The sequence below is a fragment of the Eulemur rufifrons genome, chromosome 16, assembly GCF_041146395.1.
Source record: "Eulemur rufifrons isolate Redbay chromosome 16, OSU_ERuf_1, whole genome shotgun sequence".
Taxonomy (NCBI): Eukaryota; Metazoa; Chordata; class Mammalia; order Primates; family Lemuridae; genus Eulemur; species Eulemur rufifrons.
In genome coordinates this window covers 90,078,632-90,191,195 of record NC_090998.1, presented here as the reverse complement: position 1 = coordinate 90,191,195, position 112,564 = coordinate 90,078,632, and the positions used below count along the sequence as shown (strand labels likewise).

Here is a 112,564-nt window from a genome sequence, read left to right as displayed (position 1 = left end):
GAGGACACAGTGCAGGTGGCTTTGGCTGACATGTTCAAAGGCAGGAGTCCTTAAGAATGCTTACTCCAAGATCACATAGGCTGGGCTTGAGTCCCAACTCCGCCACTGTGGACCCGCTCATTTTATCCTGTCTCCTTACCTGTAAAATGGGGGAAATGGGACCTCCCTCACGGTGGTGATGAGGAGGAAATGTAAAGCACTTTGCCCAGTGCCTGGCACAGATTAACTGCTCAGTGGATGTCAGGCTAAGAGGGCAGAATCCATTCAACAGCCATTGACTGGGGACTCCTGCAAGCCAGCACCTTGCAGAGGCCCAGGCCAATCCTCCTGTTGAGGAAGTCTACACAACATCCACCTGTTGGGGGAAATGGCAGAAAACAGGCGTTCTAGCTTTAGACTTTGTGATGCATGACAAGTCGGTCTGGGCTGAGTTCCTTCAACCCCACAGAGGTTTCTCTGGGAGCCCACACTTGAGAAGCTGTGCTGGGCACTGTGCTAGGACTGGAGGTGTCAGGACTGGCAGGGCCCGCCCAGGCAGGGATTATATTCCAGGGAAGCTGGGAGACAAGAGGGTGACAAGTTAGGTGATCTCAGATGGTCATAGTGCCAGAGAAGTAAAACCATGCAGCCACATGATGGGGGGAATATATGTTTGGAGGTGAGGGGAGGCTTCTATGAGGAGGTGACAGTTAATCTGAGACTGAAATGATGAAGAGCACAGATCTGAGGGGAGAAGGGGAGAGTGACCCGGGCAGAGGGAACAGCCTGGAAAGGAACGCTGGAGGGAAGGCCTGAGAGGAGGCGAAGTGGGGAGCCTGAGAACAAAGCGGGTAGCGGAGGGCGTGGGGGGTCATGGGAAGCATGAGAATGACAGATAGGACCGGACGGGCCTGTGGGGGTGGGGCAGCTGTGCTCCCTGTGCCCGGATCTATGGAGAAGCCCTGGGAGTGAGTTTGGGCCCTACCATCCAGGACCTTAAAGTGCAGGGGGACAGAACAGCCCTCATGACACATGGTAAGGTGAGCTGTGGGGACTGCAGAGCCAGTGTCGGCCACTTCCCCTGCCTCTATGAGCTTTTACTGGGCTGCTCCAGCTTTGACTTGGGGTGTGCCAAGATTTCTCAATTTGTTTTTTTAAATGAAAATAGTTTTTATATGAGTATAAAGATAATATGTATTCAGAAAATTTAAGCAAACAAAAGTACAAAGATGAAAGGAAAAAAATCACCTGAAATTCCCACCATCCTAAGAAACCACTGATATTAATATCATTTTGTGCCCCTCCTTGCGATGTTTCTGTGCACTTGAAGACACACGTGCTATGCATGCTCTTTGGTACCTTGTTCTGTTCTCCTAACATGCAGGGACTATCGGTACAGCCCCGGGCGGGCGTGGAATGGTGGTAGGGATAGAGGAAGCTCTAAGAAGGGCACGTTCCAGCAAAGTTCCCCAAAGCCAGAGGGAGCTGTTAGGTGGAGCCAGGGAGGCAGGACCTTCCTGGATGCAGTGATGGCGTGGGAGGCCGCCTGCCCAGGCTGGGAGAGGGTTGGACCATGAGGGCCATGGCTCCTCGGGCCCAGACAGGAGCTGTGGCCTGAGAGGGCAGGCAAGGAGCCCAGCAGGAGCCTGGGACACCAGAGGATGTGAGCCCTTGACCATGGAGCCTGGCTGCTGTGGGAGGAGGTCAAGAGTGGTTCTGGCACTGGTCCAGGTCACAAGCTTTCCCCCAGTCTATCCCCAGCTGGAGAGCCAGGCAGGTCACGCTGTGGTGAGAGAAACGGGCACCAGGTGGCGCTGTAGACTCGCGTGCCCAGCCCAGGCGACGGCCAAACTCTGGGCTGGTCTGGAGTATCACAGGCCACCTCAGTAAGCCTGCGCTGCTCCCCACACACCTCAGCTCCCGCGTGGCTCCCCAAGAGTCCACGAGGTAACAGCCAAGCTCCTTGTCCTCACATTTTCAAGGCCTTTCTCAAACTTGTCCCTGGACACCCTGGTCCAAACCCCACACCCTCATACAAGGGCCAACCCTCGTCCCTGTCACTTCTGGTTTCACCTGGATTCCCTTTGCCCCGCCCCTCCTCAGTGCTCAAGGACCAGTGGCAGCATGTTCTCTGCACAGCCTTCCGACCTCTCCCCAGCCGGAGCTGCCCCTCCCTCCCACGAGTGCGTCCAGGGCACTCCCTCCAGCCCACGCTCCCAGGGCAGGGCCTGGCACAGAGTGAGCCTCCGACTCTGAGACCTTGATCAAGGCCTTCCCGTCTCTGAGCCTCCGTTTCTTCATCTGTACAATAGAAACTATGGGTCAGACCCTCTCTAGGGTCCCTCCCGGTGTGACTCCTCTCCCCACCCCTTGAGAGGTGAGCAGAGTGATTTGGCCAAGTTCTTCCAGTCCTGGGGCTGAGCTCTGGCCCACAGAGACCACTGACATCGGGTGTCAGGGGCCGCTACACCTGCCCCCACCCCCAGGTAGGGCAGTGCTATGGCTGGAACCATCTCTGTCCCCACTGTCTTTGGCTGAGGGAGTCCCAAGAGGGCCTGAGCCAACCCAGCAACAGCCTCCACCTCTCCTAGGAAGCCATCTCTGAACATGCACCCTTCAGCTTGTTTAGATTCAAGGGACTTTTTCATTGTGAAAACAATGCCAGGGCTGCAGGCATCCCTCAGTCTCCCCACCTGGTCTTTGCAGAGCCTGCCTGAGCATACCTCACCCCTGCTCCCCTCATCTTCCTCCCAACCTGCCCAGCCAGGCTGCCAGTGTTGGCCCCATTTATAGATGAGCAACAGGCTCAGAGAGTAGGAGGGACCTGCCCAAGGTCACCCGGGGGAGGGGCAGCCCCAGGAACTGTCCTTCTGACTATAAACCCCACAACACAGAGGCTGCCCTTCAGCTGGGACAGGGAAAAAGAGGGTCAATCCCTGTATCTATTGGACATGTTGACACATGGCCTTCTACCAACAGCCAGGAGCCAGCGCAAAGTGAGGACTCTGGAGGAACAGGATTGAGTGGGAATCCTGGCTGTGCTCGGGACCCTAGGAAAGTCACAGCATCTCTCTGGTGTCAATACCTACCTCTGGAAACCGAGTATAAGGGTACTCACTTCAGAGACTTGTTGGAAAAAGTAAGTGAAATGCCGAAACCAAACGTGGACATCACTAACCTCCAAATTTCAGCCCCAAATCTGGCCCAGAAGAGCCCAGAATCTTCCTTCTAGAGCAGAATCAGTCCCGGCTTCCTCCAGTATCCTCCAAATCATCTTTCTGGCCAGTCCTCCCCTCCCCCCAGCCCTGCTCCTTCCTTTCCCCAGGGGCCTCCCCAGGGCCCTATCTGAGCACCAGTTGCCAGGGATGAGCCTTCCACTTACAGTGTAACAGAGGGAAGGACCTGAAAAAAAGGGCCAAAATGTTTTCTGTCTTTAAAACCTCCCCCACTCTTTCTGGAAATTAAAATCTACATCTCTGCCTTAGGCTAGTGGTCAGGAGGGCCAGGGGAGTGCCCTCTGTTCTTTGTACCCCTGGAAAAGGTTCAAAGGAATTGTCCTGGTGGAGGTCCCAGAGGGTGGGACAGAATTCACAAGATTGTCTTCCCACAAGGTGGAACTCATCAGAATCTTGTCTATAGTTCAACAATAGCCTGAAGCTGAAAACCTCCCTTTCAAAAGCTCTGTATTTCTGCTTATGATTAGGCCAATGGCATTTTACGGGGAGAGTCTTCGTCCTCATTTGCCAGCAAATTAATAAACTCCTCTTTCCTTTTCCTCAAGCACTTGTCCTCCTTAGATAACAAAAGGGACGTAGTGGTGGCAACAGGGGTTACCCCCACCTTGTCCTCTTGGGTCTGCACATTTTTAAGTCTTTTAACATGTGTGAACTACAATAAAATCTTAAGACTCCCCTTGCCACCGGCTGACTGAATGGACCTCCTCCTGGCCAAGGGGACACCCTAAAACTGAGTTGCAGGCCAAGAGAGGGAGGTCAGACATGCCTCATCATGCCCCTCTTCCTTCTTGAAGACATCCTTTGTAACTCATTGACAGGTCTAAGGATATGCAAGAAAAGCCTGTAGATCCTCAATTTACACAACAAATATATGGCCAGTAGCTTGTCTCTGATTAACAGACTTTTTTTTTTGAGACAGAGTCTCACTCTGTTGCCCGGGCTAGAGTGCCGTGGCGTCAGCCTAGCTCACAGCAACCTCAAACTCCCGAGCTCAAGCAATCCTGCCTCCCAAGTAGCTGGGACTACAGGCATGCGCCACCATGCCCAGCTAATTTTTTCTCTATATATTTTTAGTTATCCATATAATTTCTTTCTATTTTTAGTAGAGACGGGATCTCGCCCTTGCTCAGGCTGGTCTCAACTCCTTGAGCTCAAACAATCTGCCTGCCTCGGCCTCCCAGAGTGCTAGGATTACAGGCGTGAGCCACCGCACCCGGCCTAACAGACTTTCTTAAGACACTCTGAGCCCTTAGACAAAGCTAAATTTTTGACCAGCCTGAGCAAGAGAGAGACCCCATCCCTACTAAAAATAGAAAAATTAGCCAGGCATCATGGTGCACTCCTGTAGTCCCAGCTACTCGGGAGGCTGAGGCAGGAGGATCACTTGAGCCTGGGAGTTTGAGGTTGCTATGAGCTAGGCTGACGCCACGGCACTCTACTCAAGACAACAGAGTGAGACTCTGTCTCAAAAAAAAAAAAAAAACAACAAACAAAAACAAAGCTAATTTTTTTAAACCAATTACAAATTAAAGAGTCTTTAAACCCAGATAACCTGTAAGCCCCCATTCAAGATGGCCCACCCAAAGCAATGTATACCTTCCCTGTATTGATTTATGACTTTATCTGTGATCCGTGCCTCCTTGAAATGTATGAAACCAAACTGTAATCCAGCCACAATGAGTCCACTTGCTCAAGGCTTCTTGGACATGGCTCCAGGTCATGGTCCTCAAATTTGGCTCAGAATAAACCTCTTTAAATTATTTTACAGAGTTTGGCTTCTTTTCCGGAGACACATGCAATAACTGTTTAATCAGTAACAGCATTAAGCACATCTATACAAATTCCCCTTTGGTGTGGGCCTGCTGTGTGCTAGGTACTCTGTGGGGCTCTTTTACAAGCAATCCTCTAGCCTCAGCCTCCCAGATTGCTGGGATTACAGGCATGAGCCATGGAGCCCGGCCTATTATTTATTTTCATATGCAAAGCAACCCTACAGAGTAGGTGATGTTCTTTCCATTTTATAGGCGAAGACACAAAGCCCCTAAGAGGTGAAGTGACTTGTCCAAGGTCACATAGTGGTGGAGCTGGGAAGACAACTCAGAACTGACTCCAAAGTCAACAAGATGGTTAAATAATTATGAGTAGAATCTGGGAAGATTTCTTGAAGGAAGGGGGACCATGAGCAGGGCTTTATGGGTGGGCATAATGACATAAGGACTCGTAAGGGTCGGGGAAGGCCATCCAGCAAAATCCAAAGCCTGAGCAAAGGCCATCAGGAGATTTCTTTTTTTTTTTTTTTTTGAGACAGAGTCTCACTTTGTTGCCCAGGCTAGAGTGAGTGCCGTGGCGTCAGCCTAGCTCACAGCAACCTCAAACTCCTGAGCTCAAGGGATCCTCCTGTCTCAGCCTCCCGAGTAGTTGGGACTACAGGCATGCACCACCATGCCCGGCTAATTTTTTCGATATATATATTTTTAGCTGTCCATATGATTTCTTTCTATTTTTAGTAGAGATGGGGGTCTCGCTTTTGCTCAGGCTGGTCTCGAACTCCTGAGCTCAAACGATCCGCCCACCTCAGCCTCCCAGAGTGCTAGGATTACAGGCGTGAGCCACCGCGCCCGGCCAGGAGATTTCTTAAATCTCAGGATTTGCAGGGCAAAGAGATTACCCTACAAATCTAGGGGCGGTGGGGAGTCCCGCCCTCGCCCCGCCCGGCACTGCCAGCGGGGTCGAAGCCCCACCCCGTCCAGCCCCTTGGCGTGATCACGATCTACCCACCACGGTTCAGTTCCGACCCCGCCCCTGTCTTCCGCGTTCCGTCCCTCACGTCCCGCCACGCCCAGGCTCAGGCCCCGCCTTCGTCTGGTTTGGAGCAATCAGACCGAACCTGGAGCAGGCTCTGCTCCGCCCCATGCCACGCCTCCTCTTCGCCGGGTGCAATCAGAATCAAGCGCCTGCGTAGCTCAGGCCCCGCCCCCGCCTCGTCCGGGCCATCCTTCTCCCGCCGAGATCACTCCCTGGCCACGCCCCCTTTTCGTTTGGCGCAGCCCGGCAGGGCCTTCTGGCCCCGCCCCTCCCTGGCCCCGCCCCGCCTGGCCGCTACCCTGCGCGACTTTGGCGGCTGCACCCAGCAAATCCGCCCGGGGTGCGGAGCTGCAGCCATGGCAGTAACAGCCGAGGGCGCTCGCAGGAAGGAGCGCGTCCTCTGCCTGTTTGACGTGGACGGGACCCTGACGCCTGCTCGCCAGGTAGGACCCTGACGTTCGAAAGCTGCTGCCAGGAGTATCACGCGGACACCCGGAGGCTGAGTGTGGGGCCTGCAGCAGCGTGACCGCGGACACCCGGGGACCGATGTGGGATGCAGCAGTACTCGGCCCCTGACATCCTGAGGCCGCCCACCGGTAGTGATGGGGACCCGGGCCCCCCATGTCACATTCCCCTAAGCGTCCGCGCCCAGGTTCTGCCTGGGAGTGTTGGGGCTGAATCTAATTCTGGAAGGAGAAGGCTGCGAGCGAGGGCCTAGTTCCCCTCCCTCTCCCCCCACCCCCAAGAGGCTTACACACGCCAAAGCCTGGCTCCGGACCGCCCCCGCCTCACCAGCCGGGGCTCCTACCCTAATTCAGCCCTAGGACGCAGCGGTAGTGGGAGCTGGCTTCTGAATTGGGGTTCCAGGCACCTGGTGGGGGCCAAAGGGTCTTGGAGCCATCCCACCTCCACCTTCGCAGGCCTGGGCCTGGGTCTAGTTTCTCAAGCCCCTCACTCGCTTTACCTTCCACCCCCAGTCTGGAGGCAGAGGGCTTTTTTTCCATGAGTTTATGGGCTCCCCCCACCTGGAGGTGAGAGGCTCCAGGCCTAGTCTGGTTACAGGGGGGACATAGAGGCTTGGTGAGGATGGAAGTGTAGTTTTCCTCCTGAAGGTGTCTCATCGTATTGACCCTCCAACCTCTGTCCAGTTTTTCTCCCTTTGGATCTCATCCTGAGTTCCCGAGCCCACCCTGGCCAGCTGGATGCACGGATAAGCAGGGCTCATTCATGCTCATCCTGTGGGGATTACATCCGCCAATCCAGGGGCCATAAGGACCAACCAAGGGATCTCCTGCAGCGGGGGAGCAGTGGGATGGATTATGGGGCAGTGGCTAAGCCTCCTCTCTTAGGTCCTGAATTCCCCTCCCCCATGGTGAAGTTGCCCTGGCTTAGGCCCTTGGGGCTCGGGACAGGGAGGGATCCCTGGGGATCCATCAGGGATGGATCAGGGAGGAAGTTGGCAGAACTGGAAGGAGGGTGGCAGGGCCTAGGCACAGTCCCCTCACCTCCCTGTGACCCTTTGCTCCACGGACACAACAACCTGAACAAGAACAGTGTGTTAATTTGTCGAGGGGCCAGGCCCTGTGCTTAGCACTTTTCACAAGTTAATTTTTAATTATACACGTATTCATGAACACGTTTCATTCATTCAAGAATGAAAACATAACAGCAAAGGGTAAAGTCCTCTCTGACCACACCAGGATCCCAGGCCTGGCCCCCTCCAAAGTAATGTGGTAGAGCTTCCTTCCAGACCTTTATCTGGATCTGTTTCCCCGGAGTGAATATTAAGCATTGTTTTGTGAGACTATTTTTAATTAAGTGGCATTATGACATGCCTTGGGACCCTGCCATGTTGGAAGCACAGACCTGCCCCATTCTGTGTAACCACAGTGTAGTATTTCAGAATAGGTATGTTCCATTCTCTGATTGACAAACATGTAAGTTGCTTGCAGTTTTTCACTATAATAAGCCACACCCCAGTGAACCTCCATACACACCTGGGCAAGAGAACTGGATATTCTGGGTGACAGGGCACGTGCATTTTAAGTTTAAATAGATCTTGCCAAATTGGCTGTACCAGTTTACACTCTGATCAACAGCATTGGAGAGTGCCTGTTCCCCCACATAATCGTCTACTCAAGACATTGTTGGCTTCTATATCTGAATATATGAAAATATGGGTTATAAGTTATTATAAACGTTTACATTTCCTTAGTGAGGCATCTTTTCATGTGATTAGTCAACACTTAATTGCTTTTCATTTCCAAGCACTTGGGATACATTATCTCATTTAATCCTATCAGTGACCCCCTCCCGGTGATTACTACTGTGGTCTCCATTTTACACAAGGGAATATTGAGGCAAAGAAAGACAAAGCCATTTGCTCAAGGCCATCCTGTTTCTGAGGGACTTGAGCCAGAGTTTGAATCCAAGTGCATCAAATTTTTGAGGTCTAAACCTTGTGATGCTTCAGATCCGGGTAGACTGTGGGCTCTCTGGGTTCAGAACTGAGGGCTGAGTGGAGGTCCCATACGTGCTGACAGCCAATTCCTGTGCTTCCCCCTTCCCCCTACAGAAAATCGACCCCGAGGTGGCCACCTTCCTGCAGAAGCTTCGGAGTAGAGTGCAGATTGGTGTGGTGGGCGGCTCCGACTACTCTAAGATTGCCGAGCAGCTGGGTGAAGGGGATGAAGGTAGGCGTGGGGGCGGGAGTGGAAGGAGTGGGGAGGTCAGGAGATCCTGGGCACCTTCAAAGACCCAGTCCTGCTTCTGGGGGCAGAAGTAGAGGAGTTCCATCGCTGATTGAACAAACATTAAGTAAGCACCTCCCTGGCAGGCCTCGTGCTAGGCCCTGGAGAAACAGCATTCTCACTTCTCCCTGCTGAGTCTGAGTCTTGATTTCCTCACCGTTAAAATGGGCATAATCAATGACGGCTACCGTTATTTGAAAATGATGATGTGTTTACTTCATTTCATTTCACCCTCACAATCATACTTCAGAGTAGGCACGATTAGCCCATGCAACAGAGGAAGGCTCTGAAGTTACCGAGGAAATTGTGTGGATCCCAGAGCCCCTGGTCTCAGCTTAGTCAAAGCAGGTGCCTCCAGGTCCTCACCAGAAACTTCCTTGCATTTTCCCTTTTCCCTGACCCTTGTTCATTCCATTAGCAGACCCAAAGGTATCTTCCTGTCCCCGCTATGCCCCCACCTCCACCACCCTATCACAGTCCAGGTGATTCCCCTGCTACCTGGACCCTGCAACAGCCTCCTGGCTGTGCTCCCTGTACCTCCTCCCACCCACCCCGGTCGCTTCTGGTGGCAGCCGGAAGGAAGGAGGCCCCTGCACGGAGGGCCTGTGGGAGCACAGAGCGGAAATGACGCCCTCTGCCGGGGAGTCCTGCAAGGCTGGCAGAGGAGGATGCAGGGAGGGAAAGCCAGGGGTGGGCATTCCAGGCAGAAGGACCTGGGCATCTGCATGGGGACAGAGGCCTAGAGGTGTGACTGGATTATTTGGAGAAAACAAACTTGCAGAGGGAGATGAGGCTGGAGAAGCAGAATGGCCTTTGAATGCCAAACCCAGGGTGTGGGCTGAACCCCTCTCTACTTGCCTCTGGGGTAACAGTCAGACCTGGTCTCATGCTCTTTCCTTCTCCCCTGGCCTTGCTGTGGCCCCGAAGTCATTGAGAAGTTCGATTATGTGTTTGCCGAGAACGGGACGGTGCAGTATAAGCATGGCCGGCTGCTCTCCAAGCAGGTCAGTGCCCCCAGGGCTTAGTGAGGGCCACCCCGCTTTTTCTCCGTGGGACATTCCCAGGGTGCCTTCTGTCCTGGGCTGGGGGGAGAGGTGCTGTGCCTGTCCTGGGGTTGGGCAGCCCGGGCCACACTCAGAGCCTTGTGTTCCTTGCCCAGACCATCCAGAACCACCTGGGGGAGGAGCTGCTGCAGGACTTGATAAACTTCTGCCTCAGCTACATGTCCCTGCTCAGACTGCCCAAGAAGCGGTGAGGTCCCACCCAGCCTGGCCTCCGAACCCGGGCCCGAGGGAGGAAAAGCGTGGGTCCCTGAGATGGAACCTGGAGATACTCAGACCTCTGACTTAGTGGGGGTGGGGATGGGTTCCTGTCCCCTTTGAAGTCTGGGGATGCTGTGGTCCCAGGTGGGGCTGGATTTGAATTCAGGGCTGTTTTCCTTCTCTCTGGCTCCCGCCCTCCCTCTGGCCTTCCGTCCCCCACAGCGGAACCTTCATCGAGTTCCGGAACGGCATGCTGAACATCTCGCCCATCGGCCGCAGCTGCACTCTGGAGGAACGGATCGAGTTCTCCGAACTGGACAAGGTGCCACTAGCTGTGTGACCATAGGCCTGTAGGATGTCAGTCACTCAACTCTCTGAGCCTTTATTTTCTCCCTGCTTCCCCAAGCCAACACCTCGGGGGCATCTCCACATCCCACCCACATCGGGTCCAACAGCTCCTATCCGCCTGTTCATCTGCAGAGCAAGACCCCACTCTCCACACCGTCATCTTCCCCCCACCTCAGGCTGCCCCAAGTCCCCCCTCTCTGTTCCTTCCATCCCCCAAAACCCCGCCTGCCCGCCTGCTTTCCAGCAGTGCCACTGGGAACCTTCTGAATACGTCCACTGCACGCCCTTCCCTGCGTACAGTCCTCCTGGGGCTCCCTGTTGCCAACTAGACACTGGCCCAGCCGTCTCCTGAGGGACCCTGAGGGGTCTGCCTGGCTGCAGCTCCCCTCTTCAGCCCCCTCTCTGTACTCTTCACGCTCCACTTTCTGTTCCTAGAACACACCAAGTTCTTCTCACCTTTGGGAATGCTGAACCTGCCAAACTTTGGGGTGCATTTTGCTTGTCTCCCCACCGCCCACCCCACCCCTGGGCAATCCGTCCATCCAGGCCTTTGCATACTGGCCCATCCATATGGGTCTCTGACCTGACCTGTGGCCCCCTTGCTGATTCTAGAACGGCAGTGGTATCCCACCTCCCTCTCGCCTGCTCACCCCGACCTCCTTCACACCTGCTCGCACATCACCTTCCCAGTGGAGCCCACGTCTACCATTGCACCCCCGAACTTCCTGCTCCTTCCCCTGCTTTATTTCTCCCCAAGCAGCCATCACCACCCTCTGACACCCTGTACCCTCTGTTCTTAAATCTTAGTTACTGTCTGTCTCCTGTCCCCACGCCAGAACTGCACGCTCCCCATGGGACCTCCGTAGCTCGTTTGCCTCTGGATCCCTGTGCCTGACACATAGCAAGTGCTCAGGAAATACTTTTTGAATGAATGAAATAGGTACTGTTATCCCCATTTTATGAATGAGGAAACCAAGGCTCAGATGGGAAGTGACTTGCCCAGGGTCATGTGGGAGCTGGTGGCTGAGCAGATTCTGATTCCACCTTCAGCCCTCTGGTGCTTCCCTGAGGGTGGGTGGGACTCTTTGGCACTGGCCTCCCACCCCAGGTCCTGAGGCTTGGGAGGCAGTGCCCACAGGCACGAGACTTCTCCTATCAGAGTAGTCAGTGTTGGCCACCCAGGTCTCCAGTCCCAGCTCCACCTCCTACTTGCCTGGTAACCTGGAGAAGTAGCTTCACTACTGAGCACCTCCGTTTTCTCACCTGTGAAGTGGGGATAACAGTAGTTCCCATCCCATGGTCTGTCATGGGCCTGGTGTGGGGGGCTGAGGGTGCACGCACTGACTCTTCCTACAGCCCCCTTCTCTGGTCTTTTTGGTTCCTGTTCGCCCCCTCCTGGTACTGGAAGGGCAAGAACATTCCTGATCGGAGCGTCCTACATGCGCCCCACCCAGATCCCATAGAATACTTTACTCTCCTACAGTCCTTGAGAACCCTGAGGCAGGGGCAAGGAGTCCCCCCTAAGGCTGGACTTGGCATACAGGGCTGTCCAGTGACCAGCCCGGTTCTCCAGAGAAGGAGGTGCAGCTACCCTGGGCCATGTGGAAACATTTCTTCAGAGCTTGGGGCATCCTTGGCTCTGGCCATGGGCCCACAGAGTGGCCTCTGGTGGGGATTCTGGCCTCCCAGGGCCCACCCACTTGGCCGGGAAGGCAAGGCCAAGGCCAGCAGGCGGCTCACGTCCCTTATCTCTGCTTGTGCATGAGAGGGAAGCAGACAGGGTCATTCGCTACTTCTCCACCCTTTAGTCCAGGAAATGGGCCCAGAGAGATCAGGTGAGTTGCCTGTGGTCACATGGCCAGTCCTGGCTACCTGCCTCCAGGTCTCCATCTGGGGCATGTCTGGCTTTGTATCTTGTTTGCCTTGAACCACTTCTCCAGGCCCTGAGCTGCTGCCCAGTACCTGCCTCTCCAGTCCAGCCCTACCAATGCTGCCCGCAGGCAGTACTAGCCACCCCATTCCCAGGCTCTGAAATCCTCGGTGAGTTTTGGTCTCAGTCTAGTCTCTAAGCCCCCCGTGAGCTGAGTGTCCTGCTGAGCTCCCACCACTGCTTCAGCCAGATGGGGACTTGAACCTCCTGTGCCTCTGCCGTGGTGTGGCTGCACTGGGTGACCTGTTTGCTCCCGAGCTGCACAGCAGCTGAGATGCCAGGCGGATCCGTCTGAATGTTCAGCTCTGCCCCAGGCCGCACGGCAGCTCCCCTCTGTGGCCCCAGCAGGGCAGGCCCAGAGGGGTCCTCATGTTTGCAGAGCTGCTGCCAGAGTTTGGAGGGCCTGCTCGGAGGGATGAAGACCGTTGCGAGGTTGGTGCTGTGGCCATACCTGGCATCCAGCTGCCCTCTCTGGGTGCCACTGCCAATTACTCACGGGTCTTCTACTCTTGGCTGCCCACACTCACTCCAGCTGTTGAACCAATACCCAGCCCATGCCACCGTTGGCCAGGAGCTAGCGCTGAGTCCACAGTCACAGCCCTTCTGGATTCAAGCCCTGGCTCTGCCACTAAGGCTAGGTGACCTTGACCAGGCCCAACCCCTCATCTGTCAGTGGGCATTGCGCCCACCCGGAAGACTCTGAGCTTACGCGATCATGTGCCCAGCACAGGCCCTGCTGCAGGGTGGCTCTCTGAACTCAACCTGCTCCCTCCCCTCTGCAGAAGGAGAAGATCCGGGAGAAGTTCGTGGAAGCCTTGAAAACAGAGTTTGCTGGCAAAGGGCTGAGGTTCTCCCGAGGTACGTCTATCCTGCAGAAGCCCTGGGAGGCCTGACCCAGGGACCCTCTCACACTGCCCACCTCTCCCAAGACCAAGCTGCAGAAGTCCCTCCCACCCTCAGGGCACAGCAGAGGCTCAGTTTTTTGTTTTGGTTTGGCTTGGTTTTTTTCTAGACAGGGTCTCTGTTGCCCTGGGCAGAGTGCAGTGGCATCATCATAGCTCACTGCAGCCTGGAACTCCCGGGCTCAAGCGATCCTCCTGCCTCAGCCTCCTGAGTAGCTGGGACTACAAGCACGTGCCACCATGCCCGGCTAATTTTTCTATTTTTAGTAGAGACGGGGTCTCACTCTTGCTCAGGCTGGCCTCAAACTCCTGAGCTCAAGCTATCCTCCCTCCTCTGCTTCACAGAGTGCTAGGATTACAGGCCTGAGCCACGCGTGTGGCCAGGGGCTCAGTATTTACCGGGCCCCAGGCTTCCCCACCTCAGCAGTAAACATCCCACGCCCACCAGTTGCTGAGGCCAAAAACCTAAACATCTCCCTCCAGTTCTCTCCCTTGGGTTCCCTCCCCAAGTCCAGGCTCCTAGCCAGTCCCAGGGCCCTATGTCCCAAGTGCATCTGGAATCTGCCGCTCACACCTCTGCTACCAGCAGTTCTTCCCAGGCTCCAAGTGATCCCGACCCTGCTGGCCCTGCCCTGCTCTGCCACCTCATCCCCTTCCCAGTGCCCAGAGGGGAGCCCAGCTGCGTTGGGGTCACTTGGTGCCTGGGTCATGGAGCACCTCTGCTCAAAGCCCTTCAGAGGCTCCTCATCCTCCAAATAAAGCCAGGGGCCCTCGCCCCTGCATCTCCCAGCCTTTTCTGTTGCTGGGACACTCGCCGCCTTCCCAGCCCCAGGGCTGTACTTAGTCCCCCAGCCCTCCCCACTCTGGGTCAGGTCCCAGCTCAGGGTCATCTCCCTGCCCACGCTGGTCGGTGAGCCTCTCTCCCCACAGGTGGTCTTGTTCACCATCTGTTCACCCAGCTAAGTTGCAACTTCCATGAGGAATGTGACTCTGTCCTGTGCCCTGGGCATGGCATTGAGTGGGCACTTAAGGGTTGTTGAATGAACAAGAGGCCCTGCCCAAGCTCACCCCCTCTGCTAGGCTTGTCTGCCCCTCCCAGGAGGTAATCACAGCCCCCCCCTCCCCCCCCCCCCCCGCACTCTCCCCTGCAGGAGGCATGATCAGCTTTGATGTGTTCCCTGAGGGCTGGGACAAGCGCTACTGCCTGGACAGCCTGGACCAGGACAGCTTCGACACCATCCACTTCTTTGGGAATGAGACCAGCCCTGTAAGTGCAGCCCAGCCCAGGTTCCCCTCAACCCAAATTGCCCAAGGTCAAGGCCAGGACAGAGGGCAAGAGAACAGACCTCTTGGGGGGGGTTCCCCGAGAACAGCCATTGCCCACAGCCCTAGCACAGATTGGAAGGCTGGGCCCAGAATAGGCTGGATTCCTGTTCCATGTCACATAGCAAGTCAGGGCAGGTCTGGTGACAGCTGAGATGAGCTTCCCAGTGGGTCGGAGGGGGTGGGAGGAGGGCAGGGTGGCTGCAAGCCCCACCATGGGAGCCTCCTCCAGGCTTCACCCAAATATGCCTTCTCTGCTCTTCTGTGTGCAGGGCGGGAATGACTTTGAGATCTTTGCTGACCCCCGGACTGTTGGCCACAGTGTGGTCTCCCCTCAGGACACAGTGCAGCGATGTCGAGAGATTTTTTTCCCAGAGACAGCCCACGAGGCGTGACCCACACCTATCATGGTGACTTCCAAAGAGCTAGGCCCAGGCCTGCGGAGAGACCCTGGCACTGGATGGGCGCTGGGGCCCCTCTCCTCGGGCCCAGGGCACCTGCCCTGTGTACCTGCTGCAAGGCCCACCCAGACAGGGCCGGGGTCTGTGAGGATGATTGTCCCCAGCCGGTCGTCCCCTGGTGAGGCTGGCTTCTGTCCTCCCAGGGCCCAGTGTTCCCGTCCTCCGCCCGGTGGCCCTGGCCACAGCTGCTGCTTGTATTTCTGAACAGAACAGGTTTCTGTCTACACAGAGAGGAGGTATGTGCGAGTTCATGTGAGGTCTAGCCCACCCTGTCTGCCCGCCCCAGTTGACTGGGTGCCAAGTGGTGGGGAAGGTGCATACTTTAGAGAACTTTATGTCACAAATATTAAAGATCCCAGAGCAAGGTGTGCCGTCAGTTGTGTCTGAATGGGTAATTGGCCCCAGTCACCACTGCAGGTGAGAAACAGGCATGGAGGGCAGGGACTTGGGCCAGGACACACAGGAAGTCTTTGATCCAGTCAAAGGGGGCCATGGAGGCCCCAGCCAAGAGCCAGTTTGGTGTGTCCTTCCCCAGCCCCTCTCTGGGGACCCAGACAGACAGATGCAGCTCTGGCCACGGTGGGTCACAGTTGAGGGTTTATTGCCAGTGTTAGAAAGGATGGGGAGCCCAGTGGGGGGGACTTGGGAGCGTCTCTGGCTGGGCACTGCAGGGCCTGTGAGTGGGAGAGCTGCCGCCCTGCCCCCAGGTGGCCCTGGGCTAACTAGTGCCTAAAAGGGACCTCCTCACAGGAGGGAAGCCTTGGGGACTCCCAGGAGTCAACCTGTGCCAACAAGCACTCTACCATGGGGGGTGGGGTCATTGTTCCTCAGGGGACAGGCCTTGCTGAGCCTATCTCAGACTGGGGTACCAGATGGGTGGGGGCTCCCGGCCTCTGTGGTGAGCAGAGGCAGGCTCGGGTGCAGATGCCCCACTGACCTCTGCCCTGGGGTCTTGGGGCACCTACAGGGCTAGAGATCATCCCAGGCAGGACTGACCCCCCTCATCCTGGGCATTTGAACCCCCAGTTTTACTCACAGACGGGGTCTCAGAATCACTGTCCCCTGGCAGCCCTCTCTTGAACCTGTGGCCCCATTTCCCCCGTCAGGTGATGTGCTCTCTGGGAGGGAGCGTGCGGGGCAGGGGTGGGGAGGGGGAGGCAGGCAGGGCCCTGCTTCCCCCCATCCCAGGCCCCCACCGCACCCAAGAGTGCACACACACTTGGCCCCAAAGGGACTCCAGGTGGCAGGGGGCCACACATCAGGGATAGACAGGTAAGGCCACACCTCAAGCCACTGGTTTGTCAGGGGCCATTGGGAGCTGCCCATCCTGTGGCTTTGGGACGAGGGTCTAGTGTGGGGGTTGCAGGACTGGAGGTTTCCCAGGCTGAGGGCCATCCTCGTGGGCACCCAGCCCTGGCCCTGCCTGAGGGGACGTGTGTCCGTCCATCGAGGCGTCCTCAGCAGCCGTCGTGGGCACGGGGCAGAGCGTCAGTGAGTTTGTGAGTCGGGATAAAGGAGGTGGCTCCATCCCAGCTGGGGAGATGGACCCCCTCCGTGGACCCTCACCTCCTCAGGGCAGGGAGAGGCTGCTGGCTCAGCGTGGCCCAGGGGAAGGAACACGGCTGGCCAGGCTGGGGAGCAGGGATGACCAGCAGCTCAGGAGCCCCAGCCCCCTTCCATCCTCAGGCCCCTCTTTCCTGCTCCTCCAGTGCGCTGAGAGCAGGAAGGCGGGCCCTGCAGCGAGAGCTCCCCCAAAGCACTCACCGGCCTGGCTTCCGAAGGGAAGGGTCCAGGCCATGGCGGGAGACCCCAGCCCAGGGTGGGGGATGTGAGTAGCACAGCAGAGTCTGTCCCCGGGCCAGGGCCTGGCAGAGAAGGACACAGAGTGGGGGCAAGAGGAGCAAGCGTATATGGAGGGGTCCCACTGTTCGCCTGGAGCCTGACTGGGGACCGAGTGGGGACCGAGCCAGGGGACCGAGTGGGCCTGGTGTGTCTGGGGCAGGGAGGGGAAAGAGGTGGTGGACAGCAGAGAAGCCGGGCCTGGCAGCCTCCCCCTCTGTCCAGCTCCTGGCCGGCTCACACAGCAGTCACGGGCCACAGGGTGGGTGGAGCACACGCTCACAGCCACAAGCACAGACAGACAGACGGACACGCACACGGGGACATGCCCCAGGGACTGGCTAGCCAGCACAGTGGGGGCACGGGGCCGGCTGCTGCCCATCCGCCCCGTGTGGCTCCCCACCCACCCAGCCTAGGAGCCCACGACCTGGCCGGACCACGTCTCGTGGGGAGTGTGGGGGGCCAACTGGGTGAGCACCACCTCCACGGCCTGGAACTTCTGGTTCTTGGGCGGGATGGGGCACATCTTGTAGGTCACCTCGTCGCCCTCCACCGGCACGTACTCCCCCTCGATGCTGGTGGTGGGGGAAGGGGTATGAGAGGGGGGTGAGCCCAAAAGGCCCCACTCCCCAGACAGCCCTACCACCAGCCTCAGGAGGCCTGGCCCTGGGCCTGGCTAGGCCAGGTAAACTGGGCCAACCTTGCTTCTCAGAGCCTCGGCTCCTGGTCTGTAAATTGAGACTCACAAACAATACCTTCCTGTCTCGGTCCTGTGGGCACAGGGTGGTCCCTGACCGCCCCCTCACCAATCCAGAGGCCCAGGAACTGGTCGTGCCTTCTCAGGCCCCCACAATGCCGGAACAGGACCCCAGGGCCAGTGGTGCCAGGGCTTCTGGGGTCTGTTTGCCCCCTCCCTGCCTGACCCCAGCCCCCCTCTGCCCATGTACCCTGAGCTCCTGCAGAGCGGAGGGAAACGTGCCGGGAACACAGACCTTGGCCAGGGCCAGAGAGGTGAGGCCTGGGGAGGCGTTTTTCTGAGGCGTTGGGAACACTAGGGCAGGGGCCTAGCCAAGACAGGGGAGGGGACTCACTCAGATACGTGCACGAAGATGTCCTCTGACCCGTTCTCAGGGGTGATGAAGCCATGGCCCTGTGAGCGTGAGAACTGCTTACAGATGCCCTTGAACACTGGGCCCGCTGAGGCTCGGGCTGTCCTGGAGACAGAGTAGGAGGATTGGCGCTATGGCCTGGGGGGGCCCTCTCTGGACCCCCAGCTAAGCCTGCCTCAGGGCTGCAGGGACGGCTCAGGCCAGAGACAGTGCCCCTCTCTGCACAGCACCCTCCCCTCCTGAGGTTGTTCCGGCTCAAATGTACGTCCTGCTGTAAGATTTGTGTGAAGATTGTCCAGCCTAGGTTTGAATGCCTCCCCAGATGGAGCGCTCACTGTCTCAAGTAGCTGCATCCTACTCACCATCCCTCACTCACTTATTCACTCCTCATTCACCAAGCATCTGCCCTGTGCCTGGCCTTGGGTCGGCACAGAGGACAGTCAGCGCTTGCCGTCAAAAACTCCTTTGGCCAAGCAAGTCCGTCTCCCTGTGGCTCCCACAAACCCCTTCCCCCATAGGACCTCACCCAGTGACCCACCCCAAGGCCCAGGGTCGTGAGATTAACTTGGCATCTCGGTCTGCGCTCATGCTGTTCCTCCTGCCTGAACCCCCACCCCCCTCACCTCGTCCATCTACCGGACCCAGCCGGGACCTCCTCTCCCCTGACAGCAGGCCAGGTCCTCCCCCTACCCCTGCCGGGTGGTAACGCACAATGGACGAAACCCCTCTGGATCTTAAGCAGCTCGTGGGCCGGGACTTTGTCTTATTCCTCCTGCAGCCCCTGGCCGGGAGCTCAGTAAGTCTTTGTGGAATGAACGGATGGAGGGGTGGGGTGGGAGGATGAACAATCACTGCAGTTACTGAAGGTCCACACACTGCTCCCCTGTCCCCAGGTGAGGGCCACAGGGGTTGGAGGAGGGTGGGCGTGGCGGCCCAGGCTGAGCCCTGTCCTGGGGAAGGGTCACGGAGCCGGGCTCAGGGGCAGGTACTCACGCCGAATACGTCCTGGTCCGTTTGGTGGGCAGAGGACTGGGCAGGTCCCGAGATGGGACACCGCCCCGTTCCCAGACCCTGCTGCCCTCCCGGTGGAAGGGGAAGGTGGGCCAGACAGGGGACTTGGGGGAGTGGAGCGGGGGCACAACTGGGGGTGATGTGGACTCCGACGTCATGGTGGGGCCAGCAGGGGAGCCTGGTGGGCTCTGGGGAGCAGAGGCCGGAGAAGGGCTTGGGCGTCCTTGCGGGCAGGGCCCGGCCTGGCCCTGCTCAGCAGCCTCTCTGGCCACGGGCTCCGTCTGGAAGAGGGAGAGAGAGGCACAGTGAGTACAGTGTGGGGGTGCAGCTGCTGGACCCCGGACAGTAGGCAGGAGGGCTGGTCCTGCCTCTGCCACTCCTTCAGGACACTCACGGCCCCTCCCTGGCTCAGCGTCCTCGCCAGGAAGACAGAACAATCAGGTGACCCTCAAGTCCCAGCTCACAGTTTGACCCTAACTCCAGGGCCCTGGGAGGTGGTGGGTGGGCAGCCAATGATGGTCTGGAATACAGTTTGACACAAGTGACCTTGAGCCTCAGTTTCCCCATCTGTACAATGGAGCGTATAAACCCTGCCTCGCTCTCTCACAGGCTATGGTGAGGCTTGGCTGAGCCTGGGGAGATGAAGAAGCTCCCATAGTCCATGGTGACACAGGAGTTGGGGTGATGGGTTCCCCACCCCATTCCATCACCCCAAGGCCTGGAGGTCAGAGGTGAGTTCCTGAGCTCCAAGTCTATTTCTGGCCTCCATTTTGTGACCTCTCCCCTGTCCCCCAAAGCCTGGAGTTCCCACGGAAGGATTTAAGGCTCCTTTTGAGTCCAGACCTCAGGAAGAATGAAAACACCACATGGCCGGGCTGGGAGAGCCCAGGAGTCACTCCACTCAACGCAGGTCTCCCAGCCTCTGCTCAGGGTTACGTGGCAAGTGGGATTTTTCTGGCCCAAGGTGATGAGCTGGCTCTGCCACTGTGGGGGTGGATGGAAGTGGACCCATCCTGTCCCTCCTCCCACTGGGAGAGCTGCAAAGCCCCCTGCCTGGCTCTGCCATCTAAAGCTGATGTGGGGCTTTTCTCTCTGGGCGCATTCCGGGAGGCAGGGTGGGCCAGGTTCCGCATTTTCATCCCCAGTGTAGAGAGAAGAAAATGGAAGCTTCAAGCAGCCACCCAAACTCGTACGTGAATGTTCACAGCAGCCCTTATTCACGATAGCCAACAACCGGAAACAAACCAAATGTCAATCAGCAGATGAATGGGTAACAAATTATGGGATAGCTGCGCAGGGGAATATCACTCGGCCATGAAAATAAAATAAAATTCTGATTCGTGCTGCAACATAGATGAACCTTGCACACATCCCGCTAAATGGAGGAAGCCGGACACGGAAGGCCACGCAGCACATGACTCCACCTGTGCGTGATGTCCAGAGACAGACAGTGGACCAGTGGTCACCAGGGTCTGAGGGAGGAGGGGATGGGGTGCGACTGCTAATGGGTAGGGAGGTTCTTTGGGGGTGATAAAAATGTCCTACAATTGACCGTGGTGGTGGCTGCACAACTCTGTGAAAACAGTAGAAACAACTGAACTGCACACCTGAAGCAGGTAAATCTTATGGTGTGTGACTTACATCTCAATAGAGCTGTTGCCAAAAACAGAAGACGGGGCAGCAAAGCTACACGATGACAGAGCTGGGAAAGCAGCAGATGCCTTGCAGTGCGCTCCTGGAGTGCCACCTGTCCCACCTGGGAGAGGGGTGGCAGGCAGTGGGGACAGAGGCCCTGCCTCCCTCTCTCTAGGAAGCTGAATGGTCCTGACCTCCCTGCTGCAGTTTTCCCAGGCCTGGCATTGTGCTTGGCAGTAACAGCCAGTGCTGGGAGGTCCTTGGGGGGGGCGGGCGCAGGGAGAGAAGGGGAGGGCAGGGGGGAGGGGCAGAGGCAGCCCAGGGTGGTTGCCGGGGAGACATAGCTGAGCTGGGCCTGCTCTGGCCAGCCAGGCCTCCCACTGAGTGACTGTGACTGCGCCCTAGGCCCCATGCTACGCAGGCAGCAGGGACAGGGAAAGATCCCAGGTCAGGGTTGAGGGCAGCTTCCCCTGCCTGCGCCTCACTGTGGGCTCTAGAAGAGGCCAGAGACCAGGCAGCAGAGGGAGCAGAGGAATCACAGCAACAATGGGTGTTCTAGGACTGGCTGGGAGAGGGCAGGGCCAGGAGCTGCAGAGAACACGCTGCCCCTCCCCCACCCCAGCCTCAGTTTCCTCATCTGGGAAATGGGATTACATCCCTCTTCCAAGGGCTCTTTTGAGGATGAAATGAGATGGAATGTGGGAAGCCCTGAGCAAGAACTTGCTCCTCCCAGATGGGGCTGCTGAACCAGTGTAGGGGAGGGAGGGATGGAGGGGAAAGGAAGGAGGGGGAGGGGGGAAGGAGAGAACAGGCCGAGCCAGGCCAAGCCCATCATTCATTCTCATCTCCTGCATCCCTAAGGACTCGCCCAGCCCTCACAGCTCCATAGCTTCTTGTTTAATTTCTGCAACAGCCCTTTAAAGCTAGTGCTATTATTGCCCCATTTAGCAAGGATCAAAGAGGTGAAATCACTCACTCAAGGGCGCACACCAGTTGACGTCTGGACCAGGATTTGAACCAGCACAATCTGACTCCAGAGTGGGAAGTTCAGGCCCTGCACTGTGATTGACTTGTGCTGTGACCTAGTACAGGGCCTTTCCCTCTCTGGCCCCGCCAGGGCCTGGACCTGGGGGAGACGCCCAATGCCCAGCAGCCCAGGAGACCAGGGAGAAGGGAACAAGGAGCTGCAGAGCGAGCCTCCGGTTCAGACCCTCTCTCCAGGGTGTTGCTGCCCCAAACGGCAAGTACAGGCTTTTATTGTCTGAACGCCATGTACCATGCAAAGTCCCTACGGAGATTATTTTCCATGTTTCAACCTCTCAGTCACCCTATAAGGTTGAAATTACAATTCTTCCATTTTACAGATGAAGAAGCTGAGGCTCAGAGAGGTTAAGTGACTTGCCCAAGGTCATACAGCAGTTGACAGAGTCCAGGTTTGTCTGATGTGAAACCAGTGCTCTTCCTGTAAAGACAAATTCTGTTCCTGCTTCAGCCAAGACGAGGATGGAGTTTTCCCAAAAGAACTTTCCTAAAAGAAGCTAAATGGGAATATAAACTCTCTCAAGAGCAGAGAAACAGAAACATATGTTTCAGCTCAAACAGGGCTAAAGGCCGGCCCTGGAGGGACTTGGTGTGTCTGTCTGGGGCATCTCCTGCCAGGAGCAATGCCTTTCAGAACCAGCAGCTGGGGGCTAAGAGGGCAGCTCAGGACCCAGTCTGCTTGAGTTTGAATCCAGGCTCCACTACACCCTATTGGTGACCCTTCCTTTCGGAGCCTCAGTTTCCTCATCTGCCAAATGGGGCTAACCATAGCACCCTGCCCAGTTGCTGGTAGGAGCCGAGGAGCTGTGTCAATGGTCCCCTCGTAAGTAGGCGCCTCCCAGCCCTGCATGTTGGCTCTGAACCAGGCCCTGCATGAAGGCCAAAGCCCAGTGGACTCTGATTCTGCAGACAAAGGGGCCAGAGGCAGCAAACACAAAACAGCAGGGCTGTTTGGAGATAACCTGAGGTGTGATGCCGTATCACAGGGCCACAGCACTCTGGAAGGTGACTCAGCCCTGTAGCAGGTGATCGTGGCCTGGGCTGGGGCTCTGCTCACATCCTCAGCTTCCCCAAAAAGAATGGTGTAGAAAATGGCTATCATGGTCCTCTCTTGACCATGACAGTTCCCCTTAGCCTGGGTAGGTCAAGGAAAGCCAGCCTGCTCAGCTGCCCCCTGCTGTGTGACCTGCGGCCAGCACCTGCCCCTCTCTGGGCCTCACCTTTCTCTGCAGCTACAGGAATCATCAAATCATCGCTGGCCCAGGTGACTAATAAGGAGCAGTCCAACTCTCCTCTGCGGTTTTCAAAAACACACAGGCAACAGCAATAAAACTGAGTGCCAGGCACTGGGACAACAAGCACGAGGGAGACAGGTCTGTCCTTAGGGACGCCCAGCCCGGTGTGGGGAACAGACATCCAGACGATCAAAATACGGTGTGGGAAGTCCTGACGCAATGAGTCTCAGCCGCCATCGATTGGTCACTGACCGTGTGCCAAGCTGTGTGCCAGGCCCTTTGCCCCATTTCCTCATTTAGTCCTCACAAGAACCCTGTGCAATGATTACTGTTAATGCACCCATTCCTCAGACAGGTAAACAGAGGCTTGCCAAGGTTGCCAGCCAGTCAGGTGCAGTACTTGTGCATCTGGAGATGTTTGGGGCAGAGGGTGTGCAGAAAGGCCTTGGGCAGGAGGGGAGGAGAGGAGGGGCCAGCCATGCCCTGAGAGCAGCTCCCGCCCTCCCCTGGAGAAGGAGGAGTGGGGTGTGCAAGACCCGGGGAGCCAGGACTCAGGGTTCTATTTCTAGCTTTGCGCTGACTCAGACCATGACCTTGGGTGAGTCATTCGCCAACTCTGCTAAGCTTAAAAACAACTCTCCCAATAAAAATGTCCCCGCCCCAAGCCCCCATTATGGGGGAGCAGATGGGGAGGAATGGGTATGGTTGCTTAAAAATAGAAAGGACAGGGAACACAGGATGACAAGGAAGGGCTTCCTGAATGTTGGGGACTTGTCCGTGGTGTGCCCTGGGAGGTGAGAAAACAAGCTCAGGACGGCCAGGTGTAAGCCGCACTGCCCTTGGCTCGGCCCCTCACCCAGCCTCCCAGATGCTCCTTAAAATATATCAGTGCAGGAGCTGCTCCTGCAGCCGAGGTGACCTGATTAAACCTGGCACTCGTGTGTGTGTGTGTGTGTGTGTGTGTGTGTGTGTGTGTCTGTGGAGGGGGCTGCCCAGCCAATACTTGACCTTAATTATTTAAAAGACCCTTTAACCTGTCTGCTTGTCACATTCCCAGGTGGCCGTGCGGGCTGCTGTGGTTAAGGCATTTCTGACATCGGTGCTGGTGGCTGTGGGACTCTGGGCAAGTTGCTTTCCTATTCTGCGTCCCCCTAGAGAGAGGCACAGACTGGTCAACGCCACATACCGAGTGGTTGAGCTCAAACTCACATCAGAGCCCATGGGCTTCCCGCTGTGCCAGGGCGCCCACTCCGTGACTATTATTTGCCGGCTTTGGGGCAAGAGAAGAGCCCCCCACTGCTTTTAGCCCCCTGTTTTGCTGCTCAGCATGGACAAAGGTTTGAACTTCCCCAAGCCCCGTTCCCACGAGGCTCTGGAGCCTGGTAGCCCTGGTGGTGACCAGTGGACGTGACCAGCTAAGCCAGGCCCTGAGCGCCCTCTGCTGGGTGATGCCCTAGGGGTGGGGGGCACCTCCAGACCAGCGGGCAGGTGTCCCCTCCCCACCAGCCATCCGTGTCAGGCCCCCAGCCCCCACCCAGGGACTCCCCTCCCTGACCAGTGCACATCCATGAACACTGCCCGGCCATTTCTCTCCAGGCCTGGGAGAGACCAAGGCTGTCCTCTGGCCTTTCCCAGGCCGCCGTGCAGCCAGCTCCCGTTTACACCTGTCATGTTATTTTTTTGGAGGGGAGTGAACAGATCTAGATGGGCAGACATGGAAAATAGATGTTTTTGGAATAGACTTCAAGGAAACAGGAGGGGAGGGCAGGGCAAAGCTGGGAGGAGAAAACATTTGAAATTTGGAGGCCCAGAGGCCTCTGGGATGGAGTCAGGTTTGGGAAACCAGCTCCCCATCCCCCAGGGGGCTGGAGACCCCGTTCTAGGGATAGGCCCCTACTGGACCCCATCCCGGGCGTGGTGCCAGGCTCTCAGAGAGGCTGCCCACCCCCCACCGGGCACAGTTCCTCCTCCCCTCCCCCAGCCCCAGCGCTGCAGCAGTTCACACTCTGTATTTATTATTGTTCTCACCCTGTGTCCCCTCCCCTCTCCCTGGGAAGAGCCTGCAGGCTGGCAGCTTGGCAGGAACCTGCTGTCTCCTTGTGGGTGCCAGCAGCGCCCCTTATCTCCGCCTGGACTCCTTGTGCCAGGGTCAGGTCACGGGGCGGGGGGGGGGAGGGGGGCTCGGTGCCAGCCAAGGCCGCCCTGAGTCCCTGTATCCCACGACAGGGACGGCCCAGCAGATCACCGCCGCCCTGCGGGGGCTGCAGAGCTGCACTCTGGCCAGTGAGGAGGTCAGAGCAGGGCGGGACCAGCAGGCAGGAGAGAGGCAAGTGCTCGGGTGGGGGTGACTCCCAGGCAAAGAAAATAACACGGGGCCACCTCTCCAAGCCAATTAGCACAATTATCCCCATCACATGGTGGGGGGAATAGAGTCAGGGTAAGGTCCAAGTGTCTGCCTGCCCCCAAAAGTCCCTCCCTGGCCCCAGCCTCAAATTCCTGGGGAAAGACCAAGGATGCTCCCCCTGCACTGTCCTTTCAGCTTCTGGAAGGAGCTCTGATTTCTCCCTTCACAGCTTCCTGTCCTCCTGGTGCCCTGACAGGAGTCTGCGGCTTGGCTTGGCAGGTACCTGCTGTCTGTGCCTCCCGAGGCAGACACAAGTCCCAGACGCAGACACAGACACACTCCCACGGCAGCCGCACAGCCTCAGCTCCCTTGGGGGCCCCGGGGTGGGGGGAAGAGGGAGGGAGGGGCAGTGGGCACCCTACGTCCCCCAACATCCCCGCGGGGAGCTGAACTGGGCTGGTCAGCCCCCACCTTCCCAGGCCGGCAACCCGTCCCCCACGCCGCCCCTCCCCCCTTCGCCCCCCCAAAGCCACAGTTTCCAGCGAGGTGCCCTCGGGCCCCATCCAGCCCCTCACCTCTCCGGGTCCAGGCACTGCCTCCTGCGGTGTCAGCGCCCTGCCCCTCTGGCGCGGAGCTGGCGGGCAGGGCACGGGTCTGGAGGATGCGCCGTGTGTGAGTGTGTGTGTTGTGTGTGCGCGGCACCTCGGCCCCTCACTCACTCACACACGCCTTCCAGCTGACGTCAGGGAGAGGGGAGGGAGGGACTGGGATGGGAATTTGTACTCCCTGCTTAAAGGGACACCAGGCTCCGTCCGTCACCTCTGGCCCAGACGCTACCTCCCGAGTCAGGCACCACCAGTGAGAGACTTAGCTGTGTGTGTCTCTCAGGGCCCTAAAGCTTCTTTTTTTGGAAAGTGGCTTTTATTGCTGGGCCAAGGTATAATTTGTCCTGCCAAGTCAGGGTCGCTGCTGAGTAATGCAGGGGAGGAGGCGCTGGGGACAGCGCTGCATTCCTGGTAATTAGAGAGCAAGCGGTGGCGAGTGAGTGTGAGAGTGTGTGAGTGCGGGGGTCCTGCGGGGCGGGGGGCATGGAGACCTGAGCAGAGAGGCACCTCCGCGGGTGCTTACGGCCAGCACGGCCCCAAGGCCTCTCAGACATTCCTCTCCGCTATGGGCACCCAGAGTGGCCCTGCCCACCCTTGGCACAGACACTGTGCTCAGGTCCTTCTCCTCACCTGGCTCTGAGACCCTGAGAGTGAGGAATGTGGGCCAGTCACAGGAAGTCGCCTCTGTCTGGCACACAGTGGGCCCTTGAGATGTTGCTACTGAATTGGACTGGAGAGGACCCTAAGGGAGTGATGAGCTTGCTACACCCCCCAACACACACACACACACACACACACCCACCCACCACACACACACACACACACACACACACACACACGGCCTGCGAGGCTCTGAGCAGAGGGGACCCACGATGACCCGAGTGTCCAGTGGACCAGCTGCCTGCTCTGGAGAGACCTGAGTTTCCACATCACACAGCCCTGGGTTTGAAGTGCTCCAGAACTTTCAAGCTGTGTGACGGGGGGCCAGTCCATTGTGACTCTGATCCTCCACTGAGAGGGCTGGTGGAGGTTCCAGTGTGGTACTATGAGCCCAGGGCCCGGCCGGCCGTCGGTGACCTCCACGAAGGGGCTTCTCTCTGCACCCCCGACCCCGCCCCTTCTCAGCCCCCGCCTGGAAAGAAGCCAGTCTTTCCCTGGTGTCGCCCAGAACCGCTGAAGCAGGCTGGCGTTTTCAAAAGAAGTCTTATTAAAATAAAAAGGAGGTGGTAGTTAAAAGGGAAACAATCAAGAGAAACACGAAAAGCTAATAAAAATAGCTAAGATGCGTTGAAAACTTCCTGTGCGCCAGGCAACATGCTTTGCCCTCATTTAAACCTCACAACAACTCACTCATTTATTTTTGTCATCCCTGTTTTACTGGTGAGGAAATAGGGGCTCAGATAAGAGGAGGGACTTGCCCGCGTTTGCTCAGCTGGTTACAGGGGCATTTGAACCCAGGGCCACCCAATGCCACCACATGTCCCTGCCTTCCAGAAACTCCCAGAACCTCCCAGAACTGTCAGGCTCAGACAGTGCAGGTTCCTGATTACGAGAGGGTCTGGTGATAAATGCTGCCTGTTGTTACCAGAGCCCGTCTGTGGACTCTGCCCGGGGGACCCTCCCTCCCCAAGTTCTCCTCTTCCTCCTTTGCCTTCCTCTCCTCCAAGAATAATGGTTCTCACAGTGCCCACGTAAGCAGCACCTCACCTGCTTCTTAGAACTGGCTCAGGGAGACCCTGGGCCTTCACGAGTCATCCGCAAGTGATAGTGACAGAGCAGGAGCCCGAGGCCGGTCTCCACCCACGTTTTTCAAACCCACCCCCCTGCCCTTCTAGGAGAAGTCTGGGGCCCTGGTGGACATCTGCAATTTTCTCTGCCCACCTCTCATGAGCCTGTCTGCTGGGCCCTGCCTCCCTGCTCTCTCCGCCCTTGGTCCACAGGCCCCTGCCCAGGCCTGGCCGCGCAGACCAGTGTCAGGGCTGGAATGTTCGTGGCCAGGCCAGCTCTTCTCCCCGTGGCCCCTGAGTTGGTGGAGCCATTGGTGGCTGGATGACAAGCTGAAGGGCCAGCTGAGGGGGAGTGGCCAGGAGGACTTCTCTGAGCTCCCGGTGACAAGAGAGCTGATGAGAGAGCGGAGAGAGAAGACACTTAGAGGGGAGGTGCCCTCAGGTGGGCGTGAGCCTGGTGTGGCAGAGGAGCGGGAGTGGGGAGACGGGCGGCCGGCAGGGCTAGGGAAGGGGACGCAGGGTGTGAGGTAGGAGGCCAGGGCGCATGGTCCCTGAGGCCACCTCTGAGGAAGCTGAGGCCTGGCAGCCGTGGCTGAGGCCCTGACCCCTGCCTTCACGTCCAGTCCCGCTCTGGACCTGTGGGCAGGCCGGTGAACACGTGCCCAGGGCTGCCAGGCGGCCAAGAGCAGTGAATGAGGGCAGCTGGGCCGCGGCTCGAGTAGTGCCGTGATTACTGGGCACAGCTGTTCATTGAGGAAAAGAGCAGCCTGCGGCGCCACCCGCCCACCCACCAGCAGCTGAGTAACAAAGAAATCGTCTGCGTGAAACCAGGGGCTCCGCTGTGGAGACTATTTTTGTGAAAAGCTGAGAATTCAAAAGCACATCTCCTCGAAAGCCTCCTAGGCTTGGAGATGCTGAAGAGGTGGGCTGGAGCCCAGTGGCCCTGAGTCCTACTATCGACCGGCAGCCCACCAACAGGGGCCAGGCCCGGACCGCCGCCCAGACCGCCGCCCAGACCGCTGCCCAGACCACCGCAGCTGCATCCCTTTAAGGTACGTAGAACTCCAGGTGCTGGTGCTATTCCACAGAGCATGAGGCAGCTCAGGCACAGAGAGGTTAAGAAACTTGCCCAGCATCACACAGCTCTTGATGGAGCTGGTATTAAAACACAGGGGTTCCAGCTTCATTACACTCATATTCTTTTTTTCTTGTTTTTTAGACAGGGTCTTGCTCTGTCCCCCAGACTAGAGTGCAGTGGCTCAATCATAGCTCACTACAGCCTCCAACTTGTGGGCTCAAGCAATTCTCTGCCTCAGCCTCCCTCATAGGTAGCACTACAGGTGCACAGCACCACGCCTGGATAATTTTTCAGTTTTTGTAGAGATGAGGTCTCGCTATGTTGCCCAGGCTGGTCTTGAACCCCAGGCCTCCCAAAGTGCTGGGATTACAGGTGAGAACTACCGTGCCCGGCCTGCACTATTATTCTTTCTGCTACGCCACGCCACGCTGCCTTTGAAACACGGCAGGGAACACAGCAGATATGCTCCTTGAGTTCACGAAGCTCATGTGTCATCTAGAGAGACAGATGATACCAAATCCACAAACATAAACATATAATCACAAATTATGAAAAATAAGCAAGGCGAGATGACAGAGATTAGCAGGGAGGAGTCCACCTGCTGAGCCTGTGGGCTGAGGAAGGGCCTCTCTGAGAGGGAGCCCTGTAAGCTGAGCCCAAATGGTGAGAATGAACCAGCCTTATAAAGAGCAGGGAACAGCATTTCCGGAAAGGGGAACAGCATAGGTGAGCCCCCAGAGGCAGGAAAGAACTCTGCATGTTCAATCAACTTAAGGTTGCAGATGTGGCTGGGGCAGGGAGTAGCAGGAGAGGGGCAGGGCCACACTGTGTGGGGTTTGGGGGGCCTAGCAAGACGCCTGCTCCTCATCTGAAATGAGAGGGGAAGGCATGACATGTTCCTGCCGCCAAACAGCATAGCTGGCAGCCTGGCAGAGCCTCTGTGTTGTCTGGTAGCGGGGAGACTTCTGAACTTTGCACCCTAGTCTGGGTAGAGATCAGTGCAGGCGGGAGGATGAGGGGCTGGGTGTTCCCCCAACTAAGGCCCTGGCCCCTGGGTGGGTGGGCCTCCTGCAGCTGCTGCTCTGATTCCTTCCAGGTCATTGTGAGGAACTCTCTGTGAGCGGGTGGAGGGCCTGGCCCACAGCCCACCTCCCCTGCACCCTGCCCTGAGTCTGACCCCAGCCGTCCCAGGCCCGGGCTGTGAGCCAAGCCTCCACTGGCCATCTGTCCACTCACACACACTCCTGGACACCCTGGGCCGTGGGCCTCCAGCCTTCTGAACACTTCAGGTTCACCTTCGTCTTCACCTTCTGAGCACGGCCATCCCTGATGCCCTGGCTAGAGCAGCAGTCCTTGTCACTCACCATCACATTATCCATGTGACCTTTCTCACAGCAAGGCCTGAAATGATCTCCCCTACGTATTGCTGTTTCCTGCCGGTGCCCCCAGAGCCTGAGCCCCTGGAGGAGGCCTCATCACAGCAGCCCCCACCAATTACCTAGCGACTCTGCATTTTACTTTCTGCCCAAGCCAGACCAGAGAGCAACATCCTGGGGATATTTTGTTTAGGCCCCTTCTAGAATCTCCTTTGCCAGAGGCTCTTCAGCCTGTGCCTTTGCCTCCATGGAAGGGCCTTTTTAAAGTGCCCAAAAGAGAATGGTTGCTGGGCCTATTCAGGCCGACTGTCAAGGACATCACTCAGCTCCTCAGAGCTCTGTCCCTTGAGAACCTGGAAAGTGCTCTGAAGTCTCAGAGTCAAGAAAATCTGGACCTACCTTGAATGCCTGGTGAGCTTCCACATTGTAATTTAAAATGTTTTTCTCTTTGCTTTGGCTGCTAGGAAGCTCAGAGCCAAGTAAGTCTATCACCAGCAAGTCTACAGGACCATGTATATCTCAGGACTAATCTTTTCTTTTCGTCCCTCATTCATTCAATCATCCAACAAATATTTGTCCTGGACTTGTATGCCTGGCACTTTTCTAGGTACTGAAGAATCAACAGTGAACAAAACAAAGTCCCTGTCTTCATGGAGTTTACAGTCAAGTAGGGGGAGGGAGGCAATAAAACAACTTGATACATAAACTATGTCATGTTGGAAGGCAATAAATGCCAGGGAAAACTATTAAACAGGGGAGTGGGGTATAGTGGTGGGTGGTTTGCTATATAAAACCGGGGTCAGTGCCAGCATCAACAATGGCGACATTAGAGTAAGGAGCTGGAGGACGGAGGGTGGTGAGAGGAATGGTGTTCAGGAAGAAGGAACAGCACAGGCAGGGGCCCTGAGTGGGGAGTGGCCTGGGGTGTCTGAGAAACAGTTACCAGGCAGAGGAGTGGGGCATGAGGTCAGAGGGGACAAGGGGCAGGAGCACCCCAAGGGCTGTGAAGGCCATTGTTAAGCCCTGGCCCGTCCCCCAGGGAGATAGGGCATTGCAGGGTCTGGAGAGGAAGAGCTCGAACAATGTCTCTCTGGCATCTGTGTTGGGTACAGACTGCAGGGGCCGAGGGGAGGGACGTGGAACCCTGCCTGAAGGCTGCCGTGATGGCCCAGGGGAAGGGTAATGGTGAGTGGGACCCAAAAATGGCCATGGAGGTGGTGGGGAGAAGTTGGATTCTGGCTGCATTTTGGAGGTAGCAACAACCAGATTTGCTGGTGGGTTCAAGTGGGGTGTGAGAGAGAAAGAAGACTCAGGATGATTCCTAGGTTTGGGCCCAGCAAGCAGAAGGACGGAGAAGCCATTTTCTAAGACAGGGAAGTCTGACAGGAGCAGGTTTGTCGGGAGGCACAGCTAGGGGTGCAACCATGGCTCGTGTTAGCCTTCAGTTACCAAACGGAACTGTGGAGCAGGTGGGTGGCCCAGGCTGGAAGGGACAGGTGGGACCAGGTGGTAGGTGCTGTGCCAAGCCCCCGCTGGCTGGAGTGTAGACAGAGCAGAAAGTGACCTGAGGCCCCCAGCAGCTGGAGGTGGGGGGAGAGGCCATAAGGTGGGAGGAGGCCCAGGCCGAGCCTCTGAGAAAGGGTGTGTGAGGGAGGGGGAAGTGATCCCTGAGGACAGAATTACCACTAGATTTGGCCACGCGGAGCCATCAGTGACCTTAGAAAGCAGCTTGGCCGGAGCGGTGGCGCAAAGCCCTGGCTGCCACGGGCTGGGGAGAGGATGGGAGGACAGGAGCTGGGAGCAGCAAGGACGGACGACTTGACTCTTTCGAGCAGTTTTGCTGGTAAAAGGAGCAGAAAAATGGGGCACTCGCTGGAGGGAAAGGGGGCCAGGAGAAGCTTTTTTTCTTTTTTTTTAAGACGTGAAAAAAAATCTTAATTGCTTTTGTTAATTTAAGTTTTATTCATTTTTGAACAGGTAATATATTCCCATGATCCCAAACACCAAAGATTCCAAAGACCATTTAGGAAAATATTCTCCTTCCTCCCCCTGTGCCTGTCCCAGTCCTCAGGCACTCAGCTCCTCGCCCTGGAGACCACCAGTGTCATCAGTTCCTTACGTGACCTCCCAGAGCTACTTTCTGCATAAACTAGCATTATGTTACTAATTTTCTCTCTTTTTCACACAAATGGTAGCATCCCATACACACTGCTTGTACCTTGCATTTTTATATATTTTATTTTATTTTTTGGTAACAAAGTGGTCTCACTTTGTCACCCAGGCTAGAATGCAGTGGCTGATCATAGCTCACAGCAATCTAGAACACCTGGGCTTGAGATCCTCCTGCCTCAGCCTCTCAAGTAGCTGGGACTACAGGTATGCACCACTACACCTGGCTAATTGATTCAAAATATTTTTGTAGAGATGGGGTCTTGCTATGTTGTCCATGCTGGTCTCAAACTCCTGGCCTCAAGCGATCCTCCTGCCTCAGCCTCCCAAATTGCTGGGATTACAGGTGTGAGCCACTGTGCCTGGTTTCCATTTTTAGATTTAACAATGTATCCTGAATATCATTCTACATCAACACAAAGAGCATTCTCACTCTTTTTTTTTTTTTTTTTTTTTTTGAGACAGAGTCTCACTTCATTGCCCAGGCTAGAGTGCCGTGGCATCAGCCTAGCTCACAGCAACCTCCAACTCCTGGCTCAAGCAATCCTCCTGCCTCAGCCTCCCGAGTAGCTGGGACTACAGGCATGCGTCACCATGCTTGGCTAATTTTTTCTATATGTTTTTAGTTGTCCAGCTAATTTCTTTCTATTTTTAGTAGAGATGGGGTCTCACTCTTGCTCAGGCTGGTCTCGAACTCCTGACCTTGAGCGATCCTCCCGCCTCAGCCTCCCAGAGTGCTAGGATTACAGGTGTGAGCCACCACCCCCGGCCTTCATTCTTTCTTTATGCCTTAATATTTTTCTGTTGTGTGATATACCATGTGTCTTTTCCAGCCTGCACTCTCCTGATGGACAGTCATTTGAGATCGGTTCTGTTAGTACCTCCCTTTTACAGAGGCCATGAGGCACCGAGAGGTTCATTGTGACGCCGTGGGAGCTCCGTGCCCCTGGTCACCCCATGTGACTCTCCTTCTCCTGCCTTGATTAGGTTCCAAACCTATTTCTCCCTCACTCCTATACCCTCAGCCATTATTTTGTTACCCTTTTGTTCATTTAAACAACACATATTTACAAGCTGAGGTCATGCACCAGGCACTGGGCGAGGCCAGAGGGTACGGACAGACATGATAGAGAAGTCCTCTGCTGTCACAGTTTGCAGATTAAGTCATGTGTATTTGTTTGTAAGCCACCTCAAATCTTCCATGGAGTGATGTGGAGAATTAACAAAGAGGCCCGATCCCTGTTTTTACCAACGAGTAAACCAGACGTGCCAATAAATCACTGTTGCAATCCCGTGAGCTGAATACCGTAACAGAAGCCTGGGAACCCTCCACACTGAACGCCTCAGCGCCGGCCGAATCCCTGCAGCCTGGCCCGGCTCCAGCTTCCCAGCTCAGAGGTGAGGGCGCACCACCAGCCAGTGGCTAAAGCTCTCAGGCATTGGTTCCTCCCACTCCTGTCCCCACCCCCAGGCCATCCCACCCGTTCTACCCCTTGAAGACCTCTGGACTCGGCCCAGCTCTGCTCGACACGGCTCCCAGCCTTGCTCCGGCCTTCTCTTGCCCAGGCCACATAGTAACCTCCTCCCTGATCTTCCAGTCTCCACCCCCGCCCCTTCCCACCCGACGTGCACCCAGCTGATGTGTCCCTGTGTCATGTCCCCGTCCTAACATTCTTAGGCTTCTCTTTGTTGCCCGTGGGCTAATGTCATGGTGGGGGCAGAGCCAGTGGTTAGGATCATGGGCTCTGGAGCCTGAGTCCCAGCTTTGCCACATACTGGCTATGTGACCTTGAATGACCTACTTAACTTCTCTTTCCTTGGATGAGGCAAAATGAGACAATGAGATAAACAAGACTGATGAATGATAGTGAGATAAATGAGATAATGACAATAGCTTCTACATTACAGAGCTGTTGTGAGGATAAAAGTTAATACATGTAAAGCACTTAAACAGTGCTTGACATATCGTAAGTGCTCAATAAATGTTAGCTGCTAATATTATAATAAGGTCCTCTAATCTGGACTCAGCTTAGGTCTCCAACTTCATAGTTTATCAGTTCTCATCTTCCGTGTAAATCAGCTGAGATTCTTTTGATTACCTAAAAGCACAAACTCAGTCTCTCTCCCTCTCTCTCAATCTAACCCCCCCTCCCCAAAGCACTCTGTGCTAAAACTGGGCCCAAGGCCCAGTTTTTCTTTCCCATTAGATCTCCAACAGCTGGGCAGGACAGTATGTTGAATGAATGAGAAAAGCATCACCTTTGGGTTCTGCTGGACGAGTGGGAGTTTTCCAGGTAAAGAAGAGGTGATTGAGGCTATAACAGGGCTTGTTGCATCCATGGTGCTGGAGGCTCCCAGAGCCTGGAGGACAGAAGGGAAGTGAGGCTGGAGAGGAAGGGTGGGTTCAGTCCAGACTTTTCTGTGTGGGCAAAGGAGATTCATGAAGAGAAGGCTTTTGTGACAGTATGAAGGTCACTTGCAGAAGAGACTGAGGCCAGGGTCAGGGTGTGTAGCTAAGCTCCAGGGGAGCAAGGAAAATGTTTGAACCAAAGCAGCAGCAGTGGGAATGGAATAAAGAGGGAGATTTGAGAGCTATTTTAGAGAAAGAATGCTTCGTAGGAATGCGTTAGGGGATTCTGGGAATAAAGAGCTGAAGTAGCATTTGCTCCTGCCCTCAAGTAGTTTGAATTCTATAGAAGGAGACCCTGTAAGTGGAAACAGATGCAGGGAAGGCCAGATTTAGCATCACTACAGCCAGTCTTGTTGAGAGGTCTCTGTGCTCGTGAAATTAGCAAATTAAAACATCCTGTATTTCCCAATGTCTCTGTCATCTACCCCATGAATCTTTTTAAGTTTTCTTTTTTTTTTTTTTAAGGCTGGTCAAGTGGAGCAGTGGGAGTGGAAGGAACAAAGGCATCTGTAATTGGTTGTGATCAATTAGTTGTAAACACCACTGCACTTGGACCAACTTAAGTTTTCAAATTGTTATTAAGGCCAGACGTGGTGGCTCACGCCTGTAATCCTAGCACTCTGGGAGGCTGAGGTGGGCGGATCGTTTGAGCTCAGGAGTTCGAGACCAGCCTGAGCAAGAGCGAGACCCCATCCCTACTAAAAATAGAAAGAAATTATATGGACAGCTAAAAATATATATAGAAAAAAAAAATTAGCCGGGCATGGTGGTGCATGCCTGTAGTCCCAGCTACTCGGGAGGCTGAGACAGGAGGATTGCTTGAGCTCAGGAGTTTGAGGTTGCTGTGAGCTAGGCTGACGCCACGGCACTCACTCTAGCCTGGGCAACAGAGTGAGACTCTGTCTCAAAAAAAAAAAAATTGTTATTAAAACACACTACAGGCTGGTCCGATTGTAGTGGGTTATCAGAACTTACTAACATTAGTATCACTAAAGTTGGTACACAACCTCCTACTGCTAAATTTGACTGGCTTTTAAAACACACACACCCACACCCACACACTACAGTTTATTTCCATACCCTACCAACTTATATTTTTAAAAAATTTTTTCCTTATTAATTTATTATTTTTTTTTTTAGAGACTGACATGATGATCATAGCTCACTGCAGCCTGGAACTCCTGGGCTCAAGCGATCCTCCCGCCTCAGCCTCCCGAGTATCTGGGACTACAGGTGACAGCCACCAAGCCTGGCTAATTTTTTCTATTTTTAGTAGACATGGGGGTCTCATTCTTGCTCAGGCTGGTCTCGAACTCCTGCGCTCAAAGGATCCACCCTTCTCGGCCTCCTGGAGTGCTAGGATTACAGGCGCGAGCCACCCCGGCGGCCCAATGCAAAAATCTTAAGGGTTGAGTTCAATGAGTTTTGACAACTGTATACGTCGTGTTACTACCACCTGAAAGAAGATGCAGAACATTTCTGTCGCCCCAGAAAGGTCCCTAGCGTCCCTTTCCTGTCAATTCTCCCTGTCACCGGAGTGCTGACGGGCTTTAAACATATTATATTTGCGGGTTTTTTCTTTTTACCTAAAAGATGGCCAATATAGGTTTGCGTTTTAAAAGGACGGCTCCGGCTGCTGTGCAGACAAGGGCTTGAGACCAGCAAGGAGGGTACAGGGCAGGCTACAGACGACCCCGCCTGGATTGCCAGGAGGTCGCCTAGCAACCAGGAGGCGCTGTCGACGGGCCGACGGCTCCGCGCAGGGTCAAGAAGGAGGCCCCGCCCCGCCCCGCGCAAGAGCCCGTGGGCAGCCCCGCCCTGCGCGGGAGCGGGCGGAGGCTTCTTATTGGCCGGTCCCCCGGAAGCGACGGATTCGGAATCTTGCCCGCAGTCTTGCGAGCTGGCGCGGCTGTGTGCGGTGCGGGGCGAGCGGTGCGGGCACGTGGCGGGGCGGGCGCGCACACCACTACAGCTGAACCGAGAGTTCCTCCTGGCTGGGCCTGTTTTGTCCTGTTGCAGTAGCGGAGCATGGCCCGCGCCGGGCACCCCAGACCGTACTGCGCAGCCCACCGCTAGCCTGGGGGCGGTCTCAGCGTTTGGGACGGGACCGAGGGTGCTTGGGGGTCCCCACCGCCCCAGGCCCTGGTGCGTGACTGACCCTCCGGTTCCCAGAGCCCCCGGCGCAGGCCGAGATGTTCGTTCTCGTGGAGATGGTGGACACCGTGCGGATCCCCCCGTGGCAGTTTGAGAGGAAGCTCAACGACTCCATTGCTGAGGAGCTGAACAAGAAGTTGGCCAACAAGGTACTGGGTCTACGAGCTGGCGGGCTGACCTTGGCACGGGAGGACCCAGCACTGCCCACCCGGCCGCTGCAGCCTTGGCCTTTTGGTCATGCCAAGCCTTGGCCCTGGGCAAGTAGCTTAATGTTTCTGGACCTCGTTTTCCTCACCGTGAAACGGTTTAGGGGATATAGCGGTTGGAGGATGTTGGAGGGGATCGAAAGACAGGATGGGCTTGAAAAAGGGCGTTGTAACGGGAGGTGCTGGATTCCACACTTCCAAATTACTTTGCAACGTTAGGCAAGTTACTTACCCGCTCTGGGCCTCAGCTTCCCTTTGTAAAGTGGGGATAAAATGTTGCTATCCTACCTACTATGCATTGTTTTTGTGAACATGGACCTTTCTAGTAGTTTAGAATTAACTGTCAGGTTTATCCACTCCTGCCATGCTTGAGTGCCTTACTGCCAGCTGGTGAGCCGCCTTCCCACTGCTCTTTCTGGAGTAACCCTCCCTCAGTTATTCTGTGTGATGCCACTCTCCTTCCTGAGCACTTACCACACTCTTATTTTCTTGTTTGTTTACTTGGTTACTGTTTTTCTCTTTCCCTCTCTCCCAGGGAAGGGACCTTATCTTTTCCCCTGCAGTATCCCCACATTGAGCCAGAGCCTGGCACAGAGTTCCTTAATTGTCTGTTGATTGAATGAATCAGACCAGTTTCTGCTCTGCAGTGTCCTATGAAGGACAGGTGTGCACACACCTGCGGAAGAAAGGCACTGCGGGAGGAGTGGGCAGGCGGCTTTGTTGAGATGGCGAGCTGAAATCTGATGGTGAGGAGGAGCCAACCAGTGGATTCGCTATTGGGGTGGGTGGGGCTGGGTGGAGAGAAGAACTATGCAGGCAGGGAACGGGGTGTGCAAAGGCCCTGTGGAAAAAGGGCCTGTCCCCTTGGGCAGTGGAGGCAAGGGGTGGGGCCAGGTCACAGCCCTGTGGGACTTCATAGTCAGGGTGTTGGTCTTCATCCGTACAGCAGCAGGAGGCTGAGAAGGAACCAGAAAGAGGAAGATTGGCTGGCTTTAGACATGAGGCAGGTTCCTTCAAAAGAGGCTGGGATTGGTCAGGTGTGGTGGCTCACGCCTGTAATCCTAGCACTCTGGGAGGCTGAGGTGGAAGGATTGCTTGACCTCAGGAGTTCCAGACCAGCCTCTGTGAGAGAGATGCCATCTCTACAAAAAATAGAGAAAAAAAAAAAAATTAGTCAGGTGTTGTAGCATGCCTGTAGTCCCAGCTACTCGAGAGGCTGAGGCAGGAGGATCGCTTGAGCCCAGGAGTTGGAGGTTGCAGTGAGCTATGATGATGCCACTGTACTCTATCCATGGTGACAGAGTGAGACTCTGTCTTTTTTTGTTTGTCTGTTTTTTGAGACAGAGTCTCACTCTGTTGCCCAGGCTAGAGTGCTGTGGCGTCAGCCTAGCTCATAACAACCTCAAACTCCTGGGCTCAAGCAATCCTGCTGCCTCAGCCTCCCGAGTAGCTGGGACTACAGGCATGCTCCACCATGCCCGGCTAATTTTTCTATATATATTTTTATCTGTCCATATAATTTCTTTCTATTTTTAGTAGAGACGGGGTCTCGCTCTTGCTCAGGCTGGTCTTGAACTCTTGAGCTCAAATAATCCGTCCGCCTCGGCCTCCCGGAGTGTTAGGATTACAGGCATGAGCCACCTCGCCCAGCCTGAGACTCTGTCTTAAAAAAAGAAAAAAAGGGCTGGGGTTGAAGGAGGAAGGTGTACAGTTTTGGGGGTTGTTAGGCGGTGGAGAGAACTCCTGGGGTCCTCAGTTGATGGCTCTGGTTACTTTGTGAAGTAGAAGGTGAGGGGGACTGTGGGGGATGAGGTAAGACCTCATGGAGAGAGAAGGTGTGAAAAGTCCAAGAAGGGAGTGTAGTCCCTTTGGGGCACAGGTCCTGTCGAGACGAGTCTGTCTATATTTGAATGGTTGAGTCATTTGAGGGGAGACCACACGGAAGACGTCTGTGGTCCCTCGAAGGGTGTAGTTCTTGTGCTTCCAAAGTCACCTGGACTCTGGCCTCATCCTGGTGAGGTCTGGCCCCAGCTCTGAGTTCTCTGAGCTTCCCAATAATCACTGGACAGTTCCTGCAAGGTTTGTAATTGGGTGGTGATAACATTAGTGGCAGATAAGCAGACGCTGAGTAGCCAGTCATTTGGAACACCATGGTCTGGACGTGTGATTTCTGCCGAATCTCAGGGCCTTGGCCATGTGTCCCTCTGCCGGCTGCGGTCCCTGTGGCTGTGTCTGTGTGTCAGATGTGAGCATAATGGAGACGAGCTGTGGTTCTGACGCTAAGCTGTGAGCTCCAGCAGAGACTTGGAGAAAGCGTAGGTTTAACCAGGGGTCCGTCCCATCCTCTCTAGGAATAACCAGGAGCCCTGGTGACCATTCTCTCTAGCATGTGAGCCCGGCACTAGGATAGGGTTTCACATCCATTATCTCTCTTTATTCAGCAGCCCCAGAGCCTGGTATTTCATTTTTGCAGATGGAAAGACTGAGACTCAGAGAGGGGAGGTGACCCCCTTGGTTGTCACACAGTGCGTGGTGAAGCTGGCCTTGGAACCTTGATCTGTCTTGTCACCAGAGGCCCTGCTCTTTCCAGAGCTCTACATCCTCCTGAGGTTTCTGGCCATGGTTACTTCCAGCAGAGCCCTGACTCATTTCCGCCTGAAGAGGGGGATAATCATGGCTTGCTTGTGGTTGTGAGGGGCTCAGAGTCACTCTGTGTGTACCTGTGCACACAGGTCGTATACAACGTGGGACTCTGCATCTGTCTGTTTGACATCACCAAACTGGAGGATGCCTACGTGTTCCCAGGGGACGGTGCATCACACACCAAAGGTGGGTATGTTCTCTTCCTAAGATGTTAGTTTTCTTGGGGCTCAGTTTTCTGTAGCAAAAGGTCAAGCCAAAGCCAAGTATGGTGGTGTACCTGTAGTCCCAGCCACCCAGGAGGCTGAGGCAAGAGGATCACTTGAGCCCAGGAGTTCAAGGCCAGCCTGAGAAATAGTGAGACCCTGTATCTAAGTTAAAAAAAAAAAAAAAAAAATTAGGATGTAAAATAAGGGCTAGGTACAGTGGCTCACACGTATAATCCCCAGCACTTTGGGAAGCTAAGACAGGAGAATCATTTGAGGCCAGGAGTTCAAGACTAGGCTGGGCAACATAGACCCTGTCTCTGCAAAAAATAGAAAAATCAGCCAGGCATGGTGGTGCATACCTGTAGTCCCAGCTACTCAGGAGCCTGAGGCAGGAGGAGCTCTTCAGCCCAGGAGTTTGAGGTTGCAGTGAGCTGTGATGATGCTGTATCTTGGGCAAAAGAGTAAGACTCTATCTCAATTAAAATAAGGTCAGTCCATGGAGAGGGTTGGAGGGTGGTGGGAGTCCTACGGCTGAGTCCTGAAGCTGCCAGACATTGACTTGGTGGCAATGGACAGACTCTTCCCCTCTCTGGGCCTCATCTGTAAGACCCAAGAGATGGACTAGGGGATTCTCAGGGCCTCTCCAGCTCTGATATTGTGGCTCTATGTCTATGTCCGTTTTGGTCTCACCTTCTACTGAGCCCACTCTCTGCCCGGCCCCTGGGCTGCTCACTGCCTGGTGGGGGGAGACAGGCCAGGCAGAGAGGACCCTGTGGAGTGGTCATCACTGGGCTAGGGGGTGTGTAGAGTGGAGGGAAGGGGGACTTTGAGAGCAGGAGGATGTAGCAGGTAAGAGTGTGGCCTTGGGATTCAAGCCCAACTCTTCCACTTATTAGCTGTGTGTCCGAGCAGACTAGGGAACCTCTCTGTGCCTCTGTGTCTTCATCTGTAAATTGCAATTAACAGTAGCTTTTATATTCCAGGACCTGGAGGGGTCAGGAAAAATACATATATCTATGTATTCCAGGACTATGGTGAGGATTAAGGGGTTAATGCCTGTAAAGGACAGGACCTTGGCACTTAGTGAGTGCTCAGTGGCTGATTGACTTGGATTGTTTCTCCCGATTCTGTGGGTCAGTGGGTGGCATTCTTCCAGACTGGCTGGGCCAGGGCTGGATGGTCTAGGATGGCCTCCCATTCTGGTCGTTGGCAGATGGTGGGTCTGGGGGCCTGGGCTGGGCTGGCTCGTCTCTGCCCCACGTGGTCTAACCTTGCTGTAGGCCAGACTGGGCTTGGTGCTTTCAAGGTTCCAAAGCTTAACGCACAGACTCTTCTTCGAGCCTCTGCTTAGATCCCGTTGGTCAAAGCAGGTCAGATGGCCAAGGCCAGGGTCAAGGGATGGAGAAATAGATGCCACTGCTGGATGGAAGAAGGTGCAGTCACATTGCAAAGGGCTGTGCATCTGGGATGGGAGATGTAGATCCCTGAAGGAGGGAGGAGTAGAAAGAGCCACCTTGAGAGGAACTGTGACTGCCAGTCAAGGAAGGTGTGAGCCCGGGCAGCCTCTCAGGAAGGGGAAGAGCATTCTTCACTTTCCTGTCTGGGCCAAGCCCAGCCCGAGGTGGAGGGTGAGAGGGCCGTGGAGGGGGTGCAGGGCAGTCAGAGTGTAGTCGTGTGGCTTTGCCAGCCACTGGGCACTCGTGAGAAACGCAGATCCTCGGCCTGCCCAGACCTGCTGAGCGGGGTGAGCCCAAAGACTGTGTTAACAAGGTGCCAGGTGATTGTCACACATGCCCACTCTTGAGGAGCCCTGCCATAGTCCCTCCTGGCCAGCCTCTTAGCACAGAGATGCCCGAGAATTCCAGAATGTGCTGAGACTGCCTGGTGTCTGTGTCCAGCCATCCAGAGACTTAAACAGTTTCCATAGATTTTGGCGTGCTCTACGGAGAGCCCTGAGAAACAGGCGTGTACAGACTGGGAGCATTTGCACTGGGACACGAATAAGACCATGGTGTTGAAAGCAACCACAGGGCTTCTGCGTACGGAGAACGAGGTCGAGCTGAGCACCATCTCTGCATTTGCACAGGGGCCTTGGTTGTCTAGGAGGCGAGAGGAAACAGGTACCAGAACTTCGAGAAAAACTAGGAGGAAAAAATGAAGTTCAGTTCGAGGAGGTTCTGTCCATCCAGTGGCTTGTTTCTGTGGCACTTGGTGTAAGATTTACACTGTTGATTTTTATCATCCACACACCCCCAGCCTGGGGCACCCTTTTATTGGGAGCTGGGTGGAGATGTGTGGTAACACATGGACCTAGATTTGAATTCCGGCTCTTGCCCCCCTGGATGGGGATCTTGGGCAGGTAACTCCACCTCTCTCTGCCTCAGTTTCCTCATCTGTACACTGGGGTTAACACTTGTGACTATAAAGCTGGGCATGGTGGCGCATGCCTGTAGTCCCAGTTACTCAGAAGGCTGAGGCAGGAGGATCACTTGAGCCCAGGAGTTTGAGGCTATAGTGAGCTATGACGGTGCCACTGCACTCCAGCCTGGGTGACAGAGACCCTGTCTCTTAACAACAGCAAAAAAAAACCCACTTGCAACCGTAAAGCTCGTCAAGGCCTGTCGAGCACTGTTCAGGGTGCTACTTTGTGGTGGGGCTCAATGCCCAGCTTCAAGGCTGACCCCCGACCCCAGGCACCTGTCACACTTCTGTCCCCATCTCAGCAGGGCTGTGGCCCAGCGAGTGCTGAGGGAGGGGCTTAGAGGACCTGGCTTGCCACGCGTGTCCTTTGCTTTGGGAATATTCATTTGCCAGGTGCCTGCTACTTCCACGCCCTGTGGCATTACCTCTCCGAGACGCTTCCCCGTCTGTACAAACCCTGTGATAGCAATGGCGCCGCCCTCGCATACGGCTGCGAGGAGCAGACCAGCAAGCCTCTGAGAAGCCTTTGGCCAGCACCCGGCACGCAGTAGATGCTCACGGATGTCAGCCTTTGTGATTCGGACACTGACCCCAATTGGCCAGGCTTGTCGCCTGGTGCCAGCCCCCTGTTCTCCATGCCCTCCAAGCCCAGGACCTGCCTTGCGCCCCCCGCCCCAAGCTGGGTTCGGGGCCCTGCTCTCAGCTCCAGAGCTGCCTTCACGGCATCGTTTGCTTTTATCTTTTTTCTATTGGCGTAAAATACACATAACAAAGGTTACCACTTTAAACGTAAGTGTACAGTTCAGTGGCATTAAGCACATTCACATTGTTTTTTTGTGTTTTATTCTTGAGTTATTTTTTCTCCTCAGTATTTACCACAGTTGTTTATTTTTTTGATACCACAGTTTTAAAACTAAACATTTTATTTATCTATCTTCTTTATTTCTCTCATTAGAATGGAAACTGCACAAAGAGAGGGACTTTCTGGTCTGCTTTGTTCACCGTTACAGACCCACTGCTTAGAATAGTGACAGACATATGCGAAGGCACTCAGTAGGTATTTGTCAAATGAATGAAGGAAAAGGGTAGACATTTCCAAGAGGCAAATTTTACTCTTTAATGAAAAACTTTATAATAAGCAGAGCTGCTTGGCAACATAATCACATTCAAAATGTACAGAACGCTACTTCTTGTTTTTTTTTTTGGTGAGACAGAGTCTCACTGTGTTGCCCAGGCTAGAGTGCCGTGGCATCAGCCTAGCTCACAGCAACCTCAAACTCCTGGGCTCAAGCGATCCTACTGCCTCAGCCTCCCGAGTAGCTGGGACTACAGGCATGCGCCACCATGCTCGGCTAATTTTTTATATATATTTTTTTAGTTGTCCAGATAATTTCTTTCTATTTTTAGTAGAGATGGGGTCTCGCTCTTGCTCAGGCTGGTCTCAAACTCCCAAGCTCAAACGATCCACCCGCCTCGGCCTCCCAGAGTGCTAGGATTACAGGCGTGAGCCACCGCGCCCGGCCAGAACGCTGCTTCTTGAACAGCTGTTACTTCATCCAGTCTTCACAAGGCCCCAGGATAGGAGGAGGCCTGGGCAGAGACTATGATGCCTGTTCAAGAAGAAATAGTCCAGACAGATGACAAGGACTCGCCAAAGTTCAGCCACCTGGCCAGTGTGGGTGCAGCTGTGGATGAATGTTGGCCCTGGGAGAGGCTGGGGGGCGATGCAGCGTGGTGGCAGTTGGGTTTAAAGGACCTCTGTTGCCAGAAGGCATGAGGATCTCCGAAGGGGAGGCTGAGTCAAAGGTGACTGGAACAGAGGCAGCAGCAGGGGAGTGGGAGAGCGACAAGGCTGATCTCTAAGCGGATTTGGCTCAGGCCTGGGGAGGGCAGCTGAGTTGCCCAGCGACAGTATTCTGTGCTTGGGGCCGACTGGTCACTCAAGTCTGTACATAATCTCCGGTGGCAGAACTGGATAGGCAACCTCGAGAGACCAGCGAGTCCACTGCTGGTCTTCAGGGTCTGTGAGGACTGTGGTGATCGTTGGGGACAGCAACCATGTTCGTGTGTTTATCCCCAGCTTCTAGAGAGCCTAGAGTATAGAGGGAGCGCACGTGTTTTTGTTCGAGGCATACACACAAGAATGCCTGTGCTCAGACCAGAAACCGAGGCTGAGGGCTGAGGGCGCACAGACAGGAGGGGCGTGAAATAACAGCAGTTCCGAGGTAGAAGCAGAGGAATTTTCCTGGGACTCAGCAGGACACGCAGCCCGAGTGCTAACGCAGGTGGCGGTTAGCTCTTTCCAGAAGGGGTTAAGCACATTCAGGTTGTGCTACCCTCATCACCCTCCATCTCCAGAATGTTTTTACCTTCCCAAACTGAGGCTCGCCGGCCATCAAACACTACCTCCCACTGCCCAGCCCCGGCGCCCACCATTCTGCTCTCTGTTTGACTACTCTGGGCACTTCACATAAGTGGAATCGTGTAGTATTTGTCCTTTTTATAGAAACTCACCACGTCCCAAGGCAGCCTTACTTATCCCGGGACAAATTTTGTTTAAGCCCATGACTAAGAACGAGGCTTCTCTTCCTGACGGTCTTTGGAGCCCTCCTCTGGCTTCCCAGCCTCCCACCTGGAGGCCGAACATCCCGGAACCTCAGGTGGGCTCCTGTGCGATGAGCCCCAGACCCAGCGTGTCCTCTGTGTGCTTTAATTGAGATGTAATTCACGCCCCACAGAGCCTACAGTTCAGTGGGTTTTAGTGTGTCCAGAGTTGTGCAGCCGTCACCGCTGTCTAATCCCACGTTTTATCACCCCAAGAAACCCCACGCCCGCTAGCAGTCAGTCCTTATTCTTCCCCTCACCCAGCCCTGGCGACACTAACTTACCGCTGTGGATTTGCCGATTCTGGAAACTTAGGTAAGTAGAATCGTATACGATGTGGCTCTCATGACTGGCTTCGTTCTCAAGGTTCACCCACGTTGCAGCATGTGTCAGAATTTCCTTTGCAAGGCTGAGTAGCACCCCGTCCCGTGTGCGCCGAGGTTTGTTTGTGCATTCCTCTGTCGGTGGACTCGGGTTGCCCGCCCTTTGCTTTTGGATGTGGTTGTCCCAGACCGGGGCTCCCCGGGCACAGGATTGTGTGCTGTCCCGCCCCCGTGAGCTCAGCGGCCAAACCAGGCTTTGCACAAACCTGGTTCAGGCTCTGTGAGGGTTTATTAAACCGAACTGACCACTGGGTCATGTGGGGGACGGGGTTTTTCCACCCTGCGGGTAAGTGACCCTTGGCTGCCCTCTTGTGCTCTCCAGAAGGTCAGCACGAGGCGTGGTCATCATCAAGGTGGCTCTGAGGGCTCATGCTTGTCTCCTCGTGGGGAGGGGGCGGCTGCCTCTCCTTTCCTCATGCCTTGCTGTCCCGGGGAGCCGGGGGTCCTGCTGTCCTGGGCGCCATGCCGGAAGCCTGTGTTTGGAGGTTTAACCTGCCCGGGAAGGCAGGCTTCAACCTGTGGTCCTGTCTGGTGGCTACAGCTAGACTTGGAGGCTCCCCATGGCAGAACGGGCAGAACAGCTGTGTGGCTGTGAGCAGGTTACTCGGGCTGTCTGAGCTGCTTCCTTCTCCTCACGGTGGGAAGGTGACATCTGGCACAGGTGGAGCATGACAGCAGGCAGCCAACAGCAGGGGACAGGACAGCTCCATGCTTATTCTCAGCCCAGCATTGGATGAACCCTTTGGGGCTTTAAGCAGGGGGCCAGGAGTGGCAAGTGACATACGGTCAGTCTGTGATATGAGCACAGACCGTGTTTGGTATCTTCCTTGGGGTGAGGTCAGTGGGGACCACCTAGGGCAGGCCTTGAAAACCCACAGAGGCGTTTTGCTGGACTGTCAGCCCGCAGCTCCCGATACCGGCGTTTTTAGCATCCTGTTCCAGGTCAGAGCTGTGCCTGCGGCAGAGTTTGCCAGGCAGGAGGAGACAGGGAACTTGTTTCCAAGCCTGGTCCCCTTTGCCAGTTGCTTCTGTCCTATTTAGAATTTAAAGGAGAGAGCCTGGAGGAAGGTTGGAATTGACTTTGGAGTCACGGGGGGCACAGAGTCTGGCCGAGTGTGCTTATCTGGTGGATCTGGGAACCGAGCTGCGACCTTGCAGGGATGGAGGGAGGGTCCCTCTGGTTCAGCTGACAGGCCTGGGTTTGCAGGAGGACATGGCATGGACCCCTGGTAGCTCCTGGGACAGCCATGGAGGCCTCGCTGGCACGCGAGGGTTGACATTGGAGAGCATGGTGGCCCATCTCAGTGGCCATCCTCGAGTCACTGATTTGCTTCCTTCATTTCCAGTCCATTTTCGCTACGTGGTGTTCCATCCGTTCCTGGACGAGATTCTGATTGGGAAGATCAAAGGCTGCAGCCTGGAGGGAGTACACGGTAACAGCTGGGAGCACGCGGGGGGCAGGTGGCCTGTGCCCGTCCCTGTGGTGGTGGGGGGCGAGTACTTAGCCCCCTCTCGCTTTCACGTATCGAGTGAGGACCTCAGTCGGCGGTGAGGTTTCACTGTGAGGCCGGATCTCAGGACGTCAGGGTGGGCACTGAAGCTGGTGGAAGTGACCGGGGGTCTGTGGTGCCTGCTGGTCCCTGTTGTGTGCAGTGCCCACCTCAGGTTTTGGGGGCCAGTTGCTTGGGGCTCAGTGGGTGATGTAGGCAGAAGCTAGGCCTCAAGGTGGGAAGGGACCCAGATTTCCATGGTGACACCTGCCCCCTGGGCAGCACCAGGTAGGGGGCTTAGCCTGTCAAGTAGCCAGCCGCCTTGTTTGTCCACTGGTAACCCCTGTCCCATGCTGTCACCTTCATTTCCTCCAGTCTCTCTAGGGTTCTTCGATGACATCCTCATCCCTCCGGAGTCGCTACAGCAGCCAGCCAAGTTGTATCCTCCCAAGGCTAAAGTGGGTCACAGAGGAGCTCAGGCCTCTCTAAGGGAAGTCCTCCCGCCTCGGGTGGGCCCCTGGGTGCTGTGATCTGGCGCGACTGGGCTCCGTGCCTGCCCCTTTGCCCCAGAAGCACCGACCTGCCTGTGCCCCCCGGCGTGGACCACGATGTCCGCATGCCTGTCTCTCCCTGGGCTGTCGGGCTTGGTTGTATAGCTTGTGCACTGCACACCGTTAGGGCTGTGGCATCCTGGGGGGCACCATTCTCTTCTGGTTCACTTGTCTTAGGTTGTCCCTGCAGGAATCATCTCAAAGCCTCCCCTGGGAGGTTCGTCTTGGCTGCCTGGGGCGTGAGGCCTCGCCTGTGTGCCCAGTCTGGGGCCAGGCTGTTTCCCTCTCCGGGGCCCCCGTTGCCCTGGTCCCACCCCTCGCCTTGCCGCACTGAGGTGGTCTGTTTCTGTGGGGATGTCGATAATCTGAGACTACTCACTGGGAGGGACTGTGTCCTGTCACGACTGTCCCCGCAGTGCCAGCGTGGGTACCTGGCACAGAGGGAGGACCCGGCGGTGGGACCGCCACCAGAGGGCAGTGTGGCTTCTCCGTGTGGGCCCTGTGGAGGGAGATGGGGGGCAGAGGGGCTGGCTGGGCCTGGGTGTGTGGGGGAAAACCTGGTCCAGGCTGGTCCTCTCACAGCTGTGGGCCCTCGGGCAGGTGACCTCCTGCCCCACCACAACCTCTTGAAAACTGGGCAAGTCTCTGAGTGCCTATCGGATTGTCAGGACGCGTGGGTAAGCACAGGTGTGGGCACCGCAGGCAGCAGGAGGCCCCGGTCGTTCCCGTCTGAAGAGGTGGGATTCGCTGTCTCCCTTCCTTCCTGCTCTCATGCTGAAGACGTGTGTGTGTCCCTGGCCCTGGTGCCTGGCAGGGGGGCCCCGGGTTTCCCGTGCTGGGTCCGGCACCTGAGCACCACTCCTCCCCGTGGGCCCAGGCCTTGCATGTGGGGCTGGGACCTGCTTTTGCTGTGACTTTCCAGACAAAGTGATCCCAACCTGGGATTGGTTTTTACTGGGGGGTTTGCTGCGGGAGGACCCGCACCCCCACGCTCAGCTCCACCACGGCCTGGTTGTTGCCTTGACTTTGGGTCCCCCAGTGATGAGGCAGAGCAGGTATGGGTGTGGGAGTACGAGACGGAGGAAGGAGCGCATGACTTGTACATGGACACCGGTGAGGAGATCCGCTTCCGGGTAGTGGACGAGAGCTTTGTGGACACGTCCCCCACAGGACCGAGCTCGGCTGAGGCCACCTCTTCCAGTGAGGAGCCGCCAAAGAAGGAGGCCCCGTACACACTTGTGGTAAGAGGTCCAGCTGGCGCGGAGGCTGCTGCTCGGAGAGTCCAGGAGTGCAGCGTGGGCCCTGCTCCCAGAACCCCCCACCCCCCAGCGGGTCATGGTCCTTGCCCTGTGGGCTTGGCCTGGTCACTTCTCCCTGGAGAGCCTGCTTCCATAGGTTGGGGCTGTGAGGGGACAAAGCTGCCTGTTGGGGAGGGTGGATACATCAGCCCTGCTTGCAAGAGGGACAGAGCTCAGGCTGGACAAAGCCCCTGATAAAAGAGGCTTTGAGGGAGAAATAAACCAAGGAAGGGGCTTGGGAGACATCAAAACCCTGAGATCAAAGGTAGGGCCCCAAGGCACGGTAACCTCCAGGGCCACTTCCCTCCGCCCCTATTTGGAGGCTGGGCCTTATGGTGGCTTGGCCTTTCTGGTAGGACTAAACCACAGTGGCTCAGGAGGGCATGGCTGGGACTGGCCTGGGGGTGAGGAGGGTGCCTGACCCCACTGAGGCCTTGGAGCCAGCAAACCTGCGCTTTCCTTTCTCAGGAGAGGAGTCTGCCCTGGCTGGAGTGGCTCCTCATTCCCCCAAAGCCTCCTGGCTGTTGTGTGCCCTGCCTTTGCCTACGCCAAGCCTGCTGGGTGCTGGGAAGGGTGGGCCCATGACCTCCTGTCCCAGTTGGCTCAAGCCCTGAGTGTCGATGAATGTGCCTGTTCTTTCTCTCCTGGCAGGGATCCATCAGTGAGCCAGGCCTGGGCCTTCTCTCCTGGTGGACCAGCAACTAGCCCTGGGGCTCGACAGTCGACCCTGCCCATTGGCAGACCCTGCCCCAGCCCTAGGAAGGTGGTGCGGCCAGCTGTGAAGACCACAGCAGCTGAGGCTGATGCTCCCCGCAGCTAGACAGGGAGAGAGGGACCAGAAGTGCCTGCCAGCATGTCCCCCATGCTATTCCTGGTCCTGCTCCTCCTCCCAGAGCTGCTACTGAAGTCCTGCCATCCCCACAGACTTCTGGCTTTCAGCAGAGACAATAAACAAGGTCAGCATCAGTAGGGAAGGGCCACCCTTGTCTTAACGGTCGACGTCATGACGTAAGGTTAGTGAGTTGCCGTAGCATGTCCTCCCTCACCCCAGATCACTTGTGCAGATGGCCTCTCCCAACCCCTACAGAAGGGCAGGACTTGGGGGCTGTGACATCCAGGCTGCCTCAGGCTGGGCTTTGGGCCCTGGAAGCTGCCAGTTGCTAACTGGGTCTGAAATATAAGGAGCGATCACCTTCCCACCAGCTTTAGAAGAAAGAGTAACCCGAGTCAGCCAAACCAGCTCCTGCTCAAGAAGCGGAAGCCATGGACTCTGGTGACCATACCGTGTCATCTCCCACCTCCCTCCGTGTCATGGTACAGCAAGAAGCCTGGGGCCAGCTGACACTCAGATGTCAGCCACTGCCATGAGCACCCCGCAGGTCCTCTGGTGACACCCTGGATCTGGGCCCCACATCACTTGCTCAGAATGGTTTTGGCAGCTTCCTCCTGCCCTTTCTCCCACATCTGCTGACACCAGGACACTCATTTTGCAGTAAGTCTTGTCCTGGAGATGGGGCCTACTGCCCTGGGTTTTTGGCTCTAATGGGACAACAGAATGGAGGTGCTGGAAGCGTGTGTGCCTGGGGCTCTGCTTCCCTAAAAGGAGGGGAAAAGAAAAAAAAAAAAAAAAAGACAGTGCTTTGTGCTTTGCAGTGTCCACTGATGCTACTCCAGGAAGAGAAGCCTGCTCTTTGCCACATCCTGGTACTCCAGGGGCAGGAGATGATAGGTGCCTTGTCCTAGCTGTGACCTTGGGCAGACTCTCCTTCTGGGTGGCCTCATCTGTTAGATGGGCTGTGCCCACCCTCAGGGTGTTGAGACGGCTAGATGGGACCATGCCTGGCACATCACTGCCCAGGGCAGGGTGCAGGCCCGCCCTGCAGGTGGAAGTGGGTTGGGTGGGCGGTGATGGGGCGGTCTTTTCTGGTACAGTTGAGGTTTCCTTCACTGCAGTGACAGGTCCAGCTGTGGCTACCTCCACTGGTCTTAGCTGAAAAGACCCTTCCTGAACCCTGGAATTGATGACAGACGACACAGACATTAACCACTCACGCATAGGAACAGTCACTGAGTTTGGATTCTTATTTTCCTTGCAAGAGCAAAAGGTTCTTTAAAATCCTCAGCCACAAGTGAAATGATCAGGAAGGACAAAAACTTCTTTAGGTGCAAGTCTCGGCATCGAAAATAAATACAGTTGCATGGAACTGCTCAAGATCTGAACCAAACTAAAACCAGGAAGGCAGGGACTGAAAAATTATTTTAGAACCACCCCCAACTGTGGTCACTCCGTGGCCTGAGGGAATAGAGGGCGGGAAGCGTGTCTGGTCACAGCATCTTGGAGCAAGAAGCCGTGGCTGGCTGGATCAGACTGGCTCTGACGGCGCACGTGGAGCTGCGTCTGTGAGTGACGCCAGCGCTGGGTCGGACCTCAGTGCTGCAGCTCCTTCATTCTGTTCAGGGCACTGCCGGCACGGAACCACTCGATCTGGGTCTCGTTGAAGGTGTGGTTCAGGAGGATGGTCTCCTGGGTTCCGTTGGGGTGTTTGATGATGCATTTCAGGGGCTGCAGGGAGGGAGGAGGGTGTGGGCGGGTACTCTGAGAAGCCCCCCCCATCTGCAGGGGGTCAGGAGGGCAGGTAAACTGAGCCCTAGGCCAGGTCTAAACCTGCGTGGCCCAGATAAAGCCTGGATGGCACCCATAGGCGACTGCTGGGGCCGACTCTCACCCCCGAGTGCCAAGCCTGGCCTAGTGAGTGGGGGGTCAGAGTGGGAGGGCCTGGGCTCTGGCACTTCTCTCTGGCGCTGTTGCCTGGAGGGCTGCTCCAGCTAGAGCAGCTGTTATAGGACGCGCTGCAGATGGGGCCCAAGTGCAGAAGGAGAAGCAAGGTGCCTCCCTGCCCACCCCCTTCCTCAGCCCCCTGACCTTGCCAGGGGTGAAGTCGTTCAGGCCCTGAATGGTCAGCTTGTCCACAGGGTGAATCTTGTTGTAGTCGGCTGGGTCGGCGAAAGTGAGGGGCAGCAAGCCCTGCTTCTTCAGGTTGGTTTCTGGAAGGCAGAGGCACACTAGGTCAGTGAGGGGCGGGGGTGCCCCCTCCCTGCTCCTCTGTGCAGGGAGCCTCACCAGTCCTGAGAGTGTCCTTTTCTAAATCCATCTGGGGCTCTGGGAGACACGCCTAGTCCTGCTGCTTGGGACAAAGCTGGGGCAGTGCAGGGCTCCCTTTCACTGGGGGCACGTGAAGGGAGCACGTGCTGGTGTCTGGGAGGCCTCCTAGGCACAGCCACAGCCAAAGAACCCTTTGACACGTGTCCCGGGCTCCAGCTGCGCAGGCCTGCCAGTGCGGAAGCAGGTCCAGTGCTTGTGGGATGAGAAGCTGTGGGCACCTGTGCTGCACAGACCCAAAGAGGGGCAGGAGGCTGGCGGTGCGTGGGCTGTGGTGGGACACGGGAGCCATGGACAAAACCCAGAAGCAGGCACGAGGCTCTAGGCCCAGCCCCACCACTGGCAGGGTGGCTGACCTCGGGCTGCCAGTCAGGGGACATGGATGGGCTCGGTGCGGGCTCCAGCTCACCGTGGATTCTGGCGAAGCTCTTGGTGATGATGGCCCGGCCCCCGAGGTGGCGAGGCTCCAGCGCCGCATGCTCCCGGCTCGAGCCCTCGCCATAGTTCTCATCTCCAATCACCACCCACTTGATGCCATGTTTCTGCCAGGCAAGAAGGGTGAGGTTGCGAGGCAGAGGAGGATACTGTCCCCCCCTGCCCAGCCCTGGGCACCATGAGGCTCCCGGGTCAAGGGGTTGGAAAGGCCCTTCCTCACCTGTTTCCCATGGGCAGTGAAGTTGGGTGAAGGAGGACCAAATCATGGACCCACGGGGACAGAGATCAGACGTCCCTGCCTGCCCATGTGCAGTGGGCATAGGGAGGCGGGCCCACCCATCAGTGCTCAGCATGGATGCGGGTGTGTGTGAAGGGACAGAGCCCCACGTCGTAGGTGCGTGGTGGGAGTGAGAGACGTGGGACCTGGTTGCAAAGCTAGTGGTCCGGGCTCTCGGCGGGAGAGCACCCCTTCCCTGGAGCACCCGCTCTACCCTACCTGCCACCAGCAGGTGCCAGAGAGCCCTCAGCCTGTTGGGCCAGCCCTGACTCTGTTAATCTCTCAAAACAGCGGCCTTTCTGCTTATTGTGAGGCCTCGTGCAGCCCCTTCTCTGAGCCTGTTTGCCCCTGACTTCCTGAGCCAGCTCCTCTTCGTCTACAAGGTCTCCCTCAGTTCTCTTCTTGAGTCTGGGGCCAAATGTCTCCCGAGAGTGGTCCTCTAACTCCTCCTGAGTGGGCCTCCTGGGTATAGGGACCCACCTCCACCAACCCGAGCCGAGCCTCATTCATTCCTGGCCACATGAGAGGGGCCGAAGGACCTTCCTTCCTTCCGGATGGCAGTTCCCCTTGGTTTTGGCCTCCACCCCAGCTCCCACTCCGCAAAGATCCCCCCTGTGCCTGCCTCCAGGCCCTCAGGACAATGGTCGCCAGCACTGCCCCCCAACCCACCCACCTTGTAGTAGCGGGCAGTGTCAGGGACAGGGCCAAACTCCTGGGTGACAGCATTGCGCACAGAGTTGGCCTTGCCATTTTCAATGTTGATGGCACCAATGAGCAGGTTGTTGGAGATGTTGTCCAGGTGCCCACGGAACTTGAGCCAGGGGCCAGCAGCTGAGATGTGGTCCGTGGTACATTTCCCCTTGACCTTGGGAGGGTGAGCAGAGGGGACAGAGGTCAGGGTATGGCCCTTACATGGGGGATGCAAGGAGGTGCCCTCCAGAGGCAGGCGGCAGGCCCCAGGGCCCAGGACCGAGGACAGAGGAGGGGAACGAGAGAAGCTGAGGCTTTGGACACATGGTCTGTGGTCCTGGCGCTTCCACCCTCGGGCCAGGCAGGCTCAGGCCAGGCTGTCACCTATCACCTCAGAAGCCTCAGCCGCTCAGTCTCTAGCACAGACATTCCCTCAAGGGGGCAGGCCAGGTAGAGCTGTTCACCCCTGAGACCAAAGCCCCCAGCTAAGAGATGCCCAGGCTGGATGATCAGCCACAGGCCTCATGCCGGACACAGAGAAATCCAGAAACATGCCTGGGTCCTGGCTGATGACTGATGCCGGCTTAATACTGACTGTGCCGCAGGAGTGCCTGGAGACCCCTTAGTAAGCTGCATAAATTAATGTCTGACATGGGTTTGCGTCACACCATAAAGGCATGTGTCTGTTTGGCGTCCAAACACAGACCATACACACTAATGCTCACCTGTGGGGACAGGGACTCAATAGCTTCCAGAGCCTGTGTGGATATACCACAAGGTGGAGAGGTGCTGTGCTCACCTGCCCACACCTGCTGGAGGTGGGTCTCACCAGCTGCAGGACGGCACAGGGCCCCAGATAGCAACTGGCCAGAAGGCACTCTCCCCAGGTCCCCCTGGGCTCACGGTCCCACCAGGCTGGGACTGTCCTCCCTCCCCGCTGCACCGCTGACCTTGATGAGGATCTGCAGGTCTTCCAGGTCTTTGCCGTCCCACTTGTCAAAAGGCTCCAGCAGCTGCAGGCGCTGGCTGGTGGGACTCACGTCCACCCGCTGCCCACTACTGTCCTTAGGGGGGTGCTGGTAGGTGTCCTGCCCTGGGTCAAACTCCTGTAGCAGGGGACAGGGATGGGCTGGGTGCCAAATCCTCAGTCCCACCTGGACGGCTGTCAGGGAGGAAAAGCTTCCCCCTCCCGAGCCGGTCCTGAGCAGCAGAGGGCTGCACCGCTCACCGCTTGGGGAAGCTCATCAGCATCCGGAGCCTCCAGCTTGAACTTCTTGCCATCCTTGCCTGTCAGGAAGTCGGTCTCCGGGTTGAACTTGAGGGTTCCCGCAATGGCCAAGGCTGTGACAATCTGAAATGGAGGTTGCCAGTTTTTTGGTGAGTACCAAACGTCACTCCCATGCGCCCTACCCCAGCAGAAGCCTAGACCAAAACAGAGTGGAAGCCAGGAAATTTCCATGTTCTCCCCAGATCCCTCTTCTCCTTGGATGCCAGGGCTGTGGGACTATCTCTGGGACTCTGGGCCCTCGGGCCTGCGCAGGACTCAGGAACCCAAGGACAATCTGGCCTCTCCCCCTCCCGCCAGGCCCTGGAGCTCGGGGCTCTCTGCACAGCTGCATGCTCCTCCCCTCGAAGGTGCCCTGGAGAGAGCGGGGGAGGCCCTGGCGCAGAAACGCTGCTGTGACGAAAGTGCGCCTCAGTGGGCAGCACCCCGAAAACACGGGAGGGGCCGTTGCTTCACTCATCGGCGAGCAAGATCAGATAAACACTCCAGTCCAGAAAGCCTGGCTGAGGCTAAGTACCCGCCAAGTGTGTGGGGCACTCAGCTCACTAGGCGTCCTCAACACTGAACTGAACTCTCACCCTGGGTCAGAAACTGCAAGTGCTCCACATGCTTTTTCAGGTAACTCTGATAAGATTACTGGGACACAGAGAAGGTAGATAACTTGGCCAAGCTCATACAGCTAGCTAGAGGCAAGGCTGGGATTTGTCCCAGGCAGTGAGATTCTAAACTGCATGCTCATAACCACAAACTGTACTAAATAAACATCTCATAGTCAACCTCATAATCACAAGGGAGACCCAGGCAGGATGCACCAAGGGAACATGGAGCTTGGGGGCTAGGAGGGCCTGGGGGTCCGGTGCTTTTGCCCCAAGCCCATCTCCCACCTCTGACCCGCAGGTGCAGTCCCAGGATGGCACTCGGCCAGGCAGTCTCACCTCTGGGGACGTGACGAAGGCATGGGTCTCGGGGTTTGCGTCGTTGCGGCCCGTGAAGTTCCTGTTGTAGGAAGTGACGATTGTATTCTTCTCCCCCTTCTTGATGTCCTTTCTGCCAGGTCAGAGGGGACAGGGTTAGAGACATCTGGCCTTGTCACCTAGCCTGTCCTGAGGCTGAATAAGCCACATTCCCGCAGCACACACCTAGCTCATGACAGAAGGTTGCCTCCTCCCTGGGACCCGCACATACAGGGTGGGAGGGAACCTCGGGATCACTGGGCCTTGCCTGAAACCACATGTAGGCAGAGAGAGAGCCAAGATCATGGTCTGAGTTTGCAGACCTGGGACCGCTGCCTCCTCTCAAACGGCTCTGTCAGAGCTTCCACTGTATCCATTAGGATGAGACCTTACTGCCTTCTTCCTGCCAGCCCAGGCCCAGCCAAGTGGCCACTCAGTGCCTCTGGAGGGCTCTTCCTCTTTCAAGCCCAACTTCCCAGCCATGCCTGACAAAGTCTTCTAACACGCAACAGCCCCTGGAGCTAGGGGCCTTGGGCTTGAGTCTCTTCTCTCCACCCCAGTAACATCTCCCCTCAACTTCTGGGGCTCTGTACCCCCATGCACAAGGGGCTCTCCTGTTGAAGATGTGCCTCTCACCTGTCCCACTGGCCAATGCATGGGCCACAGGCATTGGCCAGGACGATGCCCCCCACATCCCTCAGGATCTGTGCCTGCAGGGAGAGGAGAGGACAGGGAACTGTCAGGGGCTGGCGAGTGGGTGATAGGAAAGGGTGGTTCAGCAGCTTGCAGGATGGAACCCTATAGCAGCCACTGGGACCTGCACCAGCCCTGACCAAACAAGCCTGTGGCTTGTCCCACCCTGATGCCACACTGCTCAGCAGTGGGGTGGGGGGAGGGGCAGGGGTACGTGGGCACTCACATAGCCGTCTCGCTCAATGGTGGCACGGATCTGTTCAGAGCCCGGGGTGATGGTGAACTGAGACTTGCACTTGAGTCCATGGGCCAGTGCCTGCTTGGCCACAGCTGCTGAGCGCCCCATGTCCTCATAGCTTGAATTGGTGCAGCTGCCGATCAGGCCTGGTGCATTGTGGGTGGTGGGGTCAGGGGTCAGGAGGAGAAACTGAGCAGGGGTCTCCACCTGACCTCAAACTATCCAGACCTGGTCAAAAGAATTCACCATCTAGGTTGGGCCAGAGATTGTTTTTAACAGAGACAAGTCGGACACAACCTAAATACCCAACAATAAAGGACAAGCTGCTCATGACCCAGTCATTCAAGGGAAGACACTGAACACATGTTAGAAGTATAACTTCTTTTGATAACAATATCATGTGCGTGTGTATCAGGAACCCATGCTAATACATTAACAGTGATCAGGCCAGGCAAGGGGGCTCACGCCTGTAATCCTAGCAGTCTGGGAGGCCGAGGTGGGCGGATCATTTGAGCTCAGGAGTTTGAGACCAGCCTGAGCAAGAATGAGACCCCATCTCTACTAAAAATGGAAAAATTAGCCGGGCATGGTGGTGCACGCCTGTAGTCCCAGCTACTCGGGAGGCTGAGGCTGGAGGATCATTTGAGCCCAGGAATTTGAGGTTGTAGTGAGCTACAATGATACCACTCTACCTGGGGTGACAGAGCAAGACTCTGTCTAAACAAAATAAACCCCCCCAACACACTGATCCTAGTTGGGTGGGGGCTGATAAGAAATGCTTTCTTCTTCTATACTTTCCAGCATTTTTCATGTTTTTAAAATTGTTTTACAACCAGGGTAAAGAGAGTTCTTTTAAAAAAAAGAATCAGTTATTCAAAAAGTCATTAAAAGCGGAATGATGCCACATTGTCTATAAATATTAAGACAGTTTCTCATCTCTCATCAATTCAATTATTTTCTAATTATTAAACCACCAAAGATTTTCTAAATTTGCTTCAGTGAATAAGGGTGAACATATTAGGCCGGGCGTGGTGGCTCACACCTGCAATCCTAGCACTCTGGGAGGCCGAGGCGGGCGGATCATTTGAGCTCAGGAGTTCGAGACCAGCCTGAGCAAGAGCGAGACCCCGTCCCTACTAAGAATAGAAAGAAATTATATGAACAGCTAAAAATATATATACATAAAAAAAAAAAAAAATTAGCCGGGCATGGTGGTGCATGCCTGTAGTCCCAGCTACTCGGGAGGCTGAGGCAGGAGGATCGCTCAAGCCCAGGAGTTTGAGGGTGCTGTGAGCTAGGCTGACGCCATGGCACTCTAGCCCGGGCAACAGAGTGAGACTCTGTCTCAAAAAAAAAAAAAAGTGAACATATTATATTGCACTCATTTGATGCCAGACACTGCAGAAAGCTCTTTTCACATACTGACTCTCGACTGCTTCCAACAACTTGGAAGAGGTCAGTACGACTACTGCTCCTGTTCCTCAGATGGGAACCAGTGCACTGACAGTGAAGCAGCCTGCTCAGGTCACCCAGCTATCAAATGTCAGAGCCAGAACTCAAACTCAGGCCATTTGGCTCCAGGGTCCACACTCTGCACAGCCACACTGTCCTGCCTCCCGACAGCAGCAGGTGCCAGTGCCACCGACATGCCAGGATGTCTGTGTATGTAAAGTCAAATAAAGTAGCGTGGCTAGAAAAATGCCTGTAGAACAGAAAACACGCACATAATACATACACATGCAGAGAAACAGCACACACCTTTCAAAAAGTTCCTAAAGTTTGTTTCTGGTTAGGAGTTGACATTAGGGGTATTTTCTTATTTGTCAATATTCTCTACAATAAGCATATTTTTCTTTTATACCAAGAAAAAGTAACTTTAAAAATAATAATAAACCTTTTCAGAAAGTGCTCACTTTAGGAAGTGCCACATGGTAGACACAGGTGATTGTCTACAGCCCTGGGCAGCACCGTGGACCCTGATACCTGCTAAACCAACAGGTGGAAGGTGCTCACCCACTCGGATGTCCACAGGCCATCCTTCCTTCTCTGCCACAGTACCGACTTCTGCCACAGGGTGAGCCAGGTCAGGGGTGAAGGGCCCATTGATGTGTGGCTTCAGCTGAAGAAACAAAGATGCAAAGAACAGACAGAGAGAGGAGGGAACAAAGGTTGGTGTGTGGACAGCCTCTGTTCACTGCCTTACCAAGTCCGAACAGAGGCAGCCAACTACTGTCCTCATGGCTCAAACCTCATCACAGCAAATACGTGAGCAGTCGGTGCTGTGCGTGCGCCATGCACCAGCTCCTGGGCTCCCTCCAAAACTACAAGGCTGGTCTTATCTCTATTCTGCAGATGAAGGGACTCAGAAGTGACATGCCTCGCTTAAGGTCACACAGCTAGGAGACAGCAAGGGCATGGAATGGATCAGGGCTGTCGCTTCATTAAGTCCATCATCTCCAACATGACGTTGCTTTTGGAATCTTATGACAAAAATGGACTTACAGCCAGATGCTCTACAAGTGATAATACTTATTAACAAATGTGAAGCACTTAGCAAAGTGCGGGGCACACAGTAATCACTCAGTAAATGTTAGTGACTGTTATTACATGAATTAACTCATTTAACTCTCACAACTGCCTTAGGTTTTACCCAAGATGAAGTGAGGCCCACAGAAATTAAGCGATGTGACCAAGGTCACATAGCATGAGTGGCAGAGCCGGGATCTGAGCTCCTGCAGACTGGCTTCTATTCCCCCAGCCTGCCTTTGCTCGGGCTCTCCAAATGCCTGCTCTGGTCTGCAGGTCTCAGGCTGCCATACCCTGCTCAGGCCTTGCATTCTGAAGTCTGAAAATGACGCAAACCCTTCAGGGTGAAATCTCGGCTTCTGGTAAAGCTGAGATGGGGCACACTGACGTCAATTTCTGATTCACCAGCCACAGCCACCTCTGTTCTCCGCATGACCGAATCTCCCTCCTCCTCACACCACCTCCATTCCAGCTAGATTCAGGCAGCAGTTTGCAAGGGTATTGGGAGATCAAGGGCCCACATGCCCTGCTCAGTATATAGGCAGGACCCATTGTGGGCCCCCAGTGCCAAGAAAGTAGGGTCCCCATTCTCAGAAATTCCTGGAACCCAATCCCCTTCCTCACCTCGCTGAGATTAATTTCAATCAATTGGTCATAATGGCAGCCGGGGTCAGGCACCAAGTGATCCTTGAATTCATCAGCTAGATTAGCAATCTCTGAAATCAACAAGGGAGGGGATTAAAGCATGTGAAACAGGAATTGGTCTTGAGATTTCATCCTTCCATCCACCTGAGCCAGTTACCTGGCACCTGCCAAATACCAGGCCCTGGGCACTGACTAGGCCAACAAAGGAACAAAGTGAACTGCTCAGGACACTGTCCCTGCCCTCAAGGAGCTCACGATCTAGGAAAAGAGCTATCAGTGAACCAAAAGTTGTCACAGAATATGACAGAGAGAGACAGGAGAAGCACCGGCTAAGGTTCAGAGTCTGGGAAGGCTTCCTGGAAATGAAGAGCTGAGTTTTGAAGGAGGAAAAGTCACTTGATAAAGAAAGGGAGGGAAGGGCCTTCCACGAAGGACTCCACTGCTCAGAGCTTGGAAGCAAACAGGAGCTCTCCCCACAGCCACTGGCTTCTGGCTCCACCCAACTGTCGTCACTCACCTCCCTTCACAGACTCCAATGCCCAACTTCCTCCTCTGCGCTTCAAAGAAGCCAGCTAGAACCTTAAGGACGTTGGGGGTGGGTGCAGGGAATCAGGGAAGGTGGTTCTCGTTCCAAATGTTTTTCCTCCTCCCTTTGCTACCCTTGCTATGACAGGAATTATAAACAGAAGAGATCCATGTCATTTCCGGAGCTTCCTATAGGGGGCAGCAGGGACCAGGCTGAGAAGGACCCTTCCAGGTGAAACTAAATTCCAATCCCCAGGCAGTGCTACCTCGAACTTAGGGAAGCGGAAGAGAGCTACAGACGCCCTACTCAGAAACAATAACACACACTTTAGGGGTTTCTCAGAGCCTCTGAAGCCAGACTGCAAGCAGCAGGCCAAGGACCCCTGCCTACAGGGAAAGGCGCAGCTCTCTCCTGGGGAGGAGCGTGCAAGATGGCTGTTCTACCCACACTAGCCTGCCCCGGCCAGCTCACCTGCCCGGCCTGTCTTGCTCAGGTATTTCTTCATCCTGTGGTTGTAAGGGAACACTGAAGTGGTGGCCCCAATTTCTGCACCCATGTTGCAGATTGTCGCCATGCCTGTGGAGAAACAGAGCCTATGGGCTGCCTGCACGGCAGGGCGAGGGTCTCACACCTGCTAGATGGGCACACACTTCACACCAGGGAGTTGCGTCATTTCTTCCCTCGCCCACAGAGCCACCTAGTGGTAGTGGGCAGACTCATCCCTTGAGGCCCAGTGAGGGAGGAGGGGAGGCCACAGGGCCCAGAGCTCAGTGTCGCGCCCCTCCCCCCAACCCCCTGCACAACCCGCTCAGAGCAGCTGCTGGATAGAGTGAAGAGGACACAAGATTCAGCCCCAACAAGACGCACCGTTCTAGTTCTGGGCCTGGCTGTCATGCTGAGCAGACCAGACAGGTGCCATGTACTGAAGGGTGACATGGCCAGACACGGCCCAGTTGGCTTGTTCAAAGTCTCCCTGGCTTGTTGACGGCCCAGGCATTGAGGCCAGTCACCAGGAGTGATGGGTAGGAATGGGCCAGCTCCTACTTGTCCTGGAGATAACAGGCGGTAATCTCTAATCCAAGGGAAGAGAGTGGGACTCAAACTCCAGCCCAGGGAAGATGTGGGACTACAGCTGCTTCCCGCATGAAGTTCTGACTCTAACTGCCCAGTCCCACTGCTGCCTCTGTCCTCTCTGGGATTCTTCTGGATCATTAAACATGGTCCAGTGCTATGGGCAGTGACAGGCTGGCTTAGCCCCTAACTCTGTGGGGACATAAGGAAGTTACCTGCCTCCTTGAGGAGGTTCTCAATCTCTTCATCTGTTTAATGAGGGGCATGGACCAGACAATCTCTAAGGTTGTCTCCAATCTCTGCTCTATCTCTAGATGTCCATTCTAAGTCCCCAAACTGACTGGACAGAGATTCTCAGGGGAAGGCCATTCATTGCTCTGCTGCTCAACTGCCCACCAGCCCAGTGCAGGCTGAGGGCCACCTTCCTCACCAGTGCAGGAGATGGAGTCGATGCCGGGCCCATGGTATTCCACGATAGCACCCGTGCCACCCTTCACTGTGAGGATGCCGGCCACCTTCAGGATCACATCTTTGGGGGAGCTCCAACCAGAGAGGGAGCCTGTCAGCTTCACACCAATCACCTGCATAGGAAGTAGGGCGGGATGGCCATTACAGGTCTTGTGTGTCGTGTGCCCTGTCCCATCCAGGAAATCGTAGAATCAACCTGCTGGCCTTCCCATTTCTGCTTATTTCCCTTGCCTCCCTCCCAACGAGATTTGAGTCTGACCTATTCCCTCTTCGCTTCTGGGCCCCACAGTCTCCCAGTCATCTGCACCAACCACCCCCTGCAGCCAGTCCTGAATGAATCCTTCCCTGCCCCTCACCTTGGGACACTTTAGCTCCCAGGGGATCCCAGCCATGACGTCCACTGCATCAGCACCCCCAACTCCAATGCAGATGCCCCCCAGGCCACCACCATTGGGGGTATGGGAGTCAGTGCCAATCAGAAGAACCCCAGGGTATGCATAGTTTTCCAGAATAATCTGAAAAAGAATCCAAGATATTAAGTTTAGAAGCCTGTAACAGAAAATGGAGGTAGGGCCCAAAAGGGGTCTGCAAAACCACCCCTACTGACACTGGCTACCCAGCCATGCCCAGTGGCTCCTCTAGGATGGGGCCTACTTAATTCAGGCCATCTTCAGTGTGGCTGAAAAGAGCCAGAGTCTTGGGAGCCAGGTGGCCTGGGCTCATGAATAGCTCTGACAGTTCTTGCTATATGGCTTAGGCCTGTAAATGTCTCCCTGTGCCTCAGTTTCCTTTTTTGTAGCATGGTAATCAAAACACCCACACACCATCATGGCCCCAGAATGTGGCAAGAACCAGGCCCGGGGCCTGTCTCATGGGTGGACTGTCCACGGTATGGAGTGCACATACCTGGCTCCTTATCAGGGTGGACAATTCACTCATGAACTGGCTCCAGCCCCCGCAAGGTGCCTAAGGCTGAAGTACTGGGGACCCAGGGGAGCACAAAGTCATGAGCTTTTCCCCTGCTCAGCTGAAAAGCACGGCTGTTGCACACCTTTGGGGCAAGAGGAAAAAGAAAAGCATGGGTGATGCCAGCTAACTGCAGCTCCAGGAGGTGGCTCTGGGAACTGAAGTGACTTGCTCAAGGAAAGATGATGACTTCTCTCATCGCCTGTGCTGTCTCACAGCGTTCCCTTCATGGAGGCGCTCCTCCCAGCTGGGGGCGAGCCTTTCCCCAAAACCACAGGACAGCAAAAGGAGGAGAGCTGGACAGTCAACACCCAAGTGCGGCGTTGCCCCCCACCCGGAAAGCCCTGGGTCTGAGGCCTGGCCCCACCACCTGCTAGTGGTTTGTGGGACCCTGGGCAAGTCACGTCACTTCTCCAAGCCTCAGTCTCCTCTTCAATAAAAAATAGCTGATGAGAATGCTCACCGCCCTGATCACTGTGATGACTAAATGAGATCATGTCCGTTAGAAGACCTGGCTGGGAAGAACAGGCCAACAGCACTTAACCATGTCATTTCTCCGGTACTCTCTCAGCCATGTATTATACACAGATTTCACAGTAGTTAATCCCTAAAGCTCCTCAAGGTAATAAAAGCCTGATCCATTAAGACTGGACACATAGATTCATAGAATTTGGGGTGGTTCTATGTGGTACAGGCACAAGTGTGGTCCACATCCAGAAGGGAGAGGTTATGCAGACCTGAGGACCGCAGAAAATGTCACAATGGGCTGGGCGCGGTGGCTCATGCCTGTAATCCTAGCACTCTGGGAGGCCAAGGCGGGAGGATCGCTCGAGGTCAGGAGTTCGAGACCAGCCTGAGCAAGAATGAGACCCCGTCTCTATCAAAAAATAGAAAGAAATTAACTGGACAACTAAAAATATATAGAAAAAATTAGCCGGGCATGGTGGCACATGCCTGTAGTCCCAGGTACTCGAGAGGCTGAGGCAGGAGGATCGCTTGAGCCCAGGAGTTTGAGGTTGCTGTGAGCTAGGCTGACGCCACGGCACTCTAGTCCGGGCAACAGAGTAAGACTCTGTCTAAAAAAAAAAAAAAAAAAAAGTCACGATGAAGCTGGTTGTGACAGTTCCTTATCAGTCTGTGGGTATGGCTGGGCAGCCGGGAGGGAGGGTGGGGAAGAAGTCTATTTTAGGCTGAACTAACACCTATAACATAAAACTAGAAATTTAGGCATGTATCCACACAACACATGTACACTAAGGACCTACTCTGTACTGACCTGGCCCTGGGCACACAGCTAGAGAGGAATAAACAAGCCACAGTCCCTTGTCCCCATGGAGGACATGGTCCAGTGGAGAAAGCACACGCTAGGAACATATGTGTAGGGACCCCACAGGGGGTCCCATGTGTAGAGGACCACACATGGGAGCCCCAGTGCTGGGGGGAGGGCAGGGAGGCTTCACCAAGAAACCAACCTGAAAGCTGAATGTGGAGGAGGGTCTGTCAGGACAGTCGAGGGCAGAGCATTCGAGGCAGAGGAAAGCAGATTAAGGTTTGGTTTGGATATGGTGTATTAAAACTGCTGATGTCCTGACATCAAAGAGGAGAGAAAGGTAAGGCTGCTCAGTGCTCACACAGTCCCTGGGAATTTTTTTTCCTTTTTTTGAGACAGAGTCTCACTCTGCTGCCCAGGCAAGAGTGCCGTGGCGTCAGCCTAGCTCACAGCAACCTCAAACTCCTGGGCTCAAGCGATCCTCCTGCCTCAGCCTCCCGAGTAGCTGGGACTACAGGCATGTGCCACCATGTCCAGCTAATATTTTCTATATATACGTTTTTTCAGTTGTCCATATAATTTCTTTCTATTTTTAGTAGAGACAGGGTCTCACTCTTGCTCAGGCTGGTCTCGAACTCCTGAGCTCAAATGATCCACCCGTCTTGGCCTCCCAGAGTGCTAGGATTACAGGCATGAGCCATCACGCTCGGCCTGGAATTTTCTTTTTAAAGGAACAAATACATCATACTGTATGCTTGGCAGGTGGCCAGTGGCAGGTGTGAGCTGCCATCACTCCCAGCCCGAAACTTTAGCCCAAAAGCTACCAAAAAAAGCCCTGGGCATATTGTACTGAGGTGGAATAGGGGACAACTGGATTGGGGTGTCCTTCATAACAAGGGGCCAAGGCTGGGACCACCTGACTCCCTAATCCTACTGCAGAAAGGCTTTCTGTCCCCCACAGGCGACGTGACCTGCCATTCCCAGGCAGCCCCTTCCTGGCAAGGGTGATAGTTTGAAAGGGCAGAGCAGTGATCCATTGTTGGCTCTGGTTTCAGAGTGGGGCAGTGCTGGGAGCCCATGCAGGGTCGGATTACAGCCTGACTCAGCTCGTCTTGACGGAGGCCTGGGCAGCGAGGCCTGGGATGGAGGTGGAGAGAAGGGTCACCTTGGAAAGGTGCGACGCGGCAGGTTTCATACACACAGGATGGATGGTAAATGGACACATACAAACCAGATCATGGTCCTAAACAGTCACCTGGGATGAAAGCAAAGCACCTACTTCCCCAGGGACACACATCCACACACATTTGTACTTCCAGAGACAAAACTGTCTACCAAAAGAAAATCCATTCTTGGGGAGACCCCAGAAGAACCCCTGGCTGACATGGCCATGTGATCTATGGTACCTCCATCCTTCAGAATATCATGAAGGGGCCAAAAAGAATCCGAGGAGTGCTCCATGCAGAGATGGGGAGAGCTCCTGGGGTGACAGAGGCTGCAGAGTGTGCACCAGTGCCTGGTGCCACAGCCTGGCTCCAAACTTCACCAGTTGGGCATCTCTCGGCAAGAATATCAATGGCTGTGTGCCTCCACTTCCTCACTTGTAATGTGTAGACAATAACACCATCTGCCTCACAGGGTTATGCTGAGCTCTGAGTAAGTTAATACCTTTTTAAAGTGCTAAGTCCAGTACCTGACACAGCGCATGCTCATTAGACGTCAGCTAGCCACGCAACAAGGCCTGACACTTGTGGAGAAACAACACAGAAAATAATACGATGTTCTATGTTACCGTACATGGGACTATAGGTGCCGGAGTACACGCTGAGAAGAAGGTATCGAGAGAAACATGTCAACTTAAAATGCTGGCTACCTGGGTGGTTAAAAGGGATTATTTTAACTTCTTACCCAGAGAATGAGAATGTATAACTTGACATAGTGAGGTTAAGTTAAAAACAAAGAAGGAAGAGCCTAGGAGCTGACTGAGATGCCATCTAGTTCCCCCTCAGCCCCCTGACCCCACAGGCCAAGAAGGTATTGCCTGGTCACCTTAGTGCAGCCTGGGCGCTGAGCCCTGCTTTACCTGGTGAATGATTCCAGATCCAGGCCTCCAGAAGCCCACACCATATTTGGCACCTGCAGTTGCCAGGAAATTATAAACTTCCTGGTTGATGTCCTATTGGAACAAATCAATAACCAGAGCATTAGTAACACAGTTGTGTCAGGGTGACCCTGCTGACCCCTCCTCCCTCCATACCGCCTCCCCTACGACTCTGAAATGCTGGCACTGTGAAGACAGGCCCTCTTGGAGATCTTCTAAAAATAATTCCAAAAGGACGAGGATGTTGGCCCACAGTCTCAGCTGGCAGTCTCGGGGAGAGACACACGGGAACAGATAGAGCCCCAGTTCTATGACACCTGGCCGGGGGCACGGGTCTGGAACAAGTCCCTGCCCTGCCCTGGGTCTCAGTTTCCTTATCTGTAGAAGGAACTGGACTGAATAATCGCCAAGGGTCCCTGTGGCACTCAAGTCCCCAGCCAAGGCCAGCAGTGAAGGAACGTGCCATGGCAGGATGGTCTGACCAGGCCAGGGTGTTGAGGGCGAGGGGAGGACTCTCACAGGGAAGCAGTGGGATCGGGCGGACATCCAGGTCCCCACGTGGGGCGTTGCTTCTCCGCCTGAGCCTCGGACGCCTCATCTGTAACCCCAGCTGGTATCACTGAATGCACACTGCGGCAACTGCATCATGCTAAACATCCCTACAACCCATCCAGGGAGAGAGGACTGTCATCAAGTCCATTTTATAGATGCAAAAACAGATGCTCAGAGGTAAAATAACTTGCTGGAGAAGCCAAGGCTTGAAATCAGGCCTGTTTAACCACAGAACCCATGTGCTACATTCTAGTTTAAAATACAGCTGGATCCTTCTGAGGAGGAGAGCCTGGGACTACATCTGAGAGAGCACCTAGACCAGGGCCTGAAACGCTGTAGGTGCTCAATACTTGGTAAACATGTTTGACGGGCCCCAAATGAAAGGCTGTCAAATGGACCACGTTCTCGAAAGGAGGTTTCAACAAACACAATGATGGGATGAGCTGCAGCCATGCTGCCCACAAAGGATGCTTCCTTGAGGGCAGGGAGGGCTCCACAACACAGCTGACGTGAGGAAGACACGGCATGTCCCTGGGCAAGCAAGACTGACCCCAGTGACAAAAAGGGTGGGACCATGGTGGACTCTACGGAGTCCCAGAGGAGGAACTAAGAAATGAGACCCACCAGCTTCTGGGCCTGGGAGCACTGTGCTTCATGGCAAAGAAGTGTCCCACTGTCGGCTCCCTCAGGCCTTTGATACAATACTTTTGAAACCACATTACCCCCTTCATTTAAATTCCAGACCTACCATGTAACCTTCTGAGGGCCCATTTGGGTCCCCCAGATAAATAAAAGAATGGCAGACAGGCCGGGCGCAGTAGCTCACGCCTGTAATCCTAGCACTCTGGGAGGCCGAGGCGGGAGGATCACTCGAGGTCAGGAGTTCGAGACCAGCCTGAGCAAGAGCGAGACCCCGTCTCTACTAAAAATAGAAAGAAATGATTTGGACAGCTAAAAATATATACAGAAAAAAATTAGCTGGGCATGGTGGCACATGCCTGTAGTCCCAGCCTCTCGGGAGGCTGAGGCAGAAGGAGCGCTTAAGCCCAAGAGTTTGAGGTTGCTGTGTGCTAGGCTGACGCCACGGCACTCTACCCTGGGCAAAAGAGCAAGACTCTGTCTCAAAATAATAATAAAAGAATGGCAGACAAAGAACTTGGGTTGCCAGAACTTGGGAAACAGTCTCTTTCCAATTAATAATTAATATACTGGCCTTTTCACTTACAAATCAGTCACTTACAAAATTGGTACAGAGGGCAGGATGCTGTGGTCTGTCTGGGCACATGTGCAGTGTGTGTCTGTGTTGGCCCCAGAGTGGTCACACAGAGTCTCGGCCTAAACTCAGCCTGGATCTCTCTCTGGCTGTGCGACCCTGGACAGGTCATTCTGTCTCTGTGGGCCCCAGCCAGAGGGACTCTTTACAAATACATGTAAAAGTGACCATATCCTTCCGCTTAAACCCTTCTATGACTCCTAGGATGGTGACCACAGCTTTTCCCACAGCCCTCAAGGCCCTGCCTGGCCCGCCCCTGCCCACCTCATACCACCCTCTCTTCCACACAGAACTCCAGCCCTACAGGCCCCCTCTAAATTCTACCAAAGTATCAGGTTTCTTCCTGCCCTGGGACTTTTGCTTATGTTCTTTTTAGAATGTTTTTCCTCCAGTTAACATCAACTTACCTGTTCACGTTTCAGCTTGTATGTCACATCCTGAAAGAGGCTGTCCCTTTCTCCTCAAAACCTACATCAGGCATCTGGCTTATACTCTCTCCTGCACTTTCCCCTCCTAACACACATACAAAGTTGCAGTTTCCCACCCTGTGCTTGTTGAGCATCCACCTCCCTACTAGGTCCATGAATGCAGGCCCCTGTCTTGCTCACATCAACTCCAGCACTCAGCGAATACGGAACACTCAATTAGCACTTGTTGAGTAAGTGAGGAAATGAGCTCTGAAATGCCATGATTCTGTGAATCTCATCTCCAGAAGGTAGATCCACAAAGCAAGGAGAGGGCCAGCCCCTGAAAGTAGTGGCCGCAGTGGGCAGTGGTCCCCAGGGCTGAAGAGGACCCAGGTTCCTGGCCGTGTGCAGCTCCGGCACTGCAGGAGCTCCCACAACTTTGCCTCCACTGCTGTTGCGAAAATGGAAACCACCGGCCAACAGGGAGGAGGACTCTTTCAGTGGAGTGGAAAAGAGACACTGTGTAGCCAGGACACACAGCAGTGGGCCAGGGTGGGAAGAAAGGGCTCAAATGGGAAAGCTGCCCCGAGTGTTTCCCATGGGTCTGAGAGGCTCTCGGAGCCATGCCGACCCTGGGAGCCGAAGTGCTTTCAATCGCGGCCCACTCTGTGCCAGCCGGGCTGCAGCCTGCCAGCATTCAGCTCTCGCCAACAACTCTCCCCTTGAGGGGCGCCCACTCCCACTGCAGGGGGCAGAGGGCAGAGAGGCCCAGAGCTGGGAGAGAGAGGCCGGCTGTTGCCAAGAGTGGGCACAAAGGTACCGTAAGCCAAGCCTGGGAGGAGGAGCAGGGATTTGGTTTCATGAGGAAAGTGGGGGAAATCTAGGAAGAGACTCTTCAGCTCAGCATACAGCCCCCTCCATCCAGTCAAGCAAAACTCACGCCGGCAGAAGGGCCCCCAAAGGAGGCTACTCAGTGGAGTGGGAGTTGGCATCGGGTCCAGCCCTAATCATGCCCTCACGCAGTTTTGGAACTCAACTGTACAGTGCCTTGGCCGCCTCAGATTTAGGACTGTGACACTGGCCTGCCTTCCCGACAGGGTCAGATGAGTGGGAGTGAGTGCGCGTGTGACGCAGCAAAGCTGTGCTAAAAGTGCCCCCACTGCTTGGGCGGAAAGGGAAACCCGCGCTGGCCTCTGCAGGGCAATGGCAGTGTGTGTCAGCACGTGGTATCTGCCCTGTTTTTCTAATGTAACAGGGAAAGGACCTTTGGTGTAGGAAGATTAAGGATGATTTTTATTTTCTTTAGGCTTTCTCCATATTTTTTAACAACTTCACAATGAGCAAATGGTAATTAGAAAAAAGCAAAAATAAGTTTTAAAAGCAGACTAAACCAAAAGGCCTATTAGAATTTGGAGGTGATGCCCCGGTTTGCCCTTGTGTGAGGGCTGAGCCTCTCATCCCATGTCACACCCACCCATCCGCCCCCAATGCCACCTTCAGCTCACCTTGGCCCGGCGCAGGTCTTTCTCGCCCCCGACCTGGGCCTCAATCAGATGGTCACAGTGGATGGTGGATGGCACGGCCACCTTGGGCAGCCCACTGCTGATAAACTGCAGCATGGCCATCTGGGCCGTGGCGTCCTGCATGGCCACGCGGTCCGGCCGCAGCCGCAGGTATGTCTTGCCTCGCTCGATTTCCTGGTTGGCCGGGTCATCCAGGTGTCCATACACAATCTTCTCTGAGAGGGTCAGAGGCCGGTTCAATCTGGGGGGGAGAAGGGAGAGAGGTACCCTGGTACCAGCTGCATCCCCTCCTGCCCATGCACAGTCTCTCCCTCTCAGTGCACATGGCAACCGTGACAGTGGTCAGGGAAGGGTGCCTATACTTAGGACCTCGAGTTCCACTCGGGTGGGGACGGCTCGGTCCTGCTCATAGTGGTACTGCCAGCATATGGCGCAGCGCCTGGCGCTCATTAGGTGCTCCAAAATTACTTGCTGAGTAAGTGAATGATAACATCACAAGAGGTGACAGGGCTGATTTTTTTCAAAGGATGTTTGCTTTCCCAGTATATTAGTTGTTATTATCTAATAAGCATCTATAACGTATATGCCTCATCATTTAATCTTCATTATATTCTTGTCATTTAATAAAACAACTAAGAGAGAACAGGCTCAGCAGAGTGATGTTTATGGCTCAAGTTTGTAGCTAGTCTCCCCTTGGATCCTCGACTTCTCTCTGTGCCCTCAGCCTCACTGAGACACACAGGATCAGTACCCACATCCCCGTCACCCAATCTGACCCTCCCGCCACATGCAGCCCTCCACTTCGAGATTGTCCCACTAGCAGCCCTGGCTCCCACCCCATTGAGATGGGCGTGGCTGTCAGCTCTCAAGAACTGAAACCCAGTCACTGCCTCCAGCCTCTCGCTGGTCCTCCTCTTCCCATTTCTTCTTAGGCCCTTCCCTTCTTCATCAGGGCCAAAATGGCAGCCTAAGCCTGGCCCTTGCAGGGGGTGCAGCCCCTGCCAGGACTCCACTGCCTCCTCCTCACCAGCCTCCACTCATCTAGACTGAGCTCTGAGCAGGGCCACTCCTCCCACCCTGCTCTTAGCTGACCCCCTGCTGCTGCCCACTCAACCCGGCCACCCACACAACAGGGCAGCTGCCCCTTGCCCGCCACCAGCACTGCCCCCATTCTCAGAGCATAGGCCAAACTCCAGACCTCCTAGGAAGGAGCAGAGTTCCACCCACACCCAACAGGCTATGCTCTACTGTCCGAAGCCAAGAAAAAAAAACATCAGATTGGGAGCCCGAAGCTCTGGGTGTAAGCCTGACCCTATTACTAAACCCACTGTGTAACCGGATAAGCAACTGCTCTTGGGAGCTCAGCCAACCCAGGTCTAAAGTCCACCACTTCACTGGAACGCGATAACAGTCTGCACTTATATAGCACTTGGTTTTTAAATAGCTTTACTGAAGTATAATTGCACATATTTAAAGCATACAATTTGATAAGTCTGGACACAGTATACACCTGTGACAACAGCACCCACCATCAAGATACTGAACAGGCCGGGCGTGGTGGCTCACGCCTGTAATCCTAGCACTCTGGGAGGCCGAGGTGGGCGGATCGTTTGAGCTCAGGAGTTCGAGACCAGCCTGAGCAAGAGCGAGACCCCATCTCTACTAAAAATAGAAAGAAATTATATGGACAGCTAAAAATATATAGAAAAAATTAGCCGGGCATGGTGGTGCATGCCTGTAGTCCCAGCTACTCGGGAGGCTGAGACAGGAGGATCGCTTGAGCTCAGGAGTTTGAGGTTGCTGTGAGCTAGGCTGACGCCACGGCACTCACTCTAGCCTGGGCAACAGAGTGAGACTCTGTCTCAAAAAAAAAAAAAAAAAAAAGATACTGAACATATTCATCTCCCCCCAAGAAGTTTTCTCCTGCCCCTTGTAATTCCTCCCTCCCACCCCACCCCCTGGCCACCACTGATCTGCTTTCTGTCACTACAGATTAGTGTCACCATAGCATTTTACTTTTAGCTCCGCATTGTCCTAAGCACTTTCACATATATAACTCATTTTATCCTCACAACACAAGATGATGAAGCTGCAGCACAGAGAGGTGAAGCGGCTCACTCCTAGATCACAAAGCCAGAGAGCGGCAAAGCTGGAACACAAGGAGCCAGCAGTGTGGCTCTGAGACTGGCTGCGCCCTTTACGTTAACCCACACCTTCTCTCCACACTTGGACACTTACAACAGGGCCCTGCACACAGTATGGAATTATCATTATTGTTATTACCAATACGACTCTGCTGGAAAAGTAGAGAAACTGCCTTCTGCCAGACCCTCGCCCCTAAGTTTACCTAACCCCTCGAAAGTAAGAGTTCCCTAAGGCACTGGCTCTCAGGGTAACAGCAGATCAACTGGCCATTCTGAGAAGCTCTCTAGTTCTGCCCTGGTGAGAACCCTAAATAAACATAGAACTAGCCGGAGGTATAGCCTGCCCTGTTTGCAGCAGCAACTCCAAGGCTGGTGTATAGGCGATGACTCACCGCGCAGAGCACGGCCCCTCTTTCTGGGACCCAGGGGAGACAAAAAATAGCACATGGGCTTAAAAATCCAAGACCTTGAAAGCATTTGCCTGAAGTTGTATAAAAAAGCTGATAATGACAAAGCCTAAGGATTGGTTCATTATCACATTTCCTTGAAGATTAACTGAGGGTGGCAAAATGGGTTTCCAAAGTCCATCTGTCCCTCTGCTGTTCTGGATGACATAGACCCAGTTCCCAAGAATAGAGAATCAGACCCCTTCTGTCACAGACACAGGGTGAAGAGGAGTCCTCCAGCAAATCCCCTGACCTTCTAAAAAATTCTTTAGAATAGAAGTCATTTTAGAATAGCCTCACCTCTACCTTCTTTCTCTATGTCAGGGTTTCTCAACCATGGCTCTAATGACCATGTGACCAGATGATTTTTTTTTTTTTTAAGACATGGTCTCACTCTGTGGCCCAGGTTAGAGTGCAGTGGTGTCATCACAGCTCACTGCAACATCAAACTCTTGGGCTCAAGCGATCTTCCTGCCTCAGTCTCCCGAGTAGCTGGGACTACAATTGTGCACCATTACACTCCACTAATATTTTTATTTTTTGTAGAGACAGGGTCTTGCTATGTTGCCCGGGCTGATCTTGGACTCCTGGGCTCATGCGATTCTCCCACCTCAGCCTCCCAGAGTGCTGGGATTATACGCGTGAGCCACCACACCCAGCCTCTTTTGTTGTGGGGCTGATCTCCCAGTGCCTTAAAGGGCATTTTTTTGTTGGTAAGCAAAAACTAAATGGCAAGTAATACTCTTTTGTCAAGTTATCTCAAAGCAAACCTCTATGTTAGCTCTCCTTCCATGCCCAATGGAAGAGCAAGGTGGAAATGTTTGCAGATTAAGGGAAAATCCATCATTTTTCCAATGAGCCATGGTCTGAGAGCTCCAAGAATAAACAAAATACTGTTTCCTGGGAAACAAGTATTTGTACAAGGTCCTATGTTGATGGGGACAGTGGTTCTTAGTGCTGACTACACTTCAGAATCAGCTGAGGAACTGGCCAGTATTTTCCCCTTTTGACATGCACACAAGTCCCCGAGGAGCCTATTAAATGGCAGGTTCAGACTCAGCGAGTCTGGGGTGGGGTCTGAGACTCTGCAATTCTAACAAGCTCCTGAGTGATGACAATGCTGCTGCTCAGGGACCACATTTTGAATAGCAGGGCCTAGACCACTTGCACCAGAATCGTCAGGAGTGGGGCCAAGGGGAGGTCATTTTAAAAGCTTGCCAGGGGATCCTAATGTGTAGCCTGGATGAAACCCACAAGAACGCCAGACAAACACTGGGAGGCTGGTCACATGGTCATTAGAGCCATGGTTGAGAAACCCTGGGCTTGAGTTTAGGGGCAACCACTCAATAGATGCATGACCCTAGACAGGGTATTTCCCCAACTGACACTCAATTTCTTTATCTGCAAAAAGAGGACGGAGTTGCAACAACCACCTACAGGCGCTGTTGAGTAGAACAGAAATAATGCATAGGCCAAACTGGACAACTGGGTAGCTACTATTAATACGCCTGTCCTTGAGGAACAGTTAATAGGTTCTTACTATAACTAGGTGATGCTATGCTACAGGCTGTTGGAGATAAAGATTAAGATAGTCCCTACCCTTAAAACTGAAGTGAGGATACCACTAAATAGGAAGCAAAGTGGTGAGAACAGGAAGTATGGGATAGTGGTTAGAGCCCTGGATGAGGACACAAAAACAAGGTACCACCACTCACACACAGAGTGGCCTTGGGCAGGTTGCTTCTCCATCTGAGGCTCGGCTGTACAACGGTACACTCACATCTGCTCCTCCCAGGTTTACAACCGTCAGTATCAAAGAAGCCACCAGGTAGGCAAGGGCATAGCCCTGTCCACAGTGGTTCAAGTTCCAAGGGCAGTGCCGGCTGGTGTGTACTGCCAGTCCCCACTTCTCATCCTCCTGTGTGGCACCTTATTCATCCTTCTGGTGGCAGCATCTAGCCCAGGACCTGGCACACAGGACAGCAGGGCAAAGCTGACCATTCGTTTTACCACGTGAGGAAAATGAGGCCCAGGAAAAAGACATGCTGAAGATCCCACCTTAGTTTCCTTCTGAGTCTCAGACCTGAGCTCTCCTCTGTGCCTGTGTACTTTAGAGGAAATACAAAGGATTCTCCAGCCATTGTGCCTGATAGTTCCCAGAGGGCTGGCCCAGGCTCAGCAGCCTGCCCTGAAAAGGCTGGGAGGTTCAGATCACAGCACAAAAGTGCACCTGAGACCTTGGTGTAGCTCATTTGAAGGCTTCTTGATAACACAGATTATTCCCTGGCAGACAGGGCAGGGGTTCCAGCACCGATCCAGAACGCCTTTCCTCAGCAGGGACCTTTGTGCCCTGAATATCTTAACCCTGCCACCATCCTGAACCATCCTTCCCCAAACACCTCCTAGGTTGCCTGAAAGGGAGCAGAAGCAGCATCTTTAGTAGTCACCACAAGCTGCCACTTGCAGCCTTACCTTTTGCGAATGATGTTAATGTTCTTCTCTAACAAGTCATAGCGGATGTACTCAGTAGGCTCAAAGTGGCTCATGGCCACCTTGGCCCGTTGGCACAGGACTGAGGCCACATGATACTGCCGCACACCCAGGGCTTTCTGCAAGAAGAAAGACAATGGCAACTGTCAATGCAGTAGTTAGGAGAGTCCATCTTTTTCACCATACTGAGGACAGCTCATTATGGTAAAAAAAAAAAAAAAAAATTGAGTAATTAAAATGTCAAACACTGTTCAGTGCCTTCAGCTTCAGTTTCCTCATCTGCAGCACAGGGATGACACAGCAGTCACAAGAAACACAGCCTGGGATACAAGAAAATGTGCAAAGGATTCATAGGCAGAATTGCTGGGATCAAAGTCAAATTCTATCATGTAAGTTGTATACATGTAAGAAAATCCCCCATTGTCTAAGTCCCAGAGGAGATAGGAAATGAGGCTATAACCAGCTCTAGAGATCATACGGGGTACTGAGAAGGTTAAACGAGACCATCTGTGGAAGCTCTCATTAAGCTGTAAAGCACTACCCAAATCATAGCTACTATTCTATCTACACTGTAAGTTTCTTGAGGGTTGAGATCGAGCTTTATCTATCTCAGTATCTGCACTACCTGGCGCATACTAAAGATTAAATATTTGCTGAACAGGCGAAAGAATGAATGAGGAAAACCCCGTGCATGAGCTTTGGATGTTGATCCCTTCAAAGGGTGGTGCCTAATTCCCCACCCCTTGCCTGCGTGGTGGCCTTATCAACTTACTGCTAATGATGACAAGCTATGCTATGTGACTTTGAGACTAGGTCATAAAAAGGACCACTTCTGCCTGGCTGGCTCCTTCTCTTGGATTGCTCCAGGGAAAGACAGGCACCACGTTGTTAAGCAGTCCTGGGAGAGGCTGACCTAGAGACGAACAGAGGCCTCTTACTAATAACCAGCGCCACCTTGCAAGCAAACGTTCCAGCCACAACCCAACCCTTCAGATAACTGCAGCCCTGGCTGACACCTCAACTGCAACTTCTTCAGCAACCCCAAGCCAGAACCACCTAGCCAAGTCACTCCCAAATTCCTAGCTCACAGAAACTGTGAAAGATAAATGTTTATTGTTGTTTTAAGCCTCTAAGTTTGGGAGCAATTTGTTATGCCACAACAGGTATATGATTGTTATGATGGGAGTCTGTGTTAGCTAATTTTAATCCATGGATGACAGTCTTCACAGGGTACACTGTGACCAGAGAAGAAATGAATCCAAAGAAATGACAGCAGGAAAGGAAAAGCTGCTTCCCTTCCAGGTGGTTGCTGTTCTCCATTTAGAGGGTCATACCCTTGGGTAAGGGAAGAGGCAAAGCTGAAGCCACTCCCCCAGGCTCCCTCTTTGTGTCACCTGAATATGTAAATCCAAACCCTGCTAACCTCAGCATCTGAATCCACTTTGGGTCCATAGTTGCCACTCCCTGTTCAGGAGTAAGAACAGGCCACATTCTGAAACAGCACCCCCAGCCGTCATCCACCCTAACCTACCTATCCACCTGCCCCCCAGCTCAAACCCCACCAGTGACATATCGAAGGACTTTCAACAGTGCCAGGGCAGAGAAGAACACAGCACATTTCAGCTGCAGCACTAACTACCACCCCTGCGACAGGGGGAGGAGCCCAGTGCAGAGGGGTGGAGTGGCAGTGACCTTGGGTTTAAGACTGGCCCCACTACTTACTAACTGGTCTTGACAATTTAACCTCTCTAAACACTCACTTCCTCATAGAGCTACTGTGAGGATCAGGAAAGATTATATAAAGCACTGAGTATGCGTTCTACTATTACTATCACCCTTGTGCATTTATGTACACACACAGCCCCCTCTGGCTTCTTTACACAAACAAGAAATCACACAAGCTGGTCTGCATCTCACCTTTTCACATATTAACATATCTTACACATCTTTCCAATGTCTATATACACATCTATTTCTTTATTTTTACAAATTAACTGCCTTAAGCTTGTTTCCTTGGAAATAAAAACAAGTGCCAGGTGCAGTGGCTCACACCTGTAATCCCAGCACTTTGGGAGGCCAAGGTGGGAGGATCATTTGAGCTCAGGAGTTCGAGACCAGCCTGGGCAATACAACAATAACTTGTCTCTACAAAAAAAAAAAAAAAAAAAAATTTTTTTTTAAATTAGCTGAGCGTGGTGCCACGGTCTATAGTCCTAGCTATTTAGGAGGCTAAGGCAGGAGGATCACTTGAGCCCAGGAGTTGGAGGGTGCAGTGAACTATGACCACACCACTGTACTCTAGCCTGGGAAACAGAGTAAGACCCTATTTCTATAAAAAATAAAATAAGCAAACTATGGACTATATATCAGTACCTTTTTAGTTAAAAATAGGCTTAAGAAATAATGCTGATTGGGGGGAAAAGGACAAAATATGTTGATACAGAACACAATTTATGGGTAAACAAAGAATATTTATGGAGTACCTATTCTGAGACAGGCATGGTGCTAAGCACCTCAAATATGTTTTATCTTCTAATCTTCATAGCCACCCAGTGAAGCAGCTCCTATGATTATCCTATTTTCCCAGAGAGGACACTGGGGCTTGCATGGAGAATGAATGACCAAGGCCACATGGTAGCAAACGGGATTCAAACTAAGTCAGACTGACCCACTTGCCTACTGCTGCCCCAGGCAAGTCACTTAACTCCCTAAGCCCCTCCCCAAACAGATAAACTTCATGGTGTTAGAAACAAATGAAATCACTTACATGCTTCATCCTTTTTTTTTTTTTTTTTTTTTTGTTGAGACAGAGTCTCACTTTGTTGCCCAGGCTAGAGTGAGTGCCGTGGCGTCAGCTTAGCTCACAGCAACCTCAGACTCCTCGGCTTAAGCGATCCTACTTGCCTCAGCCTCCCGAGTAGCTGGGACTACAGGCATGCGCCACTATGCCCGGCTAATTTTTGGAATATAGATTTTTAGTTGTCCATATAATGTCTTTCTATTTTTAGTAGAGACGGGGTCTCGCTCTTGCTCAGGCTGGTCTCGAACTCCTGACCTCGAGCGATCCACCCGCCTCGGCCTCCCAGAGTGCTAGGATTACAGGCGTGAGCCACCACGCCCGGCCCATGCTTCATCCTTAATCACAATACTGCTCTGCTTTCCAATTATGTGAAAGTGTCTGTTCATAACAGCCAGCACTGTCCAAGAGGACTGTCTGCCACAACAAACATGTTCTAGATCTGCACTGTCCAATATGGCAGCCACCAGGCATGTGTAAAATGTGGCCAGTGGAAACGGAGTTTTTAGTGTTAGTGAACTGTAATTAAATTTAAACTGCCACATGAGACAGCTCAGGTTTATTCATTAGTAAGGATGGAACACTCACTATCTGTTAAACTCAACAGAAAATAAAAGGTATTGGCTTGACTTTGAGGCTTTAGGCAACTCACCTAACTTCTTGGGGGCCTCAGCTTTTCACACCTGCACAGGAAAAATCTCAGCCTTGCTTCACAGCAGTACTGTGAGAGGTTTAAAATGCATGAGATGTCATGTGTAAACTCTGAAGAGATCGGCCATATTAGTATGTTTATCCTGTAGACTGACTTAAAAGGCAAGGCCACCACGTGCTATGGTCTGCCTGAATGTGTCTCCCAAAGTTCACATGCTGGAAACTTAATCCCCAATGCAGCAGTGTTGAAAGGTGATTGGGTCAGGAGGGCTTTGCCCTCAAGTATGGATTAATGCTGTTATTGCAGGAGTGGGTTAGTTATCAGGGGAGTGGGTTCCATCCTCTTTTCTCCCTTCTCTCTCGCATGCTCTTGCCCTTCCACCTTCTGCCACAGGATAAAGTGCCTGACAGCCCTCACCGGATGTGGGCCCCTTGATCTCAGACTTCCCAGCCTCCAGAACTGTAAGAAATAAATGTCTTTTGGCCAGGCACGGTGGATCACACCTGTAATCTTAGCAATCTGGGAGGCCAAGGAGGGAGAATCGCTTGAGGTCAGGAGTTTGAGATTGCTGTGAGCTAGGATAATGCCACAGTACTTTCTAGCCCAGGCAACAGAGCAAGACTTTGTCTCAAAATAAATAAAAAAATAAAAGTCTTTTCTTTATATTAATAAATTATCCAGTATATGGTATTGTTTTAGCAACACAAAATGGATTAAGACACTAAGTATTGTTCATTCATGGGCCACTTACCTCTCATATGTAAAAAACGACTAGATATGGGTGCCCAACCCCTACTTTTAGAATAAAAGCAATTACTTATTAAGCACCTGCTCTGTGCCAAGCACCTTCTGTGACTATTTTGAATTCCCAATATAACAGCACAAGGTAACTACCACTCCTGTCTCACAGATGTGGGAACTGATGATCAAGAAGTCAGAACTCCTATACCCTGGAATGGAAAGCATGAATAAATAAATAAATTTTAAAAAGTAAAAAAGAAAATAAAATATTTTATAAATTAAAAAAAAAAAGAAAGAAAAGAAAAGAAAAACAGAACTCATATACCAGGTATGCAGTGAATCCAGGATGCAAGCTCAGATCTCTCTCCTTTCCCAGTACAGTGTGCTAGTTCGGACTGAAGAACTGTAGTCAGATTGCCCAACCCAGCTCTACCACTTACCTGCCGTGACCACAGGCAAGTTATTTAACCTCCCCCAATCTTAGTTTTGACATAAAGAAAATAAACTTCATAGTGTTAATATGAAATGAGCTAAACTACATCACGTGCTTGGCACATGACCTGTTCATAGTGTAAGTGCTCAGCATGTGTTATACAGTATCATTTTCCTTCATAGAGGAGATGCATGCAAAACTAGAAGTAGTGAGGCTGTGTTCCTTCTCTGGATACTGCCTGAACCAACATGCCTCTTCTTGTTTTTCTTACTGCAAACAAAGCTCTAAAGGACCTTTTGGTTGATTAGCATTTTTCAGAAGACTCAGCTCATTTGGCCCCCTTCGGCTGTATTCCAGCTGCTCTGTAGTATTCCTCCTTGGTTACTTGCCCTCCTTCTAACTTTGAATGAGTCATTCCAAACTCCAAGCTGATTTATTTAGGTGCCTCTCTTTCTTCTCTCCTTTAGATCATTTGTAATTTGTTAGAATTTGCCATAGAACGCCTCCCATCCCACTGAAACCCCTCTGCTTATGGGGCCCCAGCAGTGGTATCTCATTATTTAGTCTCTGAATAATTCAGAATCTGCCTCCTCAAGGGCACTGAACATGATGAACTTCCTTGGCCAGTACAAATTCTAAAGGGACCTGTCACAGGGCCTTTGCACATGCTGTTTCTTCTGCTTAAAATGTTCTCTGCCTACCCCTATTCTCAAAATGCCCTTTGTCTAGGGATGTCCATAGATCCTTCAAACTCCAAATAAATTTCACTTTCTCAGGGAATCCATCCTGCAATCAGAACTTCCTAACACATATGCCATTTCACCTCTCCTTGACATTCATTCATGAGATGATGTCTATCTCCACTAGTCTGTAAGCTTCCGTTGGGAGGACTGTCTGTTTATTCATAACTAAACTCCTCGTGCCTAAACACCAAGTCTGATACACAAGATGTGCTACATAAATACCAATTAATTAAAGCAAGGAATGTTGCTTCTACTTTACCAATCAGCTCTTCGTTATTGAGCACGGTTAAATAAACAATCAGTTAACCTTGTGTGAGCAAACAGTTAATAAGACAAATCAATAATTTACCAGTCTTAGATGGCTTTGGTTAGACCGTAAAGAGGTCTAACATTTTTGAAAGACAATTAGGCAATACCTATTAAAATGAAAATGTATGTACCTTTTGACCAGCTTTTCCTCTTCCAGAAAGCTATCTTATTAAAATATTCAAATAAATGAGACAGGCAAGCATGTCTCTGCAGCACTGCTTTTAAGAGAACAGCCCAACTGTCCATAAATAGGGCACTGATTGAATAAATTCTGGCTCATCCACCATGGAATGCCATTCTACAGCTGTTTAAAAAGAAGATAGTGGGCCGGGCACGGTGGCTCATGCCTGTAATCCTAGCACTCTGGGAGGCCGAGGTGGGCGGATCGTTTGAGCTCAGGAGTTTGAGACCAGCCTGAGCAAGAGCGAGACCCCATCTCTACTAAAAATAGAAAGAAATTATATAGACAGCTAAAAATATATATAGAAGAAAATTAGCCAGGCATGGTGGCACATGCCTGTAGTCCCAGCTACTCAGGAGGCTGAGACAGGAGGATCCCTTAAGCTCAGGAGTTTGAGGTTGCTGTGAGCTAGGCTGACGCCACGGCACTCACTCTAGCCTGGGCAACAGAGTGAGACTCTGTCTTAAAAAAAAAAAAAAAAAAGTGGTGATGATTGCACAACATTATGAATGTAATTAATGCCACTCAATTGAATACTATAAAATGGTAAAAATGTCAAATTTTATGATATATTTGACCAAAGTTTAAAAAAAATAGAATAGATCAAAGTTTACTAGCAGGAAAAACCTCCATGATATACTCAATGAAAATATGTAGCAAAACAGTATGAGCCCATTTCTGTATAAGTAATAGTAATCAACAAATGTAAATATGTTTAGGAAAAAAAATGAAATGACATCCCTAACTGTTCCCAGCAATTATCTCTGTGAATTAGAATTACAGGTACTTTTACTTTCTATGCTGTGTACTTCTGCAACTTTTAAACATTGCATGATATATATAAGTTTCTTTTGTAATCAGGAAAAAGAAAGAATGAACCAGGCAAATAGGTGCAAAAAAGCATGCTAACTGAAGTGTAAGAGCAGCATACTTGTTTAGTGGCAATTTGACAATAATCAAAAGTTTTTTGTTTTTTTAAAATGTGCAAACCCTTTGTTTCAGCAAGTTAACTTACAGGAAATTATTACTAAGGAAAAGGAAAAAAACATACCTTCACAATAGCTGGATCTGTTTACCACCACTTTAACCCAGGATCAAACTTAGCATCACCAGTAACAAGACCAACTGACAATGGTGGCTCCTTGTTGCAGAGCATCACCTATGAAGAATTCTTGCCAAAAATGTTCAATCTGAACCTAAGCAAGCTTTGGGATCTTACCTCCAGTGTAAGGGAAATACAGAGGACAATCAATCAAATCCAGATGGTGGACATTCTACAAGAAAATTGGGCTGGTCTCCTCAAAAAGTCAGTGTCATGGGGAAAAATGTTAAAAGAAACAAAAAAGGTAAAACCAATGCAATGTGTAATTTTTAAAATTAGATCCTGATTTGAAAAAGACAGCTAATAAAGGCATTCTTAGAGAATGTGGGCCAGGCACGGGGTCCCATGCCTGTAAACCTAGCACTCTGGGAGGCCAAGGCAGGAGGATTGCTTAAGGTCAGGAGTTTGAGAACAGTCTGAGCAAGAGTGATACCCTGCCTCTACAAAAAATAGAAAAGTCAGCCCGGTGTGGTGGCTCAGGCTTGCAGTCCCAGCTACTCAGGAAGCTGAGGCAGGAGAATCACCTGAGGACACAAGTCATATTCACACTAACAATACATTAAAAATGTTCGAGTTAGGATGGAAATTTATTTTCTTCTATTATTCCCCAAATGTGCATCAAGCTGATATTGTGTGTTTAAAAAAGAGTTCGATAGACAAGCTGTTTTCAGCTATGCAGAGAGAGCCAAAGTCCCCTACTGTCGCTATAGTTTTGTCCTTGAAACCCAATTTTCAATCCAACCTTAGAGTGACAGCACCACACTCAGAGTGCCCAAGAGCCAGGGTGTGCCTGCCCCATGGGTCACTTCCCTGTGTGTGGCTTGGTGGACAGTGAAATACCCCACATGACGGGAGGCAGGAGGGGCCAATAAGAAACATCCTGGGCCTAGCAGTCCAGAGATCTGGCCTCCCAGCTTGGCCATTATGTAGCCTTGTAAAAGTAATCTAGCCTTTTTGTGTGCCTCATTTTTCATTTCTATAAAATGGAAGAACTGGATCAAAAACACCTCGCAGGTTTTATAGCAGGTTTTATAAAAGCGCAGTTTCTGGGCCCTACCACTCCCAGACCTCTCAATCAGATCGCCTGAGGTGGAACCTGAGCATCAGTAAAAGATTACTAGGTTAGAGGTGGAACCTGAGCATCAGTAAAAGATTACTAGGTTACTCTGACATAGCCACATCTGGTAACCACTAGACGAGATGTTCTCCAAATTTCCTTCCAGCTCAGAGAGTCTATAAATATTCCTCCGCAGCAAGCAGGCTCTCCAATAAACCCACTTATTTACCCAAAGGCCGGGAGGAAAAGCATAGCAATGTCAGAATGGATTTATCTGTGTCAAGGAAGAAACCCCTCACCCCCCAGAATTCAGGCCCTTCTGGATTAGCCACAGCCTTCAAGTTCATTAACACACAAGCAAGGAAGCCACAATATGTATATGTGACATAAAATGTAATCCTGTGTGGTGTCACAGAACACACACTAGACTTGGAACACTGTATTACGTTTTCGAAGGCAAGTTGTACCCCATTAATTTCATGATACAATAACAGGACAACATAGGCAGTTAGAAAAACATTACTTCAGAGAACTTTGATTCAAAAAAATAAGCAAGGTGCAGTGGCTCACACCTGTAATCCAAGCACTTTGAGAGGTGGAGACAGGAAGACTGCTCGAGGCCAGAGTTCGAGACCAGCCTGGCCAACATAACGAAACGCCCTGTCTCTACAAAAAATAAAAATTAAAAATTTAGCCAGGCATGGTGGCATGCACCTATAGTCCCAGTTACTCAGGAGGCTGAGGCAGGAGGATCACTTGAGTCTAGGAGTTCCAGGCTGCAGTGAGCTATGATCACACCACTGTACTCTAGCCTGGGTGACAGAGTAAGACCCTGTCTCTTAAAAAAAAAAAAAAAAAAAAAAAAAAAAAAAGGCCAAATAGAGACAATGAGTGACTTACTCAAAACCACCCTGGGCATTTGTGGAACGACGTCAGGCTCTGTTCTGCATTCCCTCTACTCACACCAGAGTCACCCAAACCTCAGTTGACCTACTTGGTGCCTGTCTGCATCCAACTGTCTAATAGTAAAATGGGGAAAATAAGGGCAACATAGAAAGCTTTTTTAAAAGCCAAATTTATTAAATTTAGAACACATCCTTCATTTATTATTTTTTTTTTTTAGAGACAGGGTCTCACTCTGTCTTGTGATCATAGCTTACTGCAGCCTGGAATTCCTAGGCTCAAGTGATTTTCCCACCTCAACTTCCCAAAGTGCTGGGATTTCAGATTATGGGCTGTCACACCCAGCCCCCAAACATGTCCTTTATTCTGAATCTCACCTTCCTACACCTCTGGTGTTAAAAAGGCCTCTTCTTTTAGGAAATAACGTTGCTTGGGTGCCAAGACCATTCAACAGCAAAAATCAAGCAATGATGCTGGGAAAACTGGTTATGTACATGCAAAAGAATAAAGTTGGACCCTTACCTAACATCATATACAAAAATCAACTCCAAATAGATAAAAAAAAAAACCTAAATGTAGACCAAGTGCAGTGGCTCATACCTGTAATCTCAGCATTTTGGGAGGCCAAGGCAGGAAGACTGCTTGAGGTCTGGAATTTGAGAACAGCCTGAGCAACAGAGCAAGTCCCTGTCTTTACAAAAAAAATTTGAAAAATTAGCCAGGCATGGTGGTACACGCCTGTAGTCCCAGCTACTTGGGAGGCTGAGGCAGGAGGAACACTTGAGCCCAGAAGTTTGAGGGTACAGTGAGCGAGCTATAATTGCACCACTGCACTCCAGCCTGGGTGACAGAGCGAGACTCTCTTAAAGAAAAATCTGCATGTAAGACCTAAAACTATAAAATTATTAGAAGAAAACGGCAAAAGCTCCATGACATTGGATTTGGCAGTGATTTCTTAAATATGACACCAAAGGCATGGGCAACAACAAACAGACAAATTGGACTTCATGAAAATTTAAAAATTTTGCACATCAAGAAATACACACGATCAACAGAGTTAAAAGGCAATTCACAGGAGAAAATATCTGCAAATCATACCTGATAAGGGATTGATTATCCAGAACATATAGAGGCTCCTACACCTCAAAAATAAAACCTGATTTAAAAACCAGGCTAAAGACTTGAATAGACATTTCTCCAAGAAGATATACAAATGGCCAATAAGCACTCAACAGTAAGTGCTCAACACCACAAATCACTAGGCAAATGCAAATCAAGACTATAACGAGGTATCACCTCACACACATTAGAATGACTGCTTATCAAAAAAAAAAAAAAACCAGGAAGAGTGTTGGCAAGGTGGTAGAAAAAGTGGAACCCTTGTGCACTTATGGTAGGAATATAAGATGGTGCAGCCACTATGGAAAACAGGAGGGCGATCTTCAAAAAATTAAAAACAGAAATTACCATATGATGCAGCAATTCCACTTCTGAGTATATACCCAAAAGAATTGAAAGGTCTTGAAGAGATATTTGTATACCCATGTTCACAGCAGCATTATTCACAACAGCTAAAACGTGGAAACAACCCAAGTGCCCATTAACAGATGACTGGATATGCAAAATGTGGTATATAGAGAAAATGGAATATTCAGTCTTAAAAAGGAAGGCAATTCTGACATATGCTACAACATAGATGAACCCTGAGAACATATATTATTCTAGGTGACATAAGCCAGTCACAAAAGGACAAATACTGTATGATTCCACTTGTATGAGATACTTAGAGTAGACAAATTCATGGAGACAGAAAATAGAACGGTGGTTGCCAGGGGCTGGGGAAAGGGAATGGGGAGTTAGTGTTTAAGGGGCACAGAGTTTCAGCTTTTCAAAATTAAAAAATTCTGGAGATGAATAGTGGTAATGGTGGCACAACACCATGAATATACTCAATGTCACTGAACTGTGCACCTAAAGATGGTTAAGATGTTAAAATGCGGGCTGGGCGCGGTGGCTCATGCCTGTAATCCTAGCACTCTGGGAGGCCGAGGTGGGCGGATCATTTGAGCTCAGGAGTTTGAGATCAGCCTGAGCAAGAGCGAGACCCCATCTCTACTAAAAATAGAAAGAAATTATATGGACAGCTAAAAATATATATAGAAAAAAATAGCCGGGCATGGTGGCGCATGCCTGTAGTCCCAGCTACTCGGGAGGCTGAGACAGGAGGATCCCTTGAGCTCAGGAGTTTGAGGTTGCTGTGAGCTAGGCTGACGCCACGGCACTCACTCTAGCTTGGGCAACAGAGTGAGACTCTGTCTCAAAAAAAAAAAAAAAAAAAAAAAATTAAAAAAAAAAAATGCATAGTTATTTCTGTTTTAAGCAAGGAATCCAGTGTGGCTGGAGCAGAATAAAGAAGGGGAGAGAGTGGTAAGAGACGAGATCAAGAGGAAGCAGGGAGTCAGACTGTAGAATACAGTAAGGATTCTGTATTACTGAGTGAGAGATTCACTACTCTGAGTGAGATGAGAACTCAACGGAGAATGCGGAACAGGAATTACATGACTTGACTTACCTTTAGAAGGATCTTTCTGGCTGCCATCAGTAGAACAGGTAGAAGCAGACCGGATAGGGAGGCAATGCACTGGCCCAGTGAAAGACAGCGACTTGTATCATAGTTACAGTGGTGGCGGTAAGAAGGGGTTCAAGTCTGGATATATTTTGAAGGTAGTAACAGTAAGATTTGCTGACGAATTGGCCGAGGGGTGTGAGAGGAGTCAAGAACATCATTGCAGTTTGGGGCCAGAGTAACTGGAAGACTAGAGTTACTATAAACTGAAATGGGGAAGGCGACAGAAGAGCAGGCTGGAAAGGGGGTGAGATCAGGGGTTTGGTTATGGACACTGGTCTGACACCCAAGTGGAGAGGTCAAGCAGGCAGCTGAGTACTTATCTTTCTTTGGTGCCATTCCTCCAGAGCTCTGCTAATGAGATGGCTCATCTAGAATCACAGATTATCAGAACTCCACATTATCAAGAATTTTTTCTTCATTAGACAGATGAGCAAATGAGTGCCCAAGGTCACATACCTAGTTAACAGCAGTTAGGAGCAGAATTCAAGCCACCCAATTCTTAAGTTAATGCTTTTTCCACCACACTACATCCCCAGTTTAAACTAAGGTGTTACTGATTCATTAAATATTTATCTAGTCCCACACTTTGTGCTGTGGTGCCTGAATTAAACAAGTAAACAAGACAGACACAGTCTCTGCCCTCAAGGAGCTTACGGTATAGGGGAATAGATGAATATCAAGTAAACACTCGAGGGACTTGAGAAGTGCTATGAAAGAAAAGTCAAGCAGCTATAACAGCATAAAGCTGGAGAGACTAATCTAGAATTTGGGAAGGGCTTCTCGAATAAAGTGCTGTTTAATGTGAGAACTGAAAGATTACTAGGAATTAGCCAAGCTAATAAAATGGGCTTTAGAGGAAGAAATCCAGGGAACCTGGAAGATGGAATCGTATGTCCAAGGGCGCTGTGGCAAGAAAGCACTTGTATCTGAAAGAGAATACCAGCTTGGCTGTAGCAAAGTACACAAAGTACACTGGAAATGGCAGAAAATAAGGCTAAATAAAAAGGAACTAGGTATCACAAGGGACCTTGTAGGTATAGAAGAAAAGCTACACAATGGTGCCTTATCTGAGCCACAGCTTATCTGAGTCTTGGCAGAACACCTTGTAATCCCTTAGAACATGGAAGGAGGAGGCCTCTCCCACTTGCCTCCTATCTCTCCTGGGAGGCTGTCAGGACAGTTTCGTCTGGCCTCTGGGTTCTGATAAGGTGTGGAGCTTTTTGGCCCTGGCTCCCTCAGACTAAAACTGCAGAAGATAAACTTCCTTAGCTATAGTCTGGATTTGGCTCTTGGCAACAGGGTATTCCACAATTTGAGGTGCAGTCATCAGATCCTTTTTGTTGTACGGGAAAGGACCAAGGAGCTGCATTTGTGGCTTATTCTTCCTTTCACTGTCTATGAAAAGTAATACACTATCTGAATATGAAAGTGGCTTGTTGTATCTTTACCGGTCCAATCAGGTCTTGGCTTTGTCTTGTAAGTGTGTGTTAGCTTGCTAATTGTTTATTGGGAAGCCACTGAAAGTTAAAGCAGGATCATCAGATTTGCATTAAAAATATAAATCACCGTGGCTGCTATGTAGATAATGCACTTGAGAAGGGCAAAAATATAAGAATAGGTTAATGGTGGCTTATCATGTAACCTCCTTTCTAGCAGCACATTTGTATTTTAACACTTGAGCATCTATTACGTACCAAGCAATGACGCAGGTACCAAGAAGAGTGAGACAGTCCCTACACCAATATACCTGAGTGGGGCCAAGGTCAGCACATAAATGCAAAATCCCACTATAACCTTTGCAAAGAAGTACACACACACACAAGGGACAGAAGTGGAGCACAGGGAACAATGAACTCTGCTTGGGATGTCTTGGCAAGCAGGCAAGGAGAAGGGAGTGCCTGAGCAGGGATGTGAAGGATAGTGTTTGCAAGGCAAAGAACACAGATACTATATAAAAAGATAGAAAAGCTGGGTGCAGTGATTCACACCTGTAATCCCAGCACTTTAGGAGGCCAAGGTAGAAGTATCACTTCAGGCCAGTAGTTCAAGACCAGCCTGGGCAACATGGCAAGAACTTGTCTCTATAAAAAATTTTTAAAAAATAAATTAGATAAATAAAAATAAGAATATAGAGAAGCATGAAGTGATGTGTGCAGGAGCTACAAATCACTTGATGGTGGGATGTAAAAAACAAAACAAGAAATGGTGGAAGGTCAGGCTGGAAACCCAGCAAGGAAGGGAGGGTGCGGTTCACTATCTAAAAAACTTGAATTCTAACCTTTGGTTTATATGAGACAATGCAGCACAATGAAAAGACCTTAAATCTAGTTCCAAAGCCCAACTCTACCATTTACTAGTTACGTGATCTCAAGCAGGTTCCACTCCAGTTTCCTCATTTGGAAAAAGAGCATATATGCAGTATCATGTGAGGAATGAAGTGACATAAATGTTATTCTGAGTTACTGTAAGGTATAAAATAACTTGAATGGGCTCCCAAAGAATAGCAATTATGTAAAATTCTACAAGCAGACCTTTTTCATATTAACTTTATTAGGGTTTTTCCTCCATTATAAAAAGTAGGACATATTTCATGGAGAAAATTTAGAAAACACATAAAACACACAATTTCACAGACTCTCTGAAGCCCGTCCAGGGCCATCTACCACCACCATCCCTCCACCAGACCCCCTGGCCTGGAGCTAGGTACCTAGATATCAAGTGGGTACTTAATACTAAGTGACTCCAAAAGAAGCACCAAACACTCGTCCATGCTGCATCTACCCCTCCCCATAATCTCTGGCACCATGGCACACACTGTACCCACACTGAACAGGTGTCACGGCTGAAGTTTCTTGGCAGAGACAACACTGATAACAATAATAACCTTGGGCCGGCGAGGTAGATCACGCCTGTAATCCTAGCACTCTGGGAGGCCGAGGTGGGAGGATCGCTCAAGGTCAGGAGTTCAAGACCAGCCTGAGCAAGAGCGAGACCACGTCTCTACTAAAAATAGAAAGAAATTATATGGACAACTAAAAATATATATAGAAAAAATTAGCCGGGCATGATGGCACATGCCTGTAGTCCCAGCTGCTCAGGAGGCTGAGGCCGAGGATTGCTTGAGCCCAGGAGTGTGAGTGAGGTTGCTGTGAGCTAGGCTGATGCCATGGCACGCTAGCCTGGGCAACAGAGTGAGACGCTGTCTTCAAAAAAAAAAACAAAAAGAAAAACAAATAACCTTTATTAGTAACATTCAAAACTTTTTTGTTTTTAACCTAACACCCCTGTCATCTCCTGGAGCCCTCTCTCTTGTGCCCCAATAGGGTCTAGTATCTCTCTGGAACTCACATCCACCAGTATCCTGAGAATTCTCTGCTCCTCACTTGAGTTAGATTCTTAGTTTCCATGGCTTTCTTTTCCTCCTCCTCTTTTTTTTTTTTAAGGTTGAGCTTGAATACATGGCTTTCTCTTCTTAGGTTACACTCTTGTTTTGAGGGAATACATCCTCAAGTATTTTACTGAGAAAGGGTAAGTGTCTTTGTGCCTGAAGAGGTCTTTAGTTTTTATTTATATATTTATTTTTTCATTGACAGACATAATAATTGTACGTATTTGTGGGATACACAGTGAGATTTTTATGTACTGGCCAACTCAGGGTAATTAGCATACCCACCACAACAAACATTTATCATTCCTTTGTACTGGGAACATTCAAAACCCTCTCTTCTAGCTGTCTGAAAATATACAATAAATTATTGTTAACTATTGTCATCCTACATTTCTACAGAACACTAGAACCTATTCCTTCTATCTAGCTATGATTTTGTGTCTGTTAACCATCCTCTCCTATCCCTTCTTTTTCCTCCCTTCCCTAGCCTCTAGTCACTTATTTCTTTTTTATTGAATGCCAAATTATAAGTACTTTCTGTGGATGAACAACCCTACTGTGATAAGATGAGACCCCACTTAACAGAGGAGGAAACTGAGGGCTGGAGAAGGGTGGTAACTCACCCACGGTAGCACAGACAGATAGTAATAACACCACCACCAACACTCAAACCCAGCCTGGCTCTAGAGCCCAAATACTTAACCTTCCAAGTGTCTCCTGGCAATTCTAAGTACAGATCCAGACATGAATGAATGAAAGAAATCAAAATGGAAGAGATGGCTGGCTGTTAACAGTAGCTATCCCAACTTTCTCTATTTATATCATCTTGAACCTTTAATACTGTATACATACTATTTTTAGAATAATCAGAAAAATTATTTTTAAATATAAATACTTTTTCTAAGCACTACCAACGCTGTTTTCTACAATTTGCAGTCCACATTAAAAGAAGCAAAAGAATGAAGACAGTTTTTTTTTAAGAACGTGAATGTTTCTTGTCTATTATACAGAAGTAATTGGTATAATCTTAAATATTTACAATACAAAGTATTGGTAAGGGTTTGGGGAAAAGGGTAAATTTTTGGTATTAGAGCAGCAGTCCCCAACCTTTTGGCACCAGGGACCAGTTTCATGGAAGACAATTTTTCCATGGACGAAGGATGGGGGTGGGGGGATGAGACAGGAGGCAGAGCTCAGGCAGTGATGTGAGCGATGGGGAGCGGCTGTAAATACAGATGAAGCTTCCCTCCTAACAGATGACAGACTGGTAATGGTCCTCAGGCCAGGGGTTGGGGACCGCAGCATTAGAGAATATTAATTAGTAAAGTCTTTTCAGTGAGAACCAGCAATAGCTATTAAAACTCCCTAGGAGTGGCCAGGCAGTGATGGCTCATGCCTGTAATCCTAGCACTCTGGGAGGCAGAGGCGGGAGGATTGCTTGAGGTCAGGAGTTCACTGGAGACCTACCTGAACAAGAGCAAGACCCCATCTTTACCAAAAATAGAAAAAACTAGCTGGGCATGGTGGTGGTACACCTGTAGTCCCAGCTACTCAGGAGGCTGAGGCAGGAGAATCATTTGAGCCCAGGAGCTTAAGGTTGCAGTGAGCTATGATGATGCCACTGCACCCTAGCTGGAGCAACAGAGTAAGACTCTGCCTCAAAAAAAAAAAAAAAAAAAAAAAAAAAAAAAACCCAAAAACACAAAAAATAAAATTAGCCCAGTGTGGTGTCACACACCTGTATCCCCCACTAGTTGGGAGGCTGAGGCAGGAGGATTGCTTGAGCCCAGGAGTTTGGGTTCAAGATTGCAGTGAGCTATGATTGTACCACTGTACTCCAGCCTGGCAACAGAACAAGACCCGTCTGGGGGGGGCAGGGGGGCAAGGGAAGGAAAGAAAGAAAACTGCCTGGCAAGATGACAAAGGCTATCTTATGTCACCCTCCCAACAACTTTACCAAGTTGGATTGTTATAGGTCATTTCATCCCTTGTTTAGATGAGAAGACATTGACTCAAAGGGGAAGTCCACTAAAACATAAGCTCTATGAGGGCAAAAAATTGTCTATTCTGGCCACAATATACTCTGAGCCTAGGGCAATGTCTGACACATTGTTCACAAAGTTCAAAAAATATTCAGTGATAAAATGGATGAAGGCAGAGCCATGATTTGAACACAAGACTCCTCCACTGTGCTTTCAAACTCAAGTTGTGAGTACTGTGGCAGAGGCTGTAGTGAGCCATTAGTGCCAGTTCACAGAGCCCAGGCACATGGAAAAATGCCTGTCCCATGGCATGTCACACGAGTACCCACTTAAAACTCTGACCCCACCCTGACTCGGCCAAGGTCAAACATACTGCACCCTCTCTTCCCAAAGGATGCAGGCCTTCCCTTGGGACCACCTGTATCCAGAGAACAGTCCAATCTAAAGGGATTGACATATTCTTCGGCAGTATTCTATCCACCCTGTCAAGTGTGGCATCTACCAGTGCTGCCTGTTGGGGAACCAGCAGTCAGAGCAAGCTGAGGAGCTGGAGGTGGCTAAGCTGCCCAAACAGGTTGGGCTCCAGGAGACCAGGTCTCCTGAGACAGTTAGTTGCTTTAGCAAGTGACTGTCAGAGTGCATTTGTGGAAACAGTCCAAGACAAGTGCCAAGTCACAGAAATGGCATCCATTCTAGAGCTGGAGGGGTCTGGCTTGGAATCTCAGCTTCCCTAGCTGTGGAACCTCAGCAGATTCTTTCCCTTTCTGAGCTTCAATTTGCTCTTTCTGATTAGAAAGAATATATGGCTTATAAACACAGAGAAAAAAGTCTAAGTGATAAACACAAAATTCCTATCAGTGTTTGCCTCTGGAGACTGGGATGGAAAAAGGGAAAGAGAGTATTTATGAATATACTGCATCCTGTGAGGAAAAAATATAAGAAAAGCAAAGAGCTCAGCAGCTGGGGTTCTGGCAGGCATTCAATAAATGTAAGCTGCTATCACTCAGTTCTCCTGGGAGGATGAGATGCCGCTACTAACACACCACCTGCCCGTGTACTGGAGAAAAGATTATAGGCTGCTGTTTTTCCACTCCACTTCTCCCTTCCCAGCTACCAAAGATCAGAGCCCCAGAGCAGGTCCCAAGCACCAGAACAGCACGTCTCAGAAGAGAAATGGTGGGGAGCTCACTACCTTACGAGGCAGCCCATTTTACCAGAATGACTTCAGGGTCTCAGGTGGGGTCAGACCTCTGATTCTTCTGACCATTGCCCTCAGCAGCCTTCAGGCTCACAGCTCTTAGCAACTAAGTGCCTAGCCATTCCTGGCAGGGAAGCTCAGGTGGGCTCCATCTAAGTAGGCAACAAAAGAATGCATGTCAGTCAACACCCTCCTAAGGAGAAGCATCTTCCCACACTCTGCTGCAGGGCTTCTAACAATTTTCTCCCACTCATGGTAGGCGATGCCTGGCACCTCTCCTAAGAATCCAAAGCTAAACAATTCCCTCCTGCCAGCAGGCAATCAGCTAGCTTGGTTGCTATGCAACTGGCAGGAACAAAAGTGATGCAGTCCTTTTCAGAGGCTTGGGAAGGGGGCAGGGAGCGATCTCTCTCCAAGTCACAGCCTCTAAATGGGCACCAAAGTCAGTAGGGGGCTCCTTTAAGGAATCAGCTGGTAGATTCACCCATCTGCCTAATTCTCTGTTGCTGCCCGCATGAGCAGCAGAGAATCCAGGCACACTGTGAACTGCGTGCAAATCCCAGGCCCTGCTCTGGCCCCACAGGCAGCAGCTCTGCACCAACACACTTGAGAAGGGCATCCTCTGCAAGCTCAATAGGCAGCCTGTGAGACTGACCCAAAGCTCAGTCAAGGAATAAAGCTGCCTCTGTGAGACCCACACCTCTAGCCTCTCCCCCACCAGCCTCACTGGTAATTAGGGCAGGAGGCAGTCACAGCCCCAAAGGGACATACACCCAAACAGGCATGAAGCCAACTGAACTGTGTCCCCCATATCTAGCCTACTCTATAGATATTTAGTTTCTACTTCCTACCCTCGAGGGAGTACCCTGGGGAAACAGTTTGGCTGAGTGGCAGAAAGACTGCGTTCTGTAATCAAACAAACCTGCGTTCAAAATCTGGCTCTGCTACACACTAGCTATAACCTCAGGTGAGCTATTTAACCTCTCTGGGCCTCAGTTTCATCACTGTGAAAACAGGTTATTAATACATACTTCTTAGGGCTGGTGTGAATGACAAGTGAGGCAATATTTGTAAAACAGGATCTAGTTCTGTGACTGGCACAGCTGGCCTGCTCAATATATGGCGGCTACTGTGGTTCTTCTGTTTCTCCAGACCCGTACAGGTGTCTTTACCATAACCATGGCAGCGGGCAGACCAAACGTGCCACTACATCATGTTCCAGGATGGATGGTGGAGTCTGTATTTAGCGGCACCCAGCAAATCCCCCCACCTACTCCTTGCTTCAGCCTGAGGTAGTAGTTATTTAAAAGTCGTCGTCTTTTTTTTTTTTTTTTTTTCCCAGACAGAGTCTTGCTCTTTTTGCCCTGGCTAGAGTGCTGTGGCACCAGCCTAGCTCACAGTAACCTCAAACTCCTGGGCTTAAGCAATCCTCCTGCCTCAGCCTCCAGAGTAGCTGGGACTACAGGCATGCGCCGCCACACCCGGCTAATTTTTTCTATATATTTTTAGTTGTCTAGCTAATTTCTTTCTATTTTTTAGTAGAGACGGGGGGGTCTCATTCTTGCTCAGGCTGGTCTTGAACTCCTGACCTCGAGCAATGCTCCCGCCTCAGCCTCCCAGAGTGCTAGGATTACAGGCGTGAGCCCGGCCAAAAGTCTTCCTTACCAGCATATAAGCTCTTCCACAGGCAGGGCCATGTTTTAAATCAGCTCTGTAGCTCTCTCAGCGACCACAGTCGTGACACAGTGAATGCTTACATATAACAACACAAATGTCCAGGAAAAGGTGAAGGAGCCCAGCCACAAGGCACTGAAGATGGAGGGGGTGGGTGTTAAAGAAACACCTGATACTTCTTTGGTACTTCCCACAAATGCCCACAGTATTAAGGGTCCCAATCAGAAGCCGTCTCAATCTCTGCAGGGTGAAGGCAGAAATACTCACTGGGCCTAAATTCATCAAGGGCTCAGACTTTAATATTTAATGATGAAAATACTGCAAATGTAATTCTAAAGCTTGTTTCCCTAATGTTGCCCCTCAACTTGGAGAATAAAAAACAGGGAACCAGCAGATTCATTTCCACCTTTTTCCCCAACTCACTTAGAGCAGTACCAAAAAGGTTTTCTTGAACAACTACTACTTATCTGATATCTAGGAGACGGTGGAAGGAACAAGCAATTTCCCTAGAACTGTTTTTTTTAAACATGAGCTGAGGATAAATGCTGGGGCAATGGAGGCTGCAGGCCATCTGCAGGGGCTGGAGATAGAGACTAACATTCCCCAAATGCCTATATCCTGCACCAGTTTGCCCCAAGTACTTTATACACACCATACCACAACTACCCTGGGAGGCAGAAGTAACTGTGCCCATTTTACAGATGAGGAAACTGAGGGTCTAGAATGTTAACTATTTTGCCCAGGGTTACACAGCAAGGTAGAGTTCCAGACCTGGCTCCAAAGCTGATGCCCTTTCCTCTAGTCAGTCTAGGCTTTGCAGAATGAACCCAAGAATACAAATTCTCCATGCCTTTCAGGACCTCTAAAATAGGGAGCTTTTATAGGGCCATCTGGGACAATCTGAGGAAAAACACTATCTCTATTCTCAATGTTAGAAAAGGCCTATTCCTAAAATAATACCAGAAAATATTCACATATCTTTATAGTGCGTTAAACAGAGTTTAAAGAACTTTTCAAATATTGTTAGGCCTTCAGAACCATTCTGTACTGGAGGATAGCTATTATATTAATTACTCCATTTTGCAGATATGTAACCAGAGAGTTGAGACTTTGCCTGAAGCAACACAGTAAGCCAGGGGCAGAGGAAGTCTCCCTAATATTCCATGTGCTATTTTATTTTGTTATTTACTTACTTTTCTCAGAAACAGGGTCTCATTCTGTTGTCCAGGCTAGAGTGCAGCAGTGTGATCATAACTCACAGCAGCCTGGAACACCTGGGCTCAAGGTGGGCTCAATCCTCCCACTTAAGCCTCCTGAGTAGCTAGGACTACAGATGTAAGCCATCGCTCCAGGCCCCATGTGCTGCCTTTTAAAGACTGTAAGAAGCCTCCCTGCAGTCCCTTCCCTCCTCATGCTGAGAGGCTCAGAGCCCATCACTGGCTTCCAAACCAGGTGCTGGGAAAACCAGGCATGTCAAAGAAAGCTAGGGCCACTAAAGATTGAACACTTAAATACCTCCCAGATGGCACTTTTGGAGACACACCAAATATCACAGTAAGACCAGAGAGAGAACAGGGCTCACTTGAGACATGATGCTCACACTCAAGTGAAAGCCCCTGGGTAAACACTTGACCTCATCTGCTTCCTGACCTGTGAATTAAGGCACTTGAGAGTTGGGTGAAAGGATCAAGAATTTAGAAATGAGTTTCTGCCCTCAGCTAAGTTTTACAAGTACTATGCAAACACATCACTACCCAGTTCAAGTTCACCCATGCCTCAGTTACTGAGGCCCCAAACCTAGAGTCACACTTATTCTCTCTCACATTCTTTGTCCAACCTATCTGCCTCCAAAATATATCCAGATTCTGCACACATCTCATCTTGTCCCAGACACCTTTACCACTCCCTGGACAAGTCCAGTGGGGACCTTGCCTCCTCTTTTGACGTTCCATGGCACATCATCCATGCAGCAGCCTGGATGGTTTTTCTCAAGCATAAATCAGATCATGTCACTCCCTGGCTTAAAACGTTCTGGTGGATTTGCACTACATTTAGAGTAAAACCCAATTTCCTTACCGAAGCCCACGTGAACCTGGCCCCCCTCCTTCTTGCCCTCCTCACGACACCTAAGCTCATACCTATCTCAGGAGCTCTGCACATGGTCTTTCTACATGAAGTCTCTTCTCCTAAAATGCTGAATAGCTGCCTTCTTATCATCAAAGTCTAAGTTCAAACTTTTCTGAGGTCTTCCCCAGCCACCCCAGTCAAAGCCACCCATACTCTTTCTACCTCCCTATCCTATTTTATCTTCCTCATAGCACTCAGTAACTACAATATTCTTAGTTTTCTATGTGTTTATTTTCCCCAGGACTACAATATAAGCTCCACCATTTTTTTTTTTTTTTTTTTTTGGAGACAAAGTCTTGGTCTGTTGCTCTGGGTAGAGTACAGTGGTGTCATCAAAGCTTACTGCAACTTCAAACTTCTGGGCTCAAGCGATCCTCCTGCCCCAGCCTCCCCAGTAGCTGAGACTTCAGGCGCTCACCACCATACCTGCCTAATTTTTTCTATTTTTTGTAGAGATGGGGTCTTACTCTAGCTCAGGCTGGTCTTGAACTCCTGAGATCAAGCGATCCACCTGCCCCGGCCTCCCAAATTACTAAGATTATAGGCGTCAGCCACTGCACCCTGCCATAAGCTCCACTATTCTTGCTCACTACTGCATTCCCAGGGTCTAGAACAGTGCTAGGCAGCATTAAGCTTTCAATAAACATTTTGAGAGCAGTTGGTTTGCAAGGCAATGGTGTGCTCCCCTAATCCTCAGGATGGTGTCTCTGTTCCTTCTGTTCACATTTGAGATTGGAAGTTTACCAATTCATTCACTCAATTCAAATCAACAGCTGACACCTGGGAAGGTGTCACAGTGATCATGCAACCAGAATAACCTATTTCACAATTCAAACCAAAAAAAAAAAAAAATTTAAATTTTTTTTTTTTTTTGAGACAGAGTCCCACTCTGTTGCCTGGGCTAGAGTGCTGTGGCACCAGCCTAGCTCACAGCAACCTCAAACTCCTGGGCTCCAGCAATCCTGCTGCCTCAGCCTCCCGAGTAGCTGGGACTACAGGCATGCACCACCATGCCCGGCTAATTTTTTCTATATATTTTTAGTTGTCCAGATAATTTCTTTCTATTTTTAGTAGAGACGGGGGTCTCACTCTTGCTCAGGCTGGTCTCGAACTCCTGAGCTCAAGCAATCCTCCCGCCTCAGCCTCCAAGAGTGCTAGGATTACAGGCGTGAGGCACCGCGCCCGGCCCCTAAATTTTTTTAAACGTGGCACTTATATAGAGAACTTCTGCCAAATATGTCAGACTTCTTTGTAGTTAACTGTCATCCCATATTTACATGCACTTCCCCAAGGTCACATGAAACCTCAGAATTCCAGTATCTCAAGGCAAAATCAAAGGCCTGACAAACCAAATTTTCAAGTGCCCTACCCCTGTTATGTACCAACCAGAGTCATATGCACAAAAATAAACGTTAAAAACCAGAGAGTAAATGTGGCTTTTCAAAAATCTCACCTATTTTCTTCACTGTTGCTAATCTTACTACCTGGTGGCAGGTACTGTCAAACAACAGCACACTTTCAAATCAGCACTGTCATCAGGTTATCGAGCATCAGTGTTGCCCTGATCCACAGGCCGAGTCTTGATGCCAAAGGGAAGCAGTACAGTGCCAGTTGCTAAGTCTTCAGGTTTTGTAATCAGTGTACAGACTGAAGTCACATCTGCTAACAACTAGTTAGATAAAGCCCTAGGCAAATTTATCTTATTTAACAATTATATAACACTTACTAGGTACTGGGCAGGATTCTAAATACTTTGCAAATATTTTATGATACCCAGACAGGCTGATGCCAGAGTCCATGATCACAACCATTACACTATGTTCCCTCTCTAATCCTGTTTCTTCATCGAAAAACCAGGGCTAACAGGTCTGCCTTATCTCACAGAGTCACGTGAAATTACTGGCACACTGTAAGGTAAATGTTAGCTACTCTTAGCGGTAATAGTAATACTCATCATTCTATTATCTACCTTCAGCTCTGGTCCAGCCAAGGGCAGAAGAAAAATACTGTATTTTGGCTGAGAAAGATCTCCAAAGCCCTCTGCAGTGAGGTACATTAGAATATAATGGAAGCTCCATGAGAACAGGGATTGTCTTCTTTGCTTATCAATGTATCTATAGCAAGCAGTGGGTGCTCAGTAAATATGTGGTGAATGATATAGGAATGAATTGACTACACGGATAGAGTTTTGCAAACATGACTATTAAGGCAGTAACCATCACTTCTCAAATGTATCTAAGCACAAAAGAGGTAAATTTACAAGGTTCTCAGAGGACAGTGTTAGTTGGTCATTACTTGAGACAGCATGGCTATTGGTAGTCAGTGTGATATTATGGTAAGTGCATAATGCTGTTCGTTCATCTTAGTTGAACTAACAAACACGGAGACCTGGATTTTAATCCTGATCCTGCTTCTGGAAGTCACACAGGCTCTCAAGATCTTGGATTCTCCATTTGTAAAACACAAGGTTGGAAACACATTCTATTTGTTCATCACTTTACAACAACCCAAGTACTCAACAAACATTTGTTCAATGAAGATTATCCCCAAGTGATAGATGATGGATTCAGGAAGTAACTTGCTCAAGGTCACAGGATCAGGACAAAGCATGAACCATAACCCAGATCTGTCTTTACACCAGTCTAACACTCACACTTTCCAAGATCCTTTTCAGTTTAAAAATGCTGTGATATTATTCCTCTCTCCCAAGCTCAATAAATCCATAACCATTCTTCTTTTTCTTTTTTTTTTTTTAGACATAGTCTCAATCTGTTGTCTGGGCTAGAGAGCTGTGACGTCAGCCTAGCTCACAGCAACCTCAAACTCCCGGGCTCAAGCGATCCTCCTGCTTCACCCTTCCAAGTAGTTAAGACTAAAGGTAGGCGCCACCACATCCGGCTAATTTTTTGTATCTTTAGTAGAGATGGCATCTCGCTCTTGCACAGGCTGGTCTTGAACTCCTGAGCTCAAGCAATCCTCCCACCTCGCATCCCAGAGTGTTAGGATGATAGGCATGAGCCACTGTGGCCAGGCCCATAACCATTCTTCTTATCAAATAATCTTGCCTGAATCCATTAAATCTTGGGACAGCAGGATCAGGAAGAAACAATTATTTCTACATAATTAACCTAGAGAATCAAAAGACTTAAAGAGATGATTACATGCAAATCCACTGCTTTTGCTCAGAATTGACATCAAAAGTATTTTCAGATAAATGATAGTTTAACACCAAGCTATATGGTTTATATTTAAGCAATGTGATAAAAATAACTTTAAGTAACACAATGCTTCCCGAGAGTACAACACATAGAAACTTCTTTTTTAATTCTATAATCAAAGTTGTGCCACTTGATCAAAAGAAGATTCACAAAGTTATCATAAAAAGTTGACAGGGAACTGTTACAGACACTTGCTTTCTTTGTTTTTATTAACAAAATACACATTTGACATTGAACCTTTGAGTATAACACCTTCCTAGGGTTGTCAAGTTAGGAGTGAAAAAACCATCTGGCAGTCATAGCTTTCTAGATGGCTCATAACAGGAAAGTCAAGGTCAAACTGTTGAGTCTCCTTATCCTCAATCTAGTGCGTATTTGAAAAGCAACTGTGAGCTCAAAATACTCCATTCTGTACTCTCACAAATACAAATGATCAAACCCTGGGCTCAGAAAGTTCTGCCAGGACAGGCTGACATGAACAAGGAGAACAGAGGGGTGGTAGGGCCAATGCTCAGGCCACACCACTTCAGCAACACTCTGAGAGGTAGAACTTTTGCTTACTTTCTAGCAGTTTTATCAGTCATCAAATGAGAAAAATCATCCCACTCCTATCTCACCTGATGATTATATGAGTCAAGGATACTATGAGGACTTAAAACAGTCCTGAAATCTTGTGCAAAGGTGAGAGATGATTACTAACACTATTATTATATACTACGTAGGGGCCTGGAAGACCCCTCCCCCTTGGCATTCTTGGCCCTCAAAAGCTGGTAAGGGGCACTAGTTTCTTCTCCAGACTCCAGGCCTGGCAATCTGGCTGCACGTGGCTGGCAAGCCTCTGTTGCTGAGAGATGAGAAGTGAGGCCTTCAGGCCCTGAGCCTACAAGGCTCAACAACGACCGCGCCCCCCAATCACCTTGTCCTCACCTTGAGGAACAAACAGACACCCTACGGGAGCGGGGAGTGCGGACCTCAAAAAAGAGAAAAAGATGCCTTCGCTCTTCACCTGGCCACGGCTGCTGGGGCCCATGCTTCTCTTTGAGCGGAGACAAGGAGAGGTGACTGTGCCAGGGACGCCTTGACCTAGGGCACTAGAAGAGCGAGCACGGGTGCTGGGCCCGCCAACTGGAACAGGTAAATGAACAGCTGGCCCGAGGTCGGGCCCGCCTTGCCTCGCCCACAGCAGCAGGCACAGTAGGAGACACCCCGCCCCCACGAACCTAGAGGGCCCTGAGCTCGCTTACCTGCAGCCGGGTCACCAGTAGGCTGTAGGGCGCCATTTTGTGCACTGACAAAGATGAAGTCGCTTGAAAGTGACGCGCAACACAGCGTATTTAAAGACTTCGGGAGGGGGCGTGACCTGAAGAGCGACGCGTCACGGGGAAGGCGGGGCCTCCCTGGAGACGCCAGAGCCCTGCGAAGGCAGTGGGCGGAGCTTCTGTGTAAGGAACCGATGCTGCATAAAAAAGAGCTGCGTAAAAACATCTGCAGAAGTAAACACCGGGTACAAAGATATTTTATCCAAAGGCAAATTTCCATTGTCTCTGCCATCCAAATCTGAAGGAAGTTTTTTTTTTTTTTTTTTTAAGACGTTCATGTACCTGCCAAGACCTAGCGCCCCAGAAGCGACGGAAACTCGCGCGAGAGCGAGCGAGGTTTGGCACAAATATTGTAAACTGTGATGGACGCCTAGAGGACCAATCACGGCGACGTGGAGGCAGGCAGGAATAATGGAGGTTAAAGGTCGAACGGAAGTTCCCGAAGCTTCTGGTGGCCGCGTTAGCTGCGTTGGCTGCGAGCTATGGCTAAACATCATCCAGATTTGATCTTTTGCCGCAAGCAGGCTGGTGTTGGTGAGGCCGCGCCCTGCCCTCGGCTGTCTGGGTGGGAATGGTATTGGGAGCTGGGGGATCGGGGGTTCCCATCTCCTCCGTAGGATCTTGCCTCGGAGGCGCCACGTTTCCCGCCTCACAGTCGCGGGGCGAGCGGGTTTGTGGCCTCAGTTGAAAGAGGGCGGGGGCGCGCGTGCTGGGAGCCAGAGGCAGGCGGCTGGATGGGGTGCAGGCCAGGTCCGGAGAAACTTGTTACAGATTGCCCAGGATCTAGGAGGGATTCAGCAGGGTGCTCGGGTCTATGGGTTTGGTTCAGATCGAAATACACGAGGATAAGAGGGCCATCCCGCAGGGCTTCCTGCAGTCCTTTCTCGTGTACTTTGTCAAAACCGTTATTCTGATTGTACGTTTTACCGTCTTTGATCTTGCAGCCATTGGAAGACTATGTGAAAAATGTGAGTGGAACACGCCCTGCCAACACCCCACCCCTCTCATTCCCACTCCCAGTTGCCCTGGAGCCAGCAAAGGTGCCACAGGGGGCTTTGAATACATGTGCCTGGAAGTATGTGAACAGTGCCAGTATACAACCAAAGGCCCCCTCGATTGCCCCACTCCAACCGGCACATAAACACTATATTTAGGTTTTAAGAACATCTTTTGGTTTGAACAGGAAGAATTGCCAAAATAACATGATTCCTCCCCAGCACACACACAGTTTATTGCCAGCGATTACATAGACTTAAAGTCTCCCAGGTGCTATTCTAAGCTCTTTACATGTTAATTGGTTAATTTTTTTGTGGGCTAATTAACTTATTCCGTGTTGAGGGGATTCAGATGGACACTGTATAAGCCGAGTTTTGTACTGCCAAATAAAGGAGGGACCTAAAGTCACCATCAAAAGAAAACTATTGTATTTCCCCATGGCAGGAGAAGGGCAGAGGACTTGAAGTACTTGCTAATGAGGATGACTCCATTCTCTTTTCCTTACAGGTGATGGCAAGTGTGTCATCTGTGACTCCTATGTGCGTCCCTGCACCCTGGTGCGAATATGTGATGAGTGTAACTATGGCTCTTACCAGGGGCGCTGTGTGATCTGTGGAGGCCCTGGAGTCTCCGATGCCTATTATTGTAAGGAGTGCACCATCCAGGAGAAGGATGTGAGTGTATGCAAAGCTTTCCATCTGAGATCTTTGTTCCTTTCATTTTGTAACAGTTTGCCATCCACAGTAATCTCCTGTGGTCTGTGGAGATTACTATGTTCAGCTAGTCACCTAGGTTATAATTTCTTCAAGTTCTGTGAGGCAAACTGGGTGTAGTCCAATAGAAGGTACTTATTTTGCACTAAGGGCAAAATTGCAAGAAAATCAAATCTTTGTCAACACCAGCAATTTGCAGAGCCTTCTCTCTAGTCCTTTGATGTCTCTCTCTGATTATTATTCAGAAACAGCATCCTGCATTTATAAGTCCTAGCACAGCCCATAGTGTGTAATAGCCACTTAGTAATTCTCATCAATCTATCATTAAGCACTCTTTGGGTAGATGTGGTGACAGAGTTGAGTTTGGGACAATTCAGGGTGATTTTAGCTTTAAGCAGCTAAAGAACACCTTTGGTTTAATATTGCAGAATTCATTGCAGGTTTGCCTCCTGATATCTTTGTCCCTTGACATTGTGTAATGACAGTGACTAGTTGTTATCATTCAACTCCCTGAGCCAAACAAATGCCAGGAGGGAGGGCTTGTAGATCAGTGTCAAAGGCAAGTTTTACCATTTTCTTTAGATTAGTACTGGCAACAGCGTTCTTGGAGGGGCAGGAGGAGGACCATAAATCAGCTTGTTTTCTTATGACAAAACAAAAGGAAGTCTCTCAGGCTAGACAAGCCTGAAAAATAAATATAAAAGGAATTATGATATAGTCCCACTAGGCTAATAGAGGGTACCCAGGTAATTAATTTAAGATAAGGCAAAAGAAACATAATTCTTCATATTCCCATTAGCTACTAGTAGGCAGCTTGTGGATGTTACCTCCTTTGTTTGTTACTCACAATAACTTTGTTAAATAGGGATTATTATTATTATCCTCATTTTACAATCTTTCTCCCAGCTAAGAAGTGGAAAGCCCAGGCCATCTGACTAAACCTTGTGGTATTCCCATTACGCCATGCTGTTCTTTCATAAGTCCTTTTGGGGATGTGCCCATGTCGAAGGAAACAGCCTCACCATCTCAGCAGTCCGTGCACCTATATCCTGCCTACCCCAGGAATGGGAGATACTGGACTGAATAAGACTCTTTCTTACATCATTAAATCTGCTACTGTTTAGGGAGATGAGAAAGGTCCTAAGGTACCAAAAAATAATTTCAGTTGGTGATTTGAACATTCTCCTACTCTAAACTGTGATTTGTTTTTGTTTTTTTTGAGACAGAGTCTTACTCTGTTGCCCAGGCTAGAGTGCCGTGGCGTCAGCCTAGCTCACAGCAACCTCAAACTCCTGGGCTCAAGCAATCCTCCTGCCTCAGCCTCCCGAGTAGCTGGGACTACAGGCATGCGCCACCATGCCCAGCTAATTTTTTCTATATATGTTTTTAGTTGTCCAGCTAATTTCTTTCTATTTTTTAGTAGAGACCGGGTCTCACTCTTGCTTAGTCTGGTCTCAAACTCCTGAGCTCAAACAATCCACCTGCCTCGGCCTCCCAGAATGCTATGATTACAGGCGTGAGCTACCACGCCTGGCCTAAACTGTGATTTGTATTTACCTTTGACATCAAGTCATGCCCTGTCCACCAGCTTAGGTTATACTCCATTAGAGGCAAGACTTTGGTTTGTATGTTTGTCTCCTTTCCCTAGGTCTTGGTACAGTGCCTGACATGTAGTACAAACATAGTTCATGGGTTTTGGTGCTGGCTGCTCCTAAAAATCTCCCCATAGAGGCCGGCCGCGGTGGCTCATGCCTGTAATCTTAGCACTCTGGGAGGCCGAGGTGGGCGGATCATTTGAGCTCAGGAGTTCGAGACCAGCCTGAGCAAGAGCGAGACCCCATCTCTACTAAAAAAAAAAAAATAGAAAGAAATTATATGGACAGCTAAAAATATATATAGAAAAAATTAGCCGGGCATGGTGGTGCATGCCTGTAGTCCCAGCGACTCGGGAGGCTGAGACAGGAGGATCCCTTGAGCTCAGGAGTTTGAGGTTGCTGTGAGCTAGGCTGACGCCACGGCACTCACTCTAGCCTGGGCAACAGAGTGAGACTCTGTCTCAAAAAAAAAAAAAAAAAAAAAATCTCCCCATAGAAATCCCCCCACAGGTTATCTCGTACATAGTGGGTATTTGGTAATTACTTCTAGTGTATAAAGAGTGAAACCATGGTAAGGCAACAGTAAGGAAGAGAAGGTACAAACAGCTCTTAAGCTAGCTAGAGTCCATTTAAAGCAACATTTTTTTGAATTTTTGCATGGTTGTAGATAGAGTTCTCATCTGGCGTGAGCTTGCAACCAGAGAATGTTTAATAAATGTTAATTGCCCTCTGACTCGTCTGCAGGTGGTGTGTGACCTGATACCTTTGGATCCTCGTGCCTCATTCTGTCCCTGAGAATTATTCTAGAAGTCACTTCCCCTACATCACATTATACAAGAATGTTCTGAGGATATTTGAGATGGCATCTAGCTCACATTTATTCAGCACTAGTTTCCAAGGAACACAAAGCAGTCCAGTGATACGATCCAGCCTCTCAGCCTTACAGATCATCATGTAGATTAAATGCCCAAGGCTTTTTCCTATGCAGAAATCTTCCTACAACCAGAGCAACTCTCATTATGTTCTCTTCCTGCAACTTTCATAATTTATAATGGAATTAGACCAGAAAGCTAAGCTAGGTGTTCTCATTTGTAGTTTTTCAAAGCCACAATAATAACCAGGAATCAGGGATAATATCTATGATATTTGTGACCGTTGCTACCAGAGAACTAATATGTAGTTTCTTATGGGGGGTCATATCAGTCCCCTTAATCATTGATTCCTTTACTCCTTTTACTTACCATTTTCCTCAATTCTTCCAACCAGAAAATAAGGAAGGAAAATAGCAGTAACATTTATGGAGTTCTTGCCAGGTGCCAGGTACTGTGCTGAACATTCTTTTCCAAAAGTTGTGTGTGATACAGAGGAGGAAGCTATGGCTTAGAGATGTTAAGTAACTTGGCCTGAGGTCACATGGCTAATGAGTGACAGATCCAGGACTAGAACCTAGGTCTATCTGACTCCATGTTTCTCAACCTTTTTTTCCCCCATTATTGCCTCCCTGCTAAGAAGAAAAGTTAAAATTGAATTTATAGTAATTAAACTTACTTCTGAATAGGAGGAATTACATACTAAGGAATAAGATTTTGTTGGGTAGGGGTGAGCTTTAGATTGCAAATCATTGTAATATTGAAGATGTTTTCTCTGTCTTGGGGCATTGTTGTCCAGGTTGATGATGCATGATCTAACTCAAAGCACTTGTTCTAACCAACTCACTGTATTGCTTTTCTCAGGCTAGTTAAGATGTGCCTTTGAGCCAGGTGTGGTAGCTCGTGCCTATAATCCCAGTACTTTGGGAGGCTGAGGCAGGAGGATCACTTGAGGCCAGGAGTTTAAGACCAGCCAGGCAACATAGCAAGACTGTCTCTACAAAAAAATAAAAAATAAATTAGCCAGGCTGATGGCATGCACCTGTAGTCCCAGCTTCTCAGGAGGCTGGCGCAGGAGGATGGTTGAGCCTAGGGATTTGAGGCTGCAGTGAGCTATGATCGCACCACTGTACTACAGTCTGGGCGACAGAGCAAGACTGTCTCTTTAAAAAAAAAAAAAAATATGCCTCTCCCTTTTGTTATTTCTGCCATTCTCCTCTCCCCATTTAAGTGAACAGCAGAGCAATTTAGATAGATGCAAAAAAAATTTGAAATTTCTCAAAATTAATTCACAATTTACCATTCTCACCCAACTTCCTAAACCGTAGTAAAGTTTTGAGTTTTGCCTCTGGGAAGTCCTGTTAGGAAAAAAAACACCAAACTGAGAGGCAGAAAGCCCACGTTCAGCTCTTGACTTTGCTACTAACATGCTATGTGTGGCTTTCGGGAAATCACCAAAAAAATAATAATCTGTGTTACTTCATAGATCCATTTATTCAGAGGTAGGTACTTGAAGTTCTTTAAAAATGAAGCTTCAGATAGAAAATGTGATTCTATTAAGTCCTAAACTGGTTTACATACTCTTTTACATAATTGATATTCATTAAACGGTTGCCAAGAGAATGAACAATGTTTCACCTTCTGGTTTCTTTTAATAAAGCAGGTCTTCACTTGGTAGAAAGAATCACAGAAAATAATAGAAAAAAACATATTTAAAAAGAAAAATAAAGCAGGTCTTTCCACTGCCCGCCGCCGCCCCCCCCATTTATCATTCCTTGTTACCATTGGTAAGAAATAGAGCTGTTGGCTAATTTTCAGTAGTAATGTTTTTCAAATTTCAACTTTTTAAAAATTGCCTTTTCCCACATTTCAGGTCTATACAGATGTCTTTTTTGTATGTTGTATTTTACTTAATGGTTTTTGTTGGTTTTAAAGTATTACTTGAAAGTCCTCAGTTTTTCTTACTTGTTCAAGGTAATTTTTGTAGCTTGTTTTCCTGCCATACAACAGACTGGATAGAAACAGCGCTTTTGAGGAAAGAAACCCAAAGTCATTGAGTCCTCCATAGTGGTTGCTACAGAAGCCCAGCTGAGGTTTCTCCCAGCGATGTTTTAGTGGACATGTTTAGTTTAATGAAAAGAAGCACCTGGTATCTTAGGGGGGGACTCAGGAAGTCTTTTGTGAATGAATATAAACCTTAACTTGGCCATCTAGTGTCTACTTTTTGTGAAATTTAGGAATTAAGTGATCATAAAACATTTACTATGGGCATTCCATTCAAGTCACAGCAGCCTAAAATAAAAGCTCCCTGTGCTGGGAATGGGGAGGTCTGTCAGTCCTCTGGGAGGACCGATGAAGTATGAAATTTCTTCATTTTCAAGTGGACAGTTGCTAAAAGAGCTCTTGCCATTAGGCAGACATTGCAGATATTTTTAAAATATCCTCTAGCTTCACTCACAAATACTCTCCTGTACCATCCTCCAGTGTTCCTTAACAGTCCTTCCATCTTCCTTTTCACTCGCATCATTCACAGCCTTATTCAACCAAACCCAACCATTTCCAGTCCACATGTCAATCCCTTCCGTAGCATTGAGAGAATTTGAGAAAAACTGGGAAGCCCTATAGAAAATAAAAAGCAAGGAAACAGGAAAGCTTGGAGTCAATGAGAGAAAATGCTGAAAATGCCCAAGAAGCTAGGAAGGCTCTAATAATAATCTAATACATTGATTTTCAACTTTTGTTTTTTAGAGACAGAGTCTCACTCTGTCACCCAGGCTGGAGTACGGTGATGCAGTCATTGCTCACCGTAACCTTGAGCTCCTGGGTTGAAACGATCCTCCTGCCTCAGACTTCCAAGTAGCTGGGACTACCGGTGCGCACCTCTGTGCCTGGCTAATTTATTTTTGTTTTTTTTACAGACAGGTCTTGCTATGTTGCCCAGGCTGGTCTTCAACTCCTAGCCTTAAGCTGTCCTCCTGCCTCCTCCCAAAGTGCTGGGATTATAGGCATGAGCTACCACGTTCAGCCCAACATTTTTTTTTAAATATGTAGAATCCTATCTTTTAAAAAGTACCGGGCCGGGCGCGGTGGCTCATGCCTGTAATCCTAGCACTCTGGGAGGCCGAGGCGGGTGGATCGCTCGAGGTCAGGAGTTCGAGACCAGCCTGAGCAAGAGCGAGACCTCGTCTCTACTAAAAATAGAAAGAAATTATCTGGCCAAGTAAAAATATATATAGAAAAAATTAGCCGGGCATGGTGGCGCATGCCTGTAGTCCCAGCTACTTGGGAGGCTGAGGCAGTAGGATCACTTAAGCCCAGGAGTTTGAGGTTGCTGTGAGCTAGGCTGACGCCACGGCACTCACTCTAGCCCGGGCAACAGAGTGAGACTGTCTCAAAAAAAAAAAAAAAAAAAAGTACCTTACACAGAAGTATCGTGTGTGTGTGTGTGTGTGTGTGTGTGTGTGTATTAGGTTGAACCATTATGAAGTCGCTGATACTTGTTTTTGACAATTTCTTACAACTTAATAAGGACTGACTGTATGCCAGGCACTGTTCTAAGCATATTTATGGAGCCATTTAATCCCTCTCAATTCTCTGAGGTAGGTTCTGCCACTGTAGTCATTTTGTATTAATATGTGACTAAATTGAGATACAGGTTAGCTAACTTACCAGAAGTCAGCTGGTCTAGCTGCCAAGCCTACCATCTTAACCTAAGCTATGAGTAAGAAGGTAGCTGTACAGATTGGGGCAATGTGTCCTATCATCACTTGGTACCTCCTAGGAATATTTAGGGTTCTATAGGTACAGTTGGTAAACCTTGACCTGATCCAGTCCCCTTATTTTGCAGAGGAATATGTCCCCTGAGAGAAGTGACTTGCCCAAGTCACACAAGTCAGTAAGGCACAGTTTAGGCTATCATCTACAAAATTTCATAGCATCTCTAGAGAGTTTAGAGTGCTGTCATGATTAATAGCGGCCTTCATAGTCCAGGAGAGGCAGCTAATCCCTCATTTTCACAAGGATTTTAAATATAGATTACATCACTTACTTGAGTTCACTTAGCAAGTCATTGCTGGGGCCGGCTCCCTCAGTACACCATGCTCCACAGATGGGAGTCCTCAATGTAATAACACAGCACATGTTTTCTAGAAAGTCATAAAGTATTGTGAGCCTTGTGTGTTTTCAGAGGTGTTTGTAGTTGTTGATATCAGCCCCCAAAGAAATCAGCTGAATTATAAGAGAAATAAGATGGCTAAGGATTTGATTAATTCATTCCTTAGTCTAATATCACAGGAATCAAACTCCTCTGACATGAGTATTTAATAAAGTAACATACTGTGAAGATGTTTTTCAGTTGCAGCTTCCCCAGTTTTCCTCCCATCCCCCCACCTCAACTTACGGAGTCATCATTTCTGCAGAACACAGCTTCCCAGGGGCTTCCTTGAAACCACTCAAGCTCACAGAGTGGCCAGGGTAGCATGTCATTACAAATCAGAGTATGGACGGTCAACAGCCATCTCTAGCACAGAAGAAGCACTCTTTCCCTCAAAAGCACATGTCAAATTAAGTGAATTAATAAGGGCATATAAAATCCAGTATTCTCCTACAGTATTTAAAATGTAGGTTATAGTTCCTAAAAATCTTTAAGCTTTTTGTCCTCTGTGGTCCACTATCTCTCCTTTCTTGGGATAGGGCGGGAGGGCGAGAGAGCTTGATGTACTGATGATTATTACTGTTTCGTACCACTCGAAGAAAACACTTTGGCCATTTAAAGAGTTTCAGATTCCATCTCAGCTGTATCATATTAGCAACAGATGTGGGCTGAGAATCCAACATTGTAAATGTCATTTCTGATCACTGGATAGAGAGGGTAGGCAGGCCCTGGGCACATTCTAGGTATTTAGTAATTTTTATTTTTTTTAATTTTTTTGAGACAGAGTCTCACTCTGTTGCCTGGGCTAGAGTGCTGTGGCGTCAGCCTAGCTCACAGCAACCTCACACTCCTGAGCTCAAGCGATCCTCCTGCCTCAGTCTTTCGAGTAGCTGGGACTACAGGTGCTCACCATAATGCCTGTCTAATTATTTGTTTCTATTTTTAGTTGTCTGGCTAATTTTTTCTATTTAGTAGAGATGGAGTCTCACTCTTGCTCAGGCTGGTCTTGAACTCCTGACCTCAAGCAGTCCTCCCACCTTGGCCTCCCAGATTGCTAGGATTATAGGTGTGAGCCACCACGCTGGCCATTTAGTAAATTCTTGATGGATCAAATAAGGATAACTGGTAAGATGAATGCTAAACCATGAAGGCCTATGAGATAGGTAAGAAATTGTGCTAATTGATCTGGACCTTCCAATTAAGGAGATAGCAGTGTTTGGACACATTTGCAAACCTATTTATTGGGTTCTTTGTGGGGGTTTTTTGTTCGTTTTTTTTTTTAGGCAGAATCTTGTTCTGTTGCCCACGCTGGAGTGCAGTGGTACAGTCAGAGCTCACTACAGCTGTAAACGTCTGGGCTCAAGTGATCCTCTCTTCTCAGCTGCCTGAGTAGCTAGGACTACAGGCTTGTGCCATCACACCCAGCTAATTTTTTATTTTTTAAGAGATGGGGTCCTTGTTGCTCCAGGCTGGGGTGCAGTGACTTCACAAGTGTGATCATAGCTCCCTGCAGCCTTGAACTCCTGGCCTCAAGCAGTCATCCTGCCTTAGCCTCCCAAGTAGCTGGGACTATAGCTACATGCACCTGGTTTAAATTTTTACCTTAAATCCCTCTTGATTCAGGCTCAGAGACTTAGCAACTTCTCCATTCTGTTTTCCAGAGAGATGGCTGCCCAAAAATTGTCAATTTGGGGAGCTCTAAGACAGACCTCTTCTATGAACGCAAAAAATACGGCTTCAAGAAAAGGTGATTGGTGGGTGGCCCCTTCCTCCCCCCATCAAGCTGCCGCAGCTGCCAGAAAAGACGCCTACTACCACCAGCGGAACGGGAGCAGAGCCCAGAGCATCACCAGAATTGCCTGCTAGTGGACTGGCACCTTGCCACCCTTTCCTCTCCCTTCACCCAGACATGTGGTAGGGATGGAAAAGGATTCTTCACAGAGCACCCTGGCAGACTGTATGAGAGAAAAATTGATAAGATAGTGTTTTTTCTTGAATAGCTCACTACAGCCTCTGTTCCCCACATTGATATGTTCTCCCTACAGTAAAAGTTTCTAGAAAGGAATAGTATTTCAGTATTGTCTTTGAGGAATTGACTGTGAAGCCACACACAGTGAAAACCATGTTCTTACAGCAGCTCTGATGGCAGCTGTCCTTGAGGAACCGTCAGTGTGTTGTGGGGAGCTCTCAGGATGATAAATGTGGGTGTGTAATCTTGTAACGCTTACCAGGCAGTGCTGGTTTCATGTTATTTTCCTTCTGAGAAATTGGAAACCCTTTCTGTTGCTATTATATTAATAAACTGGCGTTTATTTTCTGGCAGTCAGTCACCTTTCCCCATTTAACTTTAATTCTAGGAATTTATTTTAGTCACCCAGGAATTTGTAATTCAAAACAGAGTTAGTGGGCTTCCTTAAGCACCTTGTCCTCCTCCTATTACCACTGGAAGTAATTCAAAACCACCCATGCCTTTCATTTTAGGTAAAAGCAAAGTCATTTTTAGGAACATACTGTTTTTTCCTTCCTGTCCAACTTGTAATTTTGAACTGAAGAGATGGCTTCCAATAATGGAGAGAATGAGACAAAATTAAACCAAATTGATGAGTTAGGAGGAGTCAACTTTGATTTGTCTCATAAACTACTCTTTAAGGGTATATTTCATTTTGAGAAAGCATTTTTTTTAAATAAATGAATAGACCAAGGGCAGAGTCAGACATATCCCTTACCCTAATTGTCATTTCTGCCCACTAAAGTGATGAGCAAGTTATCCTAAGGAGTCACACTAACAGCTTGAGGTGGCCAATCAAGGAGGTGTCCGGTCCTAAGGAATCCAGGGACTTGGCTCAAGTTTATACTGCAACTTAGCAGCAAAGCCAAGGAAAAAAATGGGATCTTTTGACTTCTTATCCTGGGTTTTAGTTTAAGTCAACAGAACTTTTGATTGTTTGTGATGCATTGAGTATCCAAAATTGAATTAAAATAAATCTGCCTTCAAGGAATCAGTGGAAGCCTGAGACAAGCAGTTCCGGTGTAACGGGAGGATGCACAGAGAAAGGGTTCTTGGCCTGGCTTAGGGGCACCTCTGCAAGGCAGGCCAAGGTCACAGCCACAGGGC

General features: G+C 51.1%; 5 protein-coding genes across 7 annotated transcripts; 3 read left to right on the top strand and 2 right to left on the bottom strand.

Annotated features, from left to right (window-relative positions):
- The first annotated feature begins 6,342 nt into the window (after nt 1-6,342).
- Nucleotides 6,343-15,360, top strand: PMM1 (phosphomannomutase 1). Its single transcript, XM_069489576.1, has 8 exons — nt 6,343-6,463; nt 8,596-8,713; nt 9,698-9,774; nt 9,930-10,021; nt 10,255-10,354; nt 13,093-13,168; nt 14,364-14,479; nt 14,808-15,360. The coding sequence occupies exons 1-8, from the start codon at nt 6,377-6,379 to the stop codon at nt 14,928-14,930; spliced, it is 789 nt and encodes a 262-aa protein (XP_069345677.1). The 5' UTR covers nt 6,343-6,376; the 3' UTR covers nt 14,931-15,360.
- Nucleotides 15,361-17,147: 1,787 nt separating this feature from the next.
- Nucleotides 17,148-19,118, bottom strand: CSDC2 (cold shock domain containing C2). Its single transcript, XM_069490754.1, has 3 exons — nt 18,938-19,118; nt 17,927-18,049; nt 17,148-17,410 (listed from the first exon to the last, which is right to left on the bottom strand). The coding sequence occupies exons 1-3, from the start codon at nt 19,111-19,113 to the stop codon at nt 17,248-17,250; spliced, it is 462 nt and encodes a 153-aa protein (XP_069346855.1). The 5' UTR covers nt 19,114-19,118; the 3' UTR covers nt 17,148-17,247.
- Nucleotides 19,119-36,467: 17,349 nt separating this feature from the next.
- On the top strand, nt 36,468-49,487 carry POLR3H (RNA polymerase III subunit H). 3 transcript variants are annotated; one of them, XM_069490438.1, is made up of 7 exons: nt 36,468-36,878; nt 39,668-39,764; nt 45,026-45,124; nt 46,539-46,625; nt 47,058-47,121; nt 48,273-48,474; nt 49,183-49,487. In XM_069490438.1, the coding sequence occupies exons 1-7, from the start codon at nt 36,768-36,770 to the stop codon at nt 49,234-49,236; spliced, it is 714 nt and encodes a 237-aa protein (XP_069346539.1). In that variant the 5' UTR covers nt 36,468-36,767; the 3' UTR covers nt 49,237-49,487. The 3 variants fall into 3 exon arrangements, with proteins under 3 accessions (XP_069346539.1, XP_069346540.1, XP_069346541.1); XM_069490439.1 differs by lacking the exon at nt 45,026-45,124; XM_069490440.1 differs by lacking the exons at nt 45,026-45,124; nt 46,539-46,625.
- Nucleotides 49,488-50,596: 1,109 nt separating this feature from the next.
- On the bottom strand, nt 50,597-101,111 carry ACO2 (aconitase 2). The gene is made up of 18 exons (XM_069490624.1): nt 101,049-101,111; nt 74,653-74,789; nt 69,573-69,831; nt 65,818-65,910; nt 61,855-62,013; nt 61,461-61,611; nt 60,431-60,535; nt 59,413-59,504; nt 58,276-58,381; nt 56,251-56,408; nt 55,968-56,041; nt 55,314-55,425; nt 54,322-54,444; nt 54,044-54,199; nt 53,077-53,268; nt 52,101-52,233; nt 51,455-51,576; nt 50,597-51,094 (listed from the first exon to the last, which is right to left on the bottom strand). The coding sequence occupies exons 1-18, from the start codon at nt 101,082-101,084 to the stop codon at nt 50,960-50,962; spliced, it is 2,343 nt and encodes a 780-aa protein (XP_069346725.1). The 5' UTR covers nt 101,085-101,111; the 3' UTR covers nt 50,597-50,959.
- Nucleotides 101,112-101,553: 442 nt separating this feature from the next.
- PHF5A (PHD finger protein 5A) lies at nt 101,554-111,771 on the top strand. The gene is made up of 4 exons (XM_069490640.1): nt 101,554-101,657; nt 102,068-102,091; nt 102,627-102,793; nt 111,111-111,771. The coding sequence occupies exons 1-4, from the start codon at nt 101,606-101,608 to the stop codon at nt 111,198-111,200; spliced, it is 333 nt and encodes a 110-aa protein (XP_069346741.1). The 5' UTR covers nt 101,554-101,605; the 3' UTR covers nt 111,201-111,771.
- Nucleotides 111,772-112,564: the final 793 nt, after the last annotated feature.

Excerpts from the sequence above, each read along its gene's own strand:
- PMM1 (XM_069489576.1), top strand. The coding sequence starts at position 6,377 with ATGGCAGTAACAGCCGAGGGCGCTCGCAGGAAGGAGCGCGTCCTCTGC. Across the intron at positions 10,355-13,092 it reads AGTTCTCCGAACTGGACAAG|AAGGAGAAGATCCGGGAGAA; the intron begins GTGCCACTAGCT and ends TCCCCTCTGCAG. Across the intron at positions 13,169-14,363 it reads AGGGCTGAGGTTCTCCCGAG|GAGGCATGATCAGCTTTGAT; the intron begins GTACGTCTATCC and ends TCTCCCCTGCAG.
- PHF5A (XM_069490640.1), top strand. The coding sequence starts at position 101,606 with ATGGCTAAACATCATCCAGATTTGATCTTTTGCCGCAAGCAGGCTGGT. Across the intron at positions 102,092-102,626 it reads TGGAAGACTATGTGAAAAAT|GTGATGGCAAGTGTGTCATC; the intron begins GTGAGTGGAACA and ends TTTTCCTTACAG. Across the intron at positions 102,794-111,110 it reads GCACCATCCAGGAGAAGGAT|AGAGATGGCTGCCCAAAAAT; the intron begins GTGAGTGTATGC and ends TCTGTTTTCCAG.
- POLR3H (XM_069490438.1), top strand. The coding sequence starts at position 36,768 with ATGTTCGTTCTCGTGGAGATGGTGGACACCGTGCGGATCCCCCCGTGG. Across the intron at positions 45,125-46,538 it reads TGCCGATTCTGGAAACTTAG|TCCATTTTCGCTACGTGGTG; the intron begins GTAAGTAGAATC and ends CTTCATTTCCAG. Across the intron at positions 48,475-49,182 it reads AGGCCCCGTACACACTTGTG|GGATCCATCAGTGAGCCAGG; the intron begins GTAAGAGGTCCA and ends CTCTCCTGGCAG.
- CSDC2 (XM_069490754.1), bottom strand. The coding sequence starts at position 19,113 with ATGACGTCGGAGTCCACATCACCCCCAGTTGTGCCCCCGCTCCACTCC. Across the intron at positions 18,050-18,937 it reads CGGACCAGGACGTATTCGGC|GACAGCCCGAGCCTCAGCGG; the intron begins GTGAGTACCTGC and ends CTCTGTCTCCAG. Across the intron at positions 17,411-17,926 it reads ATCTTCGTGCACGTATCTGA|CATCGAGGGGGAGTACGTGC; the intron begins GTGAGTCCCCTC and ends CCCCACCACCAG.
- ACO2 (XM_069490624.1), bottom strand. The coding sequence starts at position 101,084 with ATGGCGCCCTACAGCCTACTGGTGACCCGGCTGCAG. Across the intron at positions 59,505-60,430 it reads GAGCAAGACAGGCCGGGCAG|AGATTGCTAATCTAGCTGAT; the intron begins GTGAGCTGGCCG and ends TGTTGATTTCAG. Across the intron at positions 56,409-58,275 it reads GCCTGTGGACATCCGAGTGG|GCCTGATCGGCAGCTGCACC; the intron begins GTGAGCACCTTC and ends ACAATGCACCAG.